The sequence below is a fragment of the Dendropsophus ebraccatus genome, chromosome 9 (assembly GCF_027789765.1).
Source record: "Dendropsophus ebraccatus isolate aDenEbr1 chromosome 9, aDenEbr1.pat, whole genome shotgun sequence".
NCBI classification, from domain to species: Eukaryota; Metazoa; Chordata; class Amphibia; order Anura; family Hylidae; genus Dendropsophus; species Dendropsophus ebraccatus.
The window spans coordinates 12,981,643-13,117,238 of NC_091462.1; the positions used below are offsets into that span (position 1 = coordinate 12,981,643).

The 135,596-nt window shown below is 45.4% G+C and overlaps 3 protein-coding genes across 5 annotated transcripts; 2 read left to right on the plus strand and 1 right to left on the minus strand.

The window, feature by feature from the left end:
* The first annotated feature begins 17,852 nt into the window (after positions 1–17,852).
* On the plus strand, positions 17,853–67,765 carry OBSL1 (obscurin like cytoskeletal adaptor 1). Of its 2 annotated transcripts, XM_069982589.1 has the most exons (27): positions 17,853–18,094; positions 20,759–21,867; positions 24,895–25,161; positions 25,792–26,052; positions 28,107–28,382; positions 28,484–28,756; positions 29,313–29,585; positions 31,420–31,692; positions 34,424–34,696; positions 37,102–37,368; positions 37,579–37,851; positions 38,493–38,765; positions 38,886–39,158; positions 39,558–39,830; positions 40,007–40,279; positions 42,202–42,477; positions 46,121–46,396; positions 58,651–58,926; positions 59,054–59,323; positions 59,708–59,974; positions 60,059–60,438; positions 60,594–60,747; positions 63,178–63,339; positions 63,627–63,731; positions 64,606–64,878; positions 65,485–65,754; positions 67,651–67,765. In XM_069982589.1, the coding sequence occupies exons 2-27, from the start codon at positions 20,763–20,765 to the stop codon at positions 67,656–67,658; spliced, it is 7,350 nt and encodes a 2,449-aa protein (XP_069838690.1). In that variant the 5' UTR covers positions 17,853–18,094; positions 20,759–20,762; the 3' UTR covers positions 67,659–67,765. The 2 variants fall into 2 exon arrangements, with proteins under 2 accessions (XP_069838690.1, XP_069838691.1); XM_069982590.1 differs by lacking the exons at positions 28,484–28,756; positions 29,313–29,585.
* A 6,555-nt stretch (positions 67,766–74,320) lies between these two features.
* On the plus strand, positions 74,321–80,333 carry INHA (inhibin subunit alpha). Its single transcript, XM_069982591.1, has 2 exons — positions 74,321–74,872; positions 78,103–80,333. Exons 1-2 carry the CDS (start codon positions 74,581–74,583, stop codon positions 79,002–79,004), a joined length of 1,194 nt encoding a protein of 397 aa, XP_069838692.1. The 5' UTR covers positions 74,321–74,580; the 3' UTR covers positions 79,005–80,333.
* Positions 80,334–85,887: 5,554 nt separating this feature from the next.
* LOC138800705 (gap junction gamma-1 protein-like) lies at positions 85,888–108,298 on the minus strand. 2 transcript variants are annotated; one of them, XM_069982592.1, is made up of 3 exons: positions 108,219–108,298; positions 91,037–92,201; positions 85,888–87,513 (listed from the first exon to the last, which is right to left on the minus strand). In XM_069982592.1, the coding sequence occupies exons 2-3, from the start codon at positions 92,181–92,183 to the stop codon at positions 87,506–87,508; spliced, it is 1,155 nt and encodes a 384-aa protein (XP_069838693.1). In that variant the 5' UTR covers positions 92,184–92,201; positions 108,219–108,298; the 3' UTR covers positions 85,888–87,505. The 2 variants fall into 2 exon arrangements, with proteins under 2 accessions (XP_069838693.1, XP_069838694.1); XM_069982593.1 differs by lacking the exon at positions 108,219–108,298 and adding an exon at positions 102,567–102,712.
* Between the last annotated feature and the right edge of the window lie 27,298 nt (positions 108,299–135,596).

Here is a 135,596-nt window from a genome sequence, read left to right on the forward strand (position 1 = left end):
AGAACAATGACCTTGAAACCTGTATATACTCGGGTTTTTGCCACTCATCCAATAGGCCAGCAATGGGGCATCTTCTGTTTACCTAATCCTGGATAACCCCTTTAAATTTAAAAGTTTTTAAATTTGTTGCAGAAAGTTTACAAACAATATATATATATATATATATATATATATATATATATATATATATATATAGTATGCCTAACAGCCAATCAGATTCATTTTTCATGCAGAGTGGTTCTGAGGATATGATTGTTAGACTGATTGGTTGCTATGGGCAACACCGACCCTTCTTAGTCTGCACTACTTTTTATACCTAAGGCCAGTGTGCCTTGTTACCCATAGCAACCAATCCAGTGTAGCCGAGAAAATGAAAGTAAAACTCTCATTGGTTTGTCGAGCCATTCAGCCCATCGTTAGATATCATTGGTCAAGTCATCACATATTTCTGCAGGGAAAATTCAAAGTGCCCCCTTAAAGTGCCCTCATCTTGGCATTTCTCTCATACGGCACAATTGCATACTATTTTTAAGGATTGTTGAACGTGAACGAGTGGTGACACATATATTAGCTTACCTTAAAGTGATAACCATTGCCCGACAGCCATTTTGTGATCATGCCATCATTGACGCACATGGTCAATTTATTCTTGAAAAGTTGGGTTCCCAAGAGGTGTCATAGCTGACAACTCTGTTTGAGGTAATATTACGTGGGTTTCCCCTTTAAGAGTGCTGTTCACAGGCGGCCATTTTGTGGACTCTCGTAAGATTGCAGCAAATGTGATTACAAGCATGAGTATCATAAGACACATACATTTTTTCTTAGGTCAGTGATAGATCACACGTGATTGGTGAGGCTGACAAAATGGCCGCCGCCGCAGTGTGTCAGCAGCAGGCTATATGCCATGAAGAGATGTGCCAGGCCTCACCGGTTGTGTAGCTGTGTCTGTGGATGAGAGGATTTTGCATGTGAGAAGACGCTCGCTTCAGCTCCTTTGGGAGGGAGACATTTTCTTGTTTAAAATATTTTTATCTGTGCCAAACCCCATGTCTCTTGTATATATGACCCGATTCTTCATTAAAGTAATTTATTTCAGCTCTTCACTGATGTGTCCCATTTATTACCAAACTACTGAAGGAAAAGTGTCGTACAAATCATATGAACTGGAACGGTGCCATACGACGCACACAGGAATAGTGCCATATAGTGCACACGGTAATATTGCTATACAACACCTGCATAACTAGTGCCATATAGTGCACAAGCTAAAATTGCTATAAAATTCCTGCAAAATGAGTGCCATAAAGTCTACATGGTAAAAGTGCCATAAAGTGCCCATAAGAATAGTGCAATATGGTGCGCACAGCAATATTTGACATACAGTACCTGAAAAAATAGTGCCATATAGTGCACATCGTAATAGTTCTATGAAGTGCCCACAGTAATAGTGCCATATAGTACACATGGTAATATTGTTATACAGTACCTGCAAAACTAGTTCCATATAGTACACATGGTAATAGTGCTATGCAGTGCCTACAAGAACCGTGCTAAAAAGTGCCCACAAGAATAGCGTCATGCAGTGCACACAGTAGATATGCCCCAGTGACTGATTAAGTATCATTTCATGCCTTATGAGTTGGGAAGCAAAAAATTATATAATCAGAAAGTTAGCAAGAAGCATGGGACAGACAGAGAAGGACCAGACTACATAGCTTGCAGTCTGTTACCATGGAAACACAAAGGCTGTTATCATAGAGACACATAGGCGTGCATAACAGCTGCAGACACGTAACTATAAAAACATTTTAACCATGACCCTTTGCAAAGTTGCTTCACGTTTCGTTGTAGATTCATGACATAGTAGTCATGGCCGGCATCCCATATTAGAGGTTTGATGGAAGATCCTATTGATTTTGAGCAAAGTTTGATACTCAGAGTTGAAGTTGTGCTGATCTTTCCGTGAAATAAGCGCCTGACAGTCGGGGTGACATAACGGTCAGCCGAAGTCATCGCACATAAAGGGACGGGAATCAGATACATTTATATGTAATACAGCAGCGTGCCAGGCTGGCTGCATAGAGGCCATGTATCTGGTTACCATGACAACACAAGTAAAATAACGCCCTTCTCTCCCACGCAGGTCACACAGCTTCTAATGGTCGTTCAATTAACATCTCACTTGTTTTCTATCAAGGCTTGTACTGTGAAGGACGCCTGACGGGGTGCAGAAAGATCAGGAGCACGAGCTTAACTCATCTCCACCCCCGCATAGCAAAAACTTTCAGCAAGAAAAAAACTTTTTAGAATAATTAGTCTTAGGTGTATAGGCCTAGCAGTACACAGTCCCTGGATATGACCACTATATATAGACCTAATAATACCACCACACCATAGCCACATAAAACCACCACAAAGACTTTTCCAGCACCCTCCTCACACTCTGCATGTACCGCCACCATACCAGTGTCCTACCGGTACAAAAATAGTGCCACATAGATAGTGGGTTAAATAATAATAGGGGTGCCCGACACAGTAATAGTGCCCCTTCGTGCCCCACACAGAAATAGTGCCCGACACAGTAATAGTGCCCCTTAGTGCCACACACATAAGAGTGCCTCTTAGTGCCACACACAAGAAACAGTGCCCCTTAGTGCCCCACACAGTAATACTGCCTCTTAGTGCCCCACACAGTAATAGTGCCTCTTAGTGCCCCACCCAGTAATACTGCCCCTCAGGGCCGCCATCAGGAATTTCTGGGCCCCGTACACTCAAAGTGTCTGGGCCCCCCAGTCGTCCCCAAAAAAACAACTTTGAAAAACCATATGTAAATTACCCCATGTAGTCATGTGGGCGGCCCTCAGTGGCGAAGTAGTCATGGCTCACACAAAAATATCTTCTCTATTTACACCTGTAATTTCCAGAGTGCCGACGTCATTGCTGGGTAAAATAACAGATTAATGGTGCGTTCACACCTACAGGATGTGCAGCTGATTTTCTGCAGCAGATTTCATTTAAATAACTGAACACAGCATCAAATCTGCTGCAGATCCTGTAGGTGTGAACGCACCCTGACAAAATATCAGGGCTTACCATGAAGAGATGACCCCCATTAATATAACAACACACATACATCGTATACATACAGCACATACTATATATATTACATACAGTCACACTTTAAACAGATATATACACGTATGTACATTTTATATTTACATCCATACTACTAATACACAGGGCCAATTCTAGCTTTTCTGCTGCCTGAGGTTAAAATTAAAATGATGTTCTGCAGCAACTGAAGTGTGTATTATGATGTTCTGCTGCAACTGAAGTGTGTATGATGAGGTTCTGCAGCAGCTGAGGTGTATTATGATGTTCTACAGCAGCTTAGGTTTATGATGAAGTTCTGCAGCAGCTGAGGTGTATGATGATGTTCTGCAGCAGCTGAGGTGTATGATGAGGCTCTGCAGCAGCTTAGGTGTATGATGATGTTTTGCAGCAGCTGAGGTGTATGATGAGGTTCTGCAGCAGCTGAGGTGTGTATTATGATGTTCTGCTGCAGCTGAGGTGTATTATGATGTTCTGCAGCAGCTGAGGTGTATGATGATGTTCTGCAGCAGCTGAGGTGTATGATGAGGTTCTGCAGCAGCTGAGGTGTGTATTATGATGTTCTGCTGCAACTGAAGTGTGTATGATGAGGTTCTGCAGCAGCTGAGGTGTATTATGATGTTCTACAGCAGCTTAGGTTTATGATGAAGTTCTGCAGCAGCTGAGGTGTATGATGATGTTTTGCAGCAGCTGAGGTGTATGATGAGGTTCTGCAGCAGCTGAGGTGTGTATTATGATGTTCTGCTGCAGCTCAGGTGTATTATGATGTTCTGCAGCAGCTGAGGTGTATGATGATGTTCTGCAGCAGCTGAGGTGTATGATGAGGTTCTGCAGCAGCTGAGGTGTGTATTATGATGTTCTGCAGCAGCTCAGGTGTATTATGATGTTCTGCAGCAGCTGAGGTGTATTATGATGTTCTGCAGCAGCTCAGGTGTATGATGATGTTATGCCGCAGCTGAGTTGTATTATGAAGGTAAGCAGACATCATACTACACCTCAGCTGCTGCAGAGCCTCATTATACACCTCAGCTGCTGCAGAACCTAATCATACACCTCAGCTGCTGCAGAACCTAATCATACACCTCAGCTGCTGCTGAACCTCATAATACACACATCTCAGCTGCTGCAGAACCTCATAATACACACATCTCAGCTGCTGCAGAACCTCATAATACACACCTCTTAGCTGCTGCAGAACTTCATAAGCCTCTCACTTTATAAAGAACCAAGCATCATCTTTTAGCTATAATTGTACAAGTTTTAGCATACAGCACAGAGGGGCTGAGGATACAGGTATCCAGAGCTGTGCTCACCATTACTATCTGGTGTGCACAGGGTGGTAGCCTAACCCCCACTCCAGGTGACCCCCCAACTCTCAAACAAACACACACACCTCACTAACACACACACACCTCACTAACACACACACACCTCACAAACCCACACACCTCACAAACCCACACACACACAACTCACTAACACACACACACACACACACACACACACACAACTCACTAACACACACACCTCACAAACCCACACACACACAACTCACTAACACACACACACACACACACACACACAACTCACTAACACACACACACTTACATTCTCTTCAGTGAAAGTCTGGGGCAGCATGAGGTGCAGTCATCTTCTTCTTCTCTCCTGCACACAGCCGGCCCGGGCCCTCCCCCTCCTGCTCCTCTTGTCCCGACAGAGAACGCAGCCAGAGAAGGTACGGAGGTGGCTGGGGAGGGGCCCGGGGGGAGTGAGGAGGGGGCCCTGCTTGTGTCTTCCCTCAGCTCTGCTCGTGATAGATGCTGACAGACAGCAGGAGCTGTGTGTGTGTGCAGTACAGTTGTGAGGAGCTTCAGCGGGCCCCCTGAATTCTAGTTTGGGCCCGGGCCCCTTACAACTGTACTGCCAATACTGCCCTGATGGCGGCCCTGCTGCCCCTTAGTGCTCCCATCAGTAATAGTGTGGTGAGCCCCCGGATGGTGTTATAGCGGTGGGACAGCCGGTCACTTGCTAGATGGAAGTGTGACGCCACTACTGTGGTGGATGGCCGGACCTTAAGATCTTGTCACGTGACGCCAGTGCCTGGTGAGCACACAGGTGTGATGGCACGCCTGCTTTTAAATTGTAAGGCCGGTTGTACCCTTCTTCCTTGTGGTCGGTGTCCTGTCGGGTTGCTACCGGGTCCCTTGGGATAGTGTAGTCATGGATGATACAGTCACAGGTGGCCAGAGCGGTGTAATGACCCTCCCAAATAGTAGGAACCGCCACCCACAGAAAGGGGAAATGTCCCAAGGTTGCGGTGTATATGCTGTGCAGGTGGTAGTGAATAATCACAGACTCTGTGGATAACGTTGACTTGATTTACTATTGGCAAATGTGCAACAGGTGATACAGATGAGCTCAGATATACACTTGATAGAGTTCCAATAAATACTTGAACATAGAAACACCAGATCTGTGGGATAAGTGCTGAGTAGGATGTAGTAGGGTTGGTAGAGTTGTACTGAGGTAGTGTAGTAGAGAGGAGGGTGCCGTGAGAGTCCCAACCCAAGTAGTAACGTGCTCTGCCGGGATGTTGGAGTGTATAGAGGAATACTTTTTAGAAGAAGAAGGAGAAAACTTGTGCCTGTGTATTGACCTATCTAAAGTCTTCACACCGCCTTATGTCCACTAGCGTTGGCTGAACCATACTAATAGGTGACACAGGCCCCAGACCTTGTTACCTTAGGATGAGAAGAGTGCTGAGGGTTCCCTCGCTGACACTCGCTCTGCGAGTTGGAGTTCATAGACTTTTACAGTAACTTTGCTCCACCCGGATCAGTTCCTATCTCTTTGGCTCTTTAGTGGATACTGTCCCGCACTGTTGTTTCTCCTAGTCCACGGCATGGGTTGAGGTAATCTGTTGGCTAGTCCTCTCCTGAGAGGTTTAACACTGCATCCTACGGGCTATAGGCACTGAGAGAGAGGTTTGTAGCACAGCACTGTCCTGCATCCTACCCATGCGGGGCACTGACTAAGACTACTCCTCTACCTGTCTCCCGTGTGACTCACTCCCTATCCAGCGTGTAAGGCGCGCTGTGGTTGGGGGAAAAGAGTGCAACAGAACAGAGAGAAGAGGTGATAGGACAGAAGAAAGTGAAGATCCTACTGGTCCACAGATTCTGGTACACACAGTTATAATAACCCTTTAAAACACTTCAGCCGTGCAGCTTCTACACTTCAATACATAATATAGCGACATCTAGTGGTCATCTCTTAATACTACTTTGGCTGCAACAAGACCACAAAAAGTACAGACTTTTGCAAAGGGTGTAAACAATAGTAACACCCCTAGTGGGACACCACAATAGTGCCTCTTAGTGCCCCACACATAATAGTGCCTCTTAGTGCCCCAAACATGATAGTGCCTCTTAGTGCCCCACACAGTAATAGTGCTCCTTAGTGCCCCACACAGTAATATTGATCCTTAGGGCCCCACACAGTAATAGTGCTCCTTAGGGCCCCACACAGTAAAAATTATTCCCTTGTGGCTTTCTCCTTTGGGATTAGTTTTCCTGCTTGGTTATACCGTATCTTATACAATTATAGTACCCCAGAATATAATAGTGTCCCACACAGTAAGGGCCCTATTCCATGGGACGATTATTGTTCACATAATCGTTAACGATAAACGATTTCAAACGACCGCTATTGCGAATGGCCTGAAATCATCCACCCATTTACATGGAACGATAATCGTTACTTATGATCGTTCTTGCGGTCGTCTTGTCGTTGCTATTGCGTTTGTTGCTACTGCGAACGACCGAACGATGTCTTATTCGATGTGAACGATTTGCGAACGAGCAACTATAAAAATAGGTCCAGGTCTTATTAAATGATCAATGATTTCTCATTCGTCTTTTAATCGTTAACTGCTATTCAACCGAACGATTATCGTTTAGATCCGAACAATGTAACGATAATTCGAACGATAATCGTCCTGTGGAACAGGGCCTTGAGAATGTCCCCCTTTTGCTCTACACAGTAATACCACTACCATAAAGCAGCTGTCTCTCACCTTTGTGGTTTCTACAGTATTATGGTTATACTATCTCTAATACAATAACTGTACCTCCACACTGTTACCGTACCCCCTTAGTGGCACCAGGACACTTATAGAAATAGTAATAGTGCACCATACACAATAACTTACCCCCATATAGTTATGATTTTCTCTTTGAGCCCCCAAACAGTGCAAGAGTAGCCCCCATCTACAGAATAGATGGGGCAGTAGGGAGCTCACAGTCCCACAATTACATCTGTGTTCCAAAGACACAGTAGAAAGGGGCAGCAAGTGAAAAATCTAGGGCTAGTCCCCCCAATACTGATGAGATGACTTGTCACGCTGCTGTATTATTATGGACTATTGATTTTTGTACTGTATTGCAGTGTATATAGATCCTATCCATTACATTGTATTCTCATACAGCAGAATGACAGGAGAATCCCCTAGAATGCTGCATCCCCCATAGCTCCATCACTGTGAGAGTCCATATGGAAGGATGATGTCATGAGTAATAACACATAAACATCTGTGCAGAGGTGACACCTAGTGGCAATCAATGGAACTGACATACAGAAGTATAACAATAATAGTAGGCCTGAAAGATGTAAAGCTGTAAATCTGACTGTCCATTGTATCACATTACAGAGAACTAGTGCAGCACAAGCAAAGTCTTGGATATGGGAGTGAGAGGTTTGAATTATGTTAGATCAGTGGCACCTAGGGGTGTAGCTAGGATTCATGGGCCCCCACAGCAAAAAACTGTACTGCGCCCCATGAATCCATTACGGGACCCCCCACCTCCCTTCCCACATACTCACTCAGTCTGCAGCAGTCACAGGGTGTTACTTAGTTCTCCTAGCTTCCTGGCACACAAGTGATGTCACACCTGCCGGGAAGTCTGGAGAACGAATGTCGGGGACTGCACGGGCCAGATGAGTATGAGTACACTGGTCTGAGCGGGGCACTGGTGTGAGCAGGGTGGGGTAGTACCATGGAAGCAGACCACACTTTGCCAGGTTGGGCCCCCCTGCTAGGGCTCCATAGCAGTTGCATGGTCTGCATCGATGGTTGCTATGCCATTGGTGGTAGAACATAGAGTGCTGGAGGGGTGGGAGGCAGAGCTGAGAGAGCAGATGGACTGGGGACAGGTATAAAGGCCCTATTCCACGGGGCGATGCAGAGGAGCAAACGAGCGTTGTCAGCGCTTGTTTGCTCCTCGTTCCCCGCTTGCTGCCGCAGCTATTCCACATGTCGGCAGCGAGCGGGTGAGTACGGGAGGGGCTGCGGGGAGGTACGGGGGGGCTCCCCGGGGGATCGCTGATCGTCTGGGCAGCCCATAGAGGATAGCGGCGGTCTGATGCCGCTGCTCCTATTCCACAGAGTGACGACAGCAGATCACTGCTATATCAGTCGCTTGTTTTTCAACATGTTTGAAAAACAAGCGATGCAACGATCAGCCGACATGAACAATGTCGGCTGATCGTTGCCCTCTATTCCACGGGACGAATATCGGCCAAAACGGCAGATATTGGCCGAATATGGCCTTAATGGTCTATTGTTATCTTTAGTTAATGGGCAACCAGTGTAGTGACTGGCACAAGGGTGGGATAGGTGGAGCCAGACGCATTACTTGAAGCCAATGAGCTCTAGTGCAAAATTTACCACAGGGCCCCCAACTATAATGCCTCATTAGTAGTACTGGGAAAGAGAGACTTTGTGTGCCCCCTCAGGCTCTCGTACCTCAGCTCCCATTCTTTTGACGGGTGGGAGCAGAGGCCCCACTGACTAGGAGAATGAATCGGGAGAAGTTTGCGGTGGTGCTTTTCATTCAACGGCTTTCATCAAAAACCGAAGCCGGTGTCCACTTTGTTCTGCGGTGTTGAGTATCTGGCGCTTTGCTCAGAATAGATCCATGACACACTCGTTCTGTGCCGGTGAAATGTTTCTGCCAGGCGGGTGATCCTGGCGATGTGAATGTTTACATGATGCAATCGGTGATTCACAATGAATACATCCGTCATTATGATATCTGACATAGAGCGCTCTGCTGCCAGGAGGGCCCATGTTATACCCCAGCCATGATCTGTGCCGCCACTATATAAAATGTTTCCTGCTATTATAAGACACCATCTGCTGCCCTTATACTGTACTGTCATACTTTGCTGGAAATTATTCAGATGAATGTCTCTGCAAGTAATATATTGAGAACTAATTCCGAAGCAAGGACTCCCATCTATGAAATCTATGCATTCTAACAAGGTTGTCCTAGTAATAACCAGTTTTTCACATTTTTTTCTATCTGCAGTACCCCACTCTGGTCACCAGGTGGCAGCACCACTCCCAGAAACAATGAGGTTTAAATTAGGGACATTTTTGTAAACATTTCAATTTGGAAACCCTTAATCCTTCCTGCCCCCATGAGAGTCTGTTCTTACCTCTTGGCAGTCTGGCCTGGTCCTATCACTCTGGTGGCCCAGGACAGGGCCTTGTTACCTCTATATAAACACTGTGGTCTCCCTCTATAAGCAGAACCCTGTCTTGTCTTCACTTATCCCTCATACTTAACTCATGAAAGTGCCACTTAACCTCTCATTTACTCCTGATCTGAACATGGATTCATTGGATTCTTCAGTGTGATGGCGGGAGAGGGTGAAGTGGGCTCTAAGCCGCCATAATATGAGATACTATAAACCTGCTATAACCAGACAATGAGGTTACTGCCCCCACACTATGAGGTTACTGCCTCCACACTATGAGGTTACTGCCCCCACACTATGAGGTTACTGCCCCCACACTATAAGCTTACTGCCCCCACACTACGAGGTTACTGCCCCCCACACTACGAGGTTACTGCCCCCACACTATGAGGTTACTGCCCCCCACACTATAAGGTTACTGCCCCCACACTATAAGCTTACTGCCCCCCACACTATAAGGTTACTGCCCCCACACTATAAGCTTACTGCCCCCACACTATGAGGTTACTGCCCCAACACTATAAGGTTACTGCCCCCACACTACGAGGTTTCTGCCCCAACACTATGAGGTTACTGCCGCCACACTATGAGGTTTCTGCCCCAACACTATGAGGTTACTGCCCCCACACTATAAGGTTACTGCCCCAACACTATGAGGTTTCTGCCCCAACACTATGAGGTTACTTCCCCCCACACTATAAGGTTACTGCCCCCACACTATGAGATTACTGCCCCCACACTATGAGGTTACTGCCCCCCACACTATAAGATTACTGCCCCCACACTATAAGGTTACTGCCCCCACACTATGAGGTTACTGCCCCTACACTATGAAGTTACTGCCCCAACACTATGAGGTTACTGCCCCAACACTATGAGGTTACTGCCCCCACACTATGAGGTTACTGCCCCCACACTATGAGGTTACTGCCCCCACACTATGCGATTACTGCCCCTACACTATGAGGTTACTGCCTCCACACTATGAGGTTACTGCCCCCACACTATGAGGTTACTGCCCCCACACTATGAGGTTACTGCCCCCACACTATAAGGTTACTGCCCCCACACTATGAGATTACTGCCCCTACACTATGAGGTTACTGCCCCTACACTATGAGGTTACTGCCCCCACACTATGAGGTTACTGCCCCTACACTATGAGGTTACTGCCTCCACACTATGAGGTTACTGCCCCCACACTATGAAGTTACTGCCCCTACACTATGAGGTTTCTGCCCCCACACTATGAGGTTACTGCCCCCACACTATGAGGTTACTGCCCCCACACTATGAGGTTACTGCCCCCACACTATGAGGTTACTGCCCCTACAGTATGAGGTTACTGCCTCCACACTATGAGATTACTGCCCCCACACTATGAGGTTACTGCCCCCACACTATGCGATTACTGCCCCTACACTATGAGGTTACTGCCCCCACACTATGCGATTACTGCCCCTACACTATGAGGTTACTGCCCCCACACTATAAGGTTACTGCCCCCACACTATGAGGTTACTGCCCCCACACTATGCGATTACTGCCCCTACACTATGAGGTTACTGCCCCCACACTATGCGATTACTGCCCCTACACTATGAGGTTACTGCCCCCACACTATGAGGTTACTGCCCCCACACTATGAGGTTTCTGCCCCAACACTATGAGGTTACTGCCCCCACACTATGAGGTTACTGCCCCCACACTATGAGGTTACTGCCCCCACACTATGAGGTTACTGCCCCCACACTATGAGGTTACTGCCCCCACACTATGCGATTACTGCCCCTACACTATGAGGTTACTGCCCCCACACTATGAGGTTACTGCCCCCACACTATGAGGTTACTGCCCCCACACTATGAGGTTACTGCCCCCACACTATGAGGTTACTGCCCCTACACTATGAGATTACTGCCCCCATACTATAAGGTTACTGTACAAATGATGGCTTGCTTTATAGTGGGAGTGTGTCCAGCAACCTCATGATACCTGCCTTAGAAGCTCTGTTATACCTTTTTACTTATATCGTTTCTCCTTTTCTTTTGTTACAGAAATTATGGAACACGGCGGAGGAGGCTTACTGCAAATCACTGCTGAAGTCAGTAGGAACATGTTCACATTGAGCAAGGGATTCAGCCGTTTTGTAGTTCTACAATACATGGGTGTAGGGGTGATCAACATTTAGCATATAGGTTTGGGCGACTTCACCGGGTATCTCCTGAGCCACAGTGTGGTCTCAGTTGAGATACGCGTTGTAATGAGTGCTATGTGCCTTTGAAGCTCAGGGGCGCATGGCTCTCAAGCCGGATAACCTGCTATTCAAAGGAAGGAGTTCCAAGATCTACCCCGCTGACCTGACTGAACACTATTCAGACGTCTACGGACCAATGCGTTTTTTTTTACATTCTGACGTTCTGACAACGGACTTTCCCTGAGGATTATCTCACAGTGACTTTTCTAAGACAGTCTATGATACAGATATTCAAGACTGGGCACTTACTGTGTATATGCTATTTATGCCTGTTTTTTTTGCTTTAACTGATAGAGCAGTGACAAGTGGAAGCCAACTCCGCCGTCTGATTTTAAATATACTTTTACACATATGAATGTATAACACACTGAGTGTATTATATGTAATCACATCTCATAATTTGTTCAGTATATAGAACCTTATTTATCACTATTTTATGCACCAGATTTGTATCACTCCTTATCACTTCTAATCACCTGTTAATCATGATTTGCTACACACTATAAAAGGATATGAGTTACTGTTTGTATTTGCTTGAGAAAGGTCTCGATATGAGACTGAAATGTTGCACTTGCTTTTTGATGTACCAATAAATACCACAACTTTTTTTCACTATACGGATGTGCCGCAAAATTCTTGGATTTATTTAGTGGAGATTTTTATCCAATCTCGGTTGCTTGGCACTCCAGCACTGGAACTGGGAGTGCGCTCTATTGTGGACATTATATATATATATATATATATATACATATATGTATATACATATATATATATATATATATATATATATAGTGGTGCCTTGGATTATGAGCATAATTCATTCCAGGACCGCGCTTGTAATCCAAATCAACTCTTAAACCAAAGCAAATTTTCCCATAAGAAATCATAGAAATGCAGACAATTGGTTCCACACCCGAAAACAATGTTTTTTTTTATTCTGAATAACATGTAAAACAGATAAAACATTCAGAAACAGCAGAATCTGTGATATTATAAGTTACTGTACAGTAATGGAGAGGATGGGAAACACAAGGGCGGACAGAGACTGCAGGGGGCATGATGGAATGAGCAGGGCAGATGTGGGCACATACATGCAGCACTCTCTGTCCGGGGAGAGAGGGGTTACAGCTATGGAGAGATTACCTCCACAGTCCTGTCCCCTGATGCAAGCCTCAGCCTGAAGTGGATCTGCTATGATTTGAAAGGTGAGGGAAACTTCCTGGGTCAGAGTACAGGGCTGTAGACCCCGCTATGCAGACCATGCCCCTCCCCCACTCCCCCTCCCACCCAGTACAGAGAGCTCTTAAACCAAGGTATATATATATATTCTGCCCAGTGTCATAAAGGCCAGTGCCGCTGCCTGTACAGTATATATATATATATATATATATATATATATATATATATATATATCTTCTGCCCAGTGTCCAGTGCCGCTGCCTGTACAGTATATATATATATATATATATATATATATATATATATATATATATATTCTGCCCAGTGTCGCAGGGTCAGACAGGTGCAGATTTCATGGCTTTGTTGATTTTTCACAGACGATGATTTTATGTATTTAATCCCCTTTTTATGTAGATGTTGTTCAACAGCCAAAAAAGAAAACCTACAATTAGGGGGTCCAGGAGATGTTACACCTATAGGCCCGGGGGGGGGGGGGGGGGGGGGGGGCAGGGGCGTATATCCAGGGGCAGAGTACACAATGATATCAGGAGAGCTGAGGATGATCGTTTAGGGGTCTGGGAAAGCTGGGTGACTCCCATTTCATCCACTACACCCACATTCTCAGATACAATGGATGGTCTGGATTGATAGAGGGGTCTATATGGGAACTCCGGGAAGTGCGCTGAGATTCTGTGAAATCTATATAGGGAATTTCCATGAGGTCAGAGCGGACGTTCTCTGGGGGTCCTGCAGGCTATTTATAGCTTCACCTCCATGGACCTGGGGGCTTCCCTGGCCCTGTCAGTGAGAGCGAGGTCTCTGTCAGGTCACTTTGTGGGGTGTTTGCGGAGGTTGCTCCCTTTTTTCTTGGTTTATAGGCACGTTTCGAGGCCTGTCTCAGGTTGCCTGGGATTCTATACATAGGGCTGAGGCTTTGAATAGGCAGACTGACCCTCTTCTGTGGCCGTGTCATCCGAGCGATATTTTTGGGAATGGCAGCTGCAGCTTCCCACCCTCCCCCTTCCTTGGAGATTCTTGTGCATATGGGTACCACCGCAGCAGCAGGGACCCCCTGCTGATCCGCTATCATATTATACGGCAGTCACAACCTGTCCTCCCAACATTTCAATCCCAAATTGGGAGCCCCTTCAAGTTGGTCCATCCTGGGATCCTCTAAAGTGGCTTAAAAGACCCCATTATATTCATTATATTCAAATCTACATAGGCCCCACCCAGTGACATAATTTATAGATAAAAATTGTTTATAAATTTTACTTCCAATAAAAATTTTCTATGAGATTTATTAAAGGAGTAGTTCACCCCCAAAATAATTCTTTCAAATCAACTGGGGCCACAAAGTGCCAGAGATATGTAATGAACTTCTATTAAAAAATCTCCATTCTTCCAGTACTTATCAGCCGCTGTATGTCCTGCAGGAAGTGGTGTATTCTTTCCAGTCTGGAGAGCAGGAAAGGTTTTCTATAGGGATTTGCTACTGCTCTGGACAATTCCTGACATGGGAAGAGGTGGCAGCAGAGAGCACTGTGTCAGACTGGAGAGAATACACCACTTCCTGCAGGACATACAGCAGCTGATAAGATTTTATATTTAAATAGAAGTAAATGACAAATCTATATAACTTTCTGGCACCAGTTGATTTGAAAAAGAAATTTTTTGGGGGTGAACTGGCATACTTCTACAGCGGTCTTAAGTAAAGCCCCAAACCCATTTTTTCAGTCGACTTTCACATGGATTTGCTCTGGAAATAAATTAGGCACTGAAGAAGGCCACGCCTCCTCCCCGCCTCTCTGCTCCCCCCATCAGGTGAGTGGCGGTTAGCATGGCACGTGTAGACCATAAAAAAGGTAAGAATCTGCACCCTTTCTGTGGCATATGCCAGGGGCACAATGGTAATAAGTGTCCCCCTTTGAATTTCAATCCTTTTAATATTTCAAGATTCCTTTTTTTTTACAGCTGAGGGTTTTCCACAATGTATCAGTGTAGGTCAGCTCGAAAACCAAGCCATCAATGTTTCATCAGCGTGGATGCGACCATAAAGAACTCCTTGCCGGTATCTCTGTGGACGTCTTGTGGATATCTGTGTGGACATCTTGTGGATGTCTGTGTGGACATCTTGTGGATGTCTGTGTGGACGTCTTGTGGATATCTCTGTGGACGTCTTGTGGATATCTGTGTGGACGTCTTGTGGATATCTGTGTGGACGTCTTGTGGATATCTGTGTGGACGTCTTGTGGATATCTGTGTGGACATCTTGTGGATGTCCGTGTGGACGTCTTGTGGATATCTTGGTGGAAATCTTGTGGATATCTCTGTGGACGTCTTTTGGATATCTCTATGGATAACTTGTGCATCTCTTTGTGGACCTCTCCATGGACATTTTTAGATTTCTCTGTGGGCCTCTTGTGGATCTCTATGAGGAAACCATGTGGATATCTCTGTGAACATTATGTGGACCTCTCTATGGACATCTTGTGGAGCTCTCTGTGGACATCTTGTGGATATCTCTTTGGACGTCTTTTGGATATCTCTGTGGACGTCTTTTGGATATCTCTGTGGATATCTTGTGGATCTTTGTGGACATCTTGTTGATATCTCTGTAGACATCGTGTGGACCTCTCTATGGACATCTTGTGGATCTATTAGTGGACATCTTTTGGATATCTCTGTGGACTAGCTATGTACAATGTATCAGTCTGGGGTCCAGGCTGTAGAGCTCACAGAGCATTGTCTACACTGGATACAATTGTATCACTTCTCAGCTGAGAGCAGGACTAGCTATGTACAATATATCAGTCTGGACCATAGAGTGACTGCAACATAGTCCTGCTCTCATGTTGTTGCAAGTAGAGAAGGAAGATAAAACTGCACTCACCCGTTTAAATTTTTTTTTCGTTTTTATTGGCACATCGTAGTAAAAATTGGACAAGGTGCAAACCCAGCGGTGGCAGACGCCATGGAGACGGGGTTACAGGCTTTTTTCACGCCCTTACGGCGCTTCTACGGACCACCCTCTATAGACCTGCTCTCAGCTGAGAAATGATACAATTGTATCCAGTGTAGACAATGCTCTGTGAGCTCTACAGCCTGGACCCCAGACTGATACATTGTACATAGCTAGTCCTGCTCTCAGCTGTATCCAGTGTAGACAATGCTCTGTGAGCTCTACAGCCCAGACCCCAGACTGATACATTGTACATAGCTAGTCCTGCTCTCAGCTGTATCCAGTGTAGACAATGCTCTGTGAGCTCTACAGCCCGGACTCCAGTCTGAAAAGTGATACTATTGTGTTTCCCTAAAAATAAAACAAAGTCTTATATTTTTGCTCTATGCGCTATGTCTTATTTTCAGGAGGTTTCTTATTTATTAAGAAGAATTCACACTTTTTGTCGTACAAAAAGAAATGAACATTTTCTATATACTATATACATTACCCCCCCCCCCCCCTTAGCGGCGGAGCTCTTACTTTCGGGGGATGCCTTATTTTAAGCTATCCTGTAAATCCTCCACTATGCCTTATTTTCAGGGAAACAGGATATTGTATCCAGTCTGGACAATGCTCTGTGAGCCTGGATTCCAGAATAAGGGTATGTTCACACTGAGTGAATCAGGCGGAATTCCGCGGCAAAGAGTTCCCGCCTCCCACCTCCGCTGCTCTCCGCTCAAAGAATTGACAGAGAGAGCGGAGGCACACAAGCTCTCCCATAGACAGGCTATGGCATACTGAGGCGGCAGAATTCTGCCTGATTTACTCAATGTGAACATACCCTAAGGGTTAGATTCTCTTAAGTCAAAAAGGGATAGAATATATCAGCAATATCCCTTTCCAGAAGAAAGCTCCTGTCAGGGTAGAAGAATATGAAACCTGTGGATCTGTTATTGTCCAGAAACAGCGCCTCCCTGACCTATAGATTGTACTTGGTATTGCAGCTCAGCTTTAGGGTAAATTCACACGGGCGTCTCGCATAAGAAATCCGCAGCTAATCCGCAATACATGTATTAATAATAAGAATAATATGTGTATTGCGGATTAGCTGCGGATTAGCTGCGGATTTCTTGTGCGAGACGCCCGTGTGAATTTACCCTTATACAATATAAGACACATGGGTTAGAGCAGCCATGTTCTTCTAATCTTGTACAGGGTATGGTGTGCTGCAGAGTATTACACCCATCATAATCCCCCCCGCTGACCTGTCTGTTATGGGCTGGTGGCACACGGCGGGTGTCTGAGATGTTTGACGTTACATGATCCGGGTGTTTGATTCGGGTGGGATCAGTGATACGGTTTATGTATCATCAGATCCTGTAACGGGTTGGTATGTGAGCGGTGCCAGGCGGCATGCTGCGACAGGCTCAGGCCACACGCCGGATACCTTTCTGTGTCCCTGTCTGTCCTGTCCCCGTCTGGGGGGGGGGTGTCGGAGTGTCCCGCAGGAGCTGGCGTGATGGATGGCAGACCACTAGGGCGCTGTGATTGTGTCGGAAGTGATAGGAGAGGAATGCATCGCTGACATTCATCTAGTACATGAGGGGGGGGGGGGGGGGGGGTTCTAACCATTACGTTATCTTATACCCAAAAAAAATCCATGTTGCCCGCCCGGCATACCTATGTGTACCAATCAATCACTGGCGTGGCCGCCACATACCCCTGAGTGTGAAACAGATCCCACCAGGAGGCGTTTCAGCCCCGCTCTCAGCCTCCACCTGTTTCTGCATTTACAAGGCTTTCTGCGGGGCCGTCAGCTCCTTGTCTCTGGCGTTTCTGCGGGATCTGACAGAATCAGCTGCTGGAACACTTTATCTGGAGACTAAAATTAGGATTGTTTGTGGGTGAGGAGGAGCAGGAGGTGTCTGTGTGTCCGCACGGCTCAGATCCCCGCACCACCAAGACCCCCGGACAAAGAATCCTTCACGAGACCCCCAGAAGTGGCCAGGATCTAAAGGAAGGGACCACCTCAACTTACTCAGAGCCGGGGGCAAGACGTAAAGGTAACCATGAGCAATCAGCTATTGTTCTCTGCTATCTGCTGCTTCTTCCATGGGATGATTGACATTTAATTTTGTGACCCTTTATTACTACTTTACTAGTGTTTTTGTCTGTTATAGATAGTAAATACATACAACGGTGTTATCCAACCTGGGTCTTTCCAGCTATTGCAGAACTACAACTCCCAGCATGCCCTGACAGTCTTCTATAGAGAAAAGGGTTGGAAACTTTAGCTTTAGATTTGTGTTCTACAACCTGTGGCTCTCCAACTGATGCACAACTACAACTCCCAGCATGCCCTGACAGTAGGAACAGACAGTATAAGATCCATCCTACCTTACAATCTCTGCCATACCCTATAGACATCGCATTGTCACCAGCCTGTGAACTTCAGTGAGGTCCAAGCTGTAGCACTTAATCTACTGCTGAACTACAACTCCCAGCATGTTCTAACACTTAATAGGCTAATACTATATCCTGTTCAGCCTTATTCCATATTTTTGTCCTTATTTTTCTAAATATTTCTTTTCAGTTTTGTAATGAAAAGTTCTGTGACTTTCTAACATTATGTACTTGTGTCAGTGAACGGAACGCACATGTTTGTCTAAAGCATGGATGGGGAACCTGTGGCCCTCCAGTTGTTGCAAAACTACAATTCCCATCATGCCTGGACAGGCAAAGCTAAAGCTGTTAGGCATGATGGGAATTGTAGTTTTGCAACAGTTGGAGGGCTGAAGGTTCCCCATCCCTGGTCTAAAGGGTGACATTCTGTCCTAGTTAAATAGGTCTTAGGGTCCTATTACACAGGCCGACCAGGGCCTGATAATAATCGTAAACAAGCGCCGATCTGCCAGATCAGCGCTCGTTTACTGGGCCTATTACATGACCCGATAATCGTTTAACAAGGGCTGCATGGACATCGTTACTGCTCCTCTTGCGCTCTGCTTCTCCCCGTCCCGTGCGCCGCAGCTTCAGAGCGGCCTGTCTCAGCTGACAGGCTGCTCAGGCAATCACTGACCGCGGCGGTCCCGGCCTGTGATTGGCTGAGCGGCCTTACAGCTCAGACAGGCCGCTCTGAAGCTGGAACGCGCGGGACCCGGGGAGAAGCACAGAGGAAGAGGAGCCCTGCAGCCTGGATAGGTAATGTATTCTTCTTTGCATATGGTCAGCCGCCGTCCGCGCACCCCTATTACACGTAGCGATGCGTGGTTGGCACCTGACAATTATAGGTCCTAACCTATATCAACGATCAGCTGATGATCTTTGTCATCGGTTGATCGTTGTCTCTATTCCATGGAGCGATAATTGGCCAAATCGGGCCGATTCGTCCCATTATCGCTCGGTAGAATAGGCCCCTCATCCTGGGTTCACACTAGCCAACAGCACGAGTGGGTCCACAATGTAGAAAACTGTGCAAATCTAGGGGGAGAATTATCAAACATGGTGTAAAGTGAAACTGGCTCAGTCACCCCTAGCAACCAATCAGATTCCACCTTTCATTCCTCATAGATTCTTTGGAAAATGAAAGGTGGAATCTGATTGGTTGCTAGGGGCAACTGAGCCAGTTTCACTTTACGCCATGTATGACAAATCTCTCCCTATGTGCGAAAACCTCCCAGCTGAGACTTTGCTCCAGTTGTATCCAGTGTGGGCAATCTTTCTCCTCTCCTGATATTTATAGCCATGTATCCATCTATAGTTTGGGCTATATAACTAACAGAGGATTTTCTAGACCTGATGCAACTGTAGCGAACCCTCAGCTGTGAGTAGTATCAGGCTTGGTGGTGTACTGTACTGTAGGAGCTGGCATGGAAAAGGCAGCAGAAAGCTGGGCCGTATCCTTAGATTTCTGGCCTTTCAGTTTCTATTGACTTCATTTTAGAGGCAGATTAGCCCCAGTGGCAACTAATCCAAGGACCATCCCCATCCCCCACTTCCATTATTTTTATTTTTTACAAAAAAACAAACAAACAAGAGAGCCAATTTCTTGTTTTTTTTGCCACGCTGGCGCTTTTCTGGCTCCCCGTCTGTCTCTGTTTTCCAAGCCCTGGTGATGACAATACGTGAGCGCTGCAGCCAATCACAGGCTATAATGGTGATGGTCAACACCACTGAGGTCACTGCTTTGGCCAATGATTGGCTGTAGTAGTCACATGGCATGATGACATTGCAGGAGCTGGATGAACAGACACCGGTGAGGGCCAGAGAAGCGTCAGCATCGGAACCACAAAGTAAGTTTGTGGCTATGGTTATTTTATATAATTATCATCTGTTTGTAAACAGTTTTGTAGATTTGTAATTTACTTCTATAAAAAAATCTCCAGTCTTCCAGTAGTTATCAGCTGCTGTATGTCCTGCAGGAAGTGGTGTATTCTTTCCAGTCTGGCACAGTGCTCTCTGCTGCCACCTCTGTCCATGTCAGGAACTGTCCAGAGCAGGAGAGGTTTTCTATGGGGATTTGCTGCTGCTCTGGACAGTTCCTGTCATTGACAGAGGTGGCAGCAGAGAGCACTGTGTCAGACTGGAAAGTATACAACACTTCCTGCAGGACATACAGCATCTGATAGGTACTGATAGACTGGAGATTTTTTAAATAGAAGTACATGACAAATCTCTGGCACCAGTTGATTTGAAAGATGGTTTTATTGATCCATATTTCTTTGCAGATAGATGGCAGCCTTGTCTTTCCACCCACAGAACTCACACGTGGGATTAGACATGCCGGGGAGCGCCCCTCGCTTTCTGTCTTTTCCCCGTTCGGTCGCAGCGCCCATTGGCACACACGCTGTCCTGAGATGTCGTATAAGTGGAGATCCACCCCCCAGTGTATTGTGGGAACGTGTTGGAAATATCAGTCTTGAGCTGGGGGACAGATGTTTCACTCAGAGAGACGGAGACTGGTACCAGTTGGTGATCAGTGACCTGCGCCTGGAGGATTCGGGCCACTATATGTGTAGAGCTAGTAACTGGTCGGGGGAAGGGTATGCTGGTGCCAAAGTGACTGTGACACTCAACAGCCCTGTGGTCAATGAGCCACATATGGGTCTCTCCAGCCAAGTATTTCCAGCCACAAAGTTGGCCAACATGTCTCCTTCCACCGCAGAACCTTCTGCTGAAACAACCCAACAGCCAACTCCATTGGGTACAACCAACAGCGACGACCAACACTCTGAAAGCCCTGATTTTCCTCCATATTTTTTGCAACTTCCAAGATCACAGAGGTTGACCCGGGGTGAAAGTGGGGAATTCATGTGCAAAGTTGCAGGAAAACCAGAGCCTACCATTCGTTGGGAAAAAGATGGACGGTCCCTTGAAGAGATTTTTGACAGATCTCATTACCAGTTGTCTACCGGGGGTCACATCTTAAGTATTTCTCAAGTCCGCCCCCCGGACGCTGGCGTCTACGTGTGTCGGGCGATCAATCCTGTTGGGCAAAGCTTGGCTGCGGCTGTTCTGTTGGTGGAGCCGACCCCACGTCAGGGTCCTGAACCTATTCCAGGGGACCCCCCAGCTCAGGTCAAAGTATTCACTGTCAACGAAGGGAAACATGCCAAGCTCCGCTGTCTAGTAACTGGTAAACCAAGGCCTGAGATCATCTGGCGCAAAGATGGACGTGCAGTCAGCCCCGGACGCCGAACGCTCATTTATGAAGACCGTGATGGGCACTTTATACTCAAGGTGCTGTTCTGTCGCCAACAAGACCGAGGCTTGTATGTGTGCGGTGCCTCAAACACAGCTGGAAACACGCTCAGCGCTGTCATGTTACATGTCCGAGGTATGTAGGGGGAACGCAAAATACATCTTAACGCACAGTAGAGGGGTCAGTTCTAGTATTAGACATATTAAAGGGGTATTCTGCTCAAAAAAAAGTTTTGATATGTTTCTGCCCATGGGGATAACATAGCAAACAGTATATTCTTACCTTTCTGCGCTCCCCCAGTATTCTTCTACAGCATCTTCGTGTCTCGGCCGAGATGATCCCGTCTCTATTTCCAAGGGTGATAGCCTGCTTATCCAATCACTGGCCAGTGCATGAAAGCTCCACAGTGATTGGCTGTGTGGGCTGTCACCCTCAGAGGTGGAGGCGGGATTGTCTCGGTCAGGACCCAAAGATGCCATAGGAGAACACTGGGGGTGCACGGAAAAGTAAGAATACACTGTTTGTTATGGTATCCCCATGGGAAGCAACATATCAAAACTTTTTTTTGAGTGGAATACCCCTTTAATTGGTTGGACATCCTCATCCCTATACTTGATACCATAGAAATGCATCAGAAACAGCAACTGTATGTAGACTGTATTATTTGGGGGCTATAGGATACTGTGTTAGAGAAAGGGCATCCATAGAATACCATAGAGTAAGGCACCTCTAACCTTGCTGGTCTGCCTTACATTGAGCATGTGTATCCACCAATAGAGTCCAGGGCATTAACTATTTTATTTGGATCCAAGATGGTGGCGGGGACTATAAAAGTAGCCAATAAGTTGTATATAGACAAAACAGGTACATAGTTGATAAGGTTGAAAAACAACAAAAATCCATTAAGTTCCAACCTATAAACCTACATGTTGATCTTGCGGAAGGCAAAAAACCCTTATAAGACATATGCCAATTGCTTCATGCCAGGCGAAAATTCCTTCCCGACTTAACTATAATAAATCCCTAGATGAACAGAGATCTGTTATATAACTAGGATAAAGCTAAAAGCCCTAGACCCCTAGATCCAAATGGCTCTGGGTAACTGCTTTTAGTGCCATCCATCCATTGCCCGTCTGGTCTCTTGGGCCCTAACTAAGTGTGGGATTGAGAACTGGATGGTGGTATTCATAGACGTTCACCATTCTGTGTGCAACCTAATGCAACTGGCACCCAGGGTCATGCAGAAATGGCACCAGATGGTCATGTGACGGTCACACTGGTCAAGTGACTAGTAAATATTGCTATTTGAAGTGCCCAGTAACCTAAACATAGTAGCCAATGATGCTGCCAGTCCAAGATCTTCAGAGAGATGGAAAAGCCAGGTGAATGAAAAGAGTTGCAGTACAAGGCACAGAACCCGATAAACAATGAAGGGGGGGGGGAGGGTGTCAGTGCCTTCAGGATACGGGGGGACCCCTACTGGTCAGATATCGCTGCCCTATCCTGAAGGGAATATCAAGGTCCCAGAGTATCCCTTTAAATTACATCGATAGGATATCACTAGGGGTCAATAGCCGACCATACAGTGTTATATAAAGGGGCACAGCTCTTTCCTAGCGCCATTGCACCCTCATTTTAGTGATCACAATGGTAGGGCCTGTCAGGTTTTTTGTGGTGGCCATTTTTGTTCTTTCATGGCTATTTATATTGGTTGTTAGACCTAAATTTACCTCTCTAGGACTGACTGCCATCATATGATTAGTCTGGTGCCATCTCCTTTATATCTACTTTGGCTTTACCTTACAGTCGTGTGTTATTTTGGCTATACAGCATACCATTCTGCCATATGTCGTGAAGGAGGCGTATGCCAACAGTCTTTGAGCGAAAATGTTGCCCATTGCAGTGCTCAAAAGCACAATCGTAATTACTTAAAATGTCACCTAAAGCCCCCATTACTCTCATCTGTATACTGCTGTAGAGGGGCAGAAGGAGCAGAGTAACACATGACTGCAGGATCAGACTACACAGGGCTTGTTTGTAGTCTGTAACCATGGAGACACACAGGTCTGCAAAGTTGCTTCATGCTTTATTTTAGACTGTGACATTCCCCATTATCTTGCAGTTCCATGCAGGAAATATCTAAGTCCTCTTTCACATTACTTTTAAATTTTTGGGGGCCTAATATGTGGCCTGATGGATTCCCCTTGGGCTGAATGTAGTTTAAAGGGAATCTGTCACTAGGTTTATACTACCTTTAATGAGGGCAGCATAAACTAGTGATATAAATGCTCAGATCAGATCAGTGTATTACTTTCATCATTCTGTTCTCCTAATATGTAGAAGAATAGGATTCTTGCCACACCTCTCCCCCTGCCCGCCAGCTGCTGATTGACAGTTGACTACCTATACACAGCATGGATAGATAACTGCCAATCAGCAGCTGGTGGGCGGAGTTTTCTAATTCTCATGAATATTCAGGACTACTGGGCTCATGCACATAATGGAGAGGACTTCTTATTGTCCATGTTATTCTGGAAGATATCTCTGGATCAGCTGCACAGAACAATGTTAGTGATCCATCATTCTGTTCAGCTTCTCTGTCACTAGTTTATGCCGCCCTGAGATAGGACATTATAAACCCGCTGTCAGAGTCTCTTTAAAGTGATACTGTTTCCCCCCCCCCCTTTCTCTATGCGTGGTTCTGTATAAAACCTTTCTTTGTTTCCTTTCCGTCCTTGCAGGACCGTGGTAGACCATGTTCTTGAGTTCTGCACAGAAATGGGTTATGTTCGGGGAATGGACAAAACATAGTCACAATTCTACTACGCAACTATTTAGGTCAATTGGATCTATACTGACACTCCTTTTACTAGGCCTCTGACATATAACTCGATGCATGATGTAAACAGAGCCTAGCAGCTAAGGCAGGGTTCACACCACAGTTATGCCTGTATACGTTGGCATCCATTTAGCCATAGAAGTAAATGAGCTCCATGCCTGTCTAAGCACAGATACATCTGCACACGATTTTGACGGGGTGCTACGGAGGGAACCATCATGGTGTGAATGCACCCTAACTAGAATTTTTGAATTATTAGCTGCAGGATGAGAGGACTATACATTGTATTGTTACTGATGACCCTTGCTCTCCTTTTTCTCCAGAGGTAGGTGATCGCTTTCCAGCTCCACTGAGAGACGTAGCGGTAAGGGAGGGGCAGGACGCCATTTTGGAATGTTCAGTCCCAGAAGGAACCCGCACATCCTGGTACCTGGAGGATCAGAGACTTCATCCAGGAAAGCGCCATCTTATGGAGGAGCATGGTTCCCTCAGACGACTGATAATCCGAGGGGCCCGGACAGATGATGATGGGGTCTATGTGTGCCAGACTCATAGAGGGGCCCAGTGTATAGCAGAATTGGCTGTAAGAGGTGAGGTCCACATAGTCTTTTATGATTTGTCAATTTTATATGTAAAATCTTCCTGTAAGGTTGAGTCACTGTGTAATCTCAATATTGAGTTGCATGATGTTTTTCCTCCTTGACAACTTCCTGTTAGCGGAGAGCAGTGCATTATGGGAACAAAAATGACAGATATATAGCTGCCATTATGGCAACACAGGTGGCACTGCTGTCAGGGCCCAGAAAAATAAAGGGCCTAAGCTCTTCTATGGGCTGTTACAACAAACCAGTTATTGTATGGCCCCTATTTAAGGTAATGATGGGCAAACTTGGTTCCCAATGTGGTGCCCTTGATTCCACTTAAGTTAATGTATAACCCTGAGTTAGTGGTTTGTTCTTCTTCCTTCATGTACTTACTACATAAGCCATGTTAGGTGACATGTCTGACAGTGGGGTGGAGCTAAACTGTCCGTTTCCAAGGGCAGCCAACAGAATTTTAAATGTAAAAAGTGCTGCAAAACAGTAAAGCAAGGTACAACCGACCTTCCGTGTAGTACTATCCTTTTCTAGGCAGATTTTCATGCACTTTAGAATACTTGAAAGTGTCTACTGTATTGTATTATACCCACCTATACCCAGAATATGGTATTTCCCTTTCAGGGCCCATTGTGAAGAAACTGCCCCGACGTTTGGAGGTTGCGGAAGGTGGAAACGCAGCATTTTGTGCTGAGACTGAGAGTGAAGTGGAGCAGGTCGGTTGGACCCGCGATGGTCACATCCTTTCTGAGGATCATAGAACAGTTGTGAAAAGTTTTGGAAGGACCCATGTATTGGTGATGGTCGGGGTCACACAAAAAGATGCCGGTATCATACAGTTCCACGCTGGGCTTTCTGAGTCCTCCTGTCATCTCCGGGTAAAAGGTAGTAAGCTCCAATAAGACAATTATATTATGGGGTTCCTGGATCGGTTATTGACGACTGATCCCCAATGGGATATGGGGCCGTTTGTCTTGCCCCATATCCCATTGGGATTGTCAATGAACTTCGGCCTAAGGGTGGGTTCACACTACGGAATTCTCGCGGATAAACTCTGCGGAATTCCGTCGGCTGTCCGTGTGGCCGTGCACGCGGACATACTGCGGAATTCCGCGGACATTATCGCGAGAATTCCTCAGTATGTACCCACCCTAAAATGGTATTTTTTTGACTGAAAGCCCTTAAAGGGGTTGTACCAAGATTAAAAGGTATTCCCTATTCATAGTGTAAGTAGCTGATTGGTGGAGGTCTGATTGCTGGGACCGCCACCGATCACTTGCAGCCACCAACCACAGGATATGAAACCACTCCTGAATTCACTCCATACTAAGGCCATGTTCACATGCTGTAAGAGACCGGCCATTCTGTGTACTGCAGTACCGGCCAGATCATCTTTTCGGCCGCAGTGTTCGGTGTGTGAACATAGCCTAATAGCGGAATACATAAGAGTTTCATTTTGATGGCAAATCCCTAGCGATGTCCATTAACATTTGATCCTAAGCCCCCTCAACTTGTGGTTGCGATACTAAATCTTTGTCTATGCAGGGGATTTGGTCCAGTGCACCAGATAATGGAGCGCCAGCAGTTATAACTAGTGTTGAGCAGACTTGCCGAACTGTTTGGGTTTGGCAACATTCTTTGCTCCCAAACATATGGAAAGTTAGATCCCACCCTAGGGCTGCCAGGGAAGCATGGATACAGCCTATGTCCTACGGCAGTAGCCAAGTTTTTCAGGACTCCCTAGGGCAGTATTCAACTTTTCTAGGGAATGGGAGTCAAATGTAGAGAGTCCTGGTTCAGGGAATGTTGCGGAACCTACAACACTAGTTATAACATTATAGTAACTAATAATACAGCACAAAATGTTGGGCCTAAACGGGATATTATGATAAAATAGTGGAGTGTCCCTTTAAGAACTCAAAGAAATTTGGTTAGTTGTCCACACGCCTGATTTACATGGGAACTCCTGGCATTTAGGAGGTTAATCGGAGGGAGCTGTGAAGACGTCTTGCAGTGCTGAGCCACCTCTTCTATGAATATTGTTGGATTAACGAAATCCCACGTGGCGCTGGAACGTTACATGTCTGACTAATGAGATAACCAAATGCTTCTCCGTATGCTCAGCGCTCTGAATCACAACAGCTCAATCGCTTTTTCAGTCCCTTATGACTGATCGCCTCCACTTCTTCAGTCGTCGCAGATTCAGTTATTAAATCCTTTGGTTCCATATTAGGAAACTTTATTGAGAGTGATTCCATAAAGGAACATTCTGGAACATGCAAAACTTTCTAAAAGAAAAACTTACGTTGTTGTTCATAGCAACCGATCACAGCGAAGAGGATGTGTTGAATGTGTCATGCTCCACCCCCTAAAGTCCTACACTGGACATAACAAGTTGATCAATTTTGATTAAAAGTAATCCTTTAAAGAGGTACTCCGGGGAAAATCTTTTTCTTTCAAATCAACTGGTGTTAGAAAGTTATATAGAGTTGTAATTTACTTCTATTTAAAAAAAATCTCAAGTCTTCCAGTACTTATCAGCTGCTGTATGTCCTGCAGGAAGTGGTGTATTCTCTCCAGTCTGACACAGTGCTCTCTGCTGCCATCACAGTCCATGTCAGGAACTGTCCAGAGCAGCAGCAAATCTCCATAGAAAACCTCTCCTGCAGAGGTGGCAGCAGAGAGCACTGTCAGACTAGAAAAAATACACCACTTCCTGCAGGACATACAGCAGCTGATAAGTACTTGAAGACTGGAGATTTTTAGAAAGAAGTAAATTACAAAGCTATAGAGCATTCTGAAACCAGTTGATTAATAAGAAAAAGATTTTCGCCGGAGTACCCCTTTAATTCTTTCTGCATCCTCATTGTTTAGTTATTCCGGGCTTGTATCAAGTGTATAGTAGCAATCCAGAGTATGACAATTTCTCTCTCCCTTAGTCAGGGGCTCGAGCATTGCCTCGGCCTCCGGAGAACCATCGGACAGGACCCTGGATGCCGGACAACCCGTGTGCCTCAGCTGCCAGGTGCCCAGCTCAGGGGCCAAAGTGCACTGGATGAAGGACGGCCAAGAAGTGGAGACCGGAGGACGCGTCTCCCTCCAGTCTGATGGCAGAATGAGAAGGCTTCTCATCTCCTCACTGGACCCATTGGACAGCGGCACATACACCTGTCACCTGGGCAACGACAGCACCAGCTTCACCGTCACTGTGGCCGGTAAGAATTTTTACCTCAAAATTTCAGCGGTATTTTACCTTTATTCAGCGGAGTGAACGTGGAATAATTCATGATGAAACTTGTGACTCACTTGTATCTAGAACCTCCAGTGAAGATCATAAACACTAGTGATAACACCGAGCACAAATGTGTGAGCGGAGAGCCCCTGGTGCTGAGCTGCGAGGTGTCCAGGGAGAACGCCCATGTGCGCTGGTATCGGGATGGGGTGGAGGTGGAGGAGAGCGAGAACATCAGGTCGGAGACAAAAGGCAGACATCGTAGACTGGTTATTACATGTGCCAAAGCGGAGGATGCTGGGGAGTATGTGTGCAATGCTGGAGATGACTCCGTCTTCTACAATGTGTCCATTTCAGGTGAGTAAAACACATCACATATGATGAAAATAATATATACCATATGTGGTGTCCCACTAGGGGTGTTGCTGCTGTTCACACCCTTCACAAAAGTCTGTACTTTTTGTGGTCTTGTTGCAGTCAAAGTAGTATTTAACGATAACCACTAGATGTTGCTGTATTATGTGTTTAAATGTGGAAGCTTTACAGCTGAAGTGTTTCAAAGGGCTATTGTGTTTGCGTACCAGAATCTGCGAGCCACTAGGATCCTTACTTTCTTCTGTCCTGTCACCTCTTCTCTTTCTGCTCTTCTGTTACACTCTTTCCAAGCAACCACAGCGCGCCTTACACGCTGGATTGGAAGTTAGTCCCTTGGGTAAAGGAGGAGTCTTAGTCAGGATTCTGCTACAACATCCTCCGGGGCTCACCACACCATACATTATATTACCGATCCTTAGTTACATCCTGTATTATACTCCAGAGCTGCACTCACTATTCTGCGGGTGGGGTCACTGTGTACATACATTACTTATTCTGTACCCTCTAGTAGTTGATACACATCTTGTTCTCCCTATAGAGCCTCCAGTGAAGATCATAAACACTAGTGATAACACGGAGCACAAGTGTGTGAGCGGAGAGCCCCTGGTGCTGAGCTGTGAGGTGTCCAGGGAGAACGCCTATGTGCGCTGGTACCGGAATGGGGTGGAAGTGGAGGAGAGCGAGAACATCAAGGTGGAGTCAGACGGGAGACATCGTAGATTGGTTCTTACGTGTGCCAAAGCGGGGGACTCGGGGGAGTTTGTCTGCGACACTGGCGATGACTCAGTCTTCTACAATGTGATGGTGACAGGTCAGTGACAGGTTCCAGAGCGTTCACACCTCTGTCTTCCTGTAACAATGGACTAATTCCAATGTCTACGAGTCTGGCCGGAGACCAGCGATATTAATAGCGTCTGATACAAATAGCCGGGCAATTAGGTATTAAGAGGGATACAATAAAGGAGAGAAATGGAGGGGGTGGTGGATAAGATGACTGCATCCAGCTCGTCCCCCCATTAACCCATTATCCGTATGCTGGAATTTATATGTAATCATTGGAGACACATGACGCCTGGAAATGTACCATTATGGGATGTAGGGGTCAAGTGTGAAAAGAAGTCAGGGGGTTCCGAGCCATCAGACCAGTGGTGGATTATAATGTGGTCAGTTCAGGTGGCTGCCAAGTGTTTCTAGGGGGCCCAAGACCATCAGAACCACCCAAATCTGATCTCACTGCAGCTGCAAATGACTCAAGGGCCCACCGGGTGATCCTCCTGTGGGCCCCCAAGTCATGTTCAGCTCTCCCATTGCTGCAGGTCTCTTGACTCTGCTTTCCCCTCTTTTCTCTTCTGGCGCAAATACGCTGCCTGTGCCGGAAGAGGGAAATCAGTGTAGGGAAACCTGCAGCAACAGGGGAGTGTGTGGGTGTAAGTTTTGTTGTTTTACTTTCTTATGTATCTACTTTAGGGGAGCCTCACACTGCACAGGGGACCATGGACTAAAGGGGGGACTACACAGGGTGCCATCTACTAAAGAGGAGACTACACAGGGGACCATGAGCTACACATGGGACCATGGTTTACCCAGAAGGCCATCTACTAAAGAGGAGACTACAGAGGGGACCATGGACTACAAAGGGGACCATGGACTACACAGGGGGCCAACTACTAAAGAGGAGATGACATAGGGGGCCATCTACTAAAGAGGAGACTACAGAGGGGACCATGGACTACACAGGGTGCCAACCACTAAAGAGGAGATGACACAGGGGGCCATCTACTAAATAGGAGACTACACAGGGGGCCATCTACTAAAGAGGAGACTACACAGGGGGCCATCTACTAAAGAGGAGACTACACAGAGGACAATGGACTACACAGGGGACCATGGACTACATAGAGGGCCAACTACTAAGGGGAGACTACACAGGGGCCATCTACGCAAGAGGGACTACACAAGGGGCCATCTATTATAGGAGCTGCACCTAAGGTCATCTACTATAGGGGGACCTACACAGGGGGCCATCTACTATAGGGGGAGTACACAGGTGGCCATTTACTATAGGAGAACCAACACAGGGGACCATCTATTATAGGGGCTGCACTTAAGGCCATCATTTACAGGGGTGAGCTACATAGGGGGCCATCTGCTATAGGGGGAGCACACAAAGGGCCATTTACTATAGGGAAGCAACACAGGGGGCCATCTACTATAAGGGGAACATCATAGGGCCCATCTTCAATATGGGGGATGCACAGAGGGCACCATCTACTATATAAAGAGAGGGCACCCTTTGAGTCATGATTTGATAGCAACCCCAAGGAGTTAAAATCCTACAACATCCCCTGCTTGTTCAGTTAAATAAAAAAATCAAATAAATGAATATTCAGGTCTTACTGAAAACTGAAATAAAATGGGACCAAACGGTAAAAACATTAAAAAAAGAAAGATACGATTAGTAAGTAGACTCCAAAGAGTGCGTCTAACTCTGGAGGACTTGTTCTTGTAATACCTAGTTTCCCCTGGTGGGGTGCTGCAGGGAAATAGAAGACTTACAGCCAGGTTACAGCTGATTTCCAGGGGATTACCTGTGAGCACAAAAAAGCCAGAAAGATCATTCTGTTAGTCTTTTCTGTCTTTCTTAGAACCCCCAGTGAAAATAGTGAACAGAAGTGATGATGTGGAGCACAAGTCCATGAGCGGTGAGAGTGTGGTGCTGAGCTGCGAGGTCTCCAGAGAGGACGCCCCTGTGCACTGGTATAAAGATGGTGCCGAGATCCAGGAGAGCGACAACATCAGAATGGAGTCAGACGGAAAGCAGCGGAGGCTCATCATCTCTACCGCCAGACCAGAAGACTCAGGAGAGTTTGTATGTGACGCTGGGCAAGAGTCCATCTCCTACCATGTAATGGTGGCAGGTCAGTGAGCGTCACCACAGCGCCAGACTTTTTCACCAGTGGAGCGCAGTTTTATTGCAGTTACCTGCAGCCGCCATAGAGGGCACTCACAGACTAAGCTTAGTACTGGTGGTATAATTCTGTATGCAGAAACAAAACAGAGGTTCCCTTTATATACATGTTAAGGCTATGTGCACACACAGTAAGAGACCGGCCATTCCCTGACCAGGCCGGGTCACGGAACGTCCGGTCTTTGAAAAGATCGTCATGTACTGCAGTACCGGCTGGATGATCTTTGCAGCCGCAGAGTTCTGATACGGGCGCATCCGCGCATGCCCACAACAGAACTCCCCACTGCACCCTATGGAGCATGTGGTCAGAGCCGCTTGCTCCATTGTGTGCACTGACAGGGTTTTCTGAGGCCGCTATTCATTGAACAGTTGTTTGCGGCGCCGCTAGGGGTCCCCGCTGGAACGTATAATACATATATACGCTCCAGCCAGGAATCCTAGGCAGCAATCAGGGGCGGATTAACTTTACCGTAGGCCCCGGGCTGTTCACCAAGCCTGGGCCCCCCCACCCCACTGTAACTATGGCAGCACTAGCCTGGCGTTCATAGTACAGGACAGATAGTGTCATGATGTCCTGATTTGTGCAAAATTGCCATAAAAAATCTGTGATTTTTTGCAAATCATGGTGAAACTATAGCCAGGAGACAATACATCACTGAAAATATGTCTTTTTGGGTGGTCATGGGCCCCCCAGGAGCTCAGGGCCCCGGGCTGCCGCCCGAAACGCCCCTATTATAATCCACTACTGGCAGCAATGGTACGTGTATTTCCATATAAATGGTTTTACGATAATATACATTGTGCGAACATAGCCTAAAGAGAGATTTTAAAAAAATTATATTTTTTTAAAACTGCTGTGAGAAAGTTATATAGAGTTGTAATTTACGTCTATTTAAAAAGTACTTATCAGCTGCTTTATGTCTTGCAGGAAGTGGTGTATTATTTTTCAATCTGACACAGTGCTCTCTGCTGCCACCTCTGTCCATGTCGGGAACTGTCCAGAGCAGCAGCAAATCCCCATAGAAAACCTCTCCTGCTCTGGACAGTTCCTGACATGAACAGAGGTGGCAGCAGAGAGCACTGTGTCAGACTGGAAAGAATACACCACTTCTTGCAGGACATACATCAGCTGATTAATACTGGAAGACTTGAGATTTTTTAATATAAGTAAATTACAAATCTCTGGCACCAGTTAATTTGAAAGATTTTTTTTTGTGAACTACCCCTTTAATAATTTAATTGCCGTCCAATTAACACAATAAGAGTCCAACGTGTGCCGACATACCCAGAATCGGGTGGAGAGTCGGATTTTCTTCCTGACCTCCTACCACTCATCTCATATAAAACACTGCAGCCTTCCTCTTCTTCACCTAAAATGGTTGATAAGAAGAAGTAATAGTCAGTCTTCCACTGCACGGAGATGAGATAGACGACAGATTTGTAGGCCCTTTAAACAGCTTAAAGCTATAATCTTATAGGATTATATTTCTAAAGTCTCTTCCTATTCTATTATTCTGCTTCTAATATATATTTTTTACAAGCCTGGCACCTTCTGGCCTTTATAGTCAGTCGTATGAACTCAGAAGCCAGAGAGCTTTTTATGATAAAAGATAAAGATGTAACGGTGTCAGCACAGTGTCAGGCAGCAGCCGTGAAAGCCTCAGTGATACCGGATATAAATGTATAAATCACCCACCCTCTCCAGACAGGAAGACATCTCAAAGTCACATCACCGCTTCATTCTCCCTTTATAGTGAGCGCCATGCGGCTCCTAGACCGAGATTATCTCCGACAATGGAGTCTCCGATATTATAATGTGACAGAATGATAGAAAGAATTATTTGTTCTGTGGGACGCAGAGGACAAGGCTTTTTTTTTTTAAATAAAAATCTTGCTATACATTATACAATGGAAAGTTCTAGACTGAAAGCAGAGAAGAGTGTGAGGGAAATGGAAATATAGTAAAAGTAGGTTAAACATGTAAAAAAAAAAACAAACAAAAAAAAACCCAAAGTCTCTTTCTATTCTGCATCATACAATATATCCCACAATATATCTTGCCCCCCCCCCCCCCCCCCCCCGTCCACTGCTTGTGCATGTGAACAATAGGTGGAGCACAATGAGTATATAAAGCTCCTCCCTTTTCAACTAAGCCCCTCCCTCCAGTAAAAGATAGGGCTGGCCTTAAAGTGATATGCCACTGAAAAATATCTCTTTTTAAATTTACTGATGTCAAAAAGTTATATAGATGTATAATTTACTTCTATTAAAAAATCTCCACTCTTCCAGTACTTATCAGCTGCTATATGTCCTGCAGGAAGTGGTGTATTCTTTCCAGTCTGACACAGTGCTCTCTGCTGCCACCTCTGTCCATGTCAGGAACTGTCCAGAGCAGTAACAAATCCCCTTAGAAAACCTCTCCTGCTCTGGACAGTTTCTGACATGGACAGAGGTGGCAGCAGAGAGCACTGTGTCAGACTGGAAAGAAAACACCACTTCCTGCAGGACATACAGATGCTGATCAGTACTGGAAGAATGGAGATTTTTAAATAGAAGTAAATTACAAATCTACATAACTTTCTGACACCAGTTGATTTGAAAAAGAAAACATTCTCCGGAGTACCCCTTAAGGAGACAGATCCCTGCAGCATAATATTCATCAGGGTTCTCTTTCCCGTTAGATCCTCCAGTGAAAATTGTGAACACCGATGACGATGCAGAACACCGGCACGTGAGCGGGGAACGTGTGGTGCTGAGCTGTGAAGTGTCTCGGGAGAACGCCCTGGTGCACTGGTACAAGGATGGGGAGGAGCTGGAGAAAAGTGACAACCTTGTCATAGAGGAGGAGGGTTGTCACCGTAGACTGATCATCCTATCTGCCCGGACTCAAGATTCGGGAGAGTTCGTGTGTGATGCCGGAGACGATTCTATCTTCTACAATGTATTCGTGAAAGGTCAGTATGTATGTTGTACATGTTGCCTAAATAACCATAATTACCATCACCACTCAGTGCCCAATGACTACTACCTACAGCGCCAGTCAGTGCCTAATGACTGCTACCAACAGCACCAGTCAGTGCCCAATGACTACTACCTACAGCGACAGTCAGTGCCTAATGACTGCTACCAACAGCACCAGTCAGTGCCCAATGACTACTACCTACAGCGCCAGTCAGTGCCTAATGACTGCTACCAACAGCACCAGTCAGTGCCCAATGACTACTACCTACAGCGCCAGTCAGTGCCTAATGACTGCTACCTACAGCACCATGCAGTAGACAGAAGAAAAAAGTACCTGGGTAGGTATCCTGGCGCTGCTAAAAATTCCTTCACAACGAGTAGAGTATAAAACATAAAATGGCTGATTTATTGAATAAAATCAGTAAAAATCTACATAAAATAAGCAATTACGCGTTTCAGGAGTTGCATCTCCCTTCATCAGATTGCATGAATGAAGGGAGATGCAACTCCCGAAACGCGTAATTGCTTATTTTATGTAGATTTTTACTGATTTTATTCAATAAATCAGCCATTTTATGTTTTATACTCTACTTGTTGTGAAGGAATTTTTGGCAGCGCCAGGATACCTACCCAGGTACTTTTTTCTTCTGTCTACTGCATGAAACCACGGGCCCCGACACTGGGAGAGTCCCGTTTCCTGGATCCTTCGGCCGGCAGCCATCATCCGACGCTACAAGTTACCACATAGTGGGGTGATACGCACAAAGCCCAAGGGGCTAAAAGGTGAGAGTCCACCTATACTTTTAATTTACACATTTTCATGTAACAGGATTACACGAGGCGCCATCATCCCGGCTCCTTTTTTCCTCTTGTCTCACACCTACAGCACCAGTCAGTGGCCAATGACTACTACCTACAGTACCAGTCAGTGCCCAATGACTACTACCTAAAGCGCCAGTCAGTGCCCAAGACTACTACCTACAGCGCCACTCAGTGCCCAATGACTGCTACCTACAGCGCCACTCAGTGCCCAATGACTACTACCTACAGCACCAGTCAGTGCCCAATGACTACTACCTAAAGCGCCAGTCAGTGCCCAAGACTACTACCTACAGCGCCACTCAGTGCCCAATGAATGCTACCTACAGCACCAGTCAGTGCTCAATGACTGCTACCTACAGCGCCAGTCAGTGCCTAATGACTGCTACGTACAGCACCAGTCAGTGCCCAATGACTACTACCTACATCGCTAGTCAGTGCCCAATGACTACTACCTACAGCGCCACTCAGTGCCCAATGGCTACTACCTACAGCGCCACTCAGTGCCCAATGACTGCTACCTACAGCGCCACTCAGTGCCCAATGACTGCTACCTACAGGGCCAGTCAGTGCCTAATGACTGCTACGTACAGCACCAGTCAGTGCCCAATGACTACTACCTACATCGTTAGTCAGTGCCCAATGACTACTACCTACAGCGCCACTCAGTGCCCAATGACTGCTACCTACAGCGCCACTCAGTGCCCAATGACTGCTACCTACAGCGCCACTCACTGCCTAATGACTGCTACGTACAGCACCAGTCAGTGCCCAATGACTACTACCTACATCGCTAGTCAGTGCCCAATGACTACTACCTACAGCGCCACTCAGTGCCCAATGACTACTACCTACTGGCGCTGTAGGTAGCAGTCATTGGGCACTGAGTGGAGCTGTAGGTAGTAGTCATTGGGCACTGAGTGGCGCTGTAGGTAGTAGTCATTGGGCATGACTGCTACCTACAGTGTCACTCAGTGCCCAATGACTGCTACCTACAGCGCCAGTCAGTGCCTAATGACTGCTACCTACAGCGCCAGTCAGTGCCCAATGACTACTACCTACAACGCTAGTCAGTGCCTAATGACTACTACCTACAGCACCGCTCGGTGCCCAATGACTACTACTTACAGCGCCACTCAGTGCCCAATGACTACTATCTACAGCGCTAGTCAGTGCCCATTGACTACTGCCTACAGCGCCGCTCGGTGCCCAATGACTACTACCTACAGCGCCACTCAGTGCCCAGTGACTACTACCTACAGCGCCAGTTGGTGTAGGAATGGCCCACCACAGGACGGGAGGATCCTAAGGTTGGCTCCCAGCTTTAGAACCTGCACTAACACTGACTGACGTGTCGTTTGTCACTGGTTCTTCATTGGGGGGCCACCAGGATCATTTCCTTTGATACCCCAGTCCAACACTGGCGCCAGTTCAATGGAACTGGGCTGTAAAATCCGCACCCAAACTGAGGACAAGAGTGGTGCTGTTTCTAGAAGAAAGCGGCCATGTTATTGCCAGCCTGAATAACTCTTTTAATACTTAATCCCCTATAATCCAGTGTCTCTCTTCTTCTCTCTAGACCCTCCTGTCAAGATAACAAACATGAGTGACACCAAGGAGCTGCTGAGTGGAGAGCGCCTGGAGCTCAGCTGTGACGTCTCGAGAGAAAATGCTGAAGTCTATTGGTATAAGGATGATGAAGAATTACAGGAGAGCGAGAAGGTCACACTGGAGGCATATGGTTGTCACCGCCGGCTGATCATCCTCTCAGTACAGCCGTCGGACTCTGGTGAATTTGTCTGTGATGCCATTGATGACTCTGCTGTCTTTACAGTGACTGTAACAGGTCAGTTTGCCACAATATGTAAATATTCTGCAGATTTATCCTCTGTGTAACCAGTATTCGATAACCGTTGAGGGCTAAAGTTGCACGGAAGGCACAAGTTGCACAGCTGCAGTGCCATCCACTATGCTTTATCGTATGTCTGGTATTGGGCTTTGGGTTGAGGCCTATCCTGTCCTACTAATGTCATGATACGTCTCATTCTATATCTAGATCCTCCAGTGAAGATCATAAACACAGATGATGACATGGAGCATAAATGTTTGAGCGGAGAGCCACTGGTGCTGAGCTGTGAGGTGTCCAGGGAGAACGCCCATGTGCGCTGGTATCGGGATGGAGTGGAGGTGGAGGAGAGCGAGAACATCAGGGTGGAGTCTGACGGGAGACAACGTAGATTGGTTATTCCCTGTGCCGTACCGGAGGACTCGGGGGAGTTTGTCTGCGACACTGGAGATGACTCAGTCTTCTACACCGTGACAGTGACAGGTCAGTGACAGGTTCCACTGTATTTCTGGTAACACAACAAATGTTGACTTCCTGAGCTATGGTCACATGGAAAATCTCAGGAATCACCACACCACCAAAGAGGACCTCTAGCTGTTTGGTTGGACACAGAGTCCTTTTGCCTGGCAGTACCCAATGTGTAACATTATCCAATTTACACAAAGATCAGGAGGTACATAGGAGTCGTGAAGTCACAGCTAACTCATGATGTCACTTTCTGGTTGTCACGTGAGCGTTGAGTGAACTTGACAAAAGTTCGTGTACAGCAACATTCGTTCGAACCCGAACGCTCACTATTTGACTCCCGGTGTCTAGAAAAGTTAGATACCACCCTAGGGTAGCCAGGAAAACATGGATATGGCCTTTCGGCAAGTTCACTCAACACTACACGTGGCCTGTATGGCGAGTGAGGGGTCAAACAGAAGTATGTTAGTTGTGTTCCAATAGTAGTGCCCAAAAATGACTTTTTTGGGAATCGCATTCATATTTCTTAATCAAGAACATCTGAGGCCACATCTGTTACTGAACTGCAGCCCAAAGAGATTCAACCCGCCACTAACCAACCGGGAATTCTATATATCATTGGCCTTAAAGAATAATCTAACCATTGCACTTTCCCTCAGAGCCCCCTGTGAAGATCCTGAATGCAGATGATGATACGGATGAAAGATGTCTTAGCGGGGAGGAGCTGGTGTTGAGCTGTGAGGTGTCCCGAGAGAATGCCCTGGTCCGCTGGTACAAAGATGGCGAGAGACTGGAAGAAAGTGAGAGAAACCATCTGGAGTCCAATGGGCGACACCGCCGCCTGGTCATCCTCTGCGCACAGACCCAAGATTCGGGGGAATTTGTCTGTGATGCTGGAGATGACTCAATATTCTACAACGTGACTGTGACAGGTCAGAGAACCTTAAAACACAGCCTGCCCCCAACCACCGAAATCGCCTCCCTTGATATAACCTGGAGGGCGAGTTTTGGATACATAATCAATAAACTTATTTTTGTCTCCCTCCTTGCAGATCCTCCTGTGAGAATTGTAAACATAAGTGATAATGTAGAGCAAAGGTGTCTGACTGGAGAGCAGGTGATACTGACCTGTGAGGTGTCCAGGGAGAATGCTAAAGTATGTTGGTACAAGGACGGGGTGGAAGTAGAAGAAAGTGAGGACCTGGTTTTGGAGTCAGATGGGAAGCATCGTAGACTCATCATCCAGAACGCCCAAGTGCAAGACTCGGGAGAGTTCGTCTGTGATGCCAAAGATGACTGTGTCTTCTATAATGTTCTGGTGTCAGGTCAGTGGTGTTCGGCATCCCCCCAATATCTCTTCTGGTCAGTGGTCTTCTGCAACATCTCCATATCTTTTCTAATGGTATAAGAAGTTTAAGAGTGAAGTTTTCCTATAAAATGTGTCCTCACGAATGAGACACCAACATAAGTTATGATTCTACGGTAGGAATGGAGAACCTTTGGCTCTCGGCAATTGCAAAACTAAAATTTTTATCATCCCTGGACAACCGAACCCAAATCTTTGGCGTTCCAGACATGATCGGAACTGTAGTTTTGCAAAGCTGGAGTGTCGCAGGTTCTCCATCAATGTCCCATAACATCCAGCTGGAGACTGGATTCTCCTCCTCGATGATCCATCTCTATTTAACCCATTGGTGATGGTCTATTGTTGCCCTATTCTCCAGAGCCTCCAGTAAAGCTTGTGAACACCAGCGATGACACAGAGCTGATGTATCTGACTGGGGAGCAGGTGGAGCTGAGCTGTGAGGTGTCCAGAGAGAACGCCTCTGTACGATGGTACAAGGATGGAGACGAGGTGGAAGAGACGGAAGACATAAGGCTGGAATTGGATGGGAAGCATCGTGGACTTATTATTCCATTTGCCCAAACTCAACACTCGGGAGAGTATACCTGCGACGCTGGAGATGACTCCATCTGTTACTATGTGAAAGTTACTGGTAAGCGGAGCTGGTTTTTCCAGTATTTCACCTATATAATGTACTGTGGAGTCTAAGCTAATGGTGGTATCTGATACAAGAGATGTCCCAATTGGTCCTGGACTATAATGTCTTGATATTTTATCCTAATATTACAGTGTATATTCTGAGATATTTTTTTCTCTGTTATTTTCCAGAGCCGCCGGTAAAGTTTGTCAACACGAGTGAAGAGACGGAGATATCATGTGTGCGTGGGGAGCCGATGGTATTAAGCTGTGAGGTGTCTAGAGAGAACGCCCGTGTGCGCTGGTACAAAGATGGAGTAGAGCTGGAGGACAGCGATGATATCGTGGTGGAGTCTAATGGTCAAATCCGCAGACTGGTCATTCACTCGGCCCAGACGCAGGATTCGGGGGAGTATGTGTGTGACGCAGGGGACGATGCTGTATTCTACAGTGTGTTAGTGACAGGTAAGAAAGAATGTTGGATCATTGGACCACCTAATAAATCATCACTGAACATGTCCTCGTAGGAAAGAGAAGTCATGGGGTGCAGCACAAAACCCTAGGAAAAAAAACTAAAATTTTATTTTACAGGGAAACTTTCAGCAGGTTAGAAGAATCTAAGCTGCTGATATGTCCCTGTAGCAAACGGGACTCTGGGGAGGACGGTAAATTTCTTACCTTCATCCTCGGAGCTGTTTCCATGATATCAGTAGTTTAATCCCTATGCTAATAAATCGTTTTGGTTCACGGGGGCAAGACTACCACCCTTAGCGTTATATCAGCAGAGCAGGCAGGACATGGGCAGATCAGTGCACTGGGGGCGGGACTACCACCCTTAGCGGTATATCAGCAGAGCGGGCAGATCAGTGCACTGGGGGCGGGACTACCACCCTTAGCGGTATATCAGCAGAGCGGGCAGATCAGTGCCGTGGGGGGGGACTACTACACTTAATGGTATATAAGCAGAGCTGGCAGGACACTGGCAGATCAGTGCACTGGGGGCGGGACTACCACCCTTAGCGGTATATCAGCAGAGCGGGCAGATCAGTGCATTGGGGGGGACTACTACACTTAATGGTATATAAGCAGAGCTGGCAGGACACTGGCAGATCAGTGCACTGGGGGAGGGACTACCACCCTTAGCGGTATATTAGCAGAGTGGGATGGACAGGGGCAGATCGGTGCACTGGGGGCGGGACTACCACCCTTATCAGTATATTGGCAGACCCGGCGATATGGGGGCAGATCGTCGCACTGGGAAAGGTAGTACAGCCCTCAGTGCACAAAAACCACTTATTAGCATAAGGATTGAATTCCTAATATTACGAAAATGGCGCCAAGGATGAAGGTAAGGAACTTACCATCATCCTCCGGGCCCCATGTGCACTATAGGGAGATACCCGCAGGTTAAGTACTTCTACATTTTCTATCCATCATCTAGTGCTATGCATCATACGCTGTCATACTTCTCTGAACTGTGTGCTTGATACCAGTCATCCATGTAACACCTGACTCCACCTTCATGTCGAAACCATCATCCGGTTTTTTCACCATCATGTCTCCACCCTCATCTAATATAAAGTTTTGTCTTTCCCTATAATATAATCATTGTACCTTCATTTTTATCATTATGCCACCATGGTGAGATGGTAATAGATTTGTAATTTACTTCTGTTTAAAAATCTCGAGTCTTCCAGTACTTATCAGCCGCTGTATGTCCTGCAGGAAGTGGTGTATCCTTTCCAGGCACAGCGCTCTCTGCTGCCACCTCTGTCCGTGTAAGGAGCTGTCCAGAGCAGCAGGAAATCCCCATAAAAAATCTCTCCTGCTGCTCTGGACAGCTCCTTACACGGACAGACGTGGCAGCAGAGAGCGCTGTGTCAGACTGGAAAGAATACACCACTTCCTGCAGGACATATAGCAGCTGATAAGTATTGGGAGATTACATATTTTTAAATAGAAGTAATTTACAATTCAATATAATTTTCTGAAACCAGTTGATTTGAAATATATATATATATATTTTTTTTTTTTTTGCTGGAGTACCCCTTTAAGGTGCTGCCCTTCACTATTCCTTATACTCCATCCTCTATAAATAGATTTGACTCTATTTACCATTATAATACCATCCTCCACTCATCATGATTACACTCTCTTCCATAACCACCAGTACCCATTATTCCACCCTCTTTCTGCTTTGTCATCATCACTCAGTTTAAGAAAGGCACCTTCCTCCAGTCATAACTCCACCCTTCTTACATGAACATGTGTCCATGATCATAAAATTATGGGACTTTTTTGTTTTGTTTTTCGGAGTCGCATACATATTCTAGGTTTTTTTTCCCACTTCTTATATATGATAATTATTATTATTTTTGTATATACAGATCCTCCCACAAAGATTGTGTTCCCAGACGTCCGCTCCCAGGAGTTGGAGTATATTGTAGGAGCCAGGGTGGAGCTGGTGCTCGAGGTGTCCCATAGCGGTGGTAATGTCCGCTGGTTTAAAGATGGACTGGAAGTAGATGTGGATGAGAACCTGCTGGTGACCTCCGAGGGAACTCGTCGCTGTTTGATCTTGTTAAACGCCAATGTGGACGACTCTGGGGAATATATCTGCGACACAGACAGCGACTCCATGACATTTGATGTCAAGATATCCGGTAAGGAACTTCCGAGTATATGTCTACCACTTTAATGATGGCTGCTGGATTCTTCTTCTTACCAAAGCTGAAAACTAAATGATCTGAAACAATGACTTCTGCCTGACAACCTGGTATAAAAGATGTTACACAGCGTATACCTAGGGTGGCCACTAAAGATGAGCAGACTTCGAGCCCATTTGGGTTGGTCCGAACTCTCGGCATTTGACTACCATTGGTAAAGAAGTAAGGCTGCCTGGAAAACATGGATACTATGGAGTCTATGTCCAAGTTGCATCCATCTTCAGCCACCGGTAATCAAATGCCGAGAGTTCGGGTTTGGACGAACCTGAATGTGCTCGAAGTTCGCTCATCTCTAGTGGCCATACATTATCAATAACTATCAGGTTATGTTTCCTGACATCACCAAATGCCTGTACATTCATCATGGTTAAACGTTCATGGGTTACCTATGGGAAGCCCGACTTATTTCTCCCAGAACAATAGGGTTGGGTGGTGAAAATCCATCATGTCCGACCCTTCTTTCCACTTATGTCATTGTTGGTGGAGAGTTGGGAGCTTAGACGGTAAACTGACAGCTAAGATGTCTACAAGTGCTATTAGACGAAGCAATTTTATGGTCAGCTCAAAAGATGTCATCAACGACACGTGAACACATTTTTGTTAATCGTTTCATTGTTGCTGCGTACACATGTAAAGATTATCGCTTAAATCTGAACGATATAACGAGATCTCACACGATAATAGGCCCTTTAGGAGTATGGGCACAGATAGACTGTCAGACACAACAGATGTTCAGATCAAAGTTGGGATGTTCCCAGCAGACAGGCAGCGTGTTAACAATAGTGATGAGCAAGCATGCCGATCTTTGGTTCATGAACATAAAAAAAATAAATGATTGTGACCGGTTCATTTCATGTTCGCTGAACACTCACTAACAAATACTGAATGTACAGTAGAAGTGTACGTTTCGGTGAGTACAGATTATCAGGTGCAAAGCGTAAAATACGTATTAGCGGAGCAATTACGAGGTGCATAGCATTAGCATATCGTTTATTCGCCCGTGCATATATACACAAAGACGTGCGTACATGTATCGCGCAATATGCGCAAGGAATGCTAGGCCGCAGCGTACTGTCAGCTCAGCAAGTCAAGATGTCCCCACGAGCCTCCTCTTTTGGCCTTGGAGAATTTAAATACATTTTGTGAAGATAATGGACAGGATGGACTATATTGGACGCCTGGTATCTACAGGGTTAAGAAATGAATTCTTATAGTGCTAAAACGCTGGATTCTGTCACCCTCCCTACACTGACAATTTCACAACATTCTAATCCCTACTCTGTCAGCTCTCCCTCCCCACACTGACAATTTCACAACATTCTAATCCCTACTCTGTCAGCTCTCCCTCCCCACACTGACAATTTCACAACATTCTAAGCCCTACTTGGTCAGCTCTCCCTTCCTACACTGAAAATTTCACAACATTCTAAGCCCTACTCTGTCAGCTCTCCCTCCCCACACTGACAATTTCACAACATTCTAATCCCTACTCTGTCAGCTCTCCCTCCCCAAACTGACAATTTCACAACATTCTAATCCCTACTCTGTCAGATCTCCCTCCCCACACTGACAATTTCACAACATTCTAAGCCCTACTTGGTCAGCTCTCCCTTCCTACACTGAAAATTTTACAACATTCTAAGCCCTACTCGGTCAGCTCTCCCTTCCTACACTGAAAATTTCACAACATTCTAAGCCCTACTCGGTTAGCTCTCTCTTCCTACACTGAAAATTTCACAACATTCTAAGCCCTACTCGGTCAGCTCTCCCTTCCTACACTGAAAATTTCACAACATTCTAAGCCCTACTCGGTCAGCTCTCCCTTCCTACACTGAAAATTTCACAACATTCTAAGCCCTACTCGGTCAGCTCTCCCTCCCTACACTGACAATTTCACAACATTCTAAGCCCTACTTGGTCAGCTCTCCCTTCTTACACTGAAAATTTCACAACATTCTAAGCCCTACTTGGTCAACTCTCCCTCCCTACACTGACAATTTCACAAGATTGTAAGCCCTACTCGGTCAGCTCTCCCTCCCTACACTGACAATTTCACAACATTCTAAGCCCTACTCGGTCAGCTTTCCCTCCCTACACTGACTAACTACCACTGTGAATATTGCCGCCTAACTAAATTCAGATGCTGTCCCTGCTCGTTTCCCTCTCCCTACTGAACGGCACAAGAATCAGGAAAGACTGTGAGGAAATTTGCCTCAGCGTCGCGTTTTTATAGCATGTATGTAACGTACATAATGACGCTAATCGTACAGCCAATCCCAGTAATGCCAGGAGTGAACATGGCTACTACATTACCGGATGTGCCCTTCCTTTCCCACACCTTCATTGGCTCTTTCAAATTGGTGGGAGGAAACGCGAGATAAACGTTCGCATGTTCAAATATGTTCAAAAATTATCATCATAACCATTCCGATCCTTGAACAAATTGTTTGTGATTGGCAGCACAAACAATTAGCGTCATGATTGTACAGACATAGGAACATTTACAAACATTTTCGCTCATCACTAGTTAGCAGTCCCCACATGCCCCTCCCTGTTAGCAGTAGAAAACTTACTTAATATATGGCAAACGTAAGGGGCCTATTCCACGGACCGATAATTGGCCGAATTGGCCCCATTTGGCCGATTATCGTTTCGTAGAATAGAGACAACGATCAGCCGATGATCGTGTCATTGGCTGATCATTCATTAAGGTTCAAACCTAAAATCATCGTTCACCGACTGACGATCTCACAAGCACCATACATTACCTACACATGTTGCAGGTCTTCTCCTGCGCTCCTTCTTCCTCCTGGTCCCATGCGCAGCAGCTTCGGAGCGGCCTGTCTTAGCTGACAGACCGCTCAGCCAATCACTGGCAAGGACTGACGTGGCCAGTGATTGGCTGAGCAGTCTGTCAGCTCAGACAGGCCGCACCAAAGTTGCTGATGCGGGCAGGAGAGGAAGAAGAGCACAGGAGAAGACCTGCAACATGTGTAGGTAACATATGGTGTTTAAATAAGGGCTGCAAGGACATCAGTAACGATGTCCCTGCAGCCCTCGCTAAACAATTATCGGGCCATGGAATAGGCCCAGTAAGCGAGCGCCGATCTAGCAGATCGGTGCTTATTTACTGGGCCTATTCCACGGCCAGATAATCTAGCAGATCGGTGCTCGTTTACATTATTAATCGGGCCCCCATCGGCCCGTGGAATAAGACCCTAAGTGTGTAGACTCAGGGATGTCATATCTTGGGCCAAGTAGAGGAACCTATTCTTGGGACCCTCAAATTATAGATATGTCTCCTGTAACGTTATACATTTTCCCTTAATGTCCATATCAGCGAAGCCTGAACTGAAGCATATAATGGTCCTTACCACTGTCACATGGCTCTGTGGTATATGAGACCTAATGATCCCTGTTTTACTGGAACCTGGCCTGGACCACTAGTCCCCTATTTGACCAGTCTGACCCAATTGTATTCACCATCTTACAGCAGTCCTTGTTGCACGACGCTAGGCAACTATCTAGCGAATAGGTTTTTGTTTCTCCATTTTGACTTCTCTTCCTCTGTATTATGCAGAACCTCCGGCAAAGTTTGTAAGCGATGGCTGCTCCCCTCCTGTACTGCATGTGACTGAAGGAGAGCCCCTGTCCATACAGTGCGAGCTGTCCCGCACTCCAGATGTCATTCGCTGGTTTAAGAATGGGACAAAAGTGACACCAGATGGCAACCTGACTATGGACGATGATGGAGAAAAGTGCACGCTAAGTCTTCTGTGCGCACAGCCGGAGCACACCGGGGAGTACGAGTGCAACGTCGGGACCGACTCTCGCTCCTTCCAAGTGCAAGTTGATGGTGAGTAACAGCAAATAAAGACACGTAGATGTGTGACCATCAAAGACTGTGGTAGCTCTTCATTATGTTTTACTGTACATAATTATTATTATTATTATTATTATTATTATTATTATTATTATTTTATTATTATACAATTTTTTTTGTATAATTTTAATTTGTCATTTTCTCTTTTATTTTATCATGATGTGTCTGACCAATGAAATCTATCCAAAGTGTATCTCTCCACCTTGATGCTGAATAAGTTAACATCACCAAAATTCATTAGGAAAATTAAATGATCGAAAACAATGAGAAGAAAAAAAAATCATAAGAACAAAAATAATTAAAATCTAAAAATGATATAAAATTAAAGATAATTAAATGTCTAAAATATCAAAGAAATTAAACTTTGCATAAGTCAATAGTATAAAGGAAGATAAGAAACTTTGGAACCTATCTTATTATAGAAAGGGTTCCCCCCCCCCCCCCTCTTCCACAAATCGTTCACTCTGAAAAAAATCTTACTGAATGATCAGGTTACAGCTGCATCTATGGATACCTATGAAAAGGGGGGGGGGTTGCTGGAGTGAGACAGAGGCAAAGACACACATAAAAGCTGATAACAGCTATAGTTGGTGTTATAGCTGAGCAGCTTACACTGCTTAGTGCTGCTCTTTAATGTCCTCATGTTGCCTCTGAGGTCCCTCTATGGAGATATAGGTTGCTCTGTGTCTGTATGCAGCCTGTATAAGACATCATAGTAGCGTACACTTATTTCATCCAAAACAAATGAAACTTAGACATCAGGAATCATAAGACAAAAAAAAGAAAAAAAAATTGTGAAAACTCCACATGATGTGATATAATGGGCAGATATGGTGCTGCCCCTCATGTACATACACAGGAGGACTTATCCTCAAAGTGCAAGTTTGCTTAAAAAAGATTTTAAAAAAAGTAATAAAATAAATGAAAAAAATAAATAAATAAATAAAATAATAATAATAATAATAATAATACAAATACATATTTAAATAATAAATAGAAATATAGGTAGTAGTTTTTTTTTTTTATCACTTTGATTTCTACCAATATTAACCCTAAAGCTATATTCACATACTGTATAAACAACAGACGTGGTTTTAAAGGCAAATTGCAAAGAAGTCTACGGACAATGGGCGGAAATAATTGAAATGATTATTATTTTGACGGCCGTAGGAAACAACCGCCATTGTTCAATGCATTGTGTGAATGACGGACGTGGTTTGCATTAATGTTGGAAAGACCGTCCGTTCTTTTCAATTACACAACGGAAAGTCTTTCCAACGTTAATGCAAACAACGTCCGTCATTCACACAATGTATTTGAACATAGCCTATCGATATTAGATTGTGAGGTCACTAAGGACGGGGGCTGACGGGAGAGGTTTCGTTAAGGAATAAGTCAGGTTGATACATTTTGAGGAACGTTCATTGTGTCTGGACATTTTTATTTTTATCTAAATACATTTAGTATTTGTAGCTAATTTGCTTTTTATACGTCTCCATAATGGCCGGTGCCGGGAGCTTTTTATCTTTAGAGAGCGCCGACAACTATAAAGAACACATAGAACCAATAATCAGCATAATTCTGGCCATAAAGAGGTGGAAAAAACCATATACATTGGCATATTGGTGAAGAACCTGGTAAAATTAGTCATTTCTGATGAAAAGTAATGAACGGCTACTACGGTTTTTGATAAATGTCTCTTTACAATTAGGTGTTTGCAAACTGTCAGCATGCCCTGAGGTGAAGAACCACAGGTTAAGGAACACTGCTGATAACCATTACTATAGACCATTGAAACTAGCTCTACACACCTTTAAAGTGTCACTGTTGTTTAATTTTTTTTTTTTTGCAGAAATCAATAGTACAGTCGATTGTAAGAAACTTTGTAATTGGGTTTATAAGCCGAAAAATTCATTTTTATCATGAAAAAGCAGTTTGAAGTTCTCCCCCTTGTCTTCATGTATTTCTATGGAGAGTGGAGGGGTGGAGGGAGATGAGGCACCAAAACAGGACAACAAAAAGTTAATTTACAGCTACATCACCAGGCTATCTCCTCTGAAGTCAGCACTGACTTCTCTGACCTCTGAATACCGCTTTCACACAGCTCCCACTGTGTAATCCTTTGTTTTCTGCTGCCGACTAATCTCCCTCCTTCCCCCTCCCCTCACCATAGGTCACACAGGGCTTGACTGATGTAAAAGAGTTGAGATTTCCTGATAATGAGCAGTGAAGGAGAGTGAGGGGGGGGGGGGGGACCTGGGGAAAGTCTTCCTGAATGTAGATAATAGCATATTTGCCTAATAAACCCAATTACAATTAAAATTGCTTGTACTATTTATTTCAGCAAGAAAAAAAAAAAAATAGGACAATGATACCCATACCGGACTCCACAGGGGGTCTATATGAGAGTTAGCAATGTCTTTGTCAGTTTGTCCCCAACACTAAGCATCTTCACTTATTTTTCTTTACTTATAGTTGTGGCCAAGAGGTTTAAGACGGACACAAAGTTTGGTTTCACTGACACCCGCCTGCTGCCACTTCTGAGCAAGCTTGGCACTAGTGATGAGCGAGTACTAAAATGCTTGGGTGCTCGTTACTCGAGCAGAGTATTTCCCGATACTCGAGTGCTCGTTTCGAGTAACGAACCCCATTGAAGTCAATGGGAGACTCAAGCATTTTTTGAGGGGACCCAAGTTCGGTAGAGGGAAGGTCGTGTGAAAACCTGTCAACCTCAGAAATTGATGGAAACACAACGGAAATGGACAGGAAACAGCAGGGGCAGTATGTATGCATGCCTCTGAGGCTGCCTAATGGCACCATTATGCCTAATTCTGTGCAACAGCCTGGTTAAAACAGAGGTAGGCATAGGGATCACCCAAAAACTCAGCCTGACACAGCATGGCATTGAGAACACAGGGAACCATTAAAACAGAGGTAGCTTATCATGAACCACCCAAAAATTCAGCCTGACACAGCATAGCGGTGAGGACAGAGTGAACAAGGTAGAAGCGGTAGCCAGTCAGCCTTCCAAAAATTATACCAGACCTAGCATGGCAGTGAGCTCCCAGAGAACCATTAAAAGTGAGTGAGCCTCCCCAAAATTAGGCCAAACACTGCATGGCATTGAGCACACAGAGAACTGCCGGGATCAGCAGTAGCCAACATGGAGGCCAGGCAGGAGCAACATTAACCGACATGGAGGCCAGTCAGGAGCAACAGTAACCAACATGGAGGCCAGGCAGGAGCAACAGCAGTTAACATGGAGGCAAGGGCAGGCACACCAGTAGTCAGCAATAGTCAACATGGATGCCAGTTAAGGCCCAGCAGTAGCCAACATGAATGCCAGTAAAGGCCCAGCAATAGTCAACATGGATGCCAGTTAAGGCCCAGCAAAAGGAGGCAAGGGCAGGCCCAGCAGTAGTGAACATGGATGCCAGTAAAGGCTCAGCAGTAGTCAACATGGATGCCAGTTAAGGCCTAGCAAAAAGGAGGCAAGGGCAGGCCCAGCAGTAGTCAACATGGATACCAGTTAAGGCCCAGCAGTAGTCAACATGGATGCCAGTTAAGGCCCAGCAAAAACGAGGCAAGGGCAGGCACACCTAGTGAGGCTCCCCAAAACTAGGCCAGACACTGCAGGGCCTTGAACACACAGAGAGCCATTACAAGTGAGTGAGGAAGCTAGTGAGGCTCCCCAAAACTAGGCCAGACACAGCATGGCATTCAGCACACAGAGAACCATTACAAGTGAGTGAGGAAGCTAGTGAGGCTCCCCAAAACTAGGCCAGACACTGCATGGCATTCAGCACACAGAGAACCATTACAAGTGAGTGAGGAAGCTAGTGAGGCTCCCCAAAACTAGGCCAGACACAGCATGGCATTCAGCACACAGAGAACCATTAGAAGTGAGTGACCTAGTTTTGGGGAGCCTCACTAGTTTCCTCACTCACTTGTAATGGTTCTCTGTGTGCTGAATGCCATGCTGTGTCTGGCCTAGTTTTGGGAAGCCTCACTAGTTTCCTCAGACAGTGCAGGGCCTTGAACACACAGAGAGCCATTACAAGTGAGTGAGGAAGCTAGTGAGCCTCCCAAAAATTAGGCCAGACACTGCATGGCATTCAGCACACAGAGAGCCATTACAAGTGAGTGAGGAATCATGTGAGCCCACCCAAAAATTGGAGTGAGTCCAGGGGCTGGGATATGTAGTGGACATGAACCCGGGTGCTGACAGCTAACTGGCTAGGCCAGTTGTCAGTCAGCACTCACCATCAAGGGTACACTTGATGCCTCTCGAACGGGGGTGGTGAGGCCCCGGCCACGGCTACACAAAAAAAAAACAGCAGGCTGGTTGGCGGGGGCACGATCGGCGGGCCCCCCGCAACCAGTCCCGCTCCTCCGCAGACGTAGTGTGACGTCAGAGCATGGCAGTGAGGACACAGAGAACAATACACGGAATTTGATCAAATACACTTTCAATCCTTTAAAGAGTCTCTAAGAGACGGCAAGTGCGGTAGCCTGTGTATTAAAAAGACCTGGTCAATCCTGCCTTCAAAAAGGCTACTACAACATCCAAGGAAGGAAAGAAGCTACTGGTAAAAGCCCTGGTCAATCCTGCCTTCAAAACGGCTAAAACATCCAAGGAAGGTAGAAGGTGCTGTTCAGCAGTTTGAGTTTGGCGCACCAGTAGTCTACATGGATGCCAGTTAAGGCCCAGCAACAACGAGGCAAGGGCAGGCACACCAATAGTCTACATGGATGCCAGTTAAGGCCCAGCAACAACGAGGCAAGGGCAGGCACACCAGTAGTCTACATGGATGCCAGCTAAGGCCCAGCAACAACGAGGCAAGGGCTGGCACACCAGTAGTCTACATGGATGCCAGCTAAGGCCCAGCAACAACGAGGCAAGGGCAGGCACACCAATAGTCTACATGGATGCCAGTTAAGGCCCAGCAACAACGAGGCAAGGGCAGGCACACCAGTAGTCTACATGGATGCCAGCTAAGGCCCAGCAACAACGAGGCAAGGGCTGGCACACCAGTAGTCTACATGGATGCCAGCTAAGGCCCAGCAACAACGAGGCAAGGGCAGGCACACCAATAGTCTACATGGATGCCAGTTAAGGCCCAGCAACATCGAGGCAAGGGCAGGCACACCAGTAGTCTACATGGATGCCAGCTAAGGCCCAGCAACAACGAGGCAAGGGCAGGCACACCAGTAGTCAACATGGATGCCAGTTAAGGCCCAGCAACAACGAAGCAAGGGCAGGCACACCAGTAGTCTACATGGATGCCAGAGGTAGGCATATGGACCACAAATCATTTGGTACGAAATGGACAAAACAATGAGGCAAAATTAGGGACGCCAGTAAACTATAGGCCCAGCAGTAGTAGACATGGATGCCAGTTAAGGCCCAGCCAAAAGGAGGCAAAGCCAGGCACACCAGAAGTCAACATGGATGGCAGAGGTAGGCATATGGACCACAAATTATTTGGTTTGAAATGGACAAAACCGAGGTTGATATCTGGCATTCCACAATGGCTCTGCGTTGCTGGTAAACCCTGGCTACCATCTGGAAGGTGGAATTCCACCTCGTGGGCACGTGGCACAGCAGTCTGTTAGCTGGCAGTTGCAAGCGCCTTTGCACTGCCCTAAGGGTGGCATCATCCGTGGTTGACTTGCGGAAATGCGCACAGATGCGCCGCACCTTAGTGAGCAAGTCAGCCAAATTGGGGTAGGTCTTAAGAAACAGCTGCAACACTAGGTTGAACACGTGGGCCAGCAGTGAAGTTCTATGCAGGATGTACTACAAATCCCAGCAATACAGTGTAGTACCCACTAGTTTTTTTTTGGAGGGGGCTGTACGGTACAATCCGGCTAAGCCAGCTGTCAGTCACCATCAAGGGTACACTTGATGCCTCTCGACCGGGGGTGGTGAGGCCCCAGCCACGGCTAGACAAGAAAAAATAAAATAAAACAGCTGGCTGGTTGGCGGGGGCACGATCGGCGGGCCCCCGGCAACCAGTCCCGCTCCTGTAGCAGTTGGGGTAACATTCCCTGCATCACGTGACTCCCCACTCCTACCCCCACCACCCTTTCGATTTTCAATTTGAATGTAGCAGTTGGGGTAACATTCCCTGCATAATGTGACTCACCACCTCTCCCCCCACCGCTTTTTTGATTTTGAAATTGACTTTGATCCTTGAGGATCTGGCAATTGTCTCACCATTACAAGTGAGTAAGTGAGGCTCCCAAAACTAGGCCAGACACTGCATGGCATTCAGCACACAGAGAGCCCACCCAAAAATTGGAGTGAGTCCAGGGGCTGGGATATGTAGTGGACATGAACCTGGGTGCTGACAGCTAACTGGCTAGGCCTGCTCTCACTCACCACTCACCATCAAGAGTACACTTGATGCTTCTCGACTGGGGGTTGTGAGGCGGGCCCCCGGCAACCAGTCCCGCTCCTCCGCAGACGTAGTGTGACGTCAAAGCATGGCAGTGAGGACACAGAGAACCATTAGAAGTGATACAGAACAATACAGTGTAGTGCCCACTAGTTTAGGGGGGGCTTGACGGTGCTATCTAGTATGGGCAACAACTGTACACACTTTGTCACCCCAATACAATGAGCAGTAAAGTAAGTTCTATGCAGGATGCACTACATATCCCAGCTATACAGTGCAGTACACCAGGACCACCAGCCCCAAAATCGAAAAGGAGTACACTGAGCACTTCTTAGGGGTGTGTATGCAACACCTAATGCCCCCTTTCTGCCAGCAGCCGGTCACCACAGTGTGCTGGTTAAATCGCAGTAGCAGCACTACAACTCCCAGCCAGCAGTCTCTAGTAATAGAATTAATAAAAGCTTTTATACCCTGCCTACTGGAACGCTAAATCCTACACTGACACTCTCCCTGACCAGCAGCAGCTCTGTCCCTGATCTCTCACAGCATGCGTCTGAAGCGAACACTGCCGGCTGCGCGTTTTATATGGCAGGGTCATCTGATCTGGCCAACCAATCGCTGCTATCGACATGTATGGGTCCCACGTGATCGCAGGATGTAACAAAGAGTCTCCTGCATGTTTATTGGTTGCGAAAAAGCGCGCAAACTTACAGGAAACGGATGATGAGATTTCCTCGAGTATCGCGAGATGCTCGTCAGAGTAACGAGTACCATCGAGTGCCCTAATACTCGATCGAGTACCAAGCTCGGACCAGCATGTTCGCTCATCTCTACTTGGCACTGATACTAAATCCTCTCTAGGAGATGGTCCCGGCACCTGCTGGACTTTCTTGGGTGCCCTGAAGGCTTCTTCACATTAACTGAACCAGTCATCTTGAAGTTCTCGATGACCTGATTGTTGATTTAGGGACTAAAAGGGGCACTCCGGCAAAAATCTTTTTCTTTTAAATCAACTGGTTTCAGAAAGTTATATAGATCTGTTATTTACCTCTATTTAAAAATTGTATAGCCTTTCGCTACTCATCAGCTGCTGTATGTCCTGCAGGAAGCGGTGTATTCTCTCCAGTCTGACACAGTGCTCTCTGCTGCCACCTCTGTCCATGTCAGGAACTGTCCAGAGCAGTAGCAAATCCCTATAGAAAACCTCTCCTGCTCTGGACAGTTCCGGACATGGACAGAGGTGGCAGCAGAGAGCGCTGTGTCAGACTGGAAAGAATGCACCGCATACAGCAGCTGATAAGTACTGGAAGACTTGAGTTTTTTTTAAATAGGAGTAAATTACAAATCTACATAACTTTCTGAAACCAGTTGATTTAAAAAAAATAAATCCCTTTAAGGCTCTTTTAAAGCGGCTGATTATTAGCCAGGTTTGTTGCTAGATATGCAGTCTTTTTCCCTGACTGCCGGAGGAAGAAAACTTACCTCCATATGGTTCGACTGGTGATCTCCTAATAGAGCCTGTCATAAAAGCTAAAGATCATGGCGCAAAAAGGGACATATCCCAAATAGCCCTGTAGGTAAAAAAATAAAACTATTATAAGAGCCACAATACGGACATTTTAATCATAATTACAACATTGGGGTCAGTCTAAAAACTTTGGGCCACAACTATACTGTAAAAGTTATTTGTCTGTATTCTTTGGAACCTATATGGTAAAGTCATGAGCCTAACTATAGTCATATCCCCTGTTATAGGGCCCAGAGGTTTAGGAGCCCAAACAAATAGCAAATAACAAGATGGTGGCTGTCTACTATCTTAGCACTACTATGTGGAGTCACTGAGATGTGGTGCTTTTAAAGGGGTTATCCAGAGAAAATATTTTTCTTTCAAATCAATTGGTTTCAGAAAGTTATAAAGATTTGATATTTTATATTTGATAAAATCTCAAGGCGTCCCATACTTATCAGCTGCTGAATGTCCTGCAGGAAGTGGTTTATGCTTTCCAGTCTGACACACTGGTTTTCTATGGGGATTTTCTATGTCTTGGACAAAGATGTCAGCAGAGAGCACTGTGTCATACTGAAAAGAAAACACTTCCTGCATGGGAAGACTTGAGATTTTTCAATTGATGTAAATTACAAATCTATATAACTTTCTGGAACCAGTTGATTTGAAAGACAAAGATTTTCGCTGGGGTACCCCTTTAACCGTAGCTTTTATTATGCCACTAAGCATTTTTTTTAAATTTGTTGAACGTTTCCTCATTCAATTAAAAATCTGAATATAGGGGTTGTCCAGTGAAAATCTTTTTCTTTCAATTCAACTGATATCAAAAAGTTATATAGATTTGTAACTTACTCCTATTAAAAAATCTCCAGTCTTTTCATACTTATCAGCTGCTGTATGTCCTGCAGGAAATGTTGGTTTATTTTCAGTCTGACACAGTGCTCTCTGCTGACATCTCTGGCCGAGACAGGAACTTTGTCTCGGTTTCATATGAATCCCCATAGATAACTTCTCCTGATCTAGACAGTTCCTGTTTCGGCCAGAGGTGGCAGCAGAGAGCACTGTGTCAGCCTGAAAATAAAACATTTCCTGCAGGACACACAGCAGCTGATAAGTATGAAAAGACTGGAGATTTTTTAATAGAAGTAAGTTACAAATCTATATAACTTTCTGATATCAGTTGATTTGAAAGAAAAAGATTTTTGCTGGACAACCCCTTTAATAAAGGTATGGAGCAGACGTTCCGCTAGGCCCATGTACAGGGAAGTGATAGATTGTCTTTGCAGTCTCTATATGGCCTGCATTATAATGAGATTGTTCTAGAATCCTTTCCTTCCCCAGCTGTGGTAGTGAATATCTGCTGTGATGTCTGTGGTCTGATCTTTGCCTTCCTTTTCTCATCATTCTTGTAAATACAATGTGTTTGCAACCTAATTGAAAGGGGGATTGAAATTGCAGTTAGATTCTGTCCCCACTCCGTTATCAACTGGGACTCCTCTTAATTCCTCTCGGTGTTTGGTTCTTGGAAGAGGCTGTAGTGGTGGTCTTAGACCGTGACCAGATCATGCCGCGGAGGGTGTGCACTATGTCTGAGGACCTCAGGCTGGCACTCTCTCTGTCCCAATCTGAGGCTGACGTGAGATGGTACAAGGACGGAGAGCGACTACAGGACAATCCGCACATACTAATGGAGGAGAGGGGAGCCGAGCGCTCACTGACCATCCTTGGAGCAGTGCGTGATGACGCGGGGGAATATCTGTGCGATGCCCGCAACGACAGCTTCAGCTTTTATGTCACTGTGGGAGGTAACAGGAGTGACGAAGAGGCACTGCAACCAACACCCTCCTGCATCCTATCCCCCTAACACCCACAACCCTGCACTCCCCTTACCCCAGCCTATGCTGTGAGACCCCTAAATTGCATCCCACTGACATGTTAAATCTCAGCTTCACCCATCAAAGTCTCTTGAAAATAATCACCTTTAAAAAAAGATTTAATCATCTCTAACGCATAATCACAGCAACAAAATATAATAACTAATTTATTTCTCTGAAGAAGTTAGAAAGTAATTCCAGTCAATACGGTCATTTTTCATATTGACAATGGTTATATAGAAAATAGTATACAACTACTATAATACTGCTCCCTAAGTACAAGAATATAACTACTATAATACTGCTCCTACATACAAGAATATAACTACTATAATACTGCTCCTATATACAGGAATATAACTACTATAATACTTCCCCCTATATACAGGAATATAACCACTATAATACTGTTCCTATATACAGGAAAATAACTACTATAATACTGCTCCTATATACAGGGATATAACCACTATAATAGTGGTCCTATATACAGGAATATACCTGCTATAATACTGCTCCTATGTACAAGAATATAACTACTATAATACTACTCCTATATACAAGAATATAACTACTATAATACTGCCCCCTATATACAAGAATATAACTACTATAATACTGCTCCTATATACAAGAATATAAATACTATAATACTGCCCCTATATACAAGAATATAACTACTATAATACTGCCCCTATATACAAGAATAAAACTACTATAATACCGCTCCTATATACAAGAATATAACTACTATAATACTGCTCCCTATGTACAAGAATATAACTACTATAATACTGCCCCCTATATACAAGAATATAACTACTATAATACTGCTCCTATATACAAGAATATAACTACTATAATACCGCTGCTATATACAAGAATATAACTACTATAATACTGCTCCTATATACAGGGATATAACTACTTTAATACTGTTCCTATATACAGGAAAATAACTACTATAATACTGCTCCTATATACAGGGATATAACCACTATAATAGTGGTCCTATATACAGGAATATACCTACTATAATACTGCTCCTATGTACAAGAATATAACTACTATAATACTACTCCTATATACAAGAATATAACTACTATAATACTGCCCCCTATATACAAGAATAAAACTACTATAATACCGCTCCTTTATACAAGAATATAACTACTATAATACTGCACCTATATACAAGAATATAACTACTATAATACTGCTCCCTATGTACAAGAATATAACTACTATAATACCGCTCCTATATACAAGAATATAACTACTATAATACTGCTCCTATATACAGGGATATAACTACTATAATACTGCCTCCTATATACAGGTATATAACTACTATAATACTACTCCTATATGCAAGAATATAACTACTATAATACTGCTGCTATATACAGGAATATAACTACTATAATACTGCTCCTATATACAGGAATATAACTACTATAATACTGCTGCTATATACAGGAATATAACTACTATAACACTGCTCTTATATACAGGAATATAACTACTATAATACTGCTCCTATATACAAGAATATAACTACTATAATACTGCTCCTATATACAAGAATATAACTACTATAATACTGCTCCTATATACAGGAAAATAACTACTATAATACTGCTCCTATATACAGGAATATACTACTATAATACTGCTCCTATATACAAGAATATAACTACTATAATACTGCTCCTATATACAAGAATATAACTACTATAATACTGCCCCCTATATACAAGAATATAACTACTATGATACTGCTCCTATATACAGGGATATAAGTACTATAATACCACCTCCCATATACAAGAATATTAGTACTATAATACTGCCCCCTATATACAGGAACATAATGTTGATATTAGACTGGAATTACTTTTGCCTTGTAATCTTGCAGTATACAGCGCTGTAGGGATCAGTATTACAGTATTGAGAGGTTATTATTCCAGAGACATTGTTGGGTGCAGTCTCTAACTCTGACAATGACCCTGTGCTCTTTCTATTACATTTATCACCTATATTATGAAGGCTGATGTGCTCATTTCCACACAAATCAAACATGTTAACAAGTTTTCTTAGTCTAATCCCCATTGCCTGCTTGTAGTCAAGCTAACCACTTTTTATAATGGACCTCTGATTCCGGAGTCCGTCTTTATTCAGCCTCCTTGCTCTGCCTCCTTCCTCCTCCTGTCATGCCTCCATTATTCTGTGCTATGCCTCCAAAAAGCCTCGTACCCCTCCTCCCCCCCCCCCATGCTTGCAATGCCTCCCTGTCAGTGCCTATTCTCAGATGACATTGCCCGTAGTGACGTTTCGTTTGCTGTTTCGGCTGAGAAGGGCTGCACTTCTATTTGCTTGGCGGTCATTTTGTGGTGATTTTGCAAATATTATTTTTGGGCTCTAATTTTCTCTCCTCTCCTTTAGCTCCTCCGGTCACTATTGTTGGTAACACAGGAACTCCAGAGCACCATACGTTGATGACCGGGGATGACCTTGTTCTATCCTGTGAGTTGTCACGGGCAAATTTTAAGGTGCGCTGGTTGAAAAATGGAGAGGAGCTGTTGTCTGTAGGACGGGTCAAAATCACATCTCGAGGAGTTCATCGGCAACTTATCATACAAAGTGTCCGTCCCTCAGACTCCGGCAGGTACACATGTGATGCCGGTACGGACCAGTTCCATACAGAGGTCCACGTTGAAGGTAAGGACCCTAATCTCATGTACGGGACAACTTTTCTGTTGCTATGTAGTTGCTATTGTGGTGACACCATCAGCCATTGCTCATAGTGATGAGATATCTTTCTGGTGGTTGTATCTTTTCTCTTTAGTACCACGTCAAGTAGAATTCATAACCGAGCTTCAGAACGTCACAATCCTGGAAGGAGACACGGCCACCTTTAAGTGTGTCGTATCTCCAGAAGATGTCATTCTTCATTGGGAGCTCAATGGATCCCCTGTAAATTCCGACAGTAGGGCCAGCATGTCGAGTAATGGACTCTGCCACTCTTTAACTTTGCACGGTTGTCGATTGTCTGACTCGGGCACCATCACTGCTAATGCTGAAGGGCTCGTATCGCGGGCAAGACTAAGAGTTCAAGGTAGGACGATGTGCTGAGTGTGAATTGCTGGATACCAAAGTATCCAATGTTTTTGGTAAATGTCCCAGAAGCATCAAGCTCAGGTTCCCATGGTTCAAAGAGTTGAATTTTCTTTATTTTACCTTAAATACTCCATGTACACTTGGGCACTCAGAAGGACTCTTTCCTTAGTTAGAGGCTATTATTAGCAGCGTATGAAAGTTTTGTGCCCAAAATTCTTATGTTGATAGGGTATGTCAACGTAATACGCAAAAATTTGCAAGGGCCCTTATGAGTAGACATTGCCAATAGAAGGTGCCTAGTCTTTTCCTTATGTTTACACTCAATAGGATGTGTAAATTTTTCTATGTTGTGAATTTTTTGCATACGTTTTTTTCTTTGCAGAAGCTCATGTGATGTTTTCCAAGGGACTGGAAGATGTGGAGGTGGAAGAGGAACAGGATGTCACCTTTGAGGTTGAGGTCACCACCGAGAAGGCAGAAGTTCACTGGGTGAAACAGGGCATTGTTATTCAGCCCAGTGATAGGTTTACTCTTCAGGACTGTGGGCACAACCATACTCTTACCATCCATTGTGTCCAGGCATCAGACCGGGGGCGGTACAGCTGTGAAAGCCTCCATGACCGAACCGATTGTCGTCTGAATGTGTTACGTAAGTCTCAATGTTTTTCTGGAAAACCATAATTTCACTTCCAGTTTCTTCTTAGTTCACTATTTTTGTTATTCTTCACCACAGCCCGAAGTATTGGCATAAAAAAAGGCTTAAAGGATGTGCAGTGTGTGGAGGGAAGTGACGTCGAGTTTATGGTGGAACTGAGCCATGATGATCTAAAAGGAGAATGGTGGAAAGGAGGCCTTCCTCTGACCAACGACGACCAATGCATCATCAGGTCAAGTGGGCGTCAACATTTTTTGCGACTTTTAGACCTTTCACTTCCCGATACTTCAGTGATCGCTTTCACAACCGATACTTTGCGTACTACGGGGCAGCTGACTGTCGTTGAGCACCCACTTACAATCACACAAGCACCACAGGACTTTGTTGTTAATGAAGGCGGGTTAGCGTCATTCCAGTGTGAGGTCTCCAAGCAAGAAGCTGTTGTGACGTGGAGCAAGGTAACACAACCTGTTCCTTTGTCTTCTATAATACTTCCATCTGTAGACAAGAATAGTGATGTGTACATGTAGATATGAAGAATGGAGCACTGGTTCCTGGCTGTAATTATTTCCTTTACCCTGTGCTTCTCAGAAATGTTTTGGTTTATTTACAGGACGGGAAGGAATTGGTCCTATGCACCTTATGCCGTATGTTCTCTGTGGGGCGACGTAGAATACTTCATATCAGTCAGTGTGGACCTCAAGATGCTGGGACATACACATGCACTGTGGGTGACCTAAGTGCCTCGGCCACATTGCGTGTTCTTGGTAAGATTTCCTAGTTATCAATATATTTCTCAACTCTTCTGAAACATCTAGAGGACTCTCAGAAAACCAAGAGATCTTCTTGACTTTTGGATATAAAGGTATATCTCCTTGATGTCAAAGATACTTTCCTTTTCTTTACTCCTCCTTGTTGTTGCCATAGACAATTTCCTAATGCTGGATCTGGTGTCAGGACATTGTCTCAGGTAACTCCTCCCAGGAGTGGAATGGGTAGAGGTGGGAAACAGCCTATCTGGACTTGGTTAATATCTTGGATGTGTCTATTCTATAGTCTGGATTTAGAGACAGTGTGGTCTGGGGTCTTTATTAAGAAGAAGTATGATCCAGTCTCAGAGGCCCTAACAGGCAAAATATTCTCTGCAGGTACTTCAGATTAGAGTGGATTGGGTTCAGAGGCTCTGAAGAGGTAAACATGCCTTTTTATGTGGCTTCACCCTTTCTAACAGGATCTGTAGACTTGATAGCAAGTTACTTGAAACTATAAACTTTATAGGCTTAAGGCTTGGTGTAAGACCTAGCACTAGAGTCCGATCATTTAGCATTTGATTACCGGTGGCTGAAGAAAATGGGGAGTGTGGGAAAACATGGATAAAGCCCATGATTGGTTTTCCCTACGGCTGCATCCAACTTCTTAAGTCATCGGTTTATTAAATGTAGAACAATCAGACTTGACTTGAGAGCACACTAGAGTTGCGCTCATCTCTACTTAGCAATAAAATTGGATGAGACAGAGTAGAGATGTTTGCACTCCCGTGGTCAAGCCAGGACTAACTAAAATCTACTTGTAGAGATGACAGATACTTCCTTACACTTCTATGGCTAGGGAGAGATTATCAAGAACATTCTATCCCTCTGGGGGAAAAAGGGTTAAAGTTAACTTTGCAAGAATTGTTTCTAACCGGGAAAAAAAGACTTGGCAGGCTTCTCTCCCTTTAGAGCTCACTTCACAATGAAGCAGCCTGAAAGGAGAATCATGCAACCAAATCTTTTCTTTTTGAATGTGAAATATGAATGAAATGAATGAAATATTCAGGAGTAATGTTAACCCTTGCACTATTTGTGGTTGGCTGAAGGAGAGATATCAGAGGGTTGTTGTTAATGGTGTATATTCTGAGCAGAGACTGGTTACAAGTGGTGTGCCACAAGGGTCTGTTCTGGGTCCTATTCTTTTTAATATGTTTGTAAGTGACATAGGAGAAGGGTTGATAGGTAAAGTTTGTCTGTTTGCTGACGACACAAAAGTGTGCAATAGGGTGGATATTCCTGGAGGTGTCAGTAATATGGAAAATAATTTAGCTTTGCTAGATACGTGGTCCAAACAGTGGAAATTGAAGTTCAACGTTTCCAAATGTAAAATAATGCACTTGGGGAGGAGGAATCCTCTATCCGAGTATCACATCGGCAGTACTGTGTTGGAAAAGACTTCAGAAGAGAAGGATTTAGGGGTAATGATTTCTGAAAGCCTTAAAATGAGTCACCAGTGCAACCAGGCGGTGGGGAAAGCAAATCGTATGCTGGGGTGTATAGCTAGAGGTATAACCAGTAGGAAGAGGGAGATTGTGATCCCGCTGTATAGAGCTCTGGTGAGGCCACATCTGGAATACTGTGTCCAGTTCTGGAGACCTCACCTAAAAAAGGACATTGATAAAATAGAACGGGTCCAAAGACGAGCTACAAAAATGGTGGAAGGTGTGAGGCATAAACCATATCAGGAAAGACTTAAGGATTTGAATCTGTATAGTCTGGAGGAAAGACGGGAAAGGGGGGACATGATTGAAACCTTTAAGTATGTTAAGGGACTAAATAAGGTTCAAGAGGGGAGTGTTTTTAGTAAAAAACTGAGCTCAAGAACAAGAGGACATAATGAGAGGTTAGTTGGGGGAAAGATCAGAAGCAATGTAAGAAAATATTATTTTACTGAAAGAGTGGTAGATACCTGGAACAAACTTCCAGCAGAGGTGGTTGGTAAATCTACAATAACAGAATTTAAACATGCCTGGGATAGACATATATCTATCCTAAGATAATAAGGAAGAAAATACTAAAAGGGCGGACTAGATGGACCCAGTGGTCTTTTTCTGCCGACAATCTTCTATGTTTCTATGTTTCTATACTTTTATGTATGCTGGTTTAGCAGTGTGACATGCAAAATACAAACAGGAAACCTATAACACCCAAACACAGATATTGCTCAGCCACACAACAACCTTAAGCTGGGATACGGGTACTGGGACACTGCACATAATACTCATATGCTAGTATGAGTATAATATAACTACTAGATACCACCACATACATTCGCTACATTAACTAAATCTAGATAACAAGGAGTCTTTATGAGAACAAGCCCTAACCTGCCGGAGGTTTCCTTTCGGCACTTGGTGTACATGTTCTAAATGTTACGTTCCACAGAGCAAGAACCACAAGTGCTGAAAGATCTGCAGGATGTCGAGATATTGGAGAACGACAATGCGGCATTCATCTGCGAATTATCCTGCGCCCAGGCCAAAGGAGAATGGTTTAAAAATGGAGAGAAAATTAAAGTAACATCCACCACTAAGATCCGCCAGGAAGGTATCTATTACTTGCTATGCGGTTGAATGTAATCTATTGTTTTCTTTTGTCAGCCATTTCAGATTAGAATAAGGCGGACTGCACTTGTTTTCAGTGAGCTGTATCATTATATGACTTTATCCGATGAACCATATTATTTTCTACATCATTAACTCTAATAAGGACCTTTTCTTCCAGTATAATATCTTCAATGTGCTTTAAATACTGATCTTTTACAAAATCCTCCAAACGATCAGTTTTCGCACTTTACTCTTCACCTTTGTTAAGTAAATTTTATGTTTCTTAAGGAAGGAGACACTTTCTACTTATTTGTGGGGCTCAGTGTGAAGACTCTGGAGAAATTCTCTTTCGAGCCAGAAGAATAGAATCAAGAGCAAAACTCAATGTCAAAGGTGAGAGGCAAAGTCTTCTCCTTTGTATGTGGGTTTGATTAGAAGATTAGTCCTTCCTCCAGGTGCAATATATTTTATATATCTCTTCCAGTGTACAAGAACATAACTATAATGCTGCTCCTATAACAGGAATATAACTCCTATAATACTACCCCTATATACAAAAATATAACTACTATAATACTGCCCCTATATACAAGAATATAACCACTATAATACTGCCCCTATATACAGGAATATAACTACTATAATACTGCTCCTATATACAGGGATATAACTACTATAATACTGATACTATATACAGGAATATAACTACTATAATACTGCCCCCTATGTACAGGAATTTAACTACTATAATACTGCTCCTATATACAAGAATATAACCACTATAATACTGCTCCTATATGCAGGAATATAACTACTATAATACTGCTCCTATATACAAGAATATAACTACTATAATACTGCCCCCTATATACAGGAATATAACTACTATAATACTGCCTCCTATATACAAGAATATAACTAAAATAATGCTGCTCCTATATACAAGAATATAACTACTATAATACTGCCCCCTATATACAAGAATATAACTACTATAATACTGCTCCTATATACAAGAATATAACTACTATAATACTGCTCCTATATACAAGAATATAACTACTATAATACTGCCCCCTATATACAAGAATATAACTACTATAATACTTCCCCTTTATACAAGAATATAACTATAATATATTGTCTCATTATAGTTGGTATATACCGTATGTTTCACATAACACTCTATCTACCAGGACAGAGGTAGCACCAGCCTTGTGCCCTTGTTCCTCAGTACTCACATAATTTCTTCTAATGATGTCTCTAGAGTTACCCGTCCGTATTGTAAAATCTCTGAGGGACAAGACAGCCCTACAAGGCCATCGGGTGATATTTGAATGCAAGGTCAGTCCGGCCCGAGCTCGAGTCACGTGGCTAAAAGGGAGTGAAGTCATTCTTCATTCTGACAAGTATCAGATCTCCAGCGAGGACGCTTATCGCACGCTAACCATCAATGATGTCGGCCCTGAAGATGAAGACGTCTATACCATGAAGACCATAGGAGGCCAGACCCAGACATCAGCCAGGTTACTAGTTGAGGGTGAGCACTAAAAGACCTTTATACCAAATTTAAGAGACATATAACACAAGGACCATTATTATGCATGATCCCGATACCAGGTGTGTGGATTCTTACCTTCTCCATGGCGTACACCTGCGGATGATCAGGCAGGTGTGGCAGGGGGGTTCTGGTGTGGGTGGCATGGCAAGGCCAGGCATAAACCATAGCAGAAATGTCTATGGGCACAGGTCCCGTTGGATTTATCTAAGAGGCGTGTGCTTAGGGAATACGGTGGGGTAATTGGAGAAGGGGTAACTTAAGACCATTGTATCATTCTAGGTACCTCATCTCTTTCATATACATAGAGGAGAGACACCATACATATCTCTATACATACTGGAGAGTCACCTGGACTCGCTGTAACCAGTGGGTTCATCCTTCTCATCTAGTGGTTGTGGGCATCTTAGGAATTATGTGGTTTAGATATTGATGTAAATGGGGATTTGGATTTACCCAATGCCCCTATGATAACACAACGGAGTGGAGGACAGGAATTGCTGCCATGGGGAAATATTAGTGCAGTGATTGGGCCTCCAGCCCCAAAACCCGTCGCTAACTGTCGCTAACTCTCTAAACTGGTTTCAGGTTTAGCCGTCCAGCTATACAAAAATCTGAAAGACGTAAAAGTGACGGCCCCCGATGACGCTTGTTTTGAGTGTGAGGTGTCCATTCCTCTATCCAGACCCCCACAGTGGAGTCTAAATGGAGTGCTGCTGCACAATGGAGGCGACATCATCATCGAGGCCAGAGGAAATCGGCACAGACTCACCCTGCAGAACACGTACCCGGCCATGTCAGGAACTGTGAGATTTACAGCTGGGAAAACACGTGCGGAAGCGCAGCTCAGTGTGCAAGGTAACAGTATACAGATCGCTCTATACAACAAAATCTGTCAGTATTCTGTTGTGAAGACGGAATTGTGGCCATATAGTCACCTACCAGGAGCCTCACTGTACATTCCCATTGGAAATTATATAACATGATTTCCCCGCACAGCCCTAGTGCACAACCAATAACCGGCCAATAGTCAGTCCCCATAGAAGTTATTTGGTTAAAGGTCTATGACTTGAATAATGGAGGGAAAAAAAATAGGAACACAGGGAGATTTATCAAACATGGTGTAAAGTGAAACTGGCTCAGTCGCCCCTAGCAACCAATCAGATTCCACTTTTTATTCCTCTCAGACTCTTTGGAAAATGAAAGGTGGAATCTGATTGGTTGCTAGGGGCAACTGGGCCAGTTTCGCTTTACACCATGTTTGATAAATCTCCCCCACAGGGTCAGGACTGGTCAGGGTACTCACAGAGTTCACCAAGTGTAGCCCTGATGCTGTCCCAGGCCCGCTGTCCCTTCTTACTTGCCTCAACGTATCGTAAGCGACACAGGACAACTTGGAGACGTTCTCTGCACTAAAAATGGTATAACAGGACACAAGACAATTATAAGACAATGCCAAAAATACACAAACGTGGGTGGTCGGTAAGGTGGGGTGAGACGCTGGACAAGAACAGAGTCAACGAGGCAAAGCAGAGTGAAAAAAACACAGGAATAAAATACAGACCAAATCAGAAGGCAAACATATAGTCAGTGACACAGGCCAAAGTCAGGAAACCAATAAATCAGGATAACTAGCACAGATAACTAGCACAGAATCCCTGCCGCCGTCCCTCCTCCGCCGCGTCACAACTGTGCTCAGCCGCGATTGGCTGAGCACAGTTATGCTCAGCCAATCGCGGCTGAGCAGCTGATGACGCAGCCTGAGCACAGTTGTGACGCAGCGGAGGGGGGGCGGCGGCAGGGATTCGGCCGTCCGTCCGAAGATGACGTTTGGCACAAGATGGCGGACGGCCTCGACATGGATCAGGTAATGTATAATGCACCACACACTTCCGGGTACACGGGCGGGGGTGGTGGGACACGGGGAAGGGGGCGATTCACAGACATTACACAGTTGTATAACTTTGTAATGTGTGTTATTCTGTGAATAATTTTTTAGCGCCGCACTACTCCTTTAAAGGAGGCCAGGTCCCAGTCTCAGAGGTGATTGGGGCAGACAGACAAGAACTAAGACAGAAGGAAAGGGCTATCAATCACTGGCCAGGCAAGGGGTTAACTATTAAGGTGCTGGTAGAATTCACTCGAACAAGATGCCGGGCGTTGACCAGAATGTGATAAATTAGGCCAAGTCAGAACCCAACCGTGTTCACACCAGTAAAATGCAAACATGAGAACAACTTCTGCTGCAATGGCCAGAACTTGAAATCAAGGGTTTATCAGGTACACTCATAACACAGGTTGCGGTAGATGGAAAATAAAAGAAAAACAAGAAGCTTAGAAGTTAATGTGAACTTCATATCTATGGACGTGAGGCATGGCATCTCCTATAGATGAACCATGAAGAACCCTCTTACCATATTCTGTCCCCAGGGCCTGTTTGCTGATAAGGGAAGGGTTTGGACCTAGGTTTAGGGGCATTATAGGAGACCATTTAAAAGGACCACCTACCATCTACACAGAACAGAAAACACTTAGGTCCAAATGGGTTTGTCTTCTACTTTATTGGTCAGACAGACCAACCCTGTTTAGGGAAACCTGTTGACCAAAATAAATTCATCATAGTATGATGAGTTCTCCATACCTTACAGCACTAGAAGGCTCCATCACTGCTCCACACCTCCAACCCCCTTACCTTACCATCCACCAAGGTCTCCAAGACAATAATGTATCTTCTTTGTTTTTGTCTTTCAACAGAACAATAGGACGCGTTGCAGGATCAGCGTCATCTCTTCCATAAGTGCTAGCACTATCTTCCAGCTTACGTTCCTCTTTTCCCAGCCCCATTAGGTAGAGCGGTGCTCATACCAGTGCCAAGGCTCGGTTGAAGCCAAGCTTTTGTTCTAGACCCTTGTATTCTCAGCACTCACTTATTTATTTATACACTCCACTGTAAACCCGCCAACCCAACCTTCCCACCGAGAAGACAGAGAGACAAGCAGAAGGATATTTGTAGAGCAGCAGAGAAACTGATCAAGACAAGGGATGACATAGACAAGATGGCGCCATAGGAAGGATGCAACAAGACATTGGAGTATGGAAGAATGGATTATAAGGGGCAATGCAAAGAAATTTTGTATGATATATATCAAATATAGGTGTGTTCTGCGGAAGTAATTCATGGTTCTTCAAGTTCTATATTTTCTATGTCAACATCTTTGCCTTCTTGGAGATCAGTGGTCTCCAGCTGTTACAAAGCTACAACGTCCAGTATGTGGAAGGCTGGGAGCTGTAGTTTTACTATGCTGGAGAGACACAGGTGGTAGACAGATCCAGGAAGAACTAAAGTGTAGCTACCATGTTTGGATCCCGCAACTATGGATCCAATAAATAATGTTGGGGGTTAAGACAGAGGAGGAGACAACCAGGAGGCCACATCAAAAAACACATGAAAGTGGATGAAAGAGTCTGTAGAGTAGAGACTGCCAACAGACTTAGGGAGTCTTCTAGGCCAGGAAGAGCATCCTGGGAAAAAGATATGTAAATTAGCTCTCCTCTAGAAGGAAGACGGCTGGCTTTCTAGTGCCACCTACTGAAGCCAGCTTCCCACTAAGCTCTTCATCAGAGAATCAGCTCTCTTCCTTCAGATGGCGACCTGACTTATTGGATAAAAATTTAGGCAGGACCGCCCAATTGTCTAATGTGTAGAGTGGCTTCCTTTACCCTGAGAAGAGTGTAGCCAAGGTCTGTCAGCCACTTCTATGGTTTGTAGGTAAAGGGTCCACTGCAAGATTTAGTAGTCACATTCCACTGTGGAATACCTTCAGATCAATAGGATGATGGTTAGCAACTAGGTGTCACGGCACAGATCCCAAAAGATTTTTAATTTATCGGAAAGCACACCTAAGAGAACAGACGTAGGTCCCTCGCATTTATAAGATTTGATCTTGAATGGGGAATTCTGGTCAAAATAGCATATATTGATCACATGAGAAGATCAGATTGGTGAAGTCTAAGATCTGGCACCACCATGCAGAATACTTCAACCCCTTTGGCTTCCCATGGGCTCTTTGCTTAGTATGTTGTCTTAAACCCATCAACCTAGGACTAAAGTTGGCCGAACGGTCGACAGAAGATTTCGGTGGAGAGAAGGGTCAGATGGGTTGCCTTTTTGCTGCCCAATCCTTTCGTTCTTGGGAGTGATAAGCCAGTGCCAGAGCTGTCTGAGGTGTGGCCTACACCTACCCATAGTCCCATTAGACTGGGACTACTCAGTAACTTGCTGCACTGTGTTGCGACCCCTGGTGTGGTGCAACTAAGTCCAAACCAGTTTGTCCGGTTGCAAGTTGCATGTGACTGTGCAGGTAGCAAGTTGCATGTGACTGTGAATATGACTCCCTGCAAAGATCTTATTCACATATATTGAACTATAAAGTACTATGTGGGAACATGGCCTTAGGGTTCTAATAATAGAGGTCTCGAAGCCATCCCAAAGGGGTTTAAGGGTTCTGCAAAGCCCCATCAGTGATGGCTGAGAGCCTAGACCTCACCAGTAGGGTCTTAGCCAAATAGATGTAGGACTTATGAGAAGATATTTTGGTCGGAGTTCCCCTTTAAACTTTGAAGTGATGGCAGAGAATACAGCACCAGACTATTGTAAATGTAAAGGGTGCGTTTTACAGAAATTCCAAAAATTTTGAAAAATAAAGAGGAATTTTGCACACACGGACAACGGATGTAGGATAAGATAGCTGTGTATTTTGGGGACTGATTGTTGTGAGTGGATGTATTACTGCACAATGCTGGGACGTTGGTTCCCCCAGAAGATGTGTGACTGTCTCTACATGTCACCCCACCTGTGTACTCTTCATTTTTGGCCTTTGCTAATAAACCTCTCCATCTGACCTCTTGTCTTTTCTTCCTGAATATGACATATGATCTGGGTTGGGAGGGCATGTATGTGCATGTTGCATCCGTGTATCGGAGCTTCTGGTGGGACTCATTCTGCGTCTGTATAATGACTCACATGTTGCATCATACAATATCAGCATCCAATGCCCGCGGAGGAAAGCTTCCATACAATGGATGTGCCAATATCATCAGCCCCTTCCTGCCAAACACTCCTCTCTGTCAGTATATGAAATGTGGGTCAAGTGCTTCTCCGAGATATCTGGGTGAGGGTTTGGGAATTTGTTGTTGGCTTTTGGCCATATGGGACGGATTATGGTTAAATGGCCTTCTCGAAATGTTGCAGATTGTGTTAATATAGCCCTGGCTCTTTACGTGGAAACATTATCAGCTATCTACAGTATAAAGCATAACTAGCTGATCTGTGGCGGTCTGACCACTGGGACTCTTACCAATCACATATATGGTGGTCAAATGCTCCCGAACAGGCAGACAGCTGCTCCAGTCATCTCTTGGTGTTCTCTTGGTGTGGGTCCCACTGATCAGATACTTAACGCTTATACTATAGATAGGGGATAACTTTCTATAAATCTTGGGATAACTCCCTGTACCTTTCCTGTACTCTCAGAATAGTGTAAAGCAGTGGTTGCAATTGTGACTGGGCCCTGTGGTCCAGGGGCTTAGGGTCCTATTCCACAAGACAACTATCGTTCAGATAATCGTTAACGATAAACGATCTCAAACGACCGCTTTAGCGAGCTTCTTGAGATCGTTCACACAATCCAGTGGAACGACAATCTTTAATTCTAATCGTCCTGACCTCGTTGATTGTTCATTTCAGAGTGATTCCAAGGAATGATGAACAACAGATTATCGTTCAACTAGGTGGGGCGAGTCATTTTTTTTCTCATTCTCTCTGCCTCCAGTGGGCGTATTTTTCCTGTTTCCTATTTTTTTATATTCGTACACAATGTATAAATATCATAAATGTTCACACGCAATATATCCTATTATATGTTATAGTTTTCCAAGCTTTCTTTATTATTTATTATTCTTTAGAATAATCTTTTTTTTAATCAATTTGGATTTACAATCAGAACATGAGCGGCAGGACTTCTTTTGTACGCAGTGTATCCCATTGCTTAACATACATTTAAAAAAATGTCAGATGCACGGTCAGATGCACAGGGTCTTTGCAAGAAGAGAATTTATATTTTATATATGTAAGCTATTTAGTGTGTCCGTCAATCCATAACTATCTTATGAATGAATAGAAATAATTGAATAATTAGTAGAATAATGAATAGAAAATGCAAAATAAAGTTTTCAATGGAAGTATGGTCCCTGTCAATCAATGTGTTTAGCCAATAGGATTTGCACTATTAAACTGTTGAACGCACCCACTAACGAGCAAGGAACGACCGAACAATGTTTTATTACACCGAACGACTTGCAAACGAGCAACGATAAAAATAGTTAGTGGAGCTGAAGATGGATTGTGAATGGTTGCTCCTCCTGGCCACCTCCTTCATTTTTTTCATCCGTTTTTATTATTCTGATCTCTCGGATAAGTCTATATAATCATTGTTAATAAAGAATCAAATAAACCCCCAAGCCACAATTTCCCAAAGGAAGAATTTATAGATAATAAATCTGGATGCGGAACAATCCCACAGGAAACTTTCTTGCAGCTACATTATCAAGGTCACTGGTTTAACACCATCTTATCTGGTCGGTAGCCACAAGCAGACGCCTTAAAACCTCATGGAAATGATGGTCAATTACTAGGGCTGATGTATTATAGAGGGAATTCAGAGTGATGGGGTCTCACGTCTATTATTGCTATGGTACCCTGTCCTCTATATATGCCACATGCATGTGTATATGGTGATTAGCTCCAGGAAGTTCTCTGACTTATCCTGTCCTGAGTTACATCCTGTATTATACTCCAGAGCTGCACTCACTATTCTGCTGGTGGGGTCACTGTGTACTTACATTACATTACTGATCCTGTACTGATCCTGAGTTACAATCTGAGTGCCCAACTCAGCAATATAAATGTGGTGTCCCACTAGGGGTGGTGTTACTTTTCACACCCTTTGTAAACGTCTGTACTTCTGTATTGTATAAATAAAGCATGGAAGCTGCACATGGACATGCTGGACATGGTCAGCAACAATACTGACTGTGGCGTTGCAACGATGCTCAATTGGTACCAAGGGGCCCAAAGAGTGCCAAGAAAATATTCCCCACACCATGACACCACCACCACCAGCCTGAACCGTTGATACAAGGCAGGATGGATCCATGCTTTCATGTTGTTGACGCCAAATTCTGACCCTACCATCCGAATGTCGCAGCAGAAATCGAGACTCATCAGACCAGGCAACGTTTTTCCAATCTTCTACTGTCCAATTTCGATGAGCTTGTGCAAATTGTAGCCTCAGTTTCCTGTTCTTAGCTGAGCGGAGTGGCCCCCGGTGTGGTCTTCTGCTGCTGTAGCCCATCTGCCTCAGAGTTGGCCGTACTGTGCGTTCAGAGATGCTCTTCTGCCTACCTTGGTTGTAACGGTTGGCTATTTGAGTCACTGTTGCCTTTCTATCAGCTGGAACCAGTCTGCCCATTCTCCTCTGACCTCTGGCATCAACAAGGCATTTCCGCCCACAGAACTGCCGCTCACTGAATGTTTTTTCTTTTTCGGACCATTCTCTGTAAACCCTAGAGATGGTTGTGCGTGAAAATCCCAGTAGATCAGCAGTTTCTGAAATACTCAGACCAGCCCTTCTGGCACCAACAACCATGCCACGTTCAAAGGCACTCAAATCACCTTTCTTCCCCATACTGATGCTCGGTTTGAACTGTAGGAGATTGTCTTGACCATGTCTACATGCCTAAATGCACTGAGTTGCCGCCATGTGATTGGCTGATTAGAAATTAAGTGGTAACGTGCAGTTGGACAGGTGTACCTAATAAAGTGGCCGGTGAGTGTAGATGGCCTTATGTGCATCTCCTATAGTAGGGAGCCTCCCTCTCTGTGTCCCTTTATAGTAGATGACAACCTCTGTGCATCCCCTATACCAGGGGTAGGGAACCTCAGCTCTCCAGCTGTTGAAAAACTACAACTCCCATCATGTGTGGACAGTCAAAGCTAAAGCTATAGTTTTGCAATAGCTGGGGAGCCAAGGTTTCCTGTCCCTGCCATATAATATATGGCCCCCTCTGTGTATTCCCCTTATAGATGACCCCTCTGTGTAGTCCACTATAGTAGATTCCCCCCTCTGTGCATGCCCTATTGAATACACACCGCACCCAGTATAGTTACCCTTATAGATGGCCCCTCTGTGTAGTTCCTCTTTTAGATGCTTCCTCTGTGTTGTCCTCCTTATAGATTGCCCCCCTTATAGATGTCCCAATTACAAATACCCCCCTTGTGTTATCCATCCCCCATATAGATAACCCCCTTATGTTGCCCATCCCCCATATAGATATCCCCCAGCGTTGTGCATCCCACTTTAGGTAGCCCCCAGTTTTGAGCATCCCCCTGTAGGCAGCCCCCAGTCTGACCATTCCGCTCATCCCAGGTAACAAAGGTCTGGGGCCTGTGTCACCCATTAGTACGGTTCAGCCAAAGCTAGTGGGCATAAGGTGGTGTGAAGACTATAGGAAAGTCAATACACAAGCACAGGTTGTTTCTTCTTCTTCTACAAGTATTCTTCTATGCACTCCAACCTCCCGGCAGAGCACATTACTACTTGGGTTGAGACTCTCACGGCATCCTCCTCTTTACTACACTACCTCAGTACAACCTTATCAACTCTACTACATCCTACTCCGCACTTAACACACAGATCTGGTGGTTCTTTGTTCGAGTATTTATTGGAACTGTATCAAGTGTATATCCGAGCTCATCTGTATTACCTGCTGCACATTTACAAGTAGTAACCAAGTCAACATTATCCACGGAGTCTGTGATTATTCACTACAACCTGCACAGCACTTGCACCGCAACCTTGGAACATTTCCCCTTTCTGTGGCTGCCGGGTCCTACACCGCTCTGACCACCTGTGACTACACTATCCCAAGGGACCCTGCAGCAGTGGCGTCACACTTTCATCTTGCAAGTGACCGGCCGTCCCACCGCTATAACATCATACGGGGGCTCACCACATAGAAAGTTAATAAAGCACTTGCTGCTCCATTCATTTGGGGGCTATCAACCTCTTAAACAACTCCCACAGTACAGGAGGTTACTTTTCACCATGGGATCACCCCTTTAACTATACATTCAACAACTATTGACAACTTCCTGATCTGATATAATCACCAGCAGAGGGAGCTCTATTAAGCAGAACAACTGTAGTTACTGGATATAGCTGATTTCCCCCATTCCTTCCCTTATTCTATGGAGGTAATAATAACAATGCAAACACAGAGGCAATTGTCGCTCTGTTACTGGGCTCAAGGTCTTCTCCTAAGAGGCGGGAGGCCGTTCCCATGCAATATGACTGGTCAGGGGGGTCTGATCTCTGGGGCAAACAATACATTCCTGGCGTCTGTTACAGATAGTTCCCTCTGTGCCAACCCTGATAACTGGTGAGATTCTGCAGAAGGACGAAGCGGTCTGAGACTACAGGAGAGGGACAGCTGCATGTGACTAAGAGACAGCCATCCAAGGAGGACATAGGGGGAGAATCGAGACACGGTACTGGGAGACGAGACAGCTGGACTGAGTGGTATCTCATATATATATTATACATCGAGAACACAAGACACTTGGATATGTCGTCTTTGGCTTTCATCTTTGTCGCTTTGTTCGCTGTGACATTCCCCACGATGGGTCAAGGCTGTGAGATGCCCGAGGCCGAGCGCCTGTTTATCCTGGATAAGGTGAAGACGAAGATAGTGGAGGCGCTGGGCTCTCCTCCATCCACCACAGCAGCACCCCCCACATCACCCCCAAATGTGAATGCATCCATCAGGTTTGAGGAGAGGATTCTGCGTAAGAGACACAGCCAAAAGCGAGAGCACGGACTGGAGGATACGTCTCAGGTCATCCTGTTCCCCTCCTCGGGTGAGTGATGGGCCCACCATTATTATTGCCAAGGATGTCCTATTCTTTTTCTTCAAAACAACTGGTATCAGAAAGTTATATAGACTTTACTTCTATTTAAATATCTCAGGTCTTCCAGTACTTATCAGCTGCTGTGTGTCCTGCAGGAAGTGATGTATTCATGTATTCTTTCCAGTCTGACACACAGTGCTCTCTGCTGCCACCTCTGTCCATGTCAGGAACTGTCCAGAGCAGCAGCAAATCCCCATAGAAAACCTCTCCTGCTCTGGACAGTTCCTGACATGGACAGAGGTGGCAGCAGAGAGCACCGTTTCAGACTGGAAAGAATACACCACTTCCTGCAGGACATACAGCAGCTGGAAGACCTGAGATATTTAAATAGAAGTAAATTACAAATCTATAAAACCTTCTGACACCAGTGGATGCAAAAGAAAGAAACTATGTATACATTAGCAAGTTGTCCTCAGTTGTGGGGTGCTAGCTATGGGGAGCGGACAGGCTGTGCGCCTTGAGGGTTGGGCAAAAGTGTTAACCGGCCACAGAAGCTACAGTCAGCAGGGGGCGCTGTTCTCTTGTTCCTCTACCTCCTTCCCAACTAAGTAAATGCTAAATAGCAAATTACTGTCTTTCTCTTCCTCTATATAAGTAATAGAGACCCCCTATAGGGTACAAGGGGGCCTTGTGTGTTCTTTGGTTGATTACAGACCATCAGGACTTACTATATGGTGTCCCCCTGGGTTTGTACATCAGTCTGTATTCTTGTCCATGTGATATACAGCCCCAGCCTGGCCTCACTTATATGTAAGCTAGAGGTTTTGTATAGAAGAAACTACATAAAGCCCACACGGCTTCCTCCAATGTATGGCGGACAGCGCTAAAGTACAAAAGGAAGAAAAAATCCAAAGTCAGAGGGAGGAACGTAGATTCATCAGACGTTACACATCCAATAAATCCATCTTACAAGACGCAGGAGTTCACCACTTCCCCGTCTTAGGATTATGGCCGCCCTTAGTCATAGCATGAGTCTGACCGAGGACTGTGTACTCCTGTGTTCTGTAACCTCTGAAGATTCCACGTTCTTGCTTTGATTCTTCCCATTCTTGTTGTATTCATTGTAGTTTCCTCCGGCTGCCTGTAGGTGTCACTTATTCTCCATCGTATGAACTGAACCTATACCAGGTATGGGGAACCTTCGGCCCTCCAGCTGTTGAAAAACTACAATTCCCATCATGCCTGGACAGCCGAAGGCTGTCCAGGCATGATGGGAGTTGTAGTTTTTCAACAGCTGGAGGGCCGAAGGTTCCCCATCCCTGACCTATACAAATCCACATGAAATACCAAAGAATCGATCTCAGGTCTCATACACCTGAACATAGAGACAGAATCCATATTGTCCGCAGGGCTGTAGACACTATGGGGGAGATTACATTCCTCACAGACTCTTTGGAAAATGAAAGGTGGAATCTGATTGGTTGCTAGGGGCAACTGAGCCAGTATCACTTTACAGCAGGGGTGGGGAACCTTTTCCATGTCGAGGGCCGGTCAGGCATTAATAAAATCATTGGAGGGCCGCATACCGTGCGCGGCAGTTAGTAGCGTGGGTTTGCAGCACCCGGGGCAAGGCAAAGTATTATTCCCCTAGTGCCCCTGCTATTGTAGTTAACCCCCCCAGTGATGCCCCTTGTAGTCTAGTTAACCCCCAAGTCATGTCCCTGGTAGCCTAGTTAACCCCCCCAGTGATGCCTCTGGTAGGCCTAGTTAACCCCCATCAGTCATGTCCCTGGTAGCCTAGTTAACCCCCATCAGGCATGTCCCTGGTGGCCTAGTTAACCCCCATCAGGCATGTCCCTGGTGGCCTAGTTAACCCCCATCAGGCATGTCCCTGGTGGCCTAGTTAACCCCCATCAGGCATGTCCCTGGTGGCCTAGTTAACCCCCATCAGGCATGTCCCTGGTGGCCTAGTTAACCCTTATCAGGCATGTCCCTGGTGGCCTAGTTAACCCCCATCAGGCATGTCCCTGGTGGCCTAGTTAACCCCTATCAGGCATGTCCCTGGTGGCCTAGTTAACCCCCATCAGGCATGTCCCTGGTGGCCTAGTTAACCCCCAAATAAAAAAAATAAACATCCCACTCACCTTACCTCCGCTCCCACGCTGCCCATGTCCTCTTCTGTCCCAGGTCCTCTGTGCTGGTCTTCTCCTGCAGGCGGCGCGCGATTAAATGGCCATCGCGCACGGCCCGCAAGAGACTGAAGACACGCGCCGCTCTGCTGGGGAAGAAGCCGGCATAGACAGCATCCTCCTGTGTCCGGCAGCTGTCACAGACACCGGAGGATGCTGTGTATGCCGGCTCCTTCCTCCTCCAGAGCGGCACGCATCGCGGGCCGCATCGGGAGGTCTCAGGGGCCGGATGCGGCCCGCGGGCCGGAGGTTCCCCACCCCTGCTTTACACCATGTTTGATAGTCTCTTCTGGTCTAGACTCTTCAATGCTAACTTGACATGTGATAAAACACAAAGACATACTCTATGGGCCCTGAATCTGGTTACCCACTTAAAGGGATAGTGTTACTATGAAATTGCTATCTAAACTATCAGCTTCATGTTATAGAGCAGGAGGAGCTGAGAAGATTAATATATCTATTTGTGGGATAAAATTCAGTATAACTCGGATATGGTTAATCGTAATCTCTGATCTTTTCATGCTTAAGGAGTCCGGTGGGCGGTCCTATCACTGAGTGTCACTGTCACTGGGCTCCATTTAATTTTCCCACAAAGATATATATCAATCTGCTCAGCTCCTCCTGCTCTATAACATGATGCCGATGGATTATATAGCATTTTCATGGTGACAGATCCCTTTAACACCAAAACACACTTGAATGTTGGATTCCACTTTAGCTAAGTATAAATTCCCTCTTTCTATTATTGTTTTGGTATAAGAGTTGATTGTAACTCAAGTATGCTTGGGTCCATCCCAACCCGAGCGTGCAGAATTTGATTACCGGTGGCTGAAGAAGTGATATTGCAGTCCTAGGGAGTCCTGGAAAACATGGATACAGTCTATGGCCTATGGTCGTAGCCATGTTTTTTAGGCAGTCTTAGGGCTGTATGCAACTTCTCCAGCCACCGGTAATCAAATGCTGCACGCTCCAGTTGGATTGGACCGAAGCATACTCGAGTTACACCCATCTCTACTTGCCATCATTCCGTAAAATGTGGCCTCTTTGCAGATGTCCTTTGTGAGACTCCACCACTTGAAACAACCAAGACAGAAGAAGACAACAGTTTCACCTACATCTTTCGTCCGTCTCCTCACATCCTGAACCGTCGAGTCTCCTCGGTGCAGTTTTGGTTTTTCACTGGAGATTCACCGATAGACAACTTCACCTGGCACCAGAATTCATCCATCAAACATCCAAATGCCAAGAGTTCTGAGCTACCTACTCACATGAGAGAACTATCACCCCATGAGTCTCAGACCCTGGAAGATGACAAGATGACTGATGATAATGATACGGCCTCCTCTTTTGATAGTACCACAGAGGAGACTCTATCCCATGTGGTGGACATACAGGTGCTCTCACAGCAGAGGCCGGTCACTGTGGCCACGTCCAAAGTGGATAAGATGGATGACTGGACGGTCTTTCACCTGGCTCCTGCTTTTTTGAACTATGTCACAAGAGGTCTTTTTGTTCTGCTGGTCCATTGCCCCACCTGTCCTTGCTCTGAAAAGGCTGAGTATACTCCCTTCCTCATGTACAGTACCCGCCCCAGCCAACGTGGTCGGAGATCAGGAATTCCATGGTCGCCATCTGCTCTGGAACTTCTGCAGAGGCCTCCGGCTCCCGCTTCTGACGGTACACAATGTCATCGCGGTTCCCTCAACATAACCTTTGAAGAGCTGGGTTGGAGCCAGTGGATTGTCCACCCTGGAAGCTTCCAGTTCCACTACTGCCATGGGACTTGTTCCCCAAACCATGGCCTAAGCACAGCTCTCCACTGGGGGAACTGTTGTGCAGCTCTGCCCAGCACCATGAAACCTTTGAGAGTCACCACCACCACAGATGGTGGATTCTCCTTCCGATACGAAACAGTGCCAAATCTGCTGACCCAAGACTGTGCATGTAGCTAAATCTGAAAATCTGACTCCAAAATGGCTTAAAGGGAACTTGTCTTGTTGAAACTGCAATCCAGTCTTCCAGCATCACGTTATAGAGCAGAAGAAGCTGAGCAGATTGATATATAGTTTTGCAGAAAAAAAACATTTAATTTATAGATTGAAACCTGCATTTATTTTGAGGTTAGAAGTCCAGTGGGCGGTGCTAGTCAGAGGTTTATAGGGAGGTCTACTAGTTCTACTGCATCTTTTTTCCACAAGACATATTTTAATTCACTCTGCTTTTCTTGCTCTACAACATGGTGTCCACATATCGGACTACTTTTTAACATGACAAGCTCCCCTTAAAGAGAACTCCCAGCATCATCACATGATATTATACTGAGGAAACCTCAGCCAACTACTTATTTTTCTTTTATTTTGTCTTATAGTGAGGCATACACAGAAAGAGGGGGACTCATTGCAAAGATCAGAATAAGCCCCCCTACTAGGTTGGATCCATCTCCAGGGGCCCAAGAGGCAGACGAATGGTATGTCTTTATGATATGCACTCCCTTGGTCACATGATGAGTGGAGCTTAGTTATCACATGTCCCTCTTTAAATGTAAACAACGTAGAAATGATATAATTTCTAACAATGTTTGTCATAGAGTCATTAGCGTAGAGCTGCTACAACATAGAAACCGTACTGCAACAGCAAACACAGGGAACAGACATAGTCACAGAACATTTGTGTGGCATTTTTGTTGTTGACTGGAGTTCCCCTTTAAAGGGAATCTGTCACCAAGACAATGCTATCTAATCTATCACCATCATGTTATAGAGCAGGAAGAGCTGAGCAGTTTGATATATATCTTTGTGGGAAAAGATTCAGTATAACTTGCAACATTGATTGAAATCCCTGATCATTCAGTGTTAAGGAGTCCAGTGGGCGGTGCCACTCAATGGACTAGACTCTTTAGCAGGAAACATCAGAGATTTCAATGAAAAAAAATTACACATTATACTGAATCTTTTCCCATAAAGTTATATATCAATCTGTTCAGCCCCTTCTACTCTATAACATGATGCCAATAGCTTAGGTAGCATTTTCATTGTGACAGGTTCCCTTTAAGTGTCTTCATCACTGCAACTATTCCATTGTAATAATCTTGCAGGCCCATCAGCACTATACAGGCGTCTTTGTTCTATGGATGGACTGAGGCATCATGTCTCTTGCTGTCATCCACTTGCAGGCTATTAGTGTCCATTCCAGGTTATTTGCTTGATTATTGAGTTGTTGTTTTTTTGGCAAAAATTTCAATAAAAGACTTTTCTTCTGACAAGAAATCTGAGGACAATGATTAAAAAAAAATACTGAAAGCTTAAACTTAAAGCTGATCCATTGTTTCACCGGACTGAGCAGATGACGTGCGGAGGGAGAAGGGGTTACTGATGCACTGGGACTGCAAGGTTGTATGAGCAGAAGGAAACAGCAGCATCATAGCAAGGAAAGGGTTACAGCAAGCGCTGAGCTGAGAAGCTAAAAGAGGGAGCGATCACACTGCAGCACTGTGGACACACAGCAGTAGGGACACTGGTATTTTACAATTTGCTCTGGACTTTTATAGGTGGTCAGAAATGAGAAGGAACACTTGATTTATCTTTGAGGGACACCATGGATCATCTTCAACACGCAGACTGGCCCAGCTTGCAGGTACACAGCCAGAGCTGTCTTTCCCATTGGGCAGGGTAGGCGGCTGCCAGAGGGCCCATGACTGATAGGAAGCCCCCCCTGAATGTCAGTGTGAGTGATTTCCAGAAGAGGTTTGTGAATAAGCTGCAGCAGTGTGAAGCCATGAACCGAATGCTGAGTGAGCACACTCAGTTCCTTCTTTGTGTCTGTGACATTGAAGCGGCTCCTTACCTGGGGGCCCTGTGCCCTGTATACCCCAGCACCTGCCCTGGGGCCCTATGTCCGGGCACATCACCAGCTGTTACACGGAGGGCCATTTTATTCCCTCCCTGCGCATGGTCAGCGGCGGCAGCAGCGTTACTTGTCTACCAGCGCCGACATCTCTACTTGTCACCAAGTTACTTAGTGCTGTACGTGGGGGTAGTTGGAGGGAGGATTGTGACCCTGTCCTCCTGCTGGGTGCTGCATGGCTGGGATGTAAGTCTACTTTGCTGTGGTAAACCGCACCCCCACTTCCTGTAATTTGTCCTGCTCTGTCTGTTACTAGAGACAGAATTCCATTATCAACAGGCAGCGGACACAGCAGGTTGCAGAGACGATGTGAGATGCCTAGCGTTATAAATATACAGCCTCATTTCAAGGAATAATCCCATCTCAAAGGGTTAAAATGTTTTTTTTTTCCCCATACAAATTCTTATCAGTCTCTTAAATCTCTTCTTGCCTTCATTCATTGGGATTCTTTAATATTTCCTTTCCTATTATGGCAGATACATTGATGACATCTCTGTAAGGCTTTGGGACTCAGCTAAATGGCACATCTACCTAGTTATTCCACAATGTGGACTTGGATTGATTTCATGAGTTCAGAGCTGCGGGTGGTGTATGAGCGGCTGTATGAGAAGGGAATGCATGCCTGCAGGTGAACAGGCGCTGCTCTACACGTGTGCACACTATCTGACCACGAGTCCTGTATACTAAGCTGAGGCTTGGAGAGCACGCTACAGTTTGGGCCTAAATTTCAGTGTTGTGTTGTGTAGGTAAAATTGTTGCAGCCAGGGAAAGGACTATGCTGCTTATAATCACTGTTGTGAAAACTTCCTCCCCAGCAAAGAGGGGGGCGCCTCACAGTTTGAGAAGCAATGCCGTACAAGAATATAACTACTATAAGTGTATGTTCACACTGAGCAAACAAGGCAGAGATTCCGAGCGGAACCCGGGGCGCAGACTCAGCTCAGAATCCCGTCTGCCTCACACGCCTCCGCTGCTCTCCGCTCAAAGAATTGACATGTCACGGGAGCACGGGTAGTTAAAGTATTAGCGTGTTAACAGCCTGGCACCTAATGAGTTAACCAGGCAGTGGTAACTTGTCTATAGTTGCCAGGTGCATGCCAAGGTGTAGGCTGGGAAACGTCTGCACAGTTTAATATCTGGTTGATCACACTTGGTGCAGGCACAGACATCACTTTGGGGGTGGGGGGTATTAGATATAGACTGTGGAAATGTTACTGCAAAAATTGGACTCTGTTCAGGAATGTGATGAACCTGGTTGAGCGCTCTAGAAGGAATGGAGGAGGATGGTGGGGTAGCGGCTGGTCAGTACAGGAGATTGCTATATAAAATGTGATTACTGGATGATATACACAGCCCAAGACGCTTACCTGGCCAAGGAAGTGAACAGTGTGGGACTGGTGGGCCAATCCGACACTGGAAGTGAATAAGAACTGGCAATGATGGAAACAAGCCAAGTAATCCTAGAAATTGCAAAATATCAGTGCAAACAATATACAGTATAGTGAAATCCCTATAACAACCACCCAACAATGAGAAACCATCGACCAAGATGGGGAAACTTAGGACATGACGGGAGACATCTGGTCTGGATGAGGGAGGTTTTACCAGGACACTGCTACGAGTTCAGGAGATCCCTGGGACCCTCCGCAATCTGAATGGATCCCCGACCCCTTTGTTTAAGTGAAGCATCGGGTCAGGATTCATGCCACCACTCCATTCACTCTCTATGGGAGCTGTCTTGTGTAGCCGGCAGTTGTATTCCACCATATCCAGAAGCTTCATAGACAATGAATAGATAAGTTAATTTACATCACACAATGAGCCTAAACACATTCACATGGCTGTAATAGAGATCTATAGGCCTACACTGCATTTACAATATAATAGTGTTCTGTTCCACGTCCATGATATATTAGGCTTCATTCTCCTATAGTATAATATGGAGCAGTATGGAAGGGTAGACCAACTACACACCTAGGGGCACATTTATCAATATGTGCCACAGAAAAGGGGCAGATTCTCCCATCTCCCTGGCATATGCCAGCCGTGTCACCTGATGGGCAGGAAGAGGGTACGCAGCAAGGCGGGGAGCAGGCATAAATCATGATACAGGTATGCACCTGCTGGAAGCGTATGACTACACCAGTCCTGATAAGTGCCTAGGACTCCAGAAAAAGGACTCTGATCTTACATAACTTTTCTATAGTTACACGTCATCTCCATGAGGCCCAAGAGCTCCAAGTGCAAACATTCTGTAACACTACCAGTCTATGTCTGCAATGGGCTAATAAAATCCATCTCTTCTGCTCAGGATTGCATAATTCTGAGTCAGCAGTGAATGAGGCAGGGGGCAAGTATGAGAGCGGGGTCTCCAGGGCCTAGACCATGGGTCTCCAAACTGCGCCCCTCCAGCTGTTGCAAAACTACATTTCCCATCATGCCTGGACAGCCAAATCTAAAGCTTTAGCTGTCCAGGCGTGATGGGAGTTGTGGTTTCACAACAGCCAGAGGGCCGCAGTTTGGAGACCCATGACCTAGACCATAGAGGAAAAGGTGTGCACTCAGCCAATGTTACAGTGAATCACAGAATCAGTCTTGCTTTTATACATTTTTACAGTCACTTTTGGCCTGTCACACAGGCCTCTACACCGGTCTCTAGATATAGGTGGTCCAGGCTGCCACTGATCCGTTCCGTCTTACTGCAGGAGATGGGTTCTATAAACTTAATCCCATCTGCTGCAACAAGTTGGATCAAGAGGCAAGCTATAGAATGAAGCGCCCACCCATGTGCTTCTCCCAACTATCTAGTAATTTTGAGAGACTCTGCTCCAAGACCCCAACTGATCAGAACTTTTCACGTTTCAAACCCCTCACATTTTTAAGTGACAGCAGGGTTTAAAGAGGTACAGCAGAGAGTCAGACTGGAAAGAATACACCACTTCCCTGCAGGACATACAGCAGCTGATAAGTTCACATGGTAATGCAGGATGGCGCAATTCACCACTTAGCTCTTTTCAGCTTCCCGAACACTTCTGGCGGTCATGAAGAGACCAGAGGTGGCCGAGGAGCCCTTAATAAGCGTGGGAATCCTGTTATTTTCAATGGGAATATACATTGGGGAGAGATCTGTAAAACACAGAACAGCTTTCATTTTCCAAGAGCATTAGTAGTGAAAGGGAAAAAAAAAAAAAAACGTATGTATTACTACAGACACTTATGTGGGTCTGACAAGGGGGTGCTCTGTAAAAGAACATGGCCTAGCAAAAAAATAAAAATTGCACCCAAAGTTTGGCGCATGATTCTAATTTCAAGTAATCAAACCAACCAGCTTCAAACTGGTCCACTTGAGGCTGGGGGGATCCTCTTCAGTGGGTCCCGACAAACTGTGGAGCTCTTCTGCAGGGCTATCCTGGGAGGGACACATGTGAGTGCAACATTTTATTTGTGTGTGCACCTTTAGGCTATGTTCACACTGCGTATGAGTCCGGCCGCATTTCGTATGCCGCCGTACATGTGTGGCTGAAACTACGTGCGTGGGAAAAATCGACATGCGGCCGGTTGCGTACGAACCGCAAACATACGCCCGTAGTAGAGTTATGCTTCCCTAGTTTGTTTCGAAGCGATCTGAAACAGGTAATTTACTTGGAAATCTTCGCCCAGCCCTATAAAACTCACAGAACCTTTTGGATTGAAAAATCAAGTTCAATTTGGCTGAAATAAGTTCTCCGTACGGGACCGCATGGAAATCCACGGCCGTGAGTTGGAACATTTCCGTCCTCAAACAATGGTCTTGTTCATTTTTCACAGCGCCGTATACGATCCGGCCATAAGCTCATACGTAGTGTGCACTGTGCGGGCGTATATCGTATACTTTCAAGCGAACGCATCAACCTCAAAACTACGTGCGTATATTCACGGTTCGCACTACGGCCGGACTCATACGCAGTGTGAACATAGCCTTAAGATGCACACACAACTAAATAAGTGCAGATAGGCGGCCAGGACCTCCAGCACAGGCAGCGTCTCGAACACAGTACCTGTGCCAGATGATGGTAACGGCTGCAGATTTTATGCCCAGAAATGTTCAAAACTTGGCAGATTCCATGACAAAACCCATAAAATATCATCATCTTTCTGCTTTGTCATATGAACAAAAAAAAACAAAAACACACAATTTGTTTTCTTCATTGTTTTATGTATAAAAACCAACAGAAGTTCCAGTACCACAAACTCGTAAGAAACAAAATGCGCAAAGTACAAAACCCCCCCACTAACAAATATTCTACAATACACAAGATGAGGCTCTGAGATGAATAGTACAATCTTCAAGCGTGTCCAGCATAGGAATGAATAAAGCCCCCTCTCCTCTTAGCGGCCAACGCAACGCCGCCGTCATTTCAAGGCACTGGAGGAGGGAGTGGAAATGACGTCACAGAATTGCGTCCCACTATAAAGTTCACCTCTCTCTATATATATACATATTGGGTGGAGTTGGCCATTTTGTGGGATAAACTGGTATACATGAGAAGGCAACCAACACCATCAATGGTTCCAGCCTCACAAAAGTGGCGCCTCTATAGGAGTTTTATATAAAGTGGGGAGAAACCATTAAAGGGGTTAAAAAAATAAGGGATTAACATATATCCCCCATTTTAGAAAAAATTACCTGAAATGTTTCATACATTAAAGGGGTTGTCCAGGTTTTGAAAAAACATGGCTGCTTTTTTTTCTAGAAACAGCGCCTCTTCTTTCCTCAGTTTGGGTGTGGTATTGCAGCTCAGTTCCATTGAAGTGAACAAAGTTGTAATACACCACACAACCTGAGGACAGGGGTGGCGCTGTTTTTGCAAGAAAGTAACTATGCTATACCTAAAATTTTATACAATTCTGGATTATTATTTTAGAGGAAACATGTTAGAAGAATTAAAAAAAAAATAAAAGCAAAAAATAAAGCAAAAAAATACAACTTTAAAAAGTAATAATTACCTTAAATTAAAATGGCTAATAAGAATTTCTACAAAAAAAAAAAAAGTTTTGTATTGGGAGCAATACTCTCCCTTTGGTGGGACCCCACTATGGGAATGTTTAGTTATAAAACCGCTATCCTGAGGGTTAAAGCTCAACTAGGATCTTGCATAAGTTTTAGGGGATTACTATTATCCAATAAGGAATTTATTTTTGCATGTACAAAAGAAACCTATGGCAAATATTAACGTTTTCTAATAAATTCAGGAACTGTCTACATAGCAATCGCCTAACAATTTGAGCGATTGTCCTTTAAGCAATAAGAAGCCTAATAAATCCTGCAAAATAAACCAAGGGCAAAGTCGCCTTTAAGGAGGCAAAAGTAACAACTTTTAAATGGCTCTTAAACTTAGCAAAGAACGAACTCTAGAGCCCCCTCTGCTTTCCCGGAGAAGACACTTTTGGTATTTGCGAAGGAGCGGGTAATGGAATGTGCAGTTTTCCACCTCATTGCAGGCGGTGAAGTTTTTTAGTAGGTTTTAAGTCAAAGTTTAAAGGAGAAGATGCCCCCCCTATAAAATGTAAACAGGAATGGAACATTCTCAGCCCTTTGAATAGCTATGAGGCACTGCTGGGCAGAACCATTATCAGACTGAAGGGGGGGGGGGAGGGGTATTTACTGGAATGTTTAATGCTAGGAAAATAAAATATAAAACAATGCACAATAAAGGGAGGGGGGATGGGGTGATTGGAAAATGTCTCCTCCCCTCCCCAAATTGTAAATGGAATCTTTTTAGACTGTATCCATCTTGTGCATTCAATGTCCACGTCAGCACAGCAGACGGGGGCACCGTGTGAGATCTGTACAATACCAGCCTGTGAAGAAATAGATAACAAAACACGACAACTGAACAATAATAAAAATAGGCAACAAGTTCCACAAAAAGTTCCCTTTCTTTCTTCGCCGAGGGGTTGGCAGCGGCAGAAGTGTGCTAGGAATCAGGCATTGTCCATAGTACCCCAACAAAAACAATAGTACCGATATCGTTTGCTTGGTTTTTGTCAAGGTAAACAAAAAAAAAAAAAAAAAAAAAGACAGGAAAGCTTTCCCTTTTACACAATAAAATAAAAGCATGAAATGGAGATAGTACCACCGCTCGGCAACCACTAGGAGGTATAAAAAAAAATAAAAAAAAGAAATGGAGTAAAACTTTTTGGAAGGTGCCACCTGCAGTCTTCCGTACCCCATGAGGCGGGAGGGTGGCAGCCTGTGTAAACCAGTGGCGTTAACCGTCTACCACATCTGGCAGCTCGGGGCCGCCAGGATTGAGAATGAGATTTTAATAACTTTCCAAGACACGATGCAGCTTGAGCGGGCAGAACAGAGGGGAGCATTCACCACTCCGCTCTCTCCAGACGTTCCCTTTTCTTCACCCTTCGCAGCGTTTCCTGGCTGAGAAGGTTGGGGGGTGGAGGGGGGGATGGGGGTCAGGACCCCATAGCAACTCAATTCCAGTCATATTTTAGTACTTGCAAAACATCCCCCCCCCAAGCTTCCAGTTTCCCCACCCCCATCCTCAGAGGATCACAAACCTGCGGGAGAAAGAGGAAAACCACATTGTAAGGATGGGTCGACAGCAGCGTGATCGATGGCGTAATAATGCGTTCCTTTAAACACCATTAAATCTTACAGTTCTACGCGGGACTGCAGATGTAGACGCTGGGTAAGGCCCTGTTCACATCTGTCTTGGCAAGTCAGTCACAGTTTGGCTTGTACATTCGGTGTATACGTCAGCAACCTGTCACAGAGCTGACTATGTATACAATCCACTAGTGACATGGTCGGCCCATTTTCTGAACATATAAGTTTATGTGTAAAGTACATGTCCAGAACATGGGTGAACATGGGTGAACATGTCACTAATGGGTTACAATTAGCCTGTTAGGGTATGTTCACACTGAGGAATAGGCGAGGAATTAAAAATAAAAGACGCGGAAAAGACGCCGAATTCGGGCAGAAATTCACAGCCCCATGGACTTCTATAGGATTTCTGCAGTGGAATCTGCCCAAAGGACTGGCATGCCAATTCTTTGGGTGGAGAGCGGATCCACGGCAAAAACAGTCCATGGGTAAATTCTGCCGTGTGAACAACAGAGTGTCAACGCCCTATTGAACACAATGGGACATTGCTTTGCAAATATTTTACAAGTAAAATTTCAAGCACATTGGGGGAGATTTATCAAACATGGTGTAAAGTAAAACTGGCTCAGTCGCCCCTAGCAACCAATCAGATTCCACCTTCATTCCTCAAAGACCCATTGGAAAATGAAAGGTGGAATCTGATTGGTTGCTAGGGGCAACTGAGCCAGTTTCACTTTACACCATGTTTGATAAATCTCCCCTAATATGCCTAAAATTAAGCATGGATTCAGCTCGAAATTACTCTATTCCTCAGTGTGAACATACTCTAAACTCAATGGACGCACTGTCTGTACACTGCAGTATTGCAGTTTGACAGGTTGCCGATGTTCACCCGCACTAACAGGGCCAATGCAGAGCTAACTCATCCTTAAAGTGACAGCTCAAACATTATTACAAGTCAACAGGGTCCGTCAGGAGTCACTGGTGTTTGTAATACAGCTGATCCAGCAGATCCTTGTGGCCTCCGTCTATAAAGAAGCCTCAAAGCAAATGAGATCAGAGCCGTACAATTTAAAGGGGTTGTCAAGGCTTAGAAAAACATGGCTGCTTTCTTCTAAAAACAGCGCCACTCTTGTCCTCAGTCTGGGTGTGGGGGTTTGTGGCTCAGTTTTATTAAAGTGAACAGGGCCAAGTTGTAATAACACACACAACCTGAGGACGGGGTGTCGATGTCTTTGCGAGAAAGTAGCTGCGTATTTCTAATCCTTGATAACCCCTTTAAATAAGATATCTGCCTTATTTGAATATATTTAGGGTATGTTCACACTGAGTAAAATAGGTGTAATTCCTATGTCTGCCTTAGTGTGTCATATCATCTCAATGGAAAAGCGAGCGCTCCTCCGCAGCTGAGGAGGACCCCGCGCTCTCATTGAGATAATATGACACACTAGTTCCGCCACGGAATTATGCCTATTTTACTCAGTGTGAACATACCCTTGCTGAGCAAAAGTTAACCTATGGCTTCCAACAAAAAACTCTGCTTTGGTCCAACAGTTTTTAATGTGTTTTTGGCCACAACACTTGGCAAAAACTTCCATATCCTATGTGGGACCCCATTAAAGGGGTTATCCAGCGCTACTTTCTTCCAGAGACAGCACCGCTCTTGTCTCAAGGTCAGGTGTGGTTTGCAATTCAGCTCCATTTACTTCAATGGAACAAAGTTGCAAAGCTCCACCTTAACTGAAGACAAGAGTGGTGCTGTATGTGAAAGGCAGTGGCCCTTTAAGACTTCATTTTCACACAATCATCACAGCTTTCATTATGATGGCAGCGCAGAGTCCATTGACGTTCGATTGTCTTGTTGTCTTGGATCACATCATGTCTGTGCCTTCTGTGTTACAGATAAATTGGAGAACCATGAAAATGGTGGGGGGCAAAGTATCGGTGCACACAGAGGAATAGGTCCTGTTACCAGAGCACAGGGACGTTAGCACCCCATTTTCACATTTCCCAGATATACTTGTGCCACAGAAGGTAAACGTGGTGAACGACCCCTTATAATGCAGCCTGGCAGGAGGACTAGCACTGCATGCAGCACTATTTCTGACACGACTACCAATGGGGCCTCCGACTATAGTGAGAACAAAGCTCAAAATGAAGGGCGGACGACCTAAGGAAACTAATTGTATATTTTCTTTTCTCATCCGGTGAGATTTCCTCACACTCCGGATCATCAATTGCTCTGGATTATACTTAATCCACCTACAGCCAAAATTAGAGGGGGAACAAGGTGTGGTGTGAAGGACCTTTTAAGTAAGCTACATAGGGCGGGTCACGTAATGCCGCTCCCACATCACTCACTCCACAGCAGGTTTTTAGTCTATGTTTATATTACTCTAACACGATACTCCCGACCCCACGTAGAACCAGATCAGTCAAAAAACACTGTGCGATGGACGGTACCTTCTGCTGCCTCCACAGTAAGCACAGAACACCATGTATAGTTTAAGGAATACACCAGACAGAACTAATGAACTATAATCTAGCGATCGGCCCGAGGTGTCGGGGCCTGACCTACTGTATAGGTAAAGTTATTGGGTCATGCCTTGTAATGTAGTATCAGGACTTACAGGGCAAGGAACGCAAGATAATTGAGGGATCCAGATAAACTTCACCAATTACAGGAGCACCAATCCCCTTCAAATACCCATTATCCCGTTTAACACATCCACCCAGGACTAAAGCTGGTCATACATTACAGACAGCTTCTACAGGGACGGCCTATGGACGAGGTGTGTAACTCTATGGGGCATAACGTTTGGCACATTCAGTTTTCTGGGCCTATGTGCTGAGTGTAAAGACCAGAACGATATACCCAGATCAATAGGGGAGACCTGTCTACCTGTATATAGCCACACACCACTTAAAAACTTTTTAAAAAGTTATCACCTACGCACAGATTTAGGTGATAAATATCCAAATCAGTAATGGTCCCAGTAGTCAGGAGAATGGATTTCCCTTGTCCCCCAGTAAATGAAGCAGAAGTCGAGTATGTACTTTGCATCTCTATGCACTTCCTATAGGACTGCTGCAGCATCCATATGGGAGTCAAGGGACCCCTGTCCCTGGGGTAGGTTTTCCCAGTAACAGTGGGACCCTCATCAGATATTTATCCTGTGGAGAGCCGATAATTTTGATCTTGGGATGCTTACTTAGCCATGCTGCCATTACATATGGGCTCGGCATGTCAGCGAATGTTGTCAAAATGCAGATAGCGCCACAGAGCGGACAGGAAACTGACAGCAGTGGTGAAGCAGGACAGGCAAATATACATTACTGTCATGTCACCTGCAGCTTGGCTAATTAAGCATTTATCCAGGACATTCCCTTTAAGGGGAGTCTTGATGGAAGCAAATTACAAAAATAACTTGGATGCCAAAACCAAATGGACTAGGCCTCGCTTTCCCATCTTACCAGTTTTTTCACAGACTCCTCCTTTTTCCTGAGCCAGGTTGAGTCTGTTCTGTTCGGCAGCTATGCTGTTGGCCTCCGGACTGCTACTACGAGACGCATGGGCAGTGTCGACCGCTGGGTTCAGCTGGAAGGCCAAGTCGAGGTGTTCTTGGGCCATCTTGAGATGCTGGCGCAGCCTGTCCAGCTCGTGCTCGCCTGAATGAGTTACAGGCAACTCATAAGCTTCTGCGGCCCCATTCTCGGGGTACAATAACTTGCCATTTGGCACCTTTCCCTTTTTCAGCACCGAATGATAATTGGGAGGGGCACTAGGAGCCTTTTTGGGATACTGCTCCTCCTCCTCTTTGCCCTTCTGCCTGAGAGAGTCTCGAATGCCACCAATGCCCAAATGGAAGAGTTCACAAAGGTTGAGTAAAAGGCACAGAGCGCTCACAGCATACATGATAAGCAGGAAAATGGTCTTTTCGGTGGGACGGGACACAAAGCAATCGACCGTGTGGGGACAAGGGCTCCGAGTGCACACGTAAGATGGAATCACCTCAAAACCATACAACACATACTGCCCCAGGAGAAACCCAACTTCCAGGGCTGAACGGAAGAGCAGCTGTAGAACATAAACCTTCATAAGGCCATCCTGTTTAATACGTCGGCGGCCATCGTGTTTCTTCTGGTTTGAGTCAACAACATCTTTCTCAGGCTCCACGACTTCGCAGATCATGGGGTCTTCTTCGTTGTCATCCTCCGCTTCCTCATAGTCCCGTTTTGCCCCACGATGAATGACAGGAGCCTTCTTCTTGCGCTTGCTTCGTGACTTCTCTAGTTGCCTCTGGTACTCTTCTGGGCGACGTGCAATCCGATGCATGGCAAAGCCTAAGTACATGATGGACGGTGTGGTGATAAGAATGATCTGGAAGACCCAGAATCGAACATGTGACAAGGGCGCAAACGCGTCATAGCACACGTTCTCACAACCGGGCTGTTGCGTGTTGCACACAAATTTACTCTGTTCATCATAATAGATGGATTCTCCACCCACTGCTGTCAGGACTATCCTGAAGATGATGAGGACTGTCAACCAAACCTTCCCCACAAAGGTGGAATGATTGTTAATCTCTTCGAGAAGACGGGTTAAGAAGCTCCAACTCATCCTGAGCCACGATTATTTCTGGAACAAAAAGAAAAAGCATTGTACAATTAGTCATCGGACGAGATGATACAAGTCAAAAGGAGTAGATTTAAGTGCTAATAGCAGACACTTTCATGGTTTAAGAAACACCCAGCCACTCCGCAGATATTTCACACTAATCTCTCTCTGGGGGACAATCTATCTAAAGACAAACCATTATACGACACCGCCTAGAAATGAAAAGGCTTTGAATACGGCAAATTCCTCTGATCTAATGTTCACTACTAGAAAGTGTAGAACTCAGAAGCAAAGCTCTTAAATCAGATTGGTAAAGATAGAGTGAAGCCATAGTGGAATCTCCTTCAGCTGGGGGGGGGGTTCGGAGGGTTTGAAGACTAACAACATTTTCTTTTCGAGGGTTAAGAAGTTATTAAAGTAACAACTTTCACGGCCATACTTTGTGTTCTTATGGCCAATCTCACACGAGATTAAGGGACTGGCATGGTTACAAAACCGGTAAAGAATGAAGAGATTAGGTCTGTGAGCCTACAGAAAGGCAGACCAGGATAAACTCAAAAAGTATCACCAGTAAAAGTTTTCAAAAATTGTTATTTCGATTTAAAATTCCTGCCAAAAGTGATAATCTGAGTGATATCATGGAGATGTTGTTAATTGGAGGAGACCTGAATAGGAAATTTAACTAGTTATTCAATATTATGAGAAAGGGGACATTATTGCTATTCTAATTCAGGAACTTGACAGAAGTATACGGAACAAAGGCCAACTTGATATATCCTCAGAATAGATGCACAGGAGCGTATAGCTATGTTCAGATAAGGACGCTGGAGGTGAAGGTTGGCAACCTGCCAATAAGGTAAGACAACCACGCAAGTAGACCATGGCACATAGGCTTTGGGCCCATAGAGATTAAAGGGCTGTAAATAGTCCATCAATGACTAGGTTTGGTCCATTCGCAAATGTCTACTGCTATTGTGCAGGACTCAAACAGTGTGGTCAAGTTTGTCTAAATGATTGGTAATTTTTAATGGACCAAACCAAAGAAGAAGTTGGTATTGGTGGGGGTGAGGTGGCCAAGACCCCCCTACGATCACTAGAATGATGGGGCAGAAGCGCGAAACTCTAAACAGCTATAGCAATTCATACACAGAATTATATTCGAAGTGCATGAGACAATTCTGTATACCAAAAGACCCATACACTCCCATTGAAACCAAGCACTGTTCACTACAGCTGTTTAGAACAGAGATGAAGGAGCACAAGGGGTCCAGTCACGTGCTTCTGTCCATTCATTCTAGAGATTGGTGGGGGTCTCAGAACCAAGACCCTTATCGATACAAACTTCTGATGTCAGATATGTGTCTATATAACAGGTACTCTTTAAAAGCTTCAGCACACGGTTTTGGCCCCAGACACACTGGGGAAATGTGTTCTGGACATAACTTTAGGATTTGAGGAATAATGTTGCCCCCCCCCCCCCCAGTGTAAATTGCCACCAGACACAGCTTCTGTTTTCTAAAATAAGGGCCTAAATAGTAGTCTTCCACCACACAACTGTGTAGGAAAACCAACCTCCTCCTATACATCGTGAAAAGGTGTCACTCATTGATCCTGTTCCCATTTGACATGCAGATGGCCCGGAAGCACCCGGCACCGAAAAGACTCAAAAACTTCACATATAGCAGAAGTGTAAGAGATAAGAGGACCGCAGATAGGATCACGTGTGCGCATTGTGCTGATGTGAGCCGTGAAAGTGCAATATATCAGCTGAATAAGCCTCCTGGTAAGAACCCAACTTGTCAGCGAAGGCACAGGAAACCACCCGCCACCCTAATGCAGGAGGCAGATGAAGGAGACCGTTATTACATAAGAGGACATCACAAGCTCCTGAAGGAGAGAGTGAAGGACAACACTGGTGGTTTTACCCCGTGACACTGGGCAACTGTAACATAACCAACAAAAACCACAAAAAAAAAAAAAAAAAAATGTGACGGCAACGGCCGTATTTCCTCTATTCACTTGCTTCTAGTACATCCGAGGTCACTACTATGGACGCTTCAGAGCAGTCACCCAGGTTTTCCAGAGTATTAAGTGGTGTAACCAACACCACAATATACATACATAGTTATAGGCCCTAGCTATAGGTTTTCTTTCTAGAATAGTAAAGATTTTAACGTCCATGTTTTCAGGTATATTTATAGAGTTTTTCCCCTGCCTTGGCATCACCCATTACAGACAACTTAAATATGGCAATAGAACAGTACAACTGTAAAACCATACAGTAATTCATCTAATAAACTATAAAAAGTGACCACACAAGACACACCTGACGTTTACAGCCAACATCCGTTCTCAGTCACCGGTCACGCCACCCTGAGGACATCCGGCAAACACCTCGTACCTGGCTCCAAGTTCTCTCAACTTATCCGACTAGGTTCCAAAGACCTGTCCTAATAGGAAATGGCCGCAGTATAAGTGCGAATGATGACTCCAAGCACAATTTCTCCGAATAGCCTCTTCCCAGCCATTAGTGGCCCGATGACCCTGTGACCTCCTCCTGACACCCTCAACAACAATTACAGCTCATAACCCATTCACCAAAGCGTAAGAGTAAATAGGACGGCTCGTTTAACCCTTTAATGGGCCCTCTATATAAACTTCACATCATGGCCTAGACCACCACTTCTGTATAACACCAGGCAACGTTATCCACAAGCTAAACCGGGACAGGAAGCCCCTCTAACAGCCCGTGGAGTACACGCTCGCACCCACCGGGCCATCTGGCATTTTTCAGTTAAAATTTTGCGTTGAAACAAATTACAGCAACATCTGGCGACGTCTTAAGAGAGAACAACTGTTCTGTCAGAAGTTCTGAGGAGCAGCATGAAGTTATTTAAAGCAGATTGCAGCCCCCCGCACCCCTCGTCCTACCAATACCACCGAAGCTCCTTTCCTTCGTGCCGCAGTTACCCAATAATTCTTTTCCCCACTGGTTGTTTCTAATAATTTACAGTAATGGAAAATAGTTCTCCGTCTACAATGTGAATCTGAGTAAGCAGAGCAGCAGGGTAAAGCAAGGAGGACAGGACAAAGCAAGTAGGGCAAACAAACATGAACCAGAGGGGTGATATAGAAAATTTGACGGCCATCTTGGTACCTTGTCAACTAAATTCTGTTGCCTGTGGGTAAAAGGTCACACTGACATACATGACAGATACATAACCGGCATGGCTCCCGTGTTTACATCCCTGAACATGCCAAGACATTGCACCTGGATGAACAGGTTGTTGCTGTATGACAGATTCCCATAATAGGGAAAACTTAGAACAGAGGTCCACATCACATAAGGGATTGTTGCTGCACACCTGAGAGCGGCCAGGTGCGTGCCGATCACGTGACTCCAAGACAAGCAACTATTACGAGATAAACTTTTAGGACAAAGTCACGCGTTTCGTATCACGGTAATGGGGGAGGGTGGGTAAACAATAGAGAACACAAATGTAAGTCGTGTAACGGTCGGCTGCAAACGATGAACAAAACCGCACCTTAGAGAGAGTAAAACTATGGCGTGGGCAGGAGTAGAAACCAATGTTATATAAAGGCAATTCCACAAGCTGCCGGCAGTGTGAATAGGGTACAGGGGGCACATGTTCCATAGTAGTACGGTGATAATCCGCTACCAAACATATTGTGGCCCATATTTCCTTAAACTTGTCGCATTAAAAATGCAGTTTATTCTGCAGTCATCATATTATAGGAGGAGAGGAGATGAGCAGATTGATATAAAGCTTTGTAGGAAAGTTACAAGCTAACCCATGTACATCTCTGCTCAATATGCGCCAAGCAGTCAAGTGGGCAGTCCTATTCAGTAACTGATAGCCATCTGTGCATGTGGAAAGAGCTGTCAGTCACGGAGTAGGACTGCCCCCTTGACTACGTAAGTCAGGATGAGCATAGTAGTCCAATAGGTGTTCCTACTCAGTGACTGGTGCATATAAAACTGTCAAATCACCGAGAAGGACCGCCCATATGACTACTTGGCTCAGGATGAGCAGATTTACATCAATAAATGAGAAGTCATTCTGAAACTTTTCCCATAAACTTATAGATCAATCCGCTCAGCTCCTCCTGCTCCATTACATGATGCTTACAGATTGAAGTGTGATTTTATAGTGACAGGTTCCCTTTAAAAAAATAAAACAAATAAAGTTATTGGAGGAAGACCAGATGGGCAAGATCAGGAACAGTCTGGTCATTCAGGTACTGGTGGTCCGGACAGGTTTGACTACTTAGACGATGATCATAGAATTTGTTACCCCCAATCAGGTGACGGTGGTTTAGTAGATGCTTTTTATTAGTGGGTCAGTGGGAGTGGTCATGCTGGGAATTGTAGTTTCACAATCATTAGAAAGACACAGGTTGGAGATCATTGGATATCCTAGACTTATAGGCCATTGGATCATTAAAGGTCACTTTTACGACTGATGAAATTTTTTTTCCTAGAACAATGACCCCATTGAAGAAAAATCCTAATAAAACTCATTGGTCAAGTTTATGGCTAGAACCAAAAAGAAGCCCATAGATGGAAAAAGAAAACTGCCCAAAATATGGGGCGGAAACTCATCACCAACCCCCAGCTACAGGACAAAGGGTCCTCATTTTGTGGGACCACCCGCTGGGTAGAAGAAGGGCACTAAAGAAATTCCTCAACTGGGACAAAAGGAAGAATTCCCAGGGCCACTTGCCTCAGGGATACGGTCGCTACCAATATGAAAAAACAAAAAAAAACCCTCAGCAGGAGCCTGAAGGAGAGCAGTGTTTGTGTATACTGGGATTATCCCGTCTCCTTCATATGAATGCCAAAGTCATGGACAGGGGTAGAGGGGATAGGGTGGAGGTGGGGCAGTAATCCTTCCATTCTCATTCATGTTTGCTTGAGGGGGTGGGCAATGTCCTGTAATTACAATCACATGAACTTTTTATCTCCCTAATAACTGATTACACCAAGGTGCCGGATGTGGTCACATGGGCAACGAAAAAGAAGAAAGAAAAAAACTTGCACAAATTTAGACTAGAGACAAGTTTTTATGTAGTACTGTATAGTATTATTAGTGTATTGGATTGACCTGGATCATGAGAGGTTCATTATTTTAACACTATTTCCCCCCCCCCCCCAAAAAAAAAAATTTTGTCAAAAAACGCAGATTTCAAGGTAGTTTTTTTTTTTTTTTTTAAATGTTTGTCCAAGATAGTGTGTTTTAGTGCATGCTTTTTTGGTTGAGTTTTTTTTTTTAATTGCATTTTTCGGATTAGAAGTGATGTGACTAAAGAGTTTATACTGAATGTGGAAAGAAAAAGAAAAAAAAAGAAAAAAGAAAAAAAATCAAGGTAAAATTGCAAAAATTGAGTAAAGAAATAAATAAATAAAACACCATAACTAAATAATGCTTAGTTTTGGAATAACTGACCCAGAAAGCGCACCTCATATAGGAAAAAGTGCAAAGCATTGAAGGTATGGTGTTTCACATATCCCTTTAGAGGTCCAGCTAACATCTGCTCTCACATGGGAGAGAGCCCATATGGCAGGGGTAGGGAATCTTGGCTTTCCAGCTGTAGCAAAACTACAACTCCCAACATGCCTGGACAGCCAAAGCTAAAGCTTTGGCTGTCCATGCATGATGGGAGTTGTAGTTTTGCTACAGCTGGAGAGTCGAGGTTCCCTACCCCTGCCATATGGCAATCTGCCTTTGGGGCAGACGTATATGTCCCAGGTGTATAGCCCATTTGCCACTGACTAACCATATGTGATGCCCTCGTCGTTAAAAAAATAAAAAAATAAATTAATATTTGGTCATTCATCTGGTCTAGGACATCACAGGTGGGATATTCGGCAGATTTCGTCATGACGCACTTTCAGTCACTTTACAGAAAAAAAAAAAGTAGGATCTGGGAACAGCCTTGTAGACCCATTATATTAGGGCCCTGGCGCGATGTGGCGCTCTGATGTAGACATAACATTACGTTATACTAGTTATTGCTTTGTCCTCAATTGACTCCCAAAAGGACGAAAGCCATGCTTGTCATCTGTGGGCCGGCGACGGTGGATGGTACAGGGGCCGGGCCCGGCAGGGAGCACCATCACAGGGCTCCTGGCTTACTTCACTTGTTAGGAGGAGGAGGAGATGATGAATATTCGTAGCCTCCAGGCATAGAAAAAAAAACAACGAAGAGACAGGAACAAAAAGGGTAAGAATGCAGGAGGGGGAGGGTACAGGTGGGGGGTGTGCGGGAGGTTAGAGGTGACATATGGGAGAATTTAAGAAACAGGATTACATTACAAAAACACAAAGACAACATTCATAAACCCAGGTCGAGCTCCAGAGGGAAGCGGGACCTTCCTGCAACTTGTACCTGAGAGCTCACAAGTAAAAAAAATCTGTCTGGGAATCTGGAATAGATGTAAGAAGAGTCGGGATCTCAAGCTAAAGTACAGATACAGAGGAGAACGTAAAGATCATGGGGGGTAATAGTGAGGCGAAAGTTGCCCTTAATGTGTAGGCCCATCCACACAACCCCTTTGTATATGTCCTATAAGGGTGTACGAGAGGGTAACCTACTTGGGATGCCATTAGTGGCACAATGAGGAACATTCGGCCCTCCAGCTGTTGCAAAACTACAATCCCCATCATGCCTGGACAGCCGAAGGCTGTCCAGGCATGATGGGAATTGTAGTTTTGCAACTGCTGGACCTTCCCTGGTATATAGGGTCACAACCCTTCGTTGGTATATAGGGTCACACTAAGTTGATCGGATGATCTTTACCGCCGCTGAATTTGGATGTGGCCGCATCCGTGCACGCCTGCATCTGAATTCCCCGCTGCACACAATGGAGCGTGCAGCCGGAGCTGCACGCTCCATTGTGTGAACTGACAGGGTTTTCTGCGGCCACTATTCACTGAATAGCGGCTGCAGAAAACTGACCTGTCAGTTTCTTACGGCGCCGCTAGGGATCCCGGCCGGAGTGTACACCATGTGTATACACTCCAGCCAGAATTCCTTAGACAGCACTATGTAAGTTCCGTAGTAATCATGGCCGTTGTTACAATGGCCGTGATTATTACGAAACTTATGCAATGGAAACATGGCCTATGTCTGTAAAGTTTGGTACAAAACCTTATTTATACTTTTGTATGAAAAATCACCTATAAAACTAGATATATTGGGCACATGATGCCTAAGGTATATACATTAGGAGCATGTCCGCTAAACATTTCTAAGGATATATATTCACATTTTCTGCCGCAAAAGAACAGGACACATGAATAAACCCTTACACATGAAGCGGCCCTATTAGCCATCATCCCAGTACAAAGCCGCACTACACCAAGAATCACCACAAAACACAATAGACAATGAAGGGTCAGAGGCGGTGGGAGAACCTGACCCCATCCGTGACCTGCTCCGCCCCACAACAAGAGGGATGACATTTCAGGATAGGAAACAAACTGTAAACTTGGACTTCAGCCCATCATCCTCACAACAGAGATAACATTGTCCGCTCCGCACAACGTGACGCCAATCTCCATGTCCTATTACAGCGCACACACCGGAATCGACCGCCATATAGTGCTGATAATTAGTACGTGTATGTCCCTCATTGCGACCAATAAGGCAAATGTTCTTGTGGCCTAAGACACCAATATCACCTGACCGTACTGTGACCCACAACATGCTACCGCCATACGCAGAGCGGGCCTATTACCATGTGACACAGTCCCGCACCCCAAACTTTCATGTTCAGGATATAGAGTCTTCAAGGGTTAATCGTTCAGATTTTGGCGATATGAACACTGACAGATATGCTCTTCATTTACTTTCCCATTGGCAATGACATCACACACCTCCACAATGAAGTCACGTGTGCATCAGCTCTGAGGCCAGTGATTGGCTGCAGCAGTCACATGGCTGTATGTGATGTCATCACTGCAGGAATATAAAGACTGATGGGACGGCTGCGGTGTTGTGGGGGGTATAACAGCATCATGATGTAATGTCTGACAGAACAATACTCGGCTATGAAGGAGACATCAAAGCAAACACAGCAGTTGCCCATAGCAACCAATGATGCTACCACTTCTATAGTGAAGGTTCAGACATCCCAGAGTTTGGGTGATCCCTCACGGCGCCATTACTGGGCAGGTACTATACCATGTGACAGAGGTCTGCTATTTGTATAAAGGCAAAATCCAAAGGGTCCGGCTTCATTCCATAAATTATTGGGGTCCAGGAGGTCAAACCCCCCAATAATAAACAACATCCTAGCATACAGCATACTTACCATCTAATGGTTAGCAACATACAGCATACTTACCATCCAATGGTTATTGTGCTCAGAAATACGAAATTATCTGTCCTCTAGCCCTGTACCCCCCCCCCCCCGTACTGTCCTCTCTATCCCTGTACTGTCCTCTAGTCCTGTACTCCCCCCTGTACTGTCCTCTCTATCCCTGTACCCCCCTGTACTGTCCTCTCTATCCCTGTACCCCCCCCTGTACTGTCCTCTCTATCCCTGTAACCCCCCTGTACTGTCCTCTCTATCCCTGTAACCCCCTGTACTGTCCTCTCTATTCCTGTAACCCCCCTGTACTGTCCTCTCTATCCCTGTACCCCCCCCTGTACTGTCCTCTCTATCCCTGTAACCCCCCTGTACTGTCCTCTCTATCCCTGTAACCCCCCTGTACTGTCCTCTCTATCCCTGTAACCCCCCCTGTACTGTCCTCTCTATCCCTGTACCCCCCCCGTACTGTCCTCTCTATCCCTGTACCCCCCCCTGTACTGTCCTCTCTATCCCTGTACCCCCCCCCCTGTACTGTCCTCTCTATCCCTGTACCCCCCTGTACTGTCCTCTCTATCCCTGTAACCCCCCTGTACTGTCCTCTCTATCCCTGTAACCCCCCCTGTACTGTCCTCTCTATCCCTGTACCCCCCCCCCTGTACTGTCCTCTCTATCCCTGTACCCCCCTGTACTGTCCTCTCTATCCCTGTACCCCCATTGTACTGTCCTCTCTATCCCTGTACCCCCCCCCCTGTACTGTCCTCTCTATCCCTGTACCCCCCCCCTGTACTGTCCTCTCTATCCCTGTACCCCCCCCCCCCCTGTACTGTCCTCTCTATCCCTATACGCCCCCTGTACTGTCCTCTCTATCCCTGTAACCCCCTGTACTCCCCCTGTACTGTCCTCTATCCCTGTACCCCCCCCCCCCCCCCCCCTGTACTGTACAGAGCTGCTAAAGTGACAGGGGGCCAATGCAAATGTACCATTTTCCCCCACCAGAGGGTGGATCAGTGGGGTAGTTAGGTGCTGTCTGACCCCGGCTTTCTTTTCTAGCTTCATCTTCACCATGCTTCCTGCCCCTTCACTGTGCACAATGCCTGATGCCCCTCTATATCCACTATTTGCCCCATGCCTGCTCCCCCTCCTCCCACTATTTGCCCCATGCCTGTTGCCCCCCTCCTCCCACTATTTCCCCCTGCCTGTTGCCCCTCTCTTCCCACTATTTGCCCCATGCCTGCTCCCTCTCCTCACACTATTTGCCCCATGCCTGCTCCCCCCTCCTCACACTATTTGCCCCATGCCTGTTGCCCCCCCTCCTCACACTATTTGCCCCATGCCTGCTCCCCCTCCTCCCACTATTTGCCCCATGCCTGCTCCCCCTCCTCCCACTATTTGCCACATGCCTGCTCCCCCTCCTCCCACTATTTGCCCCATGCCTGTTGCCCCTCTCCTCCCACTATTTGCCCCATGCCTGCTCCCTCTCCTCACACTATTTGCCCCATGCCTGTTGCCCCCCTCCTCACACTATTTGCCCCATGCCTGCTCCCCCCTCCTCCCACTATTTGCCCCATGCCTGCTCCCCCCTCCTCCCACTATTTGCCCCATGCCTGCTCCCTCTCCTCCCACTATTTCCCCCTGCCTGTTGCCCCCCTCCTCACACTATTTGCCCCATGCCTGCTCCCCCCTCCTCCCACTATTTGCCCCATGCCTGTTGCCCCTCTCCTCCCACTATTTGCCCCATGCCTGCTCCCTCTCCTCCCACTATTTGCCCCATGCCTGTTGCCCCCCTCCTCCCACTATTTGCCCCATGCCTGTTGCCCCTCTCCTCCCACTATTTGCCCCATGCCTGCTCCCTCTCCTCCCACTATTTGCCCCATGCCTGCTCCCCCTCTCCTCCCACTATTTGCCCCATGCCTGCTCCCCCTCTCCTCCCACTATTTGCCCCATGCCTGCTCCCCCTCTCCTCACACTTTTTGCCGCCCTCCATGCGTTAGCGCCCAGACTGTAATACCGCAGCCCCCGTGCACACTGCTGCGTCTCCCGGCACTTACCTCTCCGCTCTAGTAACTTTAATCCCGCGCACCACGGCCGGTCTCCTCTCCGGTATATGGAGGCGACACAAGCGCCAAATCTGCGCCCAGACAAAGAGAGCGGTGGCAGTGGCGGCTTTGGCGTTATTATCAGCAGCATGTGCACGGCGCTCTATGGGCGGTGATAGCGCTCAGGGGTCTCCCCTCCCCTCCCAGCAGGTTTGGGATGTGGGAAGGAGGTCCAGACAAAGAGGAGACCCCCTCCCCCCTGCACCGCCGGCAGACCCCCGAGCATGGTGCCCCCTCTGCACCCACCCCATGCTGGAGGACTACAACCCCCAGCATGCCCATCAGGATGGAGGGAAACTTTTTGGAGCAACTAGAAATTTCCTAAACCAGCGACTATTCACAGAGATGGTGTAATAGCTGGTGCAGAGTATAATACACAGCAGTGCGCCAAACCGGGGGTATTATAGAGCGCAGTGCGCCAAACTTGGGCTATAATACAGGGCCATGCGCCAAATCGGGGGTATAATACACTGCCGCATGCAAACGGGGGTATAATACACAGATGTGTGCCAAACTGGGGGTATAATACACCGTTGTGCGCCAAACGGGGGGTATAATACACCGCTGTGCGCCAAACGGGGGTATAATACACCGCTGTGTGCCAAACTGGGGGTATAATACACAGATGTGCGCCAAACTGGGGGTATAATACACCGTTGTGCGCCAAACGGGGGGTATAATACACCGATGTGCGCCAAATCGGGGGTATAATACACTGCCGCATGCAAACGGGGGTATAATACACCGCTGTGCACCAAACGGGGGGTATAATACACCGCTGTGTGCCAAACGGGGGTATAATACACCGCTGTGCGCCAAACGGGGGGTATAATACACCGATGTGCGCCAAATGGGGGGGATAATACACCGCTGTGCGCCAAACTGGGGGGTATAATACACCGATGTGCGCCAAATGGGAGGTATAATACACTGATGTGCTCCAAACGGGGGGTATAATACACCGCTGTGCGCCAAACGGGGGTATAATACACCGCTGTGCGCCAAACGGGGGGTATAATACACCGCTGTGCGCCAAACGGGGGGTATAATACATGACCGTGCACCAAACGTCTGCAAATTTATTAGGGACGTGTGACATCCCAACTCTTACAAGATAGCGCGGCAAATACGTGAATCTGTTCTCTCAAGGTTCACGGACGCATCGCCCTCACATCACAATTGGGGATTCAGCAAAAATGTTTTAAAAAGAACCTTTTTTTGTTTTCAAAAGCGACTTACCCGTAATGTATCATTTTGTCGGGTATTTTGCGCCGTTACTTTGAAGCCTCCGGACGCTGTTTGTTTTCATCGAATATGAGAGGTTCCGATTTTGCTTAATTTCAGCGCCAAATTTCTGGCACCTTCTCTGAGTTTCCTAAATTGTGCGAATTCACGTCCACCAGTCGGCCGCCAGTCTCTAACCAATGGCTCCGCTCGGTGGCTTCTCTTTCTCTCTGTTTGTTATTATTTGTTTCTATTATTTTTCTTTTGTTTCTTTTCGATACAGTTTGGAAACAAAAGTCTTTAACCAGCTTTAAAAATATTCCTGGAGACCTGATAATTTTGGCGGGGAAATAGTTAACCCCTGTGGCGTATCTCCTCCCCCTCTGTCTTCTTCTCCCCTTTATTCTCCCTAGACCCTCCCCCCCCCTGGTAACAAGCCCTCCTAGTTTTCCAAACCGGCCCCCCTCCCCTATTCCCCTCTGTCACTTCCTTGGGCCTCTAGACCTGAAATCTAAAACCTGCTGGGAAAGAGACCGGAGCAGTCCGAGCCTAATAGAGCGGAGAACAAAGGGTTAAGTCGCTCCATCACTTGTAATTTTGGGAGGGCATGTATATTCGCAGCATGTATATGTGCCGCTGTATATGACCCCCATACGGTAACATTAGGAGCGATCAGCAGGTATATGTGCCGCTGTATATGACCCCCATACGGTAACATTATGAGCGATCAGCAGGTATATGTGCCGCTGTATATGACCCCCATACGGTAACATTAGGAGCAATCAGCAGGTATATGTGCCACTGTATATGACCCCCATACGGTAACATTAGGAACAATCTATGTATATGTGCCGCTGTATATGACCTTCATACGGTAACATTAGGAGCAATCAGCAGGTATATGTGCCACTGTATATGACCCCCATACGGTAACATTAGGAGCGATCTGTATGTATATGTGCCACTGTATATGACCCCCATACGGTAACATTAGGAGCGATCTGTATGTATATGTGCCGCTGTATATGACCTCCATACGGTAACATTAGGAACAATCTATGTATATGTGCCGCTGTATATGACCCCCATACGGTAATATTAGGAGCGATCTGTATGTATATGTGCCGCTGTATATGACCCCCATACGGTAACATCAGGAACAATCTGTATGTATATGTGCCGCTGTATATGACCCCCATACGGTAACATTAGGAGCGATCTGTATGTATATGTGCCGCTGTATATGACCTCCATATGGTAACATTAGGAGCGATCTGTATGTATATGTGCTGCTGTATATGACCCCCATACGGTAACATTATGAGCGATCAGCAGGTATATGTGCCGCTGTATATGACCCCCATACGGTAACATTAGGAGCGATCAGCAGGTATATGTGCCGCTGTATATGACCCCCATACGGTAATATTAGGAGCGATCTGTATGTATATGTGCCGCTGTATATGACCTCCATATGGTAACATTAGGAGCGATCAACAGGTATATGTGCTGCTGTATATGACCCCCATATGGTAACATTAGGAGGGATCTGTATGTATATGTGCTGCTGTATATGACCCCCATACGGTAACATTAGGAGGGATCTGCCGCAATAGCGTGATGATCCTGATGTGTATCAACTTGCCCCCAATTACTATTGATTGGAATTAAGATGAGCCGCCATGTTGTGTCCCCCCCCCCTTACATCATAGGGTTCATTTCTATGGAATTCTGTCTCACAATAAAGTCGCATGGAGGGCCCTTTAAAATCACTGGAGGGCGCAGACAGGAGATTTCCTATTTTGCGCATAATTTGCGAGATGTTTGATCTGGGAAGTTGTCTGAAAGCGTCCTTGGGGTCTGTTCAGACAAGGCAGATTCAGAGCAGATTTTCTGCAGACTTCCCTATTGAAGTTAATTGGAAAAAACTTACGTGCGCCATCCCGTCCGGACCGCACTGACTAAACAATGTGATAACAATGAACGATGCTCAGAGACAACAACTTCACCGGAATATTTCACCATCACCGATTATAAATACTTTGGCGTCTCCCCGGCAACCACGTCCGGAGGCTTCAACAAATAACGAACACTACTAATAACGAAGATCCTGCCCGCAGATCACCGCTCCCACCTACCCACAACGCTACTGCACCCCAAAACCATGGGAATAGGACTCTCATGTGGGTGAAAGCATACCCAGCTTTCCCAGGGTCCTGAATGACAACCCTCTCTACCTGCACCATGCACGTAATAGAAGACCTGGGAAATAATGCAGTGGTCACCCAGCTTTCCCAGGGTCCTGAATGACAACCCTCTCTACCTGCACCAGAAGTCCTCGGAAATAATGCAGTGGTCACCCAGCTTTCCCAGGTCCCTGAGTGGTATATAGTGGATAGTAGCTATAAGACCTGGGTTCATCTTACAGCTACTAAGGGTCAGTTACTATGGTGGTGACTCAGCTTTCCCAGGACCCTGAGTGGCAAATCTGCTAAGGTATATAGTGAATAGTAACTATAACTACATTCTAGAACTAAGTGGCAGTATCTATGGTGGTGACTCAGCTTTCCCAGATTCCAGAATGACAAGCTTGTCTAGTTATAAGCAAATACAAGTTACTGACCATCTTTTTGCTACTATTAAATTATATCCAGTTCTCAGAAATCTGGTATATAACATGATGGCCACCCAGCTTTACCTGACTCCTGAATGGCAAACGGTCACAGTTCAGCAGTAGATATAAGAGATATAAGATATAAGAACTTTCATCTTTACTCTGCATACATATAATGGAGAGATGAGGAGCAATCAATATAGTGGTCACCCAGCTTTCCTAGGTCCCTGAATGCCTAGTTATGCAATGATACCCTTACTCCAATATTATATATCTGGACTATAGGAATGCATAATACTGACTGTCACCCAGCTTTCCCAGGAACAGATAGAATAGAACATAAGTGTGAAGAACTTATAGATCTGCGGAATATTGGGATCAAGTATTGATCCGGTGCAGATCAATGGATCAGACCTGAGCAGTTATGGAGTAATCTCCTCTCCAGCTGAGAACCTGGCACCGGATCTACCATATGGAACATTGTGCCGGTATATAAGCCGCCAATCATCGTGTGCCATGAGGAGCCACCATGGCCGTCCTCCCCCTCCCCCTCTACAGATGTATCAGCCCCCACATTCTCTCCCCGCAGGTATCGAGCCCCTGCCTCCCCCCCCCCTGCCGCCACATGCTGCTTTAAATGCCCCTTTGTTATTCAATGTGGACCCCCCCCCCCCCAACAGACAAAAGAATTTCAGAAGTAAAAAAATTCCATCACAAAAAAATCCGTCTTACTAAAATAACTTTTACTTGTAAATTTTTTGCCATGTCCCCCCCGTCCGCCACGGAATAATTTCCTTTTGGAAAAAGTAAGTCACGGCTTTAAAAGTCGCTTTCTGGCAGAGAACGATATGAAAAACGTCTAAACTGCTACATTTCTCCGAATATTTGCGGCAGAGAAAAGGACAATTTCCTTGAGTGAATCATCTGGGATGAGACACACGCCGTCCCGGGGGGCACGCACTTCCTTCACGGGGTTCTCTGAGGTGGGCGAAATAATGTTTATTGAATGGAATGATCGTCTATTGCACAACGATACATTTATGGAGAATCCCTTTAAATTTAAAGGGGAGCACATCTGCAAGATCTTGTCCACATGTCTCCATATTACCCCTATATACAGATGTATGCCTGGAAGTTTGGCACCCGCACAATGCAGCCCCCCCTTCCTCCCCCCACGGAGCTTCCAGAAGATGCTATAAGTTTCCCTTTAAATGTATAGGGCAACATGTGGCTACTGAGTGCCACACGTAACAGGTCGGTGATCCCAGTACAAAAAGAATAACTTCAAAATGTACGTATCTCTACAATAAAATTGTACTCCAGAACCCCCCCCAATCAAATTTTTTTTTCCATCTCCCCCCGAAGATGCTGCCATCTTAATCTGTGAATGCCAGCATGGTTACTCAGACGGATGCAGAATCTGACCATACCTTTTTTTTTTTTTTTTTTTTTTAGGATACGAATCCAAGAATTCTACACGGCAGCAAAAAAAAAGGAAGGAAAAAGTTTTTTTAAAAAAAAAATTACAAAAACTTTCCGCCACAGCTGTCTCCTATTGTCTCTCCCGAATCACGGTTACATAACAAGAGCGACGAGGAATGTACGAGGGGTTGTATGAAATTAAAAAAGTTTGTGCCCCCTCTCCCCTTGTTGACTGGCTCCGCTGTAGACTTTATAAGGCAATTCCAGATGTTAGTCCCCCCCCCCTTCCTACACACAAGACCCTATAGAGCCCATAGAGTGGATAGAGGATGGGGCAGCCTTACCTTCTTAACGTGGCGCTGTGCTGGACCCTCTCCCGGACCCTCCTGGTGTCAGCTCACTCGCTTTATTGAGAAAAGTTTTCTTAGACTTGAGCAGGATGTGTTCTGGAGTTTGAGACTGTGAGGATTAGGATGGGGCCAAGCCTTAGCCCCTCCTCCCCGTCCGGCCCCACTCCCACCCACCACCACACACTCACTCGCTCCTTCATCATTCCTTCCTGCTTTGGACAAGATTTTCATCTTTCTCCATCCACAATCAAAAATTTTCAAAAGTAGTCGTGACAAGCAACACGGCCCCCATTACTATGGCGACGTCCGTGCAATGCACCGATAAAGAAGCAGAATCCGCAACGCTGTCCAAATCAGAACAGTTCGGATGGAAATCTGTCTCCTATTGACTTCAAGGGGAATCAGCTCGACTGTCTGCAGAGTGCTGAATAATCTGCGAGCTTTTCCGCAGCATGGCAGATTCTTCGGCATCATAACGATGAGCTGCGCGCTTCCATGCGGAATTCTTCCATTGAAAATAAATCTGCATCGAAATCCGCATGGAACACTACTTGGATTTCCGATACTGTGTAGATTTTGCTGTGTGAATTAGCCCTTAGCCCTAGAACAGTAATTTCCAACCTGCTGTTGCAGAACTACAACTCCCAGCATACTCTGACAGCTACCGGCTGGGGGTTGTAGCTTTGTAACATCTGGACAGATAACAAAAAGCATCAACCTTTCCTGATTATGATGGGGGAAAAAAAGGACAATTTGCCATTCATTGCCCCAAAATGCAAACTAGATGGAAGTGATCTTGCGGGGGGAAACTCCAAAACAACTTCTAAGGGATCTGTAGTATCAGCCTCATTGGTTGTCAGTATGAAAGAGGACTTAAAGGGCTTAATCACAAAAAAAAATATTTAAAATCAACTGGCGTCAGAAAGTGCCAGAATTTTGTAATTTACTTCTGTTAAAGAATCTCCAGTCTTCCAGTACTTATCAGCTGCTGAATGACCTACAAGAAGAGGTGTATGTTTTCCAGTCTAAAGAGCAGGAAAGGTTTACTATGGGGATTTTCTGCTGCTCTGGACAGTTCCTGAAATGAACAGAGGTGGCAGCAGAGAGCACTGTGTCAGACTGGAAAGAATACTACTTCCTGCAGGACGTAAAGCAGCTGATAAGTACTGAAAGTACTTGACTTTTTTAAATTACATCTCTGGCACTTTCTGGCACCAGTTAATTTGAAAGAAAAAAAAAAGGTGAACAACCCCTTTAAGGACTGATTCTGATTGAGGATTATTATTATTATTATTATTATTATTATTATTATTTAGAGTATGTTCACACAGGAATTAACTGCATACTTTTTGCTATGGAAACAATCTTCCCGCCAAAAAACATGTAATGTTACCCAGACCCACATCTCCCATTTGCTTCAATGGGAGACGGTAAACCATGCAGAAAAAGTAGCAACATATGACTTTTGACGTAGCCCTACTCTGAAGGATCCATTGAAATCAGAGGGAACGTCAGGATAGGACAATCCCCTGATGCCCTGTCTGCATCTCTGAGAAAACTGTAGTGCAGCATTGTACACAGGGGAGTGTTTTGCCTAAAGGCCGTATTCCACGGGCCAACATAGAGGAGCAAACGAGCGCTGTCACTGCTCGTTTGCTCTTTGTTCCCCGCTCGCTGCTGCCACTATTCCACGCGGCAGCAGCGAGTGGGTGAGTGCGGGAGGGGCCACGGAGAGGCTGCCCGGGGGATCGCTTGATCGTCAGGGCAGCCCATAGCATACAACAACGGTCCGCTGCCACCGCTTCTATTCAACGGAGCGACGGCAACAAATCGATGCTGTATGAGTCATTTGTCTTTCAATATGTTTGAACGATGTCGGCTAATCGTTGCCTTCTATTCCACAGGACATTTATCGGCCGTGGAGTAGGGCCTTAAAAAATCCTTTAAATAGGCGTCCAGTAATGCAGACACTATGAAGATAGGAAGAGATTTATAAACCATTGTAGTGGAGCAGTTGCCCATAGCAACGAAAAAAATTCCACATCTCATTTTTCCCATTTGAACTGTCTGTTGCCCATAGCAACCAATTACAGCTCAGCTTACACTTCTTAAAGGCTCTGGTAAAATGAAAGCTGCGCTTTCATTGGTTGCCAAGGACAGCTTTGATAATCAGGCCCAATCTCCTTTGTTGTTGTTGTATGTTTCTTCAATCATTTACTTTATGACGTTAGTGAAATATACAATCCTCCATGACTGAGCCCGTGTACCCTGGTGATAGAAGGAAGTGACACGTCCATCCCACATGACATCACCGCTCTGATTCTGTTTTGTCTATTTTTACTTTTGTGGCCCAAAGTTCACTGATATCTTGTGCAATGAGTGATGGATTGTGCGTAAGCGGTCACATGATCGGTGCAGGACAGCTGTGGTGCCTTGTGATGTATTTTCATTATATATATATACAGTATATATATATATATACACACGCTGGTTAATGAATGGATTAACAGGGCTCGGCGCTCATTTACTGGGCTATTCCACAGCCCGATAATCGTTTAGCGAGGGCTGCAGGGACATCGATACTGATGTCCTTGCAGCCCTTGTTCAAACACCATACTTATGTTGCAGGGCTTCTCCTGCGTTCCTTCTCCCGGTCCCGCGCGCAGCAGCAGCTTCGGTGCCGCCTGTCTAAGTTGACAGACCACTCAGCAGTCCTGGTCAGTGATTGGCTGAGCGGTCTGTCAGCAGGGGCGTAGCTAATGTCTCCTGGGCCCTGGTGCGAGAGGTCAACTTGGGCCCCCCCCCTTTCACGACCAAGTGATGCTACTGATAGGTGTGTGTGTGTATGTATATATATATATATATGCAAAAAAGGGGTCCGTGGAGCCTCAGTTACGAGTCTCAAAACACGGGAATAGCCAGATATCCCTCTCTCCAGAGCCTTGGTAACCCTTGTCTTATGTCGTTATACTCGCCACAGAGTTAGACTTTGACTTACAGGGGCCACCCTGGTGTTTCCCTATTTAGGTCCCAAAGCTCGCTACAGAGTGAGGACCTGAGGGACTACGTATCAGGGTGGTTTGGTGCTCTCCCCACTAGGAGGCACCCCTTGGCAATGGGCTTCCTTCTCTGGAGAGAGGGATATCTGGCTATTCCCGTGTTTTGAGACTCGTAACTGAGGCTCCACGGACCCCTTTTTTGCATATTTAAATTTTGTATGGGACAATCAATGGAGATTTGTAAATGAGTACTCCATTGGAATTTTTCACTGTTCTCCCTGAGTTCAGTGATTGTTGTGTCTTGTTGGTATATATATATATATATATATATATATATATATATATATAAATATATATATATATTTACTCAAAGACAGATATTACCAATAACACCAGCATAAAGGAAGAGAAAATATTATCACCATATATATTCCCGCCATATTGTTACTGTATACTGAGACCAATATTGCCAATAATACAAGTATACAAGGAGCAAATATTACCGCCACACCACAACCACTACCATCACCACCATATTGTTACTGACCAAATCTAGTATACTAAGACCAATAAAACACAGTACCGGATAACACGTAACAAATATTACCACATACCGACTAACACCGCCACATACTGACTAACACCGCCACATACTGACTAACCCCACCACTGCTACTGAATCCACTGTACACAGATCACTATCACCTCATACAGTTATATAGAGGTGGACGCAGCTCCACACAGGTTCTGTACACCATATAAATTACAGCTCAGATATAACGGTGACTCACAGGGGACGTCTTTTCTGATCGGAGTTCTTCCCTTTTCATTTTCTTCTCCATCCGTCCTGGGCCATTATGAGAACTTCTCCGAGCCACGAATCCACAGAATCTGCCAGACAGACATATTAGGCTCCTTATACTGGCACCATCCTCATCTCTATACACACTGCACATCTGTATTGGCCCCTTTACACCCTCATTTAGTGGGTAGCCCTCACACTATGTGACCCCCTTATAGTATATATAGATGGCCCCCACTGCATGTTGCACCCCCCTTATAGATGACCCTCTCTCCCCCCCTTATAGTTGCCCCCCTCTCCCCCCCCTTATAGAATAGATGCCCCCCTCTCCCCCCTATAGATGCCCCCCTCTTCTCCCCCCTATAGATGCCCACCTCTTCTCCCCTATAGATTCCCCCCTCTTCTCCCCCTATAGATGCCCCCCTCTTCTCCCCCCATAGATGCCCCCCTCTCCCCCCATTATAGATGCCCCCCCTCTCCCCCCATTATAGATGCCCCCCCCTCTCCCCCCATTATAGATGCCCCCCTCTTCTCCCCCCCTTATAGATGCCCCCTCTCCCATCCCTTATAGATGCCCCCCTAATTATAGATGCCCCCCTATCTATGCTAAGCAGAATTTAAAAAACAAACAAACACACAAACTCACTTGACAACCAGCTCCCCCGGCGATCCTCCCCTTCTTCACGCTCCGGCTAATGCCCGGCTGCCGGGGGTGTCCCGTCCTATCCCCGGCAGCGCCGCGCATCAATGAGCTCCCTGTACGCCGGGGCTGGGACTTCCGGGACAGGAAGCGTCTCTGACGTGCGCTTCCTGTGCTGGAAGTCAGGGCCCCAGGCGGCACAGGGAGCTCACTCGCGGGCCCCCCCTTGTAGCGGGCCGGGTCACAACGGCGACTGCTGCAACCCTGGTAGCTACGCCACTGTCAGCTAAGACAGGCTGCTCTGAAGCTGCTGCTGCGCGTGGGATTGGGAGGAAGAAGAAGCGCAGGAGAAGACCTGCAACATGCTTAAGTAATGTATGGTGCTTGTTAAATCGTCAGTCGCCCGCCGCGCCCCGCTATTCCACGCAGCAATGCGCGGTCGGTGACCGATGATTTTAGGTTTGAACCTAAATAAACAAACAGCCGATGACACGATTATCGGCTGATCGTTGTCTCTATTCCACGGAGCGATAATCAGCCAAATTCTCAGTATTCGACCTCTATTGTAAGTGTCTCCAGACACAAGCACATGCCATAGCTACAGTATCCCAGGAAGCTGAGATATATGGAGCTATTTGTGGGGAGGGGTTCTGGTCCCATAAGCGCTCCTGTATAAACATGTAGGGCAGGGATGGGGAACCTTCGGCCCTCCAGCTGTTGCAAAACTACAATTCCCATCATGCCTGGACAGCCGAAGCTTTAGCTTCGGCTGTCCAGGCATGATGGGAATTGTAGTTTTGCAACAGCTAGAGGGCCGAAGGTTCCCCATCCCTGATGTAGGGCGAGATTTATCAAACATGGTGTAAAGTAGAAGTGGCTCAGTTGCCCCCGGCAACCAATCAGATTCCACCTTTCATTTTTCAATAAATCTATGAGGAAAGAAAAGTGGAATCTGATTGGTTGCTAAGGGCAACTGAGCCACTTCTACTTTCCACCATGTTTGACCCGTAGTGTCTATATAGTAATTGGGCCGCATTATATTTTCCTGAACCGGCCAGTGGTCCTGTACAGTGGCGGCCACATTCTGGAGGTTTCTGAGGCTGTAGATGTGGTCACAGCTGCTCTTGGTTTTTCGCACATAGTTGACAAAGCAAATAAAAGCTGGTCCCCTTGTGTATGAGGATGGGGCGTCCTCCTCACTGCGCTGGGGGGTAAATTACAGTTTCCTGGCACTTTCTTTGAGGCCACATGTTGGAGATGCTGCGACTTCCTGAGTCTTAAAGGAACCTCAGCTAAAGCGACACTTTACAAAGAGACGGTGGCACCTGAGACGAGACATCTGCTGAGACATCCCTATAAAGTGAGAACAAACAGACTGTACGGGGCAACACAACAAAGGGATTACCGGCATAAACCAGCTCACCGGATGTCACACGGACACTGGAGGACGTTTATGGGATAGAGGACCACACACTAGATGCTTTACCTCTGTATCCCGGATCTTATTTCATCAATATATCTCATTGCATCCCATATGTTTTATTGCAGACCCCCTGTACCAGTTGGGGTATATACGCTGGAATTTAATTTTCATTTTAATTGGGGATAAAAACAACCAAAAAGTCATTTTTTTTGTCAGTTTGCCAAATATAAGGGGCTTATGTTATGTGTCCTATATGTCAATAAATAAAATATATTTCAATTAAACAATATTCTTTTAAACATAATCTGTATAACTTTCTGAAACCAGTTGATTTGAAAGAAAAAGATTTTCACCTTTAAAGGGGTTATTCAGGCTTAGAAAACATGGCTGCTTTCTTCCAGAAACAGCACCTCTCCTGTCCATAGCATGGGTGTAGGTTTTGCAGCTCAGTTCCATTGAAGTGAATGCGTCTAAACTGTAATACCACACACAACCTGAGGATAGGGGTGGCGCTGTTTTTGCAGAAAAAAATAAATAAATCCTGGATATCGCCTTTAAAGGGGGCTATCCCATGATTTAAATGGGCCCTGTTGTCTTAATAAACTTTTGACATGTTGAGATGTGAAAATTATCTTAAAGGGGTACTCTGGTGAAAAAAATTGTGTTCAAATCAACTGGTGTCAGGAAGTTATATAGATTTGTAATTTACTTCTATTTAAAAAAAATCTCCAGCCTTCCAGTACTTATCGGCTGCTGTATGTCCTGCAGGTAGTGGTGTATTCTCTCCTGCCTGACACAGTGCTCTCTGCTGACACCTCTGTCCATGTCAGGAACTGTCCAGAGCAGGAGAGGTTTTCTAAGGAGATTTGTTACTGCTCTGGACAGTTCCTGACATGGACAGAGGTGGCAGCAGAGAGCACTGTGTCAGAATGGAAAGAATACACCACTTCCTGCAGGACATACAGCAACTGATAAGTACTGAAAGACTGAAGAGTTTTAAATAGAAGTAAATTAAAAATCTATATAACTTTCTTAAACCAGGTGATTTTAACACAATTTTTTTCCCCACTGGAGTACCCCTTTAATGTCATTAAATTTAATACAGTAGTCAGATCTCCTGCAATAGAGAGACAATAGATTTTAGGTATTGGTTTTATAATGTCTGTGTATACACTATGGCCGTGATTCCATGCCGCCACACAGAAAACTGCCATGTCTATTCGGTGAACACAAAATAGACTGTGCAGACAATGTAAAGTACGGCTCAGGGCCGTACTTTACAACGTGGACTATGGCTAATTGGAGTGCGGGCACACCCGAATGTACTCCCGAAAGTGCCCGCATTCCAATTAAGATGAAGTGATGTTTACTTCAGCGGGTGAACATCTCAGATAGCAGCCGTTCTGGGACACGGCCGTATCACACAACAGCCGCTGTTTGTGGCAGATTTGTTGTGGACATTTGTATGACTGACCTGAAATATCCCCATTCTTATAAATGAAACCGATAATCAGTTTTTTAGGAATTTCTGCCTGGGATTTGCCGCGTGTGAACTCACACTTACTGTGTCATCATCGAGGAAATCAACCCGTGGGGGAAAAGTGTGCAGAGGGAAGGAAGCGTCCGGGTTCTTGCAGAGCTTTCTCCTCGGGTCCTATAATCGTGACTGATGGGCGTGTAGCTGTTTACTCACCCCGGGGGAACTTCCTCGTGTTCCTGCAGAACGTGTTGTCTCCGGTAACTGATGTAATACGACTATATGTATAAGGAAATGCAGTTTGTATGGGAGTAACTATAATGTGACGCTGCTAGATATAAATCGAGCATATGATAATCCTCCAATGCTCCATAGTATAGAATAGAGCTGAGGTGCACAACCTGCAGCCCTCCAGTTGTTGCAAAACTACAATTCCCATTAGGCCTGGACAGCTAAAGCTAAAGCATGATGGGAAATGGTAGTTTTGCAAAAGCAGGGGCGCCTCGGGTTTGACACCACTATAATGCATAGCGCACATCTGTTGTGAGAACAGGAGGTCTGAGCTGTCTGAATACTGATCTACTCCTCTACTGCTTAAAGGGAACATGTAACACTGAACAAGCTATCTAAGCTGCCACCATTATGTTGTAGAGCAGGAGGAGCTGAGCAGATTGATATATAGTTGTGTAGGAAAAGAGTCAGTATAGGGAGTTGAGTGGCAAAATGAGTCTACTTAGGACCGCCCACTGGACTCCTAAAGGCAGAACAATTAGCAATTAATAGATTACAAGTTATACTGAATCTTTATATCTGAGCTATATATCTGCTCAGCTCCTCTTGCTCTATAACATGATGCCTGCAGCTTAGTAAGGACGTTCAACATGAGAGATTCCCTTTAAGTGGGGTTTCCTGATAGAGACATCCTTTGTATACCAATTGATTGGTGATCACTGAGATCCCTGGGAATGCTATGCTGCCCTGTCCTATGTTCCCAGTGGAGAGATGGCAATGTGGCACCTTCTAATGAAGTCCATGAGAAATAATCTAAGGGCCCCATTACACGGAGCGAAAATTGGGCGAAACAGGCTGACTATCACTCCGTGTAATAGACAAAACGATCAGCCGATTACAAAGATCATCTCGGCTGATAAAAATCATTGACTGACTAAAATCATTGGCTGCTGACCGCACATCACGTGTAATGTATACAGTTTAGGACAAGGGCTGCACGGACATCACTAAAGATGTCCGTGCAGACTTGCTAAACAATTATCAAGCTGTGTAATAGGCCCAGTAAACGTGCGCTGATCTAGCAGATCGGAACTTGTTTATATTATTAATCAATCGGGCCTTCTAATAGGACCCTTAGTTTCTGACTGGCGTAAAGCATTTTTAGGCCTCATGCATCCTAGACGAAATCCGTCTAGTCAGTCAGTGATACGCAGGATGGGAGATATAACTGCTATCTGCCATTGCTGTTCAGGAGCCTGAGAAAGCTGGGTGGTGAGAGCAGTAAATGAATGGTGTCACCCAGCTTTCTCAGGAACAGATACAGATCATCTACCCTTCTATTGAATCATGTATTACGTGATGGACGAGGGTGACTCGAGGAGTTAGCTTTGCTGGGGATATTTTTTTAATTTTAAATGAGGTAAAAATAAATTTCTTGGTAAGAAAACAACTGTCTCCTGGGTGCTGAACCACCTTATTTCATCGCTATGAGATGTCTTGAAGAAACTTATTTCATAAATTCATCCTGAAGAAATATTCATAAGTGTATAAAGTTCAGGCATTTCCACTTGGAGTATATCCAGGGGCCATGAATCACCCCGAGGGAAGAGATGGTGAAATGCAATCCAAGGTATGGCAGCACAGCCAAGCCAACATGTCGACGGCCCAGACAGACGGCAAAAGGAAACCAGACCTTTGGATGGGATGATGGCTGTTCGTCTGAGGGCTGAGGGAGTCCCGCTGCCACCACCAGTAGTTACCCCGGTCTGGAGATTCAGGCCACTGGACTGTTATATCATAAATTAGCAATGCAGATAAGATGGCTGCTGGCCAAATGCTTGCTTGGTTGACAGCTATATCTACTTCCTATACCCATGCATTATCAGATAGGATGAGCATGCATGTTTATTATTATTTTTGTTTTTAATGGACTAAGGTAAGCCGCATAGTTGCCAACATTTGAAATTTTTTTCCAGGGACACTTTAGCTGTAAAAAAGGGGTGTGGCTTATTGTGGGTGTGGTCACGGTGGGATGTGGCCTATCATGGGTGTGGGTTCAAAATTTTCCAGTTAGAATTTACAGCCAGAACAACACAAAAGGAGCATTACACACCCCAGTATTAGGTCCGCAGTATATTACACACCCCAGTGTCAGGTCCCCAGTATATTACACACCCCAGTATTAGGTCCCCAGTATATTACACACCCCAGTGTCAGGTCCCCAGTATATTACACACCCCAGTGTCAGGTCCCCAGTATATTACACACCCCAGTATTAGGTCCGCAGTATATTACACACCCCAGTGTCAGGTCCCCAGTATATTACACACCACAGTTTCAGGTCCCCAGTATATTACACACCCCACTCAGAGCAGGCTGAGATAGCTCTACTGACTGACTGTATATACTGGTAGTTTGTGCCCATATGATGCAGCTGCACCCCATATCCTCATCCTACTGCTCCTCCATCATCATACTACTACCTCCTTCACTCTATTGTTCCTCCATCATCATACTACCCCCTTCATCATCCTCCTTGCCCCTCCATCATCATACTACTACACCTTCATCCTCCTGCCCCTCCATCATTATATTACTACCCCTTCATCATCCTTCTGCCCCTCCATCATCATACTAATACCCCCTTCATCATCCTGCCCCTCCATCATCATATTACTACCCCTTCATCATCCTCCTGCCCCTCCATCATCATACTTCTTCCACCTTTATCCTCCTCCTGACCCTTCATCATCATACCAGTACACCCTTCAGCATCCTCTTGTCCCTTCATCTGTATTTAAAAAAACAAACAAAAAAAAAAAACTATACTTACCTCACCTGTATGGTTGCTCTAGTCCCCCAGGGACTACTCTCCCTGCTCTGCATGAGTGACATCACTGTGCTGGGAGGGGGCGGTGCTTCCCCGACAGGGGCGCAGCTTTCCGGGACATACCAGGGACATGGTTTTGCCGAAGCTGTCTCCCCAGAATCGGGACAGTTCCGGCAAAACCGGTACTGTTGGCAACTATTACGCCGTAATCACAATCCTCTTGGGGCAGTTTATCGCTTCAAAGTGATCAGGCAATTGAAAACCAACATGCCTGATGGTTCTCTCTCCTGACATCTGCTAACCCCCCCCTTATATAATAGCATTGGTAACATTGGTGCTTCAGCTGACACAGGAGGGTTGCAGTAAACGCTCCAGTGGACAATAATCCGCCCATGTAAATGTGTCGCCGAGGACAGGGAAAACGCCAGATCCTTGGCTTATCGTGTTTTTCGAGCTTATCGTGTTTTCCGGCTCTCCCATCCAGCCGCTGTGTCATCAGGCCGCCACCTCCAATAGAATAATTGACAGCTGGAGGAGGCAGGGCTTGAGGACACAGCGGCTGTGCGGGAGAGCCGGAGAAGAGAATGCCGGATCACAGCAGCAGTGCACTAGGTAAGTATGTACTGCTGTGTGATCTGGAAACTGACAGCACACATATATATACATATCCCAGAACAGACAGCAGTGCACTAGGTAAGTATGTACTGCTGTGTGATCTGGAAACTGTACCCACCCTTTAATACACCAGATATGCATCAACATTAACTACAGGGACCTGCACACAACTTTGTGATCTGTCACGATCGGATGCGAATTACTGTCACAATCCATAGGTCCAGCCTTCTTAGAAATAAACATACCAAAGTAAGGGGCTGGCGTATAAGTCGCCAACAGTGGCGCCAGCTGCTGCCTGTCATCTGGCAGTTCTGATAGACCAGGGCGGCACATACTGTAAGTGCAGCCCCAGATATCAGTATCCGGAGTGCAGGTCCCAACAGGTAACAGGGCAAAGCCTCCGCACAATTACTCAACTCTCTCCACATTCCAGCTGAGTGTTTGCAGTCACATAGACAACCATGATGACGAGAAGCCGCCACCTTCGCCACTGTTCCTGTTCTTTGATTGTTGTTGTTTTTATTTTATTACTTTTTTTATTTTTTTTTATCCACGTTATGAATCATTTGTCAAACACAGGGAAGATGTTTTGAGGTGCGGTAACAAAAGCAGCAAAACCAACCGCACTGCGCAGATTACAGAGTGACGGAGACATCTGGATGCAGTGATGGGGGGGATCCCTCCTCCGCCTGGGAGAAAGATCTCACACATTCGTGACGGCTTCTCTGCGTGATTATCACATCCAGCTTCCCACAGCAGCACAGGAGAACAACAGCTGCAAAAGGCTGTATCCACCCAGTGCGAACCTCTGTACTAACTGGAAACACTGGGAGGATCCAGCATGAGATAGATCAGCATGAGATAGATAATGGGTATAGATCACATCATAGGCGTCATGTTTATACTATTATATCAGTATACTGTGCCAGACAAGACGCATTTCTACTTATTAGCCAAACCCCTTAGAAATGTGATTATGTCAGTGATGTATTACTATAATACTGCCCCTATATACACGTATATAATTACTATAATACTGCCCCTATATACACGAATATAACTACTATAATACTGCCCCTATAAACACGTATATAATTACTATAATACTGCCCCTATATACACGAATATAACTACTATAATACTGCCCCTATATACAAGAATATAACTACTATAATACTGCCCCCTATATACACAAATATAACTACTATAATACTGCTCCTATATACAAGAATATAACTACTATAATACTGCCCCTATATACAGGAATATAACTACTATAATACTGCTCCTATATACAGGAATATAACTACTATAATACTGCCCCTATATACACGAATATAACTACTATAATACTGCCCCCTATATACACAAATATAACTACTATAATACTGCTCCTATATACAAGAATATAACTACTATAATACTGCCCCTATATACACGAATATAACTACTATAATACTGCTCCTATATACAGGAATATAACTATTATAATACTGCTCCTATATACAGGAATATAACTACTATAATACTGCCCCCTATATACAAGACTATAACTATTATAATACTGCTCCTATATACAAGAATATAACTACTATAATACTGCCTCCTATATACAAGAATATAACTACTATAATACTGCCCCTATATACAAGAATAGAACTACTATAATACTGCCCCCTATATACAAGAATATAACTACTATAATACTGCCCCTATATACACGAATATAACTACTATAATACTGCTCCTATATACAAGAATATAACTACTATAATACTGCTCCTATATACAAGAATATATCTACTATAATACTGCCCCCTATATACAAGACTATAACTATTATAATACTGCTCCTATATACAAGAATATAACTACTATAATACTGCCTCCTATATACAAGAATATAACTACTATAATACTGCTCCTATATACAAGAATAGAACTACTATAATACTGCTCCTATATACAAGAATATAACTACTATAATACTGCTCCTATATACAGGAATATAACTACTATAATACTGCTCCTATATACAGGAATATAACTACTATAATACTGCCCCCTATATACAGGAATATAACTGCTATAATACTGCTCCTATATACAAGAATATAACTACTATAATACTGCTCCTATATACAGGAATATAACTACTATAATACTGCTCCTATATACAGGAATATAACTACTATAATACTGCTCCTATATACAAGAATATAACTACTATAATACTGCTCCTATATACAGGAATATAACTACTATAATACTGCCTCCTATATACAGGAATATAACTACTATAATACACTGCTCCCTATCTACAAGACTAAAATAGATCATGCCTTTGTGTAATGGAGTGATCAGCCCATGACTGTGGAAAATTGCTGGCCGTTGGCGGTGGCCGTTGGCATGTCTCCCTGTGTAATAGAGGATCTGTGGACATCGGGTGATTACAGACAGCAGAGAGATAGATACATATACAACCAGCCGTCAGCCATGCATCTGGATGACATGAGGGGCTCTGGAGGGGCCGGTGTTGCTGTTAGAAGAAGAGATGGGTCAGATCTATGGAGCGCAGCTTTTCTGGAAACAGTACAATTTGTTCCGAGCAGCTGGCAGCACACACGCCTAGATCCTGTTTGGGTGACAATGATGTATCCGGGAATCCTGCTGTTCATGGCCTATTGACTTCTAAGCAGCAATTTCAGCTAAGTGTTAAAGGGGTAGTCCAGAATCAGAAAAACACAGCTGCTTTCCTTCAAAAACAGCGCCACCCCTTGTTCTTCAGGTTGTGAATGGTATAACAACTCAGCTTCATTCATTGAAACAGAACTGAGCTGCAATACCGCACCCAAACTGAAGATAGTGGTGGTGCTGTTTCTGAAAGAAAGCTGCTACGTTTATTCTAATCCTGGATAATCCTTTTAATACTAGTCCTGAGCTAACTGGTAAAGGATGACTAGTGCTATAGGTCTCTTCTAGAAGACTTTAGTGCTAGTAATTGTGGAATTCCCGTCTCTGGTCAGCATTAGTAGTAGTGGCGGGTGCTCAGCCAGAAGAGCAGCTGTGATTCATCCGTCCACTATACTGGGCGTTGGGCGGCAAGTCATCAGAGTTCACTCATTGTGCTTATTCAGACTTACTAGTGAAATCCTTCCTGCTTTATAAGCACTTCCTAAAAAAAATTCTTGGAAACGTAAAATAATCACCGTATATATATATATATATATATATATATATATATATATATATATATATACCGCATCATGACCTTAGCGTGTGAGTGTGTATCTGCGTGTCTGGCACAGACAGTAGGAAAGCAGAAAAAAAACTTCCAGTGAAATGTTTTTAACCACTTTGAAGAGATCATCAGAATTTAGAAATGTGTGCCAGAAACAGCGCCCCTATAGGTTGGGTCTGGTATTGAAGCTCAGACCTTTGCTTGAATGAGACATTAAAGGGGTATTCTGCTCAAATTATACTTTTATAGAGGTATGTTTCAGATAGAAGTGTATACCAGCACTGACGGTCAGAACCCCGGGAAAGATGTGTATAGCGGCGTACTAGGTGGTATGGCTATCTGTCTGCTATTACTATTGGTAAAAGATACAGCTCCGCACTAGTATGTGTGTAGTGTGCCAGCTGTCTGTACTGTATGCGATAGATGGATCACCATGTGAATGGACAACTACCGTATTTTCCGACATATAAGGCGACTGGGCGTATAAGACGACCCCTGACTTTTAAGAAGATTGTCAGGGGTTCGCCTTAGGGTGGTATTCCACGAGCCGATGGGGCCCGATAAACGAGCGCCGATCTGCTAGATCGGCGCTCGTTTACTGGGCCTATTCCACGGCCCTGATTATCGTTAAACAAGGGCTGCAAGGACATCGTTACCTAGTATACATTACCTATGCATGGTGCAGGGCTCCTCTTCTCCTGCTTCTTCCTGGGTCCCGCGCACTCCTCCAGCTTCAGGGCGGTCTGTGTCAGCTGACAAGCCGCTCAGCCAATCACTGGCCGAGACCGCCGCGGCCTGTCAGTTGACACAGGTCGCCCTGACGCTGGAGGAACGCGCGGGACCCGGGTGAAGCAGAAGAAGAGGAGCCCTGCACCATGCATAAGTAATGTATATCGTCAGTCGCCGGCCGCGCACCGCTATTCCACGTAGCGGTACGCAGTCGCCGCCCAACAAAAATAGGTCTGGACCTATACCAACGATCAGCCGATGACAACGATCATCGGCTGATCGTTGTCTCTAGTCCACGGAGCGATAATCGCTCCGTGGAATAGGGCCCTTATACACTGGAAAATGTTAACCCCTGCCTGACTGCAGCCCTGCTACGGTCAGGCAGGGATTAGCTGCAGCTAAATGAAAAAAAAAAATAAAAATGATTAACTCACCTGGGGCCTGTTCCCGGCCTCCGCGCCTCCTGTGCCGTTCCCAGCCTCAATGCCTCCTGTGCCGTTCCCAGCCTCCATGCCTCCTGTCCTGTCCTGTTCCCAGCCTCCATGCCTCCTGTCCTGTTCCCAGCCTCCATGCCTGCTGTCCTGTTCCCAGCCTCCATGCCTCCTGTGCCGTTCCCAGCCTCCATGCCTCCTGTCCTGTTCCCAGCCTCCATGCCTCCTGTCCTGTTCCCAGCCTCCATGCCTCCTGTCCTGTTCCCAGCCTCCGTGCCTCCTGTCCTGTTCTCAGCGCAGGCAGTGTGATGTACACTGACTGCGCCGGGGATCTCCAAAGCTCTCCCGAGCAGCCAAGCGTCTCATCGGAGAAGCTCGGAGATGCTCAGCTTCTTGGGAGAGCTTTGGAGATCCCCGGCGCAGTCAGTGTACGTCACACTGCCTGCGCTGAGAACGGGACAGGAGGCGCGCAGAGGCCGGGATCGGGCCCCAGGTGAGTTAACTGTTTGGAGTTTTTTCAGTGGTCCCCCATACGGTGGGAATGCGGCCATTTTTGAGCCCCCTCACCATATGGGGCGACCGTACCCGGCGTATAAGATGACATCCGGCTTCTGAGAAGATTTTTTGGGGTTAAAAAGTCTTCTTTTACGTTGGAAAATACGGTAATTGTCCGCCACGGCCGGCAGTGTGCACACTTTTGCTGACGATACGTCCAGTCACCGACAGACTTTGTGACGTCACGGTCCTGGTTAGGGTCAGAAGGCTCTCTGCACTTCGTCACCCATTTGCCGCGCCATTTGCCAGAAGAAATCTGCAACACAATCAGCTTCTACCTGGAAAGAATCTTCTTTCAAAACTTACCCAAACTTTATGGACTTTCAACCCACCTGTTGATCCATTTGGGAACGTCCTTCACGGAGCAGGTGAGTCTATTTGCTACTTTCTGCCGCCGTACAGCACCCAGCCTATACATATACAGTATATAATCAGTCTGAATGGTATTATACCATATTGCTTCATATATCGAATCATATAGTGCAGTTTGATGTGGAACAGAGTTATTTCTGTCTGTCTTTTACCCACTAGGGCCGACAATTAGTTGTCTGTTGACACGGTGATCCATCTATCCCATACAGTACGGACAGCTGGCACATTACACGCACACTAGTGCGGAGCAGTATCTTTTATAGAGGTAGTTAAAAAAAATTTTTTCTTACAAATGAACTGGTGCCAGAAAGTGCTAGAGATTTGTAATTTACTTTTATTCAAACATTTCAAGTCTTCCAGTACTTATCAGCCGCTGGATGTCCTGCAGGAAGTGCTGTATTCTTTGCAGTTTGTCAAAGTGCTCTCTGCTGCCACCTTTGTCCATGTCAGGAACTGTCCAGAGAAGGAGAGGGGATTTGCTCCTGCTCTGGACAGTTCCTGACATGGACAGAGGTGGACATGAAAGAATACACCCTTTCCTGCAGGACACACAGCAGCTGATAAGTACTGGAAGACTGGAGATTTTTAAATAGAAACAAATTACAAATCTATATAACTTTCCGGCACCCGGCGATTTTAAAATAATTTTCTTTCACCCCTTTAAAACTTTTAGTGTAACGTGACAGTGACACATTAAGCAAATACTTCTCAGCTGAGCTGTGATAACCATAAGAGCTGGTAGTAGTTCACCTCTTCTCTCTTTCCATTCAGAACACGTGAACGTCCGTGTGTATAAGGAGATCAGAAGTGGCTGTCCGTGAACGTATGGTTGGCCACCAGCTATCACGTGTGTATAGGCTTCTCTATTGAGGTGCTAGACAGTAGAACGCTCTCCTGAAAACATTTATTCAAACGTGAGAATATAGTATGAGTGGGGGTCTCAGAGCATCAATGGGGGGCGCCATGTCCTGTGTGACCGCCATCAGCCTTTCTTGGCTCTAATTGAAGAAGACAACATTAGGTCATGGACCGCGCGTCTTTGGAAGAGACGGTCAGAGAGGTCAGCGGTATCTGAATAGCATGGGACTCGGAAGATAAGATGAAGGTGCACATTCCCTTTGGTGGGCCTCCTTCTTAAAGGGTCCTTCATATCTGACAAGTCCTCCCCCACAACTACGACTAACAGTCATGGAGACTCAGTAAGTTGCCTATCCTTCCTCCCCCCGGCCTCCCTATACTGTTTCTAGATGTTTCTATATCCCCATCTTCTCACATATCCCTCCACATTGCGGCATTGTCTTCCGAGAGTCCGACCCATACTAGGCCATTGTGTGGATGAAATGAATAGGCACATTGACACATATTTCCCAGGAAAAAGAAGACGACTCAAAGACTCTGATACTGAGAAGACGTAACTCTGGCGGCTCTCTGCTTTCCTTTGTCTAGTGTTTCCTCCTAAATATAACCTGTGCTAATAAATCTCTACCTGCGCAGAGTAGTAGGTGGTAGAAACTTGTGCAAAAGTCAACATGATCCGGCTTAACGTCTTCAAGGAGGATTTGGTTTCTTGGCGAAACATCTAAAACAATGGGGTATTTATAGTAGTTTATAAAAAAGATCTGAGAAAGCTGGCGGGGATTGCAAAACACACTGAAGAGGTACACGAAGCTCGTCTGCAACTTCAGCCGCAGCTCGGTCAAGAACCTCAGAGAGTCCACGGATTTACCTTTACCCAACTCACAATCTGGTTCTGGTCCTGGAACTGAGTTCAATGTATATACAGTATACGGTAAGCTCATGAGTGCCCTCTCCTGGTGGCTGCAGGAAACCAGAATGCTTTCTTTTACGTCCACTGTATTAGCAAAATCTCTGATCACTATAGAAAATAATAAAGTATACTTGCTGCTCAAAAAAAATCTAGCAGGGAGAAGAGTGGAGCAGAAGGATTCTCTCCACATATTTCTGCAGGGGACAATCCCATAGACGTCTATGGGAGTCCATGTCCTGCTGCAAGGACAGAGCAGGGAGAGAACATAATTAGCAGGCGCTTCTTCCTGTGGGTTCTGACTAATACATCATACTATATGCAGACCATTCTTACTCCCATACAATAGCAGTATAATGAGTCTTCCTCTTTCATCATCTTCCCTCTTTGGTCATGATTAGAGATGAGTGAACGTTCGGTATTTGATTAGCGGTGGCTGCTGAACTTGGATAAAGCTCTAAGGTTGTCTGGAAAACATGGATACAGCCAATGACTATATCCATGTTTTCCACATAGCCTTAGGGCTTTATCCAACTTCAGCAGCCACCGCTAATCAAATGCCGAAAGTTCGGGTTCGGATCGACTCGAGCATGCTCCAGGTTCGCTCATCTCTAGTCATGATGACTTCTGGTCACAACTGCCAGACAAAAAGGGTCTGCACCTGTATAACACCTCCTACCCACCTCTATACAAGTTCCTCATCCATAGTGCCTCAAATGGTAATAATGCCCCCTCTTGTAGTTAGTGCAATATTAGTATTACCCCTACACAGTAGTTACCCCATGTATTAAGTAATCTCATAATAGTGCCCAGCTGACTGCTCTAGGCTTTGTAACCAGGTAATGGCAGTCACGCAGGAATACAGAGCAAATAGCCCAGGAGAGTGGGCCATAGGTCCCCCGGGAGCTGTGGCCCCAGTGGTGGCCCTGTACCCCCATATTAGAATTTGTGACTGTCTGTAATTGATTGATTGAAATCATTGCTTATACTGGGCTTAGGAGTCCAATGGGCGGTCCTCACCGGTGATTGACAATCATGCTGGCATATTCACTTACAGGGATGGTTGTCAGTCATTCATTAGGACCGCCCACTGGACTACTAAGTATGAAATCATTTGAAAATTCTAATAAAAGTTATTCTGAATCTTTTCCCACTAAAAGATATATATATATATATATATATATATATATATATATATATATATATATGCCTGGCTCCTCCTGCTCTATAACCTGATGGCAGTAGATCGGATAGCACATTCATTTTGATACTTTCCCTTTAATAAAGAAGAGTCGCTCATCTGGAACCGCCTGTCTGTTACTTGGAGGGGAGTGCATTTACAGAGAGCGTCTTTGTGTCTGGAGGACCGGGCTCCACCATTCATTACATGGACAGATCACAATTAGAACTGTAGTGCTTCATTTTTCCTGTGGAGGCGCTGTAGGGAACTGAACTCTAGTTGCTTCCCTTTCAGATTACAGAGGATTGCTGGGGCTTCCTACAGTAGGAAATCCTGGACATACCCTTTAATTACATCAATAAGAGGAACAATTTTTCAAAACTGCATACAACGCATTTTAAAGGGGTACTTCAGCAAAGTATTTTTTCTTTAACCCCTTCAAGACAGAGCCCCTTGAAGCACAAAAGTCCAGGTCAAATTAATGCAATGTTCCTCCCAGCTTTCTAAGAGCCATAGCGCTTTTATTTTTCCACGTACAGGGCTGGTTGGGGTCATTTTTGGCGCCACGATCTCTAGTTTTTATTAATGTCATATTGGTGTAACAGAAAAACTTTGATCGATCTTTAATAATTTTTTTGTGATATATAATTTAATAAAATCAGCAATCCTGGTGTGTTTTTTTTGGTTTCCGTATTTGCCGTCCACCGTGCGGGAACAATAATATTATATTTTAATAGATCTGACAATTCCGCACGCTACTATATGTAATATGTTTATTCATATTTTTATAATGGGCAAGGGGGTATTTAAAAATGTTATTGGGAGGTTTTTTTTTAATACTTTTCAAAACTTTTTTATTACACTTTTTTTTTTTTTTACAGTTTTATTTACTGTAAAATATGCAATCATTAGATTGCATATACTGATCTATGCTATGCCATAGCATAGCATAGATCAGTGTTATCAGCGATCTATGCATAGACCCTGCCTGAGAGCAGACTCTATACATGGATCACCGAACCAACAGGACAGAGGTAAGAAGCTTACCCCCGCCTGTTGGCACATGCGATCGGGACCCCCGCAGCACTGAGCACCTTAAACGCCAAAATCGCTGTAGATCTTGGCGTTTAAGGGGTTAATGAGAGTCGGTTGCGGGATCGCAGCTGACTCTCATTACCTCGGGCGCTGGACACACATGTGAGCGGGATAGCTCTGTCTGCAGCGCTCCCGCTCACATCACAAAGCCCCCTTCAGTGTAGGAATGTATATATACAGATTACTGACGCAAAGGGGTTAAAATTAACTGGTGACGGAAAGTTATATAGATTTGTAATTTACTTCCAGTACTTCTGAGCTGCTGTATGTTCTGCAGGAAGTAATGTATTCTTTCCAGTCTGACACAGTGCTCTCTATTGCCACCTCTGTCCATGTCAGGAACTGTCCAGAGCAGCAGCAAATCCCCATAGAAATACAGACCTGGAGTCGAGAAAAAAGCTGCTGCACCTCACACCTATGGCTGACACTAATGCCTCTCAGCTACATTTAAAAACCCACGTCAGGATGTTAGTATATCATTTGATCAAACCATATTGCCTCATGTACCACGTGCCGGTCTCCTGGCCCACGAGTCCCTACACTAACTTTACACTGTGTCGGTCAGCGACCGCCAACCCCGCAAAGCGAGCAGAAGCAGGGAAGGGAGGTGCAGCAGCTCCTTTCTCTCCATGTCCGTAAACCTTTCCTGCTCTCCAGACTGCAGGACATACAGCAGCTGATAAGTACTGGAAGACTTGAGATTTTTTTAATATAAGTAATTTACAAATGTCTGGCACCCATTGATTTGAAAGGAAACAAAAAATTCAGAACCACCCCTCTAAGTCTCACTTGTCTTTTGATATATATTTTGCTATATACTGTCATCCTCCTCTTTGTACAGTGAAACCTTAGCTCCCGCCATCACTAGTACCGTACCTCTTGTGGTTACACCTTGTGGTTCTCATTTTGATCAGTTCCCAGGTGACGGCTCATAAGGAGCTCATTGTCTTATGCTCCAAGAAAACATGTCCCAATTATAGAAGCTACACAGGGATTTCCTCTCATCCTCCTCCAAAGACGTTGTAATGTTCTTAGTTCAGGCAGATCCAGGATGTGCAGACAATGGTGGCTGTGTCTGGTATCGGCCTCAATGGTTTGTGATGATTTGTTTTTTGGTTGACGTTAGAGCCGAATCTGCGTTCCTGGATTCATATGGAGCACAGTACAGTGCACGGCGGCCATAGATATGGGGGTGCTGAGGTCATACTGTTTGCCCCTTGGACCCAGGTGCCTATGGGCACCCAAGGACGCCAGTATTATAGTATAGTATGATAGCGCCGCACTGCTGAGTGGTATGGGGCCAGTCACATTCTTCCACCAAGAAGAATAATTATTATTACGGTATATTCATATTTGTTGCACATTTATCTGCCTGTAGCCACCACTAGAGGAAGCTCAGGAGCATATTGCATACATTGAACAATATGCAATTAACCCATTAGTGACCACCAATACAACTTTTGTCAGCAGTTACTAATGAGCCTTATTCCAATACATACGCCTCTTTATGGAAGGTAATGCCGCGCTCTTGTGCCAGCGTCACCCGGGACAGCATGTAACGGGTTCTGGTGCCATATACTTACCAAGTGTAAGTCCTGCAGCAAGGTCCGGGCTTCTAATCGTCCCCATGGCGGTCCCCTGAGCCTTTTGAAGGTCCCTGGAATTGCCATGGATATGCCTCTACACAGCAATGCCACAGTACTGTGCATGTGCAGTGCATTGTATTAGTGATCAGTTGATCACTGGTTATTATACTAGTATAAAAGTGAAATAATCTGCACTAAAACATAATAAAATAAATCCTCCCTGGCCCAGGATTCCTTCTTTCCTTCATGAGTCCTAGCCACGCATCAGAGCTGAAGGCAGATGGTGCATGTCCTGACTTCTTAGAGGGCCATTCTATAGGGCTGTAGGAAAGTGTGGCCCTTCCATCAAGGACATTTTTTAATCACCTGACCGGCTTTTTGAATAAGTTTTGCAGCAATAGTTGATTGTTGGACATTACTTTACACCTCTAATAGGCAATGCTTTGGCACCATACGTTGGCATATAAGGCGTGCCCGGACACAATCTCATTATATAATATATAGGTTATAAGCTTTGTTTATTCTAGAATATATAGGTCATTGGCCCAAAACCAACAAATGTCTTCAGATTTCCACCCCCACCCATCAGGTTAGGCCCCGGCCCTGGTATCCAGCACCCCAGGAAGCGCGGCTTCACACTCTGATTAGGCGGCTACTTATCTCAGCCAACATGTTTCCTATTTGTCATCAGCTTGTAACCCAAAACCCCACCAAGTCCTGAGGTTTATTTCTTTCTGCCGCCCTTTGACCCCACTGATCTGCCCCCTATCGCTGGCAACAAAAACACTCTCAGAACAACCCCCCAACTGGTTCTTAAAACAAAGGACGGGACAACATGATGGAAGAAATTGTACAGAATTGTAAAGTTCATTAAAGTTTCATTTGTGATGGAAAAATTGGCCGTGTGTCCATATGATGACCGTCTGTAACCGAATCAGAACCTCCCAATACGGCAAAATAAATGGGCAATCCTGCTTTGTCTGCAATGAATACACAAAGACTTTTAGGGGGAGATTTATCAAACATGGTGTAAAGTGAAACTGGCTCAGTTGCCCCTAGCAACCAATCAGATTCCATCTTTCATTCCTTGCAGACTGTTTGGAAAATAAAAGTGGAATCTGATTGGTTGCTAGGGGCGACTGGGCCAGTTTCACTTTACACCATGTTTGATAAATCTCCCCCATAGAGTATAGAGCTGGGGCACACACTACAATTTTAACTAGGGGCAACAATTGTGTTTTGGGTTCAAAATTTGACTGGCGCTACAAATGGCGTTGGGACAACATGGCTACACTTGTGGGGGAGGGAAGAGTTGGGGCTACTGGGACTTGGGGTCCTATTACACAAAGTCATTTTAAACGATTGCATCGATTGTTTATCGTTAACCTAAAAGTCGTTAACCATATTACACAGATCGATAGTCGTTAGTTATGATCAGTACAACGATTGTTAACTCTAAATGTTAACACTAAATGATCAGCGAACGATTACCAATGATTTTAGGGTCAGATTTAAATCAACGATCGACAACACGCGAGCGATTTTACGATGGTTGCCTGCAATTACACTGGACGATTACCATTTCAATTCAAACAATATTAAGATTTTCCGCACCATAATCGTCCCATGTAATAGGGCCCTTGGATCAAAAATGTGGCTGGGGCAAGACTACTGCTAGGGCTACAACTACTGCTGGGGCTAAAATTCTGGCTGGGGGTAAATGACAACTAGAGTTTGGGCTATAACTGGGCTTTAAAAAAGCATCTGGTGCAACAACTGGAGCTAAAACTGGTGCTGGGGCCACACCTGCAGGTAAGGCATGAGATGGAGCTGGGGCTACCCTTGAGACTTGGGATAAAATTGTGGCTGGGGCAACAACTACAGCTGGGGATGTGCTATGATATTTGGTTGTGGAAACCACCGATGCTGGGGCAAAAACTTGGCTTGGGCTACATGGTAATGGGCTACTATTGTCACTAGGGCTACATCCTTTACCGGGCCTGGTGAACACTGGGGCTACTACTGTTACTGGGCCTTTTGAACACTGGAGTTACAACCCTTAATGGGTCTGGTGAACACTGGGGCTACAACCCTTACTGGGTCTGGTGAACACTGGGGCTACAACCGTTACCAGGCCTGGTGAACACTGGGGCTACAACCGTTACCAGGCCTGGTGAACACTGGGGCTACAACCATTACCGGGCCTAATGAACACTGGGACTACAACAGTTAGCGGACCTGGTGGACACTGGGGCTACAACCATTAGCGGACCTGGTGGAGACTGGGGCTACAACCGTTAGCGGGTCTGGTGGAGACTGGGGCTACAACCGTTACCGGGTCTGGTGGACACTGGAGCTACAACCATTAGCGGGTCTGGTGAACACTGGGGCTACAACCATTACCGGGCCTGGTGAACACTGGGGATACAACCGTTACCGGGCCTGATGGACACAGGGACTACAATCGTTACCGGGTCTGGTGAAGACTGGGGCTACAAACGTTACCGGGCCTGGTGAACACTGGGGATACAACCGTTACTGGGCCTGGTGAACACTGGGGATACAACCGTTACTGGGCCTGGTGAACACTGGGGATTAGCGGACCTGGTGGAGACTGGGGCTACAACCGTTAGCGGGTCTGGTGGAGACTGGGGCTACAACCGTTACCGGGTCTGGTGGACACTGGAGCTACAACCATTAGCGGGTCTGGTGAACACTGGGGCTACAACCATTACCGGGCCTGGTGAACACTGGGGATACAACCGTTACCGGGCCTGATGGACACAGGGACTACAATCGTTACCGGGTCTGGTGAAGACTGGGGCTACAAACGTTACCGGGCCTGGTGAACACTGGGGATACAACCGTTACTGGGCCTGGTGAACACTGGGGATACAACCGTTACTGGGCCTGGTGAACACTGGGGATACAACCGTTACTGGGCCTGGTGAACACTGGGGATACAACCGTTACTGGGCCTGTTGAACACTGGGGATACAGCCGTTACTGGGCCTGGTGAACACTGGGGATACAACCGTTACTGGGCCTGGTGAACACTGGGGATACAACCGATACTGGGCCTGGTGAACACTGGGGATACAGCCGTTACTGGGCCTGGTGAACACTGGGGATACAGCCGTTACTGGGCCTGGTGAACACTGGGGATACAGCCGTTACTGGGCCTGGTGAACACTGGGGATACAAAATGTGGTTGTGGCAACGACTGGGACTGGGGTTATGTCTGGTACTATAAAACAGGTGGATCTTGGTGATCCCCCTATATTTGGCGCTGGGGCCAAAAAAAAAAGCAAAGTAAACAGTAAGTAAATGATAAAAGTAAGAACTTTATATTGTGAGGATGAGGAGCCCCTTCGGGTGACCCCAAAATGTGATGGCTATTTTGTGTAATTTTGCAGCAAATACCCCTCCTCCTCTATTAGGTCAGTAACAGGCGTCCACATCCCGGCCCCTGATGAAGATCAATCACAGCTGCTGCTCTGGGAAGGATCCTGTTATTTTCTCACAAGAAACTCGAGCTTTGTTTTTGGTGTCGGAGCCGCTGATATAAAGCAAACATGGAGGGGTGGTGGGGGCTAATGGACAGTGGTTATCTGCGAGAAATAAAACACACGCCGGCCACCACACAAGATGAAGAGACGCCTCTGCTTTTCCATGGAGCAAGGAAGTGCTGAGAAGCTGGAAATCACGGAAAGTAACATTTTTTTGAACTTCCAGTTTTGAATACAGTTTAACCGCTCTGCAACTTTCACTTCCTCATGGGTCTCAAGATCTCGCCGGCGGATTTAGCAACACAGATACAGGGAATAAATTCCTATTCTAGGGATATAATTCATTACAGTATATATAAAATTATAGACAATGAATCTGGAGGAGGGGGATGCGGCTGCAGGTCTTCTCTTTCTGGCTTCATAGAGATGATATAGCTCCAGATCAGGACAACCCCTCACAATTTAAAGGGATTGACCATTGATGATCCATGTTTTCTGTATTCCCCTTATTCTAGCTGACGAGCACAGCCCTGGAATCAGTAGAACAGTGCAGGAAGCGGCCTCTCTTAAAACAGCGCGTCCCACCAGCTCTCCGGATAGGGAGCACATCCCTCAGCAGGCGCACGCCAGGGAAACTGCTTGTACTTTTATTAGTCTCCTGTTGTTTCAGGCGGTGGAGGATTCTGTAGCCAAAGGGAAATACATCACATGCATAATGAAGCTCCAGCTATGAGCGGTATTTCACATAGAGACCAAGGAAACAGTGCCCCAAGTGGTCAGACGGAGAATAACAATTCAAGGCAAATCTTTGCAATGAGTTTTACAAGGTCTATCGTGGACAACTCCGACCTTCCCCATAGATTGCAGCACCGCTTATGACTGTTGTGTCTGATTTGCATGTACTAGCCTAGGCGTGTAAATTCGTCTTTCCTAATGATGAGAATATATTGCATCAGTCACCATGAGCATCCTTGTTCCTGAATAGAATACCAGGTTGTATTCTTGAAATTACTTGTACAAGTGGGTAACCAAGATGGATGTATTGCTGAATGGCATCGTGGTACCTGGGGTCCAACCAACCAGTCTCTACCAACTATCCAGGAAGAATACACTGTTACCCCGACTGTGGTGAGCCGGCCACCAACCTCGGACATGGAGACAGGCAATGTTGGATTCCAGGCCAGGTAGTTTGTTCCATTGCCAGATACTGGAAAATCTACTTTGCCCTAGAGCCTCCAACTGTTTTATTAGTAGCCAAATCCTTCCAGGTGTACTGAGATTTGTCCAGGTAACACTGTTGGTGGCCAAACATGTCCTCCTAAAGGGGTAGTTCAGCAAACTTTTTCTTTCAAATAAATTGGTAAGACACCCACCGGGCCCCTGATCTCTGTGTAATTTACTTATATTAAAAAAAAACTAGTACTCTAGTACTTATGAGCTGCTGTATGTCCTGCAGGAAGTGGTATATTCTTTCCAGTCCGACACAGTGCTCTCTGCTGCCACCTCTGTCCATGTCAGGAACTGTCCAGAGCAGAAGAGGTTTTCTATGGGGATTTACTGCTGCTCTGGACAGTTCCTGACATAGACAGAGGTGGCAGCAGAGAGCACAGTGTCATACTGGAAAGAATATACCACTTCCTGCAGGACATGCAGCAGATGATAAGTACTGGAAGATGTGATTTTTAAATCTTTGGCACCTGTTGCTTTGAAAAAAAAAAAAAAAAAGGTTTTTGCTGAACTAAATTAAGAGATGAATCAAATCCACTATATGCTGTCCATGTCGGATAACATCCATGGTTTATGTAAACATGGCCGCTTTTTCCCCCCCAGAAAGAGCGCCAAGTCTTGCCCTTGTGTGTGCGGTTTGTGCCTCTTAGTTGAATTAAAGTGAA

Coding starts and splice junctions, on each gene's coding strand:
- OBSL1 (XM_069982589.1), top strand. CDS start 20,763: ATGGCAGCCTTGTCTTTCCACCCACAGAACTCACACGTGGGATTAGAC. Junction 25,162..25,791: donor AGCAGAATTGGCTGTAAGAG/GTGAGGTCCACA, acceptor TTTCCCTTTCAG/GGCCCATTGTGAAGAAACTG. Junction 64,879..65,484: donor AGCCAGGTTACTAGTTGAGG/GTGAGCACTAAA, acceptor AACTGGTTTCAG/GTTTAGCCGTCCAGCTATAC.
- INHA (XM_069982591.1), top strand. CDS start 74,581: ATGTCGTCTTTGGCTTTCATCTTTGTCGCTTTGTTCGCTGTGACATTC. Junction 74,873..78,102: donor CATCCTGTTCCCCTCCTCGG/GTGAGTGATGGG, acceptor GCCTCTTTGCAG/ATGTCCTTTGTGAGACTCCA.
- LOC138800705 (XM_069982592.1), bottom strand. CDS start 92,183: ATGAGTTGGAGCTTCTTAACCCGTCTTCTCGAAGAGATTAACAATCAT.